The following is a 110,366-nucleotide window of genomic DNA, read 5'->3' as shown; positions in this document are numbered from 1 at the left end:
TTTAAAACATATAAAGGTTAATTCAATACTAGTTTTGAAGTCATCATCATGTGTTGTTGTCATGCTGTAAATTCGTCTGTTCTTATTTCTTTTGGTTATGTTGGTGAGAATGAATATGGTTCTGCATGGGCGTTGGTAGAAATGTACATAACCTGAGAGGGCTTATACGTGACTAATAGTTTTGCTGATGCAATATCTATATGGATCCATTAGGTTATCAGTTTCACATGCAGAGGTTGATGATAGTCCATGGTGGGATTCTTATCAACATAGGAGATAGTGATAAGAGAAGGAAAAATAAAATAAACACAATCTGCTGGCCTAGAAAAATGATAGAGACACCAGATTCCAATCCTTTTTCCACCCACCTAAAACATTCGACTTTTTGGCCCTTTACAAAGGAGCAGATGTGACCACATACATACAATACAATACAAAAGGAGGAGTAAATTACACTCATATTCTTTGTGATTTTTTGAGATTGCATACATGCTTCTGTCCTTTTAACCTTTATAGAAACTCTTTTTAATTCTATGAAATATGTTATGCTAAGTTCTGTCACCTAAAAAACACATTACACCCTACATTCTACAAGGCCTTAGGGGATTATTAAAAATATTTAAAAGACAAGAGTATCGTCTATAATATCAAGAAATGACAGAAATTGTCCGTGTATTTTTTTCTGAGGGAGTTATACTATAGATCAAATCGCCCTTGTCCTTTCACTGCACTGTGACAGGAATTGGGAATAAAGAGAGAATGGAAAGAGAATCTCTTCTGCAACACTTCTCTTCCATTTAAACATTTTGCTTTGCTGAAATTGCAGAAAAGGAAATGACGAGGACCACTGAGATGCAATGCCAAATTCTTAACTTGTTAATTTCCCCCACTTTTGGTTACGGTGATTCCCTTCTTTGGTATTCTCTGCTCTCCATATCTCGTCACAGTGAAATCTGACGTGAACCTCTGTTATGTTGCAGAATACAAGTTTTTCTTATTAATTCTACTTGTAAAAAAGAATGCTAACTATTAAAGAAGAGAGCAATTGGAGTAGTTCAAGTGGTGTTTATTATCAGATTAAGATAGATTCAATGTATTGTTTTGCATTTGTATTTTGATTTGTAACTGTGTTTGTAGACTTTTGATTGTAGTAGGATTTATTTTGTGTGTATTGTTTATATTAAAGACTAGTTGTAAGAACCTGATAGGGTAGTAGGGTTTTTCTTTTAGTGTGATTTGTCATTTCTTTCAATTGAGGTTTAGTTTGGAGGTTTGTAGAGCCTATAATTTGTATGCTCAGGTGTTGAGCAAGTTGATTTTGTATAAGGGTTAGGAGAGTCTGTGTAAGGATTGGAACATCTCTGAAGTGTTTTATTTTATTTTATTTATTCTTTGCTAATAAAAAAAAAGACAGATTGAATTTGGAAACTTAAAACTAACTCCACCAATATTTATCCTTTTTCTATGGTCTAGATTAGAACCTCCAAACAAAGGAAACACTTACAAATTACATGGATAAGTGAGAAGATGAAGCTAGTCTATTTAAACCAAGAGTACAAAAAAGTGGGGAAATTTAAGATTGATTTCACTGTGAATCGTTGCATTAGAGTTTCATTCCAGGTGAATGAATGGATAGAGAATTTGACAGAGTCCTTCTCCTGAAGAAACAGTGAAAAGTTAAAGAGGTTTGGTTTTGGTTTCAATATTTTATCACGTCATAACAACTCCTAATTTTCTGCGATATTCTTTTTTGCTTTCATTCCAAATATCGTGTGAGAATTTGGAAAACGATAATACAAAATCGTAATGATTCTATGACGAATTAGAAAAATAAAATGTTCTTTAAAAACACACACTGTGAGAATACGTAAACTATGATATATTTAATTAAAATACGGAATCGTTAGATTTGCATGTGGATATGATCTTCCATATATCATTAAATAATTATAAGACGTACAAAGAAAATTTTATATTTTTGAATGAATTTGTTTGAATTTATAAATCATATTTATTAGAACCTGTAATAACTTTTTTAATATATAAATTCTATTTGGAATTTGTGTTATATAAGATGTATTGTGTTAAGAAAACAATTGTTAATAATTTATTTAAAAATAATTTAAAATAAAGATGAAACTGATATATTCTGAAGGTGGCTTGATAAAAGGAATTAAAAATGAAAGGAGAAAAGTTTGAGATGATTGAAAAACTTTTTTAAGGCATCTTAAAGGAGATTAATCCAAGTATCACAAGAAAAAAAGAAAAAACTTTTAAAAGTAAGATCATAATTTATTAATTCAGTTATAATTAAATTGTGAACCAATCAAGTTTTACAACTTAATAAAATTAAATAAATTAAGTATAGAAAATTCTATATTTAGTGAAGATCCCATATAAGTGGCTGTAATCTTTATCTTCTAAACAAGTCTGGGAAGGTTGAATTAACATTAAAGTTAACTTATTAATATGATATCAGACTCATATATCATCATCCTAATAAGAGTTTGTTAGGTTTAAATATATAGTATCACGTACGAATTGACAATCTCGATGTGTGGGAAGTTTGTTGTAGATTCTAAAGATAAAGACATCTCAAAGTATATAACTGATACAAATTACACTTTATAAATTTATTTTATAAAATTAAGTTAGACAACACCTTATAATAATATAAATATGGAATAAATTTTGAAGTTAAATATTAGAAAATGTCTTTTCATGAAATGCGAATCAACAACATTCTCCATCTTTTCTTGCTAGCTAGTAAGTTCTTCATGCTTGCCATATATCGTACTCCTTAAAATGTATATATAATGCTATGTAATGAAGATGAAAGAAAAGATTTTGTATTGTAAATTTTAAGATGGTGCAATTTTATATGCTTTATGGCCAAAAGCAATCTTTTGGTATCCCTTTTGAGGATAAATTCTGTGTCTCTCATACGATGCCCAATAATATTGTTAAGTTGAGTTGAGAAGGACATATGCTAATTTATTTATTTATATATATATATATATTTATTTATTTATTGTGTGTGTGTGTCTGGTATTATAAAGGGAAAGAATTTGTTGTTTTGTTTTTTGCATCCGTAGAGCATAGAAAGGAATATGTGAATGCATCTTCATCTTCATCATCTTCTTCCATAACCTTTCTTTATCACATTCTCCAACAATTTGCATTTGGGTGCTTCACATCATTCACTATCATATTTATCAAGTTTAACATATATTCATATCTTACCACTTATGTGTGGTTGTTAAAATAAATGGAATAAAACTCACACAACCGTCATATATATACATATAAAAAACTCAATTGAAAAACTAAGATTGTACCATTAGAGAAAAAAAAAAAAACAATTCAATGTAAACTAAAATTAACCTATATATATGTATAAGTTAATCTATATAAAATTTCTTGTTTTAAGATTTTTCTAAATCTAATTTTTAACTTGTGATTTACAATAAACAACTCTATTTCTTACAATAACCAAGTATTCATCTAGAGTATTCCTAAATGTAGATGTGAAAACATATAAAATAAGAATTTTTTATTTATTTTAAAAAGTGAGAATTGTAAAAATATATGGATCATAAATCATATTTCAATTATCAAAATTAATATATATATATATATATATTAATTAAAGGAAGTAGATGAGCACCAAATAATTTATAATCTTACCATCCCCATGTATATAATTGTTGTAAGTTAATCCAATTTACACCATCTAATATCTTCTTATTAGATAATTTGATATCAAAATTTATCATTGAATTAAAAACACTTATTTATGTAAATGGAATTTACAAAATCCTATATTAATTTTAAATAATTGCATACTTCAATGATATACATTAAAATGCAACGTATTTTATAAAGTATATAAAGATAGGAATTATTTTAGCTACATAATTATTTAGTTTCACACAAACAATAAAAAAATGCAATTTAGCAGTTATTTTGAATAAGTTATAGATAATTTAATCTATGTGTGCACCAACTTAAAATATTGATGCATTATTATTTTTGCATCTGAAATGCTTAATGATTTGTGTTTGGTTAAATAAATTAATAAACTATTGGAACAGTGGTATCTTGTGAATTTAATATTGGGTATGTTCTATTATGTATAAACAAATCCCAAATGATGCAATGCAGTGTTCCGTACAAGTACTATATCTGTTGTTAATGCTGCTGATTAAACTATTAAACCTGCTTTCTGTTAAATTATTTTTAAGTAATTTGGTGGAATATTTAGGATATCTTTTATTAAATAACATAATTAGTCACTTACTTTATAATTTCTTATGACTGAAGTTTAATAATAAAACTTATTAAAATAAATAAATAAAAATTTGATAGGTTTCTCCGATGACAATATAAAACAGTTTTTCATTATCAATATCGAATCATCATCAAACTCTCAACAAATAAGTTAATATTTGTCTTCGTATGTTAAATCCTTGAGTTTTTCTATAAGTTTTTGTTTACATATCTTCCAAAAAAATACTAGCAGATAAAACTCTCTTAATTATCAGTGTTCCATGTAGATTGTATCAGAAGGTAAAACAGTTATACAGTATTATTTAATTAAAAGCAACCCTATATAATAAAATTATAAATTGCTATAAATAATTATATTAAAACTCATGATTTTTAATTAACTAATCAATCAAAAGTTTTATATACATAATACATATAATACATGGCTATTAAACTCATTATTTTATCCATTTACAAATTATATGTATTGTTGGTTAGAATGTGATTCTGTGTTTTGGTTTGTGCTGCATTTATGGCTAATACTAATGTTCTCTGGATGCTTTGTAATAAGTGAAATACTTGTCTTAACTAATGTGAGTAATTGAGGTTTAGGATTTCTCACATTTTTTGTAAAGAAAATGTATGTGCTGATAAATTTGCTAACTTAGACTTTATTCATAAAGAGTATTTTCATTGATATAATATGTTTTCTTCTAGTATTTTCTTAGAGTTCTTTATTAATAAGTATAAATTACCTATCTATCGTTTTTGTTAATATATGAGTTTTGGTCTAATCTCTCCATATTTTCTTGTATTTCATTTCTTTTTTTTTAATAATATTTTTTTTTCATGTGGTGACAGATAATTGTTGTTACTTGAGATCTGAGATGTCAAGTTTCTTAATGATACCTCATAAGAAAATTTTATAGAAAAAATAATTATGTATTGTTGACTCAAAACCAATTATTAAAAAATATTGTTAATCTTAATTATAAAATATTATAATAAAAAATAGTAAAGTTATAATTAAGAAACCTATAAAATCTATTTATAAATTTAAAGTTTGTACGAAATACTACTACGAAATATCCTTATATAAGATCTCACAATACATTACATTACATGTTTTTGTTTTGTAACCAAAGTGGATTCAAATTAACCACAGAGGACATTTGTGTCTGTGTCAGTGTTGAGTTGAGGTGCTATATAAACCCCTCCACACCATACAACACCACACCACACCATTTCCTTTGCACTTTTAACTACAATACAAAAACTTCCCTTTTCTGCTTTTCCTCTCACATTTTCTGATTATGGACAAAATCCATTCCAGGAGGCAGGTAGCTGCTATCAAACACTCCCTCTTTGATCAGGTATGAATCTATGTATGCATTTGTATCCATGTTTGCCACTCTTAACCAAATATATATGTTATTCTGTGCTGGTTTTCACCTTGTTAGTTACAAAGAAAGCATTGGTTTGAAATAGTTGAATGAGCAGCCATTAATTGCAGGGATATTTGGATGAACAGTTTATCCAACTGGAAGAATTGCAGGATGATGCTAATCCTAACTTCGTTGAGGAAATTGTCACTCTTTACTACCGTGATTCCTCCAGGCTTATCTCAAACTTGGACCACACACTGTAATTTACTTAACCAACTTCATCACACTGAGTCCTTGAGATTTTGTTTATTTATGCATGTTCTCTGCTTCTGTTTTATATTACCAAAATATTTTTGGTGTCCTTCATGACAGGGAAAGGAACCCTCTTGATTTCAACAAGCTGGACACAATTATGCACCAGTTTAAAGGAAGCAGCTCAAGGTAAACAAACCAAATAAAATAATGAAAATGAGTTGGGTTTGGTTAATTATTATTAAGAAGTGGAATTTTTAAGTGTAACTCAACTCCATAAAATCAACTTATAAGATGAGGTTTGTATCCACTTATATACAATAAAATATTACCAACACTTATTAGGATAAAATCGAAAATGACTCTGATATCATATTAAAAAATAAATTTTAAGCCTAATTCAATCTTATAAAATTGACTTATTTTATAAGGTTTGTACTCAGTTATATATACAATATACAATGAAATATTTCATTTGGACGTGAGATTCTAACAATTATCATAGAGAAGGCACGTAGCACTCTACTGTATTGGCTTTATATGATATGATACAATGTTTTGATGAGTTTTGTTTTGCTATATGTTGCATTCCAGCATCGGAGCTAAAAAGGTGAAAGCAGAATGCACTCTGTTTAGAGAATATTGCAGGACAAGAAATGGAGAAGGGTAAATCCAGTTTTCTCTTTATCTTCATTCACCAGAAATGACACATTTTTATGCCCTTCACTGTGTGTAGAATTTGGAAAAATAAAATTCCAGACAGTGATACTTGTGTTGTTGTGTATGAACATGCAGATGCAGGAGGAGCTTCCAACAAATGAAGAAAGAATATGCAACACTGAGAAAGAAACTTGAAACATATTTTCAGGTGAGTGAGTGGGAATTTGTGTTCATATTTGTTGAGTTTGGGAATGTGGCAGACTGAATTGAATGCTCCTTTTTGTTTGTGCAGCTGGCTAGGCAAGCTGGGCCCCAGGAGACAGCATTTCGACCCAAGTAAAGGGTTTACAATTAGAGAGATGTGAATGTAATTGGTGAATTTTGTAATTAAGAAAACTGCATATTCACCACATTTAGGAAAGGCAAAATCACCCGTTTTGGGTACTATGCATATGTTTCCAAATATGGGTTTTGTTTCCAAATGTTAAGGAAAGGAATCTTTCTCTAAAGATTAAATTAAACTTGAAAGTTTATATGTTAATGTTCCATAACCCTGGGGAAAGCAAAGACACCTATGAGACAGACAAAACAGTACCTAAAACACAGACATGCATGTTCCTCCATTAAAATTAAGGTGATTGGTAAGGTGAGACACTTAAACATGTGATTTATCCGTTCACAGTTGGTGAGAACTAGAACATATAAATGAAATAAGATTTAAAATTTGTCCATAATGGTTATTTTAGTTAAGGAAAAGTAAGATCTCTATCATTCATTATTTTATATTATATCAAACCCTAAAACTAAATGTTTGTTGGCAACCTCGTGGAACTTTTTATACTATATTTGTCTTTTTGGGTAGAAGACATATATAGGTAAGGTGCAAGTGGAACTAAGTTCGTCATTCCTTCATGTCATGCAAAAGGGTAACATAATAGATATTTTTTGAGTTATTTTTTTTCTTTAACTATATAAATAAACTCTATAATATGGTTAATTTTCATTAACCGTTATTTTAGTTCCTAAAAAGTACTGAAATGTTTTTTGATTTTTACAAAACTGTCTTGATCACATACAAAATATACCAAACTTGTTTTTTGTTTTGTTTTGAATATTTCTTTAGTTAAACAGTGTCCCTTTACAGCTTAGACTAAACATGTTCATATAATGTACAAAAGAAAGCTGAAATTTTAACCATATAGATATTATGTTATGTTACCTTATCGCAATACAGATTTTTTATAGAACACGTTAGAGATTAAGTTATGAACATATGTCACTAATAAAGGTATGTGCCTATTTACATATGTATTAGCTGTGCTGATACAAATTATGCATGTGTACATTTATTATTATTTTTCATCTTTAGACAAGTTAGTTATGTATGTATATAAATGTGTAATTCAAATTTAATTTTTAATGTGGTGTGTGCGAGTATATTTCTTATTTTTTTTAATCTTTTGAAGAGTTAGCTACGTATTATCTAATTAAAAATATTAATTAATCAATCAAATACTTATAAATTTGTGAACTAATATAAGTTAACCTATTTAAGACATATTAAGATTTTCAATAGCCTAGTAAGTGAGGGCAAATTCTTCCTACACTCGTGATTTCATCCTGCACCCCCATGGGGTAGAGAACAGAAAATATTATTTTACTCTAATGAAAAAAATAAATAAGCCCTGCAACTTCCTCTCTTCATTTTCTTAAGCTTCTTCTCTTCATCTTCTTAGGTGCACTACCTCTGTAGAGTCGCTCCCCTATCCACTTCTCTAGCTTCGTTTCTGTATTCAAATGCACTTCGGCACCTTCTATGGTTCTAATCCAAATTGGATAATCTAAAAAACTTTAGATTATACATTTCAAAATATTTTAGACCGTAAGATCTAAAATATATTTTCAAAATTCAGAAGTATTTTCCAGATTGTGTTGGAGTGTATTTAGAAAAAATAACATTTTTTGAATTGTACATAGAAGTCTCCAGATTTTATATTTTGGAATTATAAAACAAAGACGGATGATTTTAGAATTATAGTATTTTCAGAAGTAGGGTGCAGGAAAAAATTTGCCCCATGCGAGTATTTTATGGGTTAAATCGGTTCTATTTTCAATGCTCGCGCCCAACACGATCAATTTTTAGGAGAAAAACTTGTAACTGCTCTTATATACAAGGTCCTTCGTTCATTTCTGATTGGTGAAAGAATCTCTATAAATTAGAATACAAAGTTCAAAAGCATTTCAAGTAGCTTGGGAAGTTGGTTTTGAACTTCAGAAAAGACCCCTAGATGACATTGACGCCCTATCAAAATGTCGAAGGAGGATAAGTCAAAATAAGCAAGTATAACAGTTTATGGACAGTATAAAATTCTACATATTTCTAAAAAAGTTAAGTACCCACCATGTTTGCCGACATTTGACAGCTTCATAGCGAACAACTCTCCTTGTATCATCAAGACACTTTGATATTGCTTGTAGAACCTAACGTAATTAATATGAAATAGGTTAAACAACAAAGAAAAGAGATTTAACAGCCAGGTTATATAAAAAAGAGATCAAGACCACGCAGGCACTGAGGCACGCACAATAACTACGAACAAGTTGATTCAAACATTGAAACACGGCTTGGAATGTGAACAAAGTATAAGAGGATTCTATTCAAGTCATGATAGGAAGATCAATAAGAATATTTGTCAAAAGTTCAAAGCTGAAAGCATGACAAACCTGTGTCCTCATAGGATAGATTCGGGAATGGGGCAGCTCAGACAAGGCAACAAGACATTGAATAGCTGTCTCTCGAACAAGCTGCACAAGGAAGTGAGGAGAAATCAACAATTGCCATTATTATGGACTTTGATAGGTCTAAGACAAATAGATGGAAACAAAGTGATGAAAGCGGTCTAAAGGGTCTCGCCAGCATTATTGAGTATAATCTTTGCAGAATAATACATGAGTACCAGTAATTAACCTTTACTGATGCACCTAGTCTTCGGATGGGAGCAAAACCCAAAAAATAAATAGGGGCAAGAGTTCAGGGCCCTCCTGCAGGCCTTAATGAAGCCCAAAACTGCAAACATATCTGCACCATTTAAGACTGTTTCTTCTTGCACCTCCATGTTCTTCTCTCACCGTCATAAATTTTGGTATTTCCAAAAATGTTAATAGTATTCCAGATTAAGTAATCTGGAAGTCTTTTTCCAAATTCGTAATTAGCTTTCGGATTACATAATCTGAAAATCTTTTTTTAGAGGCATGATTAGTTTTCAGATTACATAATTTGGAAATCTTTTCTAATGAGATTAGCTTCCGGATTATGTAAATCCAGAAGCCTTTCTCAAATCCAGACTTTTGGATTATATAATCCGGAATGCCATTTTTTTAAAATATATTCTGGATTATATAATCCGTAAGCTATTTCTGAATCCAAGATTAACTTCCGGATTATGTAATCCGGAATATGAGGACGGCACAAGAAGGATAAAAAGGTATTTTCATGTTTTGTATGGAGTGAAAGAAGAACATGTGGAGTAGCAGGAAGAAACAGTCCCATTTAAACTGACTTGTCCCTGTAGTTTAGGTGCTAGCTAGCGGAACAGTAAGCTAAATGGACAACGGATCCATAACTTGTCATCCTTAATCCTCCACCTCTTATACCACCAGTATAGAAAAACTAAACAAAAGTGGGGCTGATATTTGAAATAGCTCCCCCTTTTTACTCTTCACCATTATGACATCCATTTTACATACAATACGCAGTGGAAAGAAACTAATTTCCCAAAGGACATTTTTGTCAACGAAAATACAAAATAACTAGCAGGCAGTATGAAGAGCAAAAAGGAGGGTGCGAGTGCAGTCCCCAAAAATAAATCTGGCGAGTCTAACATGCAACAAAGTTACTTTATAGGACAAATTGAGTCATCAAATTGCAGCAATAAATAACTCGTACAGAGAAATCCTCATACCATCTTATGAGGGTAGTCCACAAGCTTAATCAGACAATTGATGATAATGTGCGCATTCTCGGTGACAGCTTCTTGTCCTGTGCGCATGAACATATTTACATAAGACAGCATATTTACAGGTCATTCATACTTGCCAAAAATTGCATTATGATCACTGCCTTCATCCCCAACACTAATGAATAGCATGGAGCTGCATGGCAATGTTTTCTTTGTGACCAATGGTAACGGTCATTGTTAAAATATTAACTCACAATCAATCCTTATAATGGACCAATTTCTTTCCACAAAGGAATCATAAAAAGAAACCAGAAAGGAACATAAATTGAAACACAGTATGATAGATTACCTCAAATTTAGACCAAACCATACACCTATATCTTAACCCTAAACATTCAGATGAAACAACATTAAGAAAATTCCAATAAGCGTGATAATTACCATTTTTCTCAGTCAATATACAAGATAAGACTAGCAACAGACCATACAACATATCTTTGTCTTGGATATCTTCTGTCAACATGGAGAAACAATCCAGTAGAACTGGTATAAGCTGCAAAATTTGCCAGTGAACTTAGTGTATGCAGTAAAAGTAGTTTGATCAAGAAAATGCTCACAAGGTTTTGACAGAAAAATAGAACAATTGGATCTGACATATGTAGCGAGTTAAAAATCCTCAAACTAACCTTTTTAGCATCATTCAGTACAGCAACCATTGGAGTATCAGAGATGATATGTGCCAAAGCTCGATATAAAAATGATCTGAGATTACAAGAAGCAACAGTTAAGGTATTTGTAGAGGGAAGGAAAATGGCACAATGCAAAATTCTCGGTCAAAACATCTCATTGGAAATTTTGCAGTGCTGCATTTATTTTATGTATATGGGGTCCTTGGACAAAATTGTAGTCAATAAGGCATAAAAAAAATAAAAACAAGCTGCTAGCAATTGTCACTGGGAGGAAAAACAGTTTTCATTGAGTGTTTGCATTTTTGAGAGAAGAATACATCTACCTCGACAATGAGGAGTAAGCTTTTGTAATCAACTGCAGAAAGATAGGCATCATAGAAGAGAAAAATCGCTGCTTATACAGAGGCCGTATTGTGGCATGAAATTTTTTGTTTAAACAAACTTCAGAATCACTCATTAGAACATGAAAAGCATCAGCAGCAGATTTCATGACTAAAGGATCCTGAATTTGCTCTTCAGTATTTCCGAGTGAATCTTTGAAGAAAGGCAAGGAACTCTTTGTGCCAGGTATTAAGCATTCAATAAAAGTCATAGTGATGTCCTTAATCCCTTCATGACCACGTAGAAGTAAACCTTTTCCTATCCACGAGAGCCCACAAATGGCATTGATTTGAAGCAATTTATCATTTGCAAAGCCCAGGCATATATCAGTAAGAACTATTTCTTTCCCATTACTTGTTCCATTACATCTCTGCAATATATCAATACTAGAAAACCATATCTTTGTATTGAATATAGCATCCAGAGCTTCTTCCAAGGTAATATCACTGGAGTTCTCTGCACTGTTGGATGTTGAAACTAATTTGTTAAGTAAGGAACCCAATGCCTGTGCAACTGGAACAATACCCCTCAGGAGTGTTACTATAAATAGATTCACAAGTACTCTTATGTTTGGAATGAGTGTTTTGGGGCAAACTGCAATAACCACTGATGCAAATAATGAGATTATCCATTCATCTGTAAGGGAAATGTTGTATTTTCCAGGAGATAGTGGTAACCTTTCCAATTCTTTAAGCTGAAAGTTAGTGCGTGATGATAGTATACTGTAAGCTTTTTGAATTATAAGATTTTGGCTCTCCACAGAACATATCCCAACAGAAAGTTTCATGGCTTTCATTAATGCATAAAGAAGACCCTGAAATACAAAATGGAAAAAAAATCAACATTACTACTTTTTGGATAGTTTATTTAGTTGCATGTATATAACAGAAAGTACATGATTTTAACTACAATCATAAAATGGTTAAAAGATAAATGTGAGCCACAGCTATATAAACCTTTTCCTCAAATGAGGTACTGGAAACCATGCAATTTCCTGCTTGACTCCAAATGTCCACAGCAAATTGCAATGCAAAGTCCTCTGAACCTCCATTTTCATGGGTCCTGCCCACATTCAATTAAAAGCATCAGATTAATAGGAATTTTAGTCCGGTGTAAATTCTCCCTGCTCCCGGAATAGAGAATAGCTTATGTTGGAAACAATTGATAAGTCGAAATAGCTATTATTAGGCTGTCCTTCCTTATTTCTAATACAATATATAAGGTATTTTCATATCTTTATGAACACAATTCAAATAGTCACAGCAAAGTGAATAGATGTCCTGAAGAGCTTACCATGGGAGCAATTTGCAAGAATAGCACTCCAAAAGCTGAACCGCAATTTCTGAAGACCTTAAATCTGTATGGACCTAGTTGAAAAAATGTCAGAAAATTACATTACATCCAAGAAAGTAAAACCACAAAAATATTACAAGGGTAAAAGGTAAGTACAACTGTTCTAATACCCAATGACAATGAACTTGAGGACATTCTAAAAGTGAAATTCTATGAAAGAAGAATATAGAGTATTAAGAGTTAGATGTGCCACACAAACCTTTGATAGATTGGCAAATACCGCTTTTCTCATCCCTTGAAGACTTGTTAGCATATTTTTCATTCCAGTCATGCCTATATTGGATAATGCTTCCACTTTGAGTGAAAAGGGCACAATAATATCATCAAGAAACAGAAATTCCACAATTTTTTCAACGACTAAACTCCCATAGCTCATGGCTTTTTCGGACTCGTGAAACTCTTGAACAAATGAGCCAACATGACACAATGCTTTCAAAGCTGCTTCCCATAATATTTTTTTGTTGAAATCTTCAATGATAATGGACATAAATTTCTTCAAAATATTCTCAAATATTGATTTTTGCATTGAAAAAACATCTGAATGAAACATAGCAAGTATCTGCAAACCCTTCACTGTAAATCAGTGCCAAGAACCAAAAAGAAATCAGTAATGTGAGTATATTAAGTGTGCACCAGAAAATAAAATATAGCAAATGCCTGTAAAGTATATAACTTTTTATTTCTGTCATGCATGTCAAACTTGAATTATCTGAATTTTGTTCTGAATTGTGACAAATCATTTAAACTAATTAACAAAATGCAAACAATTAATGTTTGTGAATCTTACTATTCACAACACGAAATGATTCACGATTCAGAATATCAACTCTCCGATACACTACTTGTATCTCGATTCAACTACCATGATCAATACCATATTAAGGGAGAAAGAAGCAAAAATATCCATTGAATCAAATATATTGTTTACAAAGAAGAGAGAACTATATATAATAGCAAGTATAAATAAACTGAACAATCAAGGAAACAAAATAATTATATAAATAAAACCATTGACACCTTATTCTTTCTAAGTGCACTTTACCAACAATATATACCAATTTTGGATTATGTGGAATAGAAAACAGGTAATACTTAATATTGTGAGGCCATGATAAATGTACAAGAAACTTCAAACGATGGGACTGCTTCAGATTGAAACTATTGAAATTCACACTAAACAAGTGATTATGGGTGGTTACACTACTTATGGTTTCACTCAAGCCAAAGGACAGATGACCTATCTCAATGTATTCTTTGAACAGGCAACAATTGGACAGTACAGCTACATAAAATGAATCAAGTGTAATTAAGGCCAAATAATTAATACACCAACAGTTCATGATGCATGGAAGTATCTTCTGCTTCCCTCTATCATACTCATCTACTCTTCTACCCAGCTAGGAGAAACATAGGATAGTTTTGGGGTTCATTTTCTCCATTAGAAGCATTTCTTGTCCTCTCAGGTGATACCCTATAATACGTACGTAGTGCCATGTCAACAGAATGGCTCCGAAATTTCTTGGCATGAAGTAAACACAATTTATCTGTTCTAAAATGAATACTAGGGATTAAAAACAATTATTTCAAATTTTAGAGTGATGAAACTTTGTAAGACTAAAAATAATGATTTCAAATTTTAGAAGGGTGAAGAATAACGAAAAAGCATTTAAAAATATGTTTTACTCAAATAAAAAGAGCACACACCTCCAATGTATGTATCTGGATCAAGAGGGCACCTGTCAGCACTTTCTGCCAAGACCAATCCAAAGGCATTAAATAATGAAGATGAAAAACTATGAAGCATAGTACAACACGTCTCATGCTCAATAACATACTGCAATGCTGGTTCTTTAGACCCGACAATTAACTCCCTGAATCCTACCAGTAGTTCAATGCAGAGATAAAGGAATCCGATCTTGACTCTCTGAGAGGAGGAAATATCACCATTTGCAGAGCTATCAATATTACTAACAGAAACTCCTAAATTATCCATGATTTTGGAGAAAAGACTTTCAAAGACGGCATTGCAAGAAGTAACGGTAGACTTGGCAGCAATATATAGAATTCGACCAATAGCGTGCAGTTTCTTCTTTTCTTGCACAGGAATAGCATCATATATCTCATAAGAGGCAATGGTGTTGAAAAAAATGTTGACATCCTCATCATCAACTATTAAACAAACTAACAAACTGCTATTTTGAACAATAAGCTGCTGAAGGAGGGACAGAGCTTCCACCACAAATTCGTTCTCTGGGAAGCCAATACCATCTGCAGGTGCTATATTTAAAGAAAAATCTGGCTCCCCCAAATATGTAGACAGGATGTCTTTTATTGAAGACCAAATAGAATTAGCATACTTTGCAATTCTCTCTGCCCCGTACTTGGAAGAACAAACTCTAAGATACTTTAAGGAATCAATCTGAATGCAAAAAAAAAAAAAAAAACACACAAAAATATGAATGAGTTGAAAAAAAAGTTAAAGGTGATCACACTGATATTCAACACCAAAAATAGAATGGTAATCTATTAATACCAACCTTTGCTGAATGCAGTGAAGAAGAAAGTTTCTCAAGAAGCAGAGGAATGACAAACGGCTCAAAGAGAGGTGTAGAAGAGAATGCAGACTGCAGAAAAGTAAAATAATTAGCTTATATTGTAAATAACATATATTCACCAGTATCTATATGCAAAATATACAATACTGTAACAGATTTCATTTGCATCTGAGAAATAACACGGATGCTCCTTCGTTTCAAGACAACGATAAGCTCAAATTGCATCTTTATGTGTGTATAGTGGGGTGTGCATCGCATTCAAGCAACTTTGTATTGTGTTTATTTTATTAGGTAAAGGAAACAGAACAGGAATACAAAGGATATTCCTAAATAGGACAACAATAAGAGATCAAGTTATTCTACCAAGCATGGCAATCTAATATACTACACCCATAGTCTAATATAAAACACCAGTAAAAAATGCATTATGCAAATCCAAATGCCAAAAACAGTTGACAAGTGTAAGTTGTTATATGCCTTATTTAAAAACTAACTATCAGCCGTATGATTATTCATTAATAAATGCACATTTAAAGTAAGGAGAATTTCGTGGTTACTGATATTTGAAACTTCCCCGATTTCAGAGTTAAATATGTAACTCTTGAGGGAAAACCTAGATATAGAAACTTCACTTGGATATTTTTCTCTATAGAGTAAAATAAAATAAGCATTTAACTAGAAGCCCTGTAACTTTTGATGGTTATGTGAGAGGCTTGTGATGTCTTTTTAGCAAATCTGCCATCTATCTTCAGAAAGAAAGAACGAGAAAAGAAAACAATAAAAATGTTCTACTAGTCTTGGTATAAAGCAGAGACTTTTTAGAGAAAATTAATTTTGAATTAAAGAAAATGGGAGGGAAAATGAAATATGGAGTAACAAATTTCAAAAATCTAGAGGTTCACATCAAAAGACTAAATGACTAATTGTAAGAAAACACAACCAATAAAAGTAAATCTGCGCCAAATCTGAAGGAAAGTTCCACATACCATTAGAGACCTTGACAGGTCATCTCTTTGCACAGGAGTATCTGCATTAGTTGGCTGGGAAAGAAACAAAGATTACAGAGAAGTTACAAAGCAATAATGGACATGTTAATACGTTCCACATTGATTAGAAAAAGCTCCTTGCAAAAGTTTCAAACCTTCCCCCCTTGAGCTAACCTTTCAAAACAAGATTTGATCCAACTGTAATTTCTAACATTGTATTAGAGCCTTTCCAGTTTTAATGCTGGACCACCTATAGATACAATCTAAAAGCTTTATGCTTTAAATGTTAGTGCCTGAACATAGAGTGAGCTAAGTTATCTCACATTGACTAAGAATATGATCAGAATAATCATGAGACCTGGGCAGTTCTCCCCCATTGAGCTAACTTTTGGGAATGAGTTAAGCCCAGTCCATTTCCAAAAGAATATTTACACAGAAATAGTCTATCTTGTCACAATCTCCCAACATCAATATAATATGGCATAGCCAAATAAGTGTGAAACAGGTCTACATATGATACACTCATATAAACCAAATTCTTGGCGTCTCAAACCCACATGCTTAAGTGATGTACAGAAAATTAGTAATCAGTATGATGAACAAACAAATGATGTCCAACAGAGAAATAACATGAAAGAATAAGCTTACATGTGTAAAGTGAATGGGAAAGTAAGGTTCTAAAATATCAAAAACATCTTTGGCATAGGTTGCAAGTAGACCAGATGATTCGGGATATAATTGTGCCCAAGACTGAACAATATGAAAAGCAAGCATTAAACATTCTGGATCCTTTTCTGCATCTATGGCTTCACAAATTCCGTATATAAGGCCATCTCCCTACAAGAGAGTCAAGAACAATGAGAAGTAGAGATCACAAAAAAAAATGCCCATCTTTATACTAAAAATGTATCAGTGCCCAATTAATTGATAAAAAATTTAAATAATTGAGTAAAAACTGGTTTAGATAAATTACAATATTGGTTTTATAAAATGTATGACATTGGCCATTAGAACGTAGTTGTTGGGTTGCAGTTTGTTTTCATATCGGGCCTATAGTGCATGGTGCAGGTTGGAGTGTCACACATGGGTCGTGTAGTGCAATGGAAAGCCTAAGGCAATTCGTTTAGTGCAGATTAGAAACAGTTAAAAAGTGCAAAATACCCTCCCTTATGGGCTTTTGGAAGAGTATTGTAGGTACTTTTGGTCTTTTTAATTAAATTTTTATATTACATGGCAGTGAACAAAACAAACCAGCAACAATGTGAAACAATTTGCACTCTTCGCAAACATTGTATCTATATCCTCTCCTCTCCTTCTCAGGACACCATCTTTGTCCAACAACTCACTCTCTCTCCGGCAACCTTCATTAGTGAGTGCATGTGTGGTTTTAATTTTTTTAATCTTTTATTTTAGTTCTTTTTCTTTTCTTTTCCTTTTTTAGTTTTTCGCTTTCTGGTTGTTTAAAACCAATGTTATTTTTTTTTTCTTCCCTAGTGCCCATTCCCACCGTTATTTTATTTCCCTAGTTGCTTTTGGTTTTACTATTTTTTAAATTCTTTTTGCATTCAGTAATTCTTTTTAAATTTTAGACCTTGCATTTGTTTTTCTTGACTTTATACCCTGTATATGTTCAAGTACCGTGAGCTTTTACTATAAATGATGATTGATGAATTGGGTTTCTTTTGTTTCTCAGCTTAAAAATACTTACATATTAATTATTCAATATATAAAAAAAATATTGGAATAGCAGTCATCCCCCTAACCATTATCCTACTTTTGGGGTCGGCTGCTCTGCTCCACTGCCCAGGAATGACAACTATGCCTTCAAATACTGTAGGCACATTTGAGAACAAAGTGCTTTTGTCAATATTCTTTTTTTTTTCACCCAAGCACACTCCACATAAGAATTCTTTTAAATGTATGACTTGGTATTCAATCATAAAAACAGTTAATATTATATGATAACAGATGAGATGTTCTACCAATCATAGACAATTTATATGATGTGTGGTTATGAGTTCACGAGATAAAATATGAGACACCACAACATTAATCAACTTGCTGTTCAGTATAGACTTGTCCACCTTATATTTGCTTCACAATCATGCTGTTTTTAGCTAAAGCTATACCTGAGAAATTCACTGGTTATATTTGGGTAAGTGATGGGAGAGAAAAAATGGTTGTTACGTAAAACAGATATCTGAAGCCTTAACATACATTTGAAGCTTAAAAATAACATTAAATACCATCAAGCGGAAAAATAAATATTCAGGAATGTTATTTCATTTAGTTTTGCTCATTCTCATATGGAAGTTAAGGAAAGCTGGGACTACCAGTGGAGTAATCGCGTCAGGGTAGTGTTCTAGCAGGCAATCAAGCAGTTCAAAACATAGCTGCAGTATTGAAGCAAGAAAAGTAAAGGTGAGATGCTTAGCAGTTTAGCTTATATGCAGTAAAAAATGTGGAGATTGCAGAAGAACTCCGTAGAAAAATATTTAACATAAAGAAAACAATAAGCAGAATCAGATTAATTGATTTGTAAACAAAAGCTGAAGCCGAAGAGTAATCACTCCAAGTTGACATTTTACATAACAAAGGTCTATTTCTGAATTCTCTTTCACGAGATTAAATTTAATGTCCTAGCTGATTTTGGATAATTCTTCTTTGTAAAGCAGAAGCTATAAATTTATAGCCATTCTGCCCAGAAAAATAATTTACCTTCCTGTCAGACTGTCCTAGAGATTGAACTTGCATGTATTGGAAAAAAGACTGAGCAATGGCTTTAGCATCAGTACTAGTTACAATACCCAAAACACTTTTTCTCCTTATCAGTGCCAAGCAACCCAAAAGTGCACCTCGGACTGCTCTCCAATCTGCCTGATCATAAATAATATTATATTTTTTATGTTATTGTAAAATATCATGAGAAAAATATTTATGGTTAGAGAGATCATAAATCAATAATTACAACAAATCCGTAAAGTCAAAAATGAAAATAATAATAATAATAATGTCCAATAGCAATGCTCAAACAAGGCTCTTAAAATATCAAAAGCCAGAACTTGAGGCAGCTGAGAAAGATATCAAGCTTGATGTAATGCATCACAAGTATTGATTTTGTTTTCAAAGCAGTAAGGAAAACAAAGAGATGGAGTCTCCATATATTATCTGCAAGGAATACTTTTAATAATTTAAAGCTTATGATCTCCAATATGAAATCAGCTCAATCCAATCAATATTAGGACCATAAATGCAATCCCATGTCATAAAATATGGATGGAAAAGGAATTGCAGGAATAAACAGAGGATAAAAAAAAGCTATTACATATGCAAATTAGAACAAGAGTTTAGGAAATTTTCAAAACCATATACTTAAAAAGAACTCATGTAGCAAAAGAAATATTTATACTGACCAGTCTTTCCTTGAAGAACCCAACCAAGCTATGTATAGTTGCACTGTCAAGAGGTTTTGATTCAGTGCGAGTGATCACCTCTGCTAGAAGAAGAATTCCTACAGAAGTTTTTTTCCAATAAATAAATGTCCAATAATAAGATAGTCCACAAGTCCTTTACAGATATATGATTAAAAATTACATCCATGATCCATCCATAAAAATGCATGAGCATAGAACACTTCTGTGTGCCACGAGAGGACACACAGCCTGTTAATTTGCACAAGATTTCAGCACCATATAATCAAGGTGTAGAGAATTTATTCCAATCAACCTTGGTTGTGTAATGGTACTAGACATATTTCCTTATGAAATCTAATTCATCACACATTTCGTTTGGTTCACTTGCTCGTTCATGTTTTTTACAGAAATTGCAATACATATCCAATCCTGCATGTCAGCTTTAAATAAACTAAAACAAAGTAAAAAATGTACCTCTTGCCCGAATAACATCATCCGTTGTGGTCAGATACATTCCCAACTCTTTAACCTATAATTTGAAACAGAACAGAAGAACAAAACAAGACAAACAAAGAAACAAGCATGAAATCCTACTCTTATTTCGTTGCTCAAACACAGAAAAATGCATGTAAAAGGTGTACCAGTGCTTCTAGAGGTAAGACATCGGTTTTAACAAGAGATGCAACAGCGTTTAAGCTTGCAACCTGTAACATGCAAAAGCAATTATGCTTGATTGTTGAAATATGAGAGAATGAAATAGAAAAAGGGAGAGGCGAATGGACCTGAAGAGAGGGAGAAGAAGAGGAAGCGTCGACATAGGACTCAATGTGGCGAGTCAATTGAGTGGACTCGGCCATCGGAGAGAATTGAGGGTTTTAGAATTCAGAAATGCAAGACAGTAGTGTATTGTAGGGTTTTAGACGAAGGATTGACTATGCAGTGCAGTGATACTATTCTGTTGTTCGGTCAGCGTAACGTCACTTCACATTTCTCTTTTTTATTTATTTTTATTTTTAATTTGTTTTTCTTCAATCTTGTCTAGTAAGTAAGTATTTTTTTCAATATAAAACAAAACCCTTACAAATTTTATGTATGTGATAATGGTTTATAATAAAAGATATTTGTGAACATCAATTATATTGTTATTAAAAAGTGTTAATGAATAAGTATTTATAAACATATAAATAATATTTATAACCATTAGTAATGTAGATTTTTTTTACTATTTATTCTGTACACATATGTTTTCATCATTTTTAACTTTATTGTTTTATCATTTGTAAGCAATCAGTGGATAGGAATTATCTTGATGCTGGATTATAAATATTTCTATAATTTAATTATAAAATTATAAAAAGTATAGAAGATAATTTTTATATAAATTTTTATAAATTTAAAATTTGATATATTTTAATTTAATAATTATAATAGTTAATATTTTTATTATCAAGTAAACACAAATTTTCACCGTTTTGTAAAATAATCTTAAATATTATTATTTAACATATAATTACAATATTTATCATCTGAACTTTTCTATCTAGTAAGAATTTGATGTTATTTTGAATTTTTCACTGAAGTTGACATTGTAGAAAAAGTCATAATTAAAACCAAGTTAGGTGAAATAACATATATATACATGACATCCGTGTGTACAATATTTAAAGTGGATAAAGTTGAAATTATGTGATCCCGTAAAAATTGAGCAAATAGATTGGTGAGATCCACAAAGTGTTTTTGAACATGTTGATGTTATTCAATCAATAAATGATAGTTCTTTTACATGAAGTCAACCCGAAGGAGAAAACGAAGTTTTCATTGATGATTATCAATGTTGGATAAGTTTAATCCATGTACTCATCCTATTCAATGTCACTTGTCAAAATGAATTTGTTTAAAGGAATTGACGAGATGAATATGCTACATTTTTTGTGATTATGAACGGGGATAGACCAACTAAAAAGAATATTACTTGTGAATAAGATGTCAACACTGAGTTGTGATATACCCTGAGACAGCTTTTCCAACTTTTATGTAACAAAGATGACTCTCTAACTGACATAACTGTCTTCGCAGGCTAATGTAGACAAATGTATGACTATGTCTGATATGAGACATGTGATTGTTAACAGATACAATGTTACTTTAGTACATTTATCATTGAAACAAAATATCATTATATTCTCATTATGAAGTAAGTCTTCCACACATGTTACTATACAACGATTCATATGTACTTGACATGTACACGATTCAATTATTTTTCTACTGTTTGTTTTAATGTATTCACATCCCAACTACTTAATTACATTATATAATAATATTGATTCATATGTGATGAAAATTAGTGCAAATGGAATGGCAAAATGTTGGTCTAATAGATGTAATATAGTCTCAATACTGTTATGCAAAAGCTAAGTTATGATCTTTATATTAGATTAGTAGGATGCAAATATTAAATTAGATGTTAAAAATAACATGTAGTTGATGATTGACTTTATCCATGCACACTATTAATTTTATTGTTATATATAACTTTGACAATGCTCACTTTCATATTTTAATATATGATTTTAAAAAATAAATCCACCATGGAGTGTGGAATTTGAAAATGTATCCACATTGTATATTTTTTAATGTATCGTGACATACATTAAAGAAGATCAAGGAATGAATATAATTTTTTAGGAAACTTTATTATTTCACCTTCTAACGGGAGTGCAGGTTACATTCATGGGGGTGCATAATGCAAAACCCTGGTCACAGTCAGAGTTTCCGTCTAGTTCATATGGTTACGGCATGGGAAGCATCAACGTTATCTTTTCCGTGGTTGGTGACTGAGAAAAAGAAGAAAACAAAACATGGGAACTGCTTTTGTAGAAATCCATGTTCCCGGACAGAAGTTCGTGAACGGAGTTCCATTCCCCGCGGTGGTTTCTGCCTCTGCAAGTGCGATTGCTCTCACGGACTCCGTCAAAGCCAACAAACCCTTCCTCCAATCACTGCTCCTCCAATCGGGTGCTGTCCTTTTCAGAGGCTTCCCCCTCTCCACCGCTTCCCACTTCAACGACGTCGTCGAAGCGTTCGGCTACGACGAGCTTCCCTACGTGGGCGGCGCCGCTCCCCGCACCAATGTCGTCGGTCGCGTCTTCACCGCCAATGAGTCCCCACCTGACCAGAAGATCCCTTTCCACCACGAAATGGCTCAAGTTCCTGAATTTCCTTCCAAACTGTTTTTCTTCTGCGAAGTGGAGCCTGGGAGTGGGGGCGAAACCCCCATTGTTCTTAGCCATGTCGTGTATGAAAGGATGAAGGACAAATACCCCGAGTTCGTGGAGAGACTAGAGAAGCATGGCTTATTGTACATCAGGGTTTTGGGAGAAGACGATAACCCTTCTTCCCCAATTGGCCGTGGCTGGAAATCAACCTTCTTAACCACAGACAAAACCATCGCTCAACAAAGGTTGCTTTGTGTTTCTTTTTATTGATGAGTAAATTCAATACGTACGCTGAAGTTTCGTATGTTGTTCAAGCACTTGGGGTTGGCGTAGTATAAAAAATGAATTAGGATGATATTTTTCAAACAATCATGGAGGGAAGTGTAGGAATAGGAAATAAAAGAGTCTATGTGAAATTTCAGTGCAAATTGTTCATTCTTTGTTTATTTGTATGGAAAAGAAAAATAAAATTGATGGGGTTTGGAATGTTTGCATTGTAGGGCTGCTAAACTGGGTATGAAGTTGGAATGGTTGGAGGATGGAGTTAAGACGGTTATGGGTCCAATTCCGGGTGTGAAATATGATGAGAGTAGACAACGGAAGATATGGTTTAACAGCATGGTTGCTGCTTATACTGGGTGGAAAGATGAACGGAATGATCCTGTTAAAGCTGTCACCTTTGGGGATGGTGAACCATTACCTCCTGATATAGTCTATGATTGTCTGCAGATACTGGAAGAGGAATCTGTGGCCATTCCTTGGCAAAAAGGGGATGTTCTCTTGATTGATAATTGGGCCGTCCTTCATTCCAGAAGATCTTTCCATCCACCACGCAGGGTCCTAGCTTCCCTTGTCAAGTAAGCCTTTGTAGCAGCTAGCCACACACATTGTTTCTACCACCTTCAGTTCTGTCTGTATTGTAATTTCATACAGTAACATCAAAATGTATACTATTACCATATTAGAAAAATAACTGCTTCTGTTCCTACTCGGGCAGGCTTCTTCTGCTCTTGCTATGTGCTGATATTGTCCATCTTGGGTCTCGATTCGAAGTTGAAATGTCGGACGGTCAAGTCAGTATTTGGTATTAGGTAGTTGAATGTAATAAATGTTTAATAAATACGTAATTGGCATGATATTGTTCGGCATGATAGTGTTCAATCTATTTATAGGAATAAGTTGGATCCTTATGCTTATGAGTTAGTATTAACACATTTTCGTGGTTAAAATTCTCACACTATGTTTTAATGCTTCTTTAAACTTCCTATTAGGGTGTTAGAGTGAGGTTTGGTCCATATAGTTGTTGGTGGTAGTTATTGGTGGTTAAGTTTCAATGACAATCTTGAAATGTTAAGCATTATAAGTTTGAAACAAGAAGTGGAAAGACATGTCTTGTTAGATTTAGTGAACAAGCAATCCGAAATTCAGTTATTATTATCCCGAGAAGAAATAGCATGTCTTGGCAGGCATAAAGAACTGCTTGTCCTAGCATGGATTCAACACGAAGCAACATTCTGGGACAAATGTTACAGCCATAGAATGTGGAAATTGCATCACGCCTTGCCAAATCTGGCCCTTGGAAAGGGTAAACATTGCAAGTAATTAATGAGTACAAACATGTATATTAATGAAATAGCAAGTTATGTCGGTAACAATCAGAGCGCAGTGAAATCTTTTCTCAACTCCATCACAACATATTTTAACTTTCAAAACTTTGACCTATAAAATACAATTGATCCATCGGTTTCAATGTCAAGTCTTAGCTCATATTTTATTGTATTTCTATTGTAAAAGGGAGAGGAGAAGATAATAGAGTAGTGGGCGAAAATGATGTTGATGTTTAAACTATCTTCCCTGGACAAGACCGCTGAATACCTGGCTGTTCCCGGCAAGAGTAGCTTCCCACTCAACAGAGGACAGCAGGATTTGTGAGAGGGAAATCACAACTTGCTTCATGTCAGGGCGTAATACGGGATCCTTTTCCACACATTGCTTTGCCAGCATGGCCATCTATGTACGGACACAACACCAAAACACCAAGATCAATGAGTCAGAAGAGTAAAACCTATGCAAAATGTTATGTCACTTCAAAGTTGATGTAGTTTTTGTTTTGTTTTTTCTTTCCATTAGTCCAAGAGAAACTATGAAAAAAATTTAACATTTTCTTGGTTAGGCTGTGAGCTGGACAGTCTTCAAGCTTCTTGGGTGAAAAACCAAATACCCAAAACCATAAATATTATAGTAGAAAATGGAGAAGTCAACTTACCTTGTGCACACAATCATGGGGATACAGATCCATCATAGTAGGATCAACGAGGTTTCTTGTGCTCGACATGCTAACGGAATCAGGTGAGTTCCTAAGAATTGCCAACATCTGCAATTCAACAAATATGAAGGTTTTGCCTCAGAAAACAGTTACAATTCGCAACAATAAACCTCAAGAACATGCATGATAAATGAAACAAGGAGAAAATGTAGAGGTGTATAATAAATTAAAAACCCGACAATTTTAACATGTTGCAGCCATCAAGTTTAGAATAAAAAGAATATGTAATACATCAAAAGTCAAAGCAAAGAAGTTATTTAGTTTTCATCGCATTTGATTCAAGGTTTGCTTGTTGTACGCAAATTTAGTATCCTCAAACCAGACACAGCACATCCTATCATTACCAGATATATTAGTGACTTGACGGCTATGATTAGTTAACTATATTCTAATAGAGATGCCATGCCAGTGATAATTTTTGCACTGTAATGTCTCATAAGGAACTTACACTAGATGCCAATGATCGTTTTTCAGGACCTTGTGTTTGAATGATGGCCTCCTTCCCTGACATAACCTCAAAAAGAACAACACCAAACGCATAAACATCACTTTTGGTCGTTGCAAGGCCATTGTTAAAGTATCTGCAAAACATTATAAATAGAAAATAAATCATTTTTTTTCTTTCCATATAAGAGGAGTGATTGTGTACAAGCAGACAGACATACTCTGGAGCGAGATATCCATATGCATTTACAACATTGGATGCTGTGGTTTCTCCCTGATCTGTTTTACCAACTAGTTTTGCTAACCCAAAATCTGATATCTGTAGAAATAGTGAGATCTGGCAATCAGCAAATCTGTAAAACATTTAGAAATAATTCAATGCTGTCTAAATTTGTTAGTACCTTGGCTCTAAAAGAAGCATCAAGTAAAATGTTGCTTGTCTTGATATCTTGATGGACGTAGCGAGTTTTTGTATGTTCATGTACGTATTCAAGGGCCCTAGCAGCATCAAGTGCAATCTGGACCCTTGTGATCCAAGGAAGAGATGAATGACCTATAAGCAAGACAAAATAAAATAGGTCTTGAACCATATATTCATTATGTTCAGGCAAGACAACATGGAAAAGTGACTGTCGTAACCAAACGCCAATTCAAGCATCCTCATCGTTGAATAGGAAGTTTTGATCAGTACTACTGATTATACCACTAGAAATTTTATTCAAGTATTGCTACAAATAAAACGAAAATGCTTTAGAGTAAATTAACTGCTGGCATGATCTTACCCTTATTTTGAGTATCATGCAAATGGCTGCTGAGTGAACCCTTCTGAGCATATTCATAAATAAGGAAAAAATCATCATGACTAGCCGCATAGCCGATCAATTCTACCTTGACAAAATTAATAAGAAATTGGACTCAAGCTCTTGAATTGCTGAAAGGAATTTGTTCATAAAACAAGTTTGTAATTTATTGCGGACAATAAGGCATTACCAGATTAGCATGATGAACCTTGCACAGAACTTTTATCTCTGACATAAATTCTTTAGTTTTAGTAGCTGTAATTCTTTTAATAGCAACTTCCTGGAAGATTTAAATGCATGCCAAATCAGTAGGAGTATAATAGTTGTCTCATACTTTCCTTCTGGTGAAGCACTTGCTTTTTTCTACAACCGAATTAAAAGTATATGGCCACAAACCTGGTCACGAAGGAGACCATAGTAAACAGAACCCCCAAGTAGATTTGAATCAGAGAAACCATCTGTTGAGGCAAAAATCTCGTCATATGAAAAAAGCACAGGCCTATCCATGTCCATCATGTCAGGTACCAGAGCTGCAATAACAGATAAAGTATGTTATGCATGGCTTCTCATTTTAAACTGCAAATCACAGTATTGGTGGAATTAAATCAGCTGTCCCATTTGCCTATCTCTTTCCCTATCCATCCGATTAATTAATAAAACTTCTAGAAGCTAACTCCTAAAGATAATGCTATTTAAAAGAAGTTTTTCTTAAAGAAGTGCATTTTTGAATTGGAGATGCATGGAAGGGGATTAGCAATTTTAATCCAAAATTGGCACATAGAGATGAGTGTAAGTGTGTGTATAAGTTTAAAGTTTTGAATACAAATCTGAGTTCAATTAACATGAGAAAAAAGTGTATACTCGAGAGTCCAATCCAATTAGTTGGGTGATTACACGAAGATGCTTTGGTCAAGGTAATTTGGTGATTGCTGGTTTCACCATCAGTTTGCTTCTGGTCCACAGGTTTGCCACATCCACAAAACAACTTTGGATTGCCAAAAACATAGAACTTATTGGAGATCTTTCCTGCAGAATTTTTTGCATTATTTCTGGCTTCAACCAAGCAATTGGGTGATCTCAGGGACACACAGACAATAATGCTTAATATTATCAGAGCGAGACCAACCCCAAAACCTCCTACAATCCATTCATGGGGTACACGATCCTTCTGCTTGATTTGCTCAGCTGTAGGAAAAGAAAATTAGATACTCAATGTTTGCATAATAACTGACTTGTTTGAGAGAAAAGAGAGCAAGAAACGTGCATTGGGACGTGAGTTAAGACTTACGTAATAGAAAAAGGTGTATAAACAATATTGTCCTAAATTAAAAAAAGGCAAATAAATGCAGAATTTGCCAAAAAGTGCCTTTTTAAACATGAATTTTGTACTAAACTTTTTTTTGGTTAAATAATGTTTCCCTTTGAATTTCAGAGCTTAGTGACACTGGCAGAACAGTTAAACATAAACTAGAATGGTTTCTCCTTTCTTCCATTATATGCTGTTCCATACCTGAAATTTCATCTACAGATGGGGAAGGGACTGGAACTGGAGAAGTGTCATTCTTCAAGTGATAAAGCTCACCAGGAACTGCAATTCACTTAAAAAATTCAACATTGCAGCCAAGACTAAAAAATTTAGTCAACTACATTTGCTTAGGTGATCAAAAGATTAGTTCAACTTTAATGCTAGAAAGTACTGCCCTCCCTGTATCCAAATCCCAACTATTGAACATTAATTGCTAGAAGGAGCCCAATTTCCCAAATCCTCATTAGTTATAAAATGAAACCAGTAAAATCCACTTACTTAAAGCAATTTTAATCTTATTAAAGCATCAATAAAACTACACAGACAAGAAACGTCCCTTTCAAACAAATACAGACATAAATGCAGCACACAGTAGAAGGAAATGGATTTAGTGCAGCAGTCATATTTTCATGCATTCACACATTCAAACCATTTATAACCATTGAATGAAGATCAAACCACTGAGATCTTGGGTGTGTATTTTAAAGTTATTGACCGAGATAAAATGAGTAGACTAATCTCATGTGACTGTTCTGAATTGCTGAATGTGCGAATGCTTCGAATGGATCCACAATAAAAGTGTTGAAGAAGATTGTAGATGCTAACCCGAATTCAAAGGTATATAATAGAGAGAACCAACAGTGAAGCTACTAGGATTGTCAATGCCATTCACTGTCTCAATGCTATCCATGCTAACCCCAAACCGGCTTGCTAGTGATTCGACACTATCCCCATCTCTGATGACATAGCTCATCAAATAGTTCCACAGTCCACTGGAGCAGCTACAGAACAAGTTCAGTGGTATGACACCATGATCTTTTCTTGCCCAATGTGTCGTGTTGGGCAAGAGAGCAAGCCCATCATAGGCTTCCTTCACCAAATCATGCACAAACCCTCCATTGGATTTCACTGTGAGTGTGGTGTTAGACACAAACTTCTTCATGCCAGCATCACAAGAACAGTTTTTCCTGATGAATAAATAATCCCAGCCATTGTCTTCGACAGTGATCTCACTGGGCAACACGTCAAACATGCTTTGTATCACAGGCAAGGTTTGGTTTGGTTTAGGCTTGAAGGCCAAGAACGAAGTACAAACGCGGCTTGTGTCGGTGCAGTTTGTTGGCGTGGGATAAGAACTTGTGCAACAAAGACGAAGCAGAATTATATGTAATAGTAACAACCTCAAACGGTGCTTTGTTGGATGATTCATCTCTTTGCTTGAAACAAACGAGAATAAAAGTTTATAAGTCTGTGATAAATGGTAATAAAATTTGAGTTGAGGGTCAGGGAAAAATAGTGGAACTTGGATTAGAGAAAGTAGTTTAGAATGAAAGAATAAGGACAATAGATGAAGAAACTTTATCCAAGTTTGAAGGGTAATGGAACATTTAAGAACAGATTCGGAGTAAAACAAGGGGTGGCAGTTCCAAGTTCTAACTTAAAAATCCTGTTTTGTTCTTATTCTTCAACAATTTGAAACAATTCAAATAGTATCAAAAGAAATATCATGAACAAGATACGTGATGATGTAGTGATTGATGAAACGATAAACGGGAATGTGCTAAATTTGACAAGCAACCAACGGAAACGTATGCTGCATGGTTGATGGAAGAAGAAAGTAATGAAGAGACTGTAAGCACAACATTTATTATGAACTGAAAACAATGAAACAAGAAAACTTTAAGAACCTACTAGTGGGGACGAAAAATAATAGCATAGTAGTAACATTTTTACATCTAAAAAAGGAAAAAGTTGGTTTTGCTTACTTCTACAGTTGTTTTTGAGTTTCAAAGCCAAATCATTAATTTATTGTGTTGAGGTTTTTCTAATTACAGAAAGATAGGAACAGTAAATGATTTCTTTTCTTGAACAGAAGGAAAAAACATTTGGGTCTTAAATGATGAAAGAGTTGCGTCGGTAACAAGGTCCTAACTAGTTGCTGACACACTGCAACCGACACAAAAGAGTTATTTGCTGCTTCTGAGTTGCATTGAAGAGAGGTGGACATTCAGATAGGAAGAGTCAATTAGCAAATCGTGGTGATTAGAGGGAAGGAATGGACAATGATTGGATGCAAATATAGGAGTATTGTAGTGATGGCCGTAGAGAATAGAGACTCTGGGAGGGACATAAAAATGGAGTCTAGGACAGTGTCGCACATGGACTCTGAGACAAGGTGTTTGCTGATATAAATATTACTTGGATCCCACTCTATCAGATGAGAGCTCAGAAAATATATACCATTAATAACTATTAATTAACACTTGAAATTTATAATTAATTTAGTATATTTAAGATCCAATATCTTCGTTCATTGATCCTTTATCTTTATTCTAAAACTATTGATGATTTACAAATTTTAAATCTCCTTTCAGTTAAAATAACTAAATTAAATCTTTACGATAAATGATTATGAAATGAAAAGAGTAATACAATATATAAAATTTATTTTCACTTGTTAAGTAGCATAGTTTATATCAACTCAATTCCGTAACATAAAAAACAATTAAATGGAGCGGTACATATATCTGAAAAATTAAGAAGAAAATATAAACATATTTTCTTTCAAATCAAGAACTAAAAGATCCAGAACTGCATAATGCAATATCCTCGTATTATGAAGGAATTAGCATTGATGAATGATCCGTGAAAGGATCATCTCTTCTGAACATTGGATTCTTGGTGCAGTTCTCAAACCCCCTTGAAAATGAAAGTATATTGCCCTAATTGGGATCCTTTGAGTTTCCTCCTCCTTTTCCACTAATGGCATTTGAAATGCTTGATGATTTCTTAGTTACTGGAGCACTAGCTGTGAATAAAGTTAGCATGATCATCAAACTTTAACCTTATCACAGTAACCTTTTGTTGTAAAAAATAGAAACAAAATTACTTTTAAGAAATAAAACCAGATTAAAAGTAGAGACTACAAGGTTCAGATATCAAAATTCCAGGGAGACATGATACCGAAAGAAGTTATCAAGAACCATCTGTACACATGAAAGATAAGATTTATTAGTTGACTGACTGTATAAAGTTGTCCAGTTGCCGCCATGTTGCCTGCCACCAAACGAATAACCCAGAAGATATCCGTAAAAATGGCATTCAATTTCACACTATGTACCTCAAATATGCACATGTAGACAAGACAAGGCACCTAAGTGAGGAAATGGAAATGAAGACAAACATAATCTTGTTGAAGTAACATTTTTAACAAAAAGGAAAAAAAAATCCCGTGGCTGATTATGTAAATGAAGGTTTTTCAAACAAGTATCACATTTTCATACAACATCAGTCACTAGCTGACCAGATCACGCAACACCATACACATGTATTACACATACGTGATTTCTTGGATGAGGGGGATATATCCCATAAAACTGGGTACCAACCTACCCGTGAGTGTAAAGTTTACTTAACCAAAATCATTCAATCCTAATCTATCCGTGCCAGGGGTGGAGGGATGACCAGCAGGCTTTCCAGAAGTATTCCGGTACAACAAACCATCGTCAGCATCACATAACATAAACATGAATACAGAGGAGAGCAAGTCAATCCCAAACTCCTCTCCTCCAATGGACAGTAAACAGATTTACTGGAAAATTCACAAGACTGCACTTGAAAGTTGGAAAAAGGAAGTTAATAACAAATTTCCACTTTTCTGGCTTGCATGGTAAGTGCACCCATCCAAGTATAATCTGCCAAGAGGGAAGATAATTTTATAAGAGCTATGCTAGCAACTGTTATTCTGATCATTGATAGAGATTTTGACTAATCATTAGAATTCTTGTTCTTAGCCAATCATGGATAATCCGTCCAAGTGAAGGCTGCAAAGAGCGGATAAAATTTTAAGAGCTATTCTGCCAACAGTGGAGATCTGATAGTAAAAAGAAAAGCATAGTGCATAACAGAGCTATTCTAACAGTTAATTTGAATCATTTATGTTACAGTCAACCTAGTAGAAATTTCAGATTCAAAATAGCATTTTCAATTCCTTTCTCCTTTTCTTAAGCTCTCAAATTCTGATAGTAAGAATTTTGACTGGTGAGTATTGATACATCAGAGAAAACGCAGCTTCTCTAATGAATTGAACGGAAATAGAATCATTTAATTTCCTTTCAATTGAATTTCATGACCAAATTCTTGCCAAAAATCACACTCCTCTGGGATGCTACATATTTTACGTCAAAATTCACTGGTGAAAATTATAATTTCTGACGGTCTCCACCCCATTGGCGTTGTCTAGCCCTCCTCTTCCTCCCATCCTTTTTCTCCTTTTCCTTTTCTTTCAAGTCCCTCTCTCCTCTCCGTTTATACATCTTAAAAGTGATCTGCTTATCAGCTGCCATTTTCCTTACCTTCTCCGTGATCTCTGCTGCGAACTGTCTGTTATATAATTTCTTTAGACCACGCATAAGTTTTGCAAAAGTATCTGGCTGCGGCATTAAATCCTTGTCCATCATGTCTATACAGAATGAACAAGCCTCCTTCACATGTCCTTTTGAAAAGAGTGCATGAATCCAGATTGTCCATGCACTCACATTTAGCTGACACCCTTTAGAAGCTGCGACACAATTCCAAGCATCTTTGGCCATTTCAAGCTTCTCAGCTCTTAGAAGAGAATTCATCAGGTCCTTCAGGGTTCCATATTGAGGAGCAGTAAAAAGCCCTCTTCCAACCATCTCTTTGAAATGCTCACAGGCTTCAACTAGACAGCCTTGCTCAAGAAAACCATTAATCATGATGACAAAGGTGTCAATGCCAGGACTGAGCCCACTGGATTCCATTTCATTCCAAAGCCGAACACCTTCCTTGACCTCTCCCAACTTGCAAGCCAACCTAATGACTGTATTATAGATGCTGAGATCCGGAGGACAACCAATCTTCTGCATCTCATTCACCAGTTCCTTACATTCTTCCAGTTCCTCCTTCTTCTCATGGGCCACCATGATATGCTGATAAATAACCTGATTTGGGAAATGCCCTTGCTGTATCATCTCATCCAAAAGCTCATACCCCCTTTTGATTTTTCCCCACTTACAAAATCCACTAATTAATGTGGAATATGTGATGACATCCGCCTGACAACCACTTCTCTGCATCTCAATAAATACCCGCGTAGCCTCCTCCAACCTTTCATGTTTACAAAGTGACTGGATCAAAACTGTGTAGGACGTTGCATTTGGTTCACAACCCTTCCTCCTCATCTCTTTCAAAAGATCATAAGAATCCCCCATTTTCCCAGCCTGAGCATACCCACCGAGTAAGTTGTTATAGACCACAATATCTGGCTCAATGCCCGCATCCTTCATCTGAACCAACACATGCTTGGCCTCCATAAGCTTCCCTTCCTTACACCAACCATACAACAATGAAGTAAAATGCTTCACACTCGGTTTCCACCGATACCTCATGTCCTCAAACAGCGAAGCTGCCTCCTTAACACTTCCATTCTTGCATAAAGCATCCAACAAACACCCAAAAACATATTCATCCGGCTCACACCCGTACTTGGGCATCTCATCCAACACTTCAACCGCCTTCTGAACCATCCTTGCAGAGGCAAACCTTCTCATCAAAATAACAAACACTTGCTGAGTAATCAACTCAGGATTCTCCTGCCTCATTTCATCAATCAGTGCCCAAACAGCACCAAACTGCCGCATCCTACCCAAAATCTTAATCATTGCCTTGTATGCATCCTGATCATGTCGATGACCGGATTGCTTAGAGGCCCAGGAATAGAACCTATACGCCAAATTCCCAGCATCACCACATCGATTCAACACACGCTCAGTTAATCCAGGCCTCACAACAACTCCAGATTCTCTGAGAGCAAGTTCCAATTTGGGAACCCTAGAGTGGTACTTTCGTAATATTCTATAAACCTTCTCCACATCAGAAGCAAACTCGTCATGGCTTCGATCGTTTGCGTGGTCAATTGAAATCTCTTGCAGGCGAATGAGGCCAAATTGGTTTGTTAAGCCATTGTTGGTGTTGCTGTCAAGTGTTGAGCTTTTAGAATTGCAATGTGTGGGTAACTGTGAAGAAGTTTGAGAACAACTTACCTCAGAGGTAGTACAGAAAAAATGGCAGAAGGTGTCTTCGGGTGTGATTACCAATGATTTTCTCGATAGAAAGGGAGCCAAACCATGTTTTCTGAAGAAAAGCGCCGAAAATCTGTGCATGTTCCTTTGAGGGTTTTGCGTGTGCTCGATGATTTCAAAATCTACGACACTACAAAGAACATCTTCAATTTCCTTCAAATGTCTTTCTTCATTACTTGAGTAGACACAAACTTCAGAGGTTATAATAGAGAACAAAAAAATGCCTATGTTTTTAATTAGTGAGTTTTAAGTATAAAGTATAAAGTATAATATTATTTTCTAAAATGCAGAGAAATATTTGTTCTACTTAATTACTTAAAAAGTAGATTACAAGAAAGGTAAAATAAATTTGATTAATTACATATATATATGTATATATATATTTTAGTTTTTAATAAGTTTTAATTAATAATAAAAATACACTAAAAAGAGTTTATTAAAAAAATGTAGCAACACCCTAATCTAATGTTGTTGTTTCTTTTTTGTACTCTTTTTTGTCTGATGAAAATTCTTCCTACACTCAACATTTTTAGCCGCATTTAACATAATTTTAAAATTTCAAAAATACTCCTTATTTTAAAAATAAAAATCCAAAATAAAAAATAATACGTTCCAGAAAAATATATCGGAAGAGTTTTTTTGCGTTCTTAAAATAAAAATTCAAAAAAAAAATCAAAAAATCCATTATGATAAGAAAGTTCGTAATACAAAAAATAATATATTAAGGATATTTTCGCCTTTTCTATTTAAATTAGATACAGTAATATGTTGCAGGAAGCAATTGTCAAGGAAAGGCTTATGAAACTTTGATGGGTTTTAATTTAGGGCAATTGCTTCCTGCACCATATTACTCCACCCGATTCCAGCGCAAAAGACGAAACTGTCCTTAATTTTTTTTTGAAATATGTGTTCTGGATTTTTTTTTGGAACGAAATTTTATATTCTGGATTTTTTTATCCGGAATGAGTTTTTCATTTTTTTTTCCAGATTTTCATTTCCAAAACACAAAAATTTCTTTTCCAGATTTTTTTTTCCAGAATGTATTATTTTTCAATTCTGGATTTTTTTGTTCGAAATAGAATTTTAAGTTTTTGTTTTCGGATTTTTATTTCCGAAACTCAATAATCACTTCTGAATTTATTTTTCCAGAATATATTATTTTCAATTCTGGATTTTTATTTCCAAAATTAAGGGCATTTTTGGAAATTAGAAAAATATGTTGGGTGCATGTTAAAAATGATTGGGTGTAGGAAGCATTTGCCTTAATTTAGACGCTAACTAAAAAAATCTAATGACAATCTTCTTAAAATTACTTACTGCACCCTCTTTTTTAAACCTGCATCTCACGATTGAGTTGAAATGACCAAACTGTCCGGTTTGTTCGTCTTACTTCATCCTACCACCACCGTTGTTACCGTTACTGCCGCCGTCATCACAGTAGATCATACTGTACTTAGAAGGAGAAAAATTAAAAATAAAAAAAAATATAACAAACTTTTTGGAATATGTTCTGAGAAACTCATTTTGAAAAACATCTTCAAAAAGATATTATATACGTCTTGGAGTATTATATACGTTTTGGAGTATTATATACGTTACGTTCTGAAAATTTTATTCCAAAAGTATTTCATGAGAAAGTTTTTACACAAATAATCCAAAAAATCACTTTTAAAAAAGGTAAAACAATCAAAAGGTGTGGCGGTGCAGGTTAAAATTGGAGGGTTGCAGAAATGAATTGTCTAATCTTGTTGAGGAACATAGTCTTAGAGAAAACGTTATTTCACGGTAGATAAAGGGGGCTTTTTTTTTTTTTGCAACCTCTCTTTTATTTTTTCTATATTTATGAAAATAATTTATAATATTTTTTCATATTTAAAAATATAAAAAAAGTAGTACGTGTATTGAATTTGAATTTTAGATATAGTTAAAGTATCAGAATTATGTAAGTTATATATAACATTACTTTTAAGGAATAAAAACAGTTCAAAAAAATGAATGGAAAAATGGATATATTCGCCTGCCTTAGAGACAAAGAGCAACTATGTGTTGTAAGTTTTTCATTTCTAAAATAAGAATAAGATAATAGTGATGATCAAGATTAAACAGTGCAAGAAAATTCCTGTGCCATCGTTTTGTTTTAACATTTCCATAATGGTACATGTTTCGTTAATTTACTTTTTCACATCGTTCAGAGTCGATGTAAATGACCGTTTATATACTTCTTTTTCTCTCACTTTATTGAAATTAAACCGTAATAGATCTTCTTCTCTCACCTTATTAAGATTAAACCCTAAATCGAAATAAAGTAACTTTCCAAACAAACAATACCTCAAAATCAGTTTAAAAATATGTTCTTATGGAGAAAATAGAATGGTTTAGTAAAAAGGGAAGAATTTGATTATGTTGAAAAATTCCATAGAATTTGTAGCTAGGCAGAATCTTTTGAGGAAGTAGCTGATAGGGCCATTGCAGGAAAAAAAAGCTATTGAATTTGAAGTGGGTGCCAACATATGTTAATTTACATATATTCATGATAAAAAAACGTAAAGACGAAGTGTGTTTCTTTTTGTTGAAGAACAAAGTACATAAGATAATAATGTTTTATTTTTTTTGTACTTTTTCTCTCTTAAAAGCAGATTTAAAAGATACAGTGACACTGTGACACGCATGTGCAAGTTATGTAGAATCAGATAAACTTGAAGACTAATATGTTTGAATCATCTTTTGCATTGCTGACCAACTACGATTCTAGACAGTAGTTGAATTGTTATGCTTCTTCTTCATTCTTTTAAGCTTTGCTTCCCTATATATACCCTTTGCCCTCAAATCAGAATAACTTTACCCTTTTATGCTCCATAAATCAAAGTGGCGCATAATGTTTCATTGCAATAATCATTCCGAGCATAACTCCCTAAGGATTGATGCCTTCATATCGCAAAATACAAAACACACAAACCCTTATCTACTATCGGATTACCGATTCGCTTGGCGGGTATAACATCGACATCATATCGACACCTCGACAACTCAACACGTTCTAAATATTGTAAAAAATTTAAAATTATACGTAGAGTGACAGGTCTGGACTCGACGTATGATGTATGAATCGTAATTCAATGCTTAATGGTAGAAACGTTCATACGTTAAGTATCCTGTGTTAATTAGACTTAATCATCTTTAATGGCTTAATGAAGACAGAATCAGACTACCTTACTTAGGATATGACCAATATATATCAAAGGAAATATCAACAAGAAGACCTATCTTTTACACACTGATACACTGTACACTTATCATAGACCATTTGGAGATGTTTTAAGACTAGGTTATTTCTTTTCTTGTCTAGAACATTATCATTTGTCAATAATAAATTTACATATATATTCATAAAATATGATTAAGATGTGATTGAGTATTTTCTAGTCCGGACTATCAAGTATTCAAAATAATTATATAAATAGATAAGCATCTTAAAGTTAAAAAGTTCGTAAAATATAACTTGATATTTTTAAATTATAATCAGACTAACTTGAGGTCCAAACATATCTGTAAATAATACATCCACGCATAACAACTCAAAGATCAAATAGTCAAAAAATCAAACAACCAAAAACAAACAAAGGGACACTAGAAGAAATTCAACCTTGTAACAACACCTTTAACTACTTTAGGACATAAAAATATATATGCAAATTTACAATATATATATATATATATATATATATATATATATATATATTTACCTATGATCTAATGGTCCCCTTTGGACAGTCTAGAAGATACAATGTATCTATATATAAAATATAATACTTTTGAATTTTGTGAAGTGTTTAAAAAAAAAGCAGCACGATTGTATATGAAAAGAGTGTCCTCGATTTTCATTCACAAATGTCGAAAGCACTACGAAGATCGAAAATCATATCACATACTTATTAATAAAGTACATGTAATTAAGAAAGTAGTAATCTTTTTACATGTCTTTGTTTTTTAAATGGTTCTCTACAAAATTAATTAGAATAGTAGCATCTATAATTTAATACGATACTTTATACGACGATTAGTTTCTAAAAGAGGAAGGTTCTGTCTAATTAATTACTCATTTTCGTATTAATTTAACAATTACTTATTCAACAAATCATAATACCCTTTTGGTTAAAATACGAAAATATTGAAAATTTATACGATCAGTGTATCCTAATAGTCCAACAATAATTAATAAAAAAAATATAATTCAGGAGTTAACAATGTTTATTTATTTTTAAAACTTTACTTGTTAAAACTTTAGTTCTTTTGTATTATTTTACAAAAACGATAAGAACGTCTTTATATTTAAATACTACGTAATGATAAAAAAGATTAAAAAAACTGATTCCGTTCTAATTTTTATTATCCAACCAAATAATAAATTGATAAAAAAAGTTAGAGATATTTTAAAATTTTTACTTTAAATTACAAAAGATATTACCTTTTTTATGCCTTTTAATTTTAAAAAGTTTGAATTAGACATTTTTCTCTTTCAAATACGCTGACTAAGATAATTTTAGTTGACGTGAATTAAAAATTAACTTATGAAATCTTTTTCATAAACTTAAAATAATTTTGTAAAAGTTATTACAAATTAATTTGTGCATAAATTTATTTTAATATTTTAAAACTCGTTTGGCACAAGTTTAACAGTAGTTTCTTTCTACTAATCGAAGATATCTCATCGATTTGATTTGGTTTTAATCCTTAATTATAAAGGGAAAAAACATAGTTGTGGACCATGAATATTGTGTTTGTTTGTTTAGATAATATTAGAAGTAATGGAGTAACGAAGTATGAACTAGAACTAGAAATAAACGTGGAGAGATCTTTGGGATCTTGGGTCCATTTTATTAGATGATTAGAAGATTAATTGGAGTGACATAATCAGAATCATGACATGACCAATTCTATTATTATTGTTTAAACAAAAGTTAAGAATGTATGTACATTGTTCAAGAGAAAGAATCTTTGTTTTCTTGATCCAACATTGACTTGGTTGACTTTATTTAGAACAAAAACACGTTTAGGCAGACATAAGTGTCATCAAATTGAAAGCAAAGGAGGCCACTTTAAAAGCAATCATACGTGGTAAAAAGTAATTGATTTGGGTGAAGACCAATTTCTGGTCTTCCTTTGTGGAAGATCATCTTTTGGGGACGGAAAGCAATTTCAAGCCACGAACCTTGACTCACAAAAGACTCATATACATCTACATTAACTTAGTTATAGACCATTCCCAATTAATTCTGTTATGTCATGGGTTGATTTTGATTGATTAGCTTCTAAGACGATTAATTAGTATCTAAGACATTTAATGTTTTCTTGAGTTGGTTTGGTTGTTTCTTATTTAAGTTGGAAGGTGTTCTTTGGTTGGAGATGGGTAAGGCGCTAGCTCTTTATGTATAAGGGTTGGACCACCCTGAAGTGGTTCCCATTTATTTATTTATTATTGCTGATAAAAAAAACATGTTATATCGGAATAGATTTTTAGATTTTATTAAATTAAGAATAAAGTTGATATGAAAGCAATCTTACATAATGATAAATAATAAATATTCAACATATCAATCTCATTATTTTCTTCTCATTTATAAATATCAATTATACAGCTGAGATAACAAAAAATATATTTAAAATGATAAATTAACATTTAATATTAAAAACATTCCGAACATAATATAAAAATGTAAAGAAAACAAACAAAACATAAAAAAAAGCACGGAGATAGATCAACCATAAACCCTAAATTTCAAACCGTAAACTCTAAACCCTAAATTTTAAGCTATATTTATAAATAAACTGAATACGTTGAAAAACATTTTTCTCTCAATTAGAACAAATTGTTTTTGTCTTTAGCAACCACTTTGTTGATGACTAACTTGTGACTTACACCTATTGGAGTTGCTAGGGTTTTGAAAGGAAGAAATGAAAACAAGTGTTAAGTTGTGATAAGGTAGAGTAGGTGGGTTTAAGGGAAGAAGTTAGCATGGAAGGATGAAGGGTTTATTTCTTGGAAGGAAGAAAGAGAGGAAGCAACGATGGCCTAAGGTGGATCCCATTACTTATGATGCACACACACATACATTCTAGGTACTATAGCGGCGCATGAGGCAATTATTCACATAAAAGCAAACAAAAAAGGTCACTACACTAAGAAGTATCAAAAGGACAAGGTGATGGGTGCAATCAATGAAAGGGAGAATAACACTAAGAAAGAGAAAATGAAAAAGCCCAAAAAAAAGGAGAATGAGTCGAAGGTAGGAAAAACTAGCAATAGTGGGGATCATAAGTGATCTTATCAATGATGCTAATATAATACTAGATAAAAGGGTGGGGTCTCCACAACACACAACTTCACCATATCTATCAAACTTAATACTCATCTTTTCTCCCACTGTCACCCCCATTTTCTTGTTACAACACAGCAGCCTCTTACTGCACACACGCATGCAAACCCAAACATCTTATAACTTATTCCAACTTCACTCTTTTTAACCACTTAAACTTTACTATTTCTATTACTTGATAAAAAAAATATATCGGTTAGTAATAGACGAGTCAGTCTCGATCTCAGTGATAAACCATTCGAGTCAAAGAACATTTCAAGGTATGCAAAAAAAAACAGTAACAACAGTTACAACAGCGTTCAATGAGTCAATTTGTATCTCGAAATATGTGAAAATATTTTTCACAAATCAGCTAAAACGGATTAACTGAAAGATGCGCATCCTTAGTAATGAGGGATCACGATGCATGTCAGATAATAACCGATGTACGACCCACCAGGACCAGAGTCCATAAACCAATGTTATAAATAAAGCTCTCCGTGAAGGAGTAAGGTATGTTTTTGACCATTTATCAGAGTATACTCTTGACAATAATACTTATTTGAACGCCAAAGTGTCTTTTGCAAGTTACTCTGACCGAACTTGAACATTTAAGGAATAAATCCTGAAAAAAAACAAATTAAAAATTATCGACACATCAACAATTACACGTCAAGTCACAAGTACTAGATAGGTCACACGTATTATCTAAAGGTAAAAAAAAATGAATTATTCTGAAATGTGATGGTAAAAGAATGTGAAACCTGATAGAAGTGTAGATTATGTGGTGGTGATGATGGTGGCAAGCACCTATGAACCAGCCACCTAGCAAAGTAAAGTGGCAAAGGTAATGAAAGCGAGATTGAAAGCCGCGTTGTGTGGAGAAACTACAAGACATGAGAGGTCCAAAAGATGGTTTTGATATATGAGCTAGCTCACTCAGTGCCAACTTTTTCTACCCTTTTTCTTCAATCAAACACTTCTTGTCAGATTCTCTCCCCCTTTTCTAAATAAAGATGCCATTGTTTTTCCAAATAAAACTTCAACTCTTCTCCACATTTTTCAGTCACAGCAACACCTCATATCAGAAACAGTGCAATCACACGGTAAATAAATGATTGAAATTCATCTCCTGCTCCATTTAATTCGTACATGATTATGTTTATTGATCCCGAGTGAAGTTATTGTTGGGTTTTTGTTCGGACCAATGATTCAACTTTTAAGATCGCTAATTTGAGTTTCTCCTTTTGTTCTTTTTTGTGTTTGCAGTAGATGTTGTAGTAGAATAGATACCTTGTCTAATGGACACGATTAATGGTTGACATTGAATATAATTGAGGGTTTAGGATGAATTTACAACATGTACCATGTGACACATACAAATTAAGCAACCTCCTCTTTACACTTATTTTACTTTTTTTGTTGTCTTCACACCCTAACTTCTTGTACATTTATTCTTAATCAATTCAGGAATGCATTCTTAACACACATGTTTGCATGAATCGGGTTCTTCAAAAATTAAAGGACTTTCAAGGACACAAAAAAGGATTGTCCTAACACAAAAGACCCCAAAAACAAGAGAAAAGATCACAAAACACTTATCTACTAGATATTTAACCTCATAGGTTGAGAACCTTCTATAGTTAAAAATATTTCGATACACTCGACATACTCACATATTCTTCAATAATCAAGTTCAATAACAATTTAAATATATTATTTAATAACAGTTTAAATATATTTTTCATTTTTTAACTAACTAAGACGTTATGAATGATTGATTATCGAAATGACTTGCTTAATACTAATCGATAATACTTTTAAATTTTAATTAAAAAATTATAAATTAAATACTACCGAATATTATCCGTTTAAAATTATTTTTATTGAAACTTTTTTAATGATCCATTTCTTTTAATCTATATATCCTTTTATTTTTGCTATTAAATTTATTCTCAATCAATTTTTAAAATACTAACAACTATAAATAGCAAATATAAATTAACAACTATTTCTGTAATGTGTGAATTAAATTATTAAAGAAATAAATGGGCTAAAATGATCTGTTATCCATTCATTCATCTAAAAAGAAGAATGAGATCCGACGGCTGAAGTTATGTGATGGGAGTAAGTCGCATGATACGACTGCATCCACTGAGTCTTTGAATTAATTCTCTCTCATCCAACAGATACAGCAAAGCATCATTACCAGTACGATTTTGATGGGACATTTTGGAACGACATCTCACCATCATCATCCGTTTTTCCGAAATCAACGGTTCCTCGTTCCTTCTGCTTCTCATGTCGGAGGGATTGTGACACTTGATCCTGTGGTCCGCGCAACACCAGATTGAGCCGCATGCATTCTGAAGATTCCAGATTCCACCTGTACCAAAAAAACATGAGATTATTAATCTTATTTTATAATAATCTTATTTTATATTAGAATATATTATATTCACATATTATTTATTTAATCTTTTTTTTTCTATTATTTTTGCAATACCAGGTCAAATTACTTCACCAGAGAAGGTTCATTCATATTGGATCACTTAGTATCTTATTATAGAAAATGGAAAAAATATAATAAAAATTACATTATTTTATCTAAAATTTCACACATAATTTTGTCATTTGTAAATGTGTAGAAAGACATATATGGAAGTTTCAAACATTTAAGAACGCATCAGTCCCAAATTCAAACAAATATTACAATCCAATTATATTACAAATTTGTACCATAGTCAAAAATATAAACCAAATATTAAATTGTTCATGTAGGATTTTCTTATATTAAATTGAGTAAATGAAACCCTTATTAGTTTTATTAAAGTAAAATTAATCATTACTATATCTTTTATTAAGAACCTTTCATACATAAAATGGTGTTTGTTTTACGTCTACACAAACATAAAACTCATTACTGTAATTTCTCATTATATCTGAGAAAATGTTTATTCATTTTATTCTTAGTTGAGAAAAAAGAAAAAATGTACATATATGAAATTCCCACTTACCTTAAAGTATACTAAATGATATCAGATTTATTATGTTTCTAATAAAATTATACTATTTTTTATTTTGTTTGTATAAAAATATTTATAAATTTCCTTTATAGATATTCTGTAAAACATGTGTTTTAAAAATTTATTTTTTTATAATTTTTTTTAATAGGGTAGAACATTTTTTATTTTTTATATATGTTAAACATGTTAGTCTTATAAATTAATATCTATTTAGTTTTAGACTCATACATCATTAATAAACAGAATAAAAAATTTCTACAAAATGAAATCTGCTGTAAAGAATATCAAATAATAATTTTGCACATGCAGATGCAATTGAATAATGTACAGTGAAGATAGGGTGGAAGAAAAATTGGACAAATTTATAGGTTATTTTAACTCAAACTATGGCTGTTGTAGAACCACCAAAGCAGAAAGAAGGGAAATAATTGAGGTACATCATCCTTTTCAAATAATTGAATCATTTTTGTATTTTTCGAGGTTGAATTATTGTTTAATATTAAATCTTCTCTTGTGATATCCATTTGCACTGAAGAAACTGCGTGTTATCTGAATAATAATAGTTAATCAAAATATAATCAAGTTCAAAATGAAAAAGACCAATTTTAAATTTTCATATTTTCATCCTTTACTTAGAAAACACATTGTGTTTTCTTTTTATCGACTGTAACTAGTACAATAACTGAGCACATACATAAATAAATCATATTATGTCATTGAAATGTTACTTATCTATTTATTGAAATATTATTGGTTGGCACAAGCAAAAAATAGGAAAAGAAACTAAGAAAAGTTATTAATTATATACATGGCTTTTAATTTTAAAACACAATTCACATTATAAATGTTTGATATATATTTTTAAACTATTAACTATGTTTTTTATTTGGTGCTTTCATTGTGAAATTGATTTTTATGTTTTGTAAAAAATTTAAACTTCCAAAATACCTAGTAAGTTATTACATAATGATTCAATAATAATGATATATTTCAATAATTTAATTGTTTTCAAACAAGATTGTGATCAGAAGAACTCGATCTGTCGGTCTATCTCTCTTTCCTTATTAAAATGGTCTTCATGTTCTCCTTTCACTCATTTTCTGGTCTTCCTGAACTTCAGGTTCATAAGGTATGTGCAAAAAACACTTTGACGGCTCAAGTGAGATATCGGTATTCGACATTCTGTGTTATTAATACTGAATGATGACCTACCTTATCCTCAAAGTCTGTATCTATTTAAATGATTATCATGGATCCTTTTGATATTGTGTCAGATTAGGATTTTAGATCATGATTAAGAATGTATTACCTAATGTTTGACCATTGATTAGCCTTGTCAATCTTCTGTTTATACATAACGAATTTAGTTGTGTCGGTCAGTCTTAACTGAGTGTTGAAACTTCTAACTGTCGTACAAATCTGACTGATACAGGGATATATCTAAAATTTGGAATATTTTTTTTTAGAGAAATAAAAAATACATTTAATTTTCTTTTTAAAAATATATTCTGACATTACTTTTACTCAAGAATGTCCAATGAATGTAGGCAAGTTTGATAATTGTACATATCAGTGGAAATTTAGTTTGAAACTCAGCAATTTCAGTACGTAAAGTTACATAGTTTGTTTTCAGTCGATTTGTGCTACTATTTATCACTCATTTTTGCATATATATAGGTAATGAATGAGCAGTTTTTTTAGGAGCGTACCCGTGAACAAAAGACAGTTGGAAGGGTAGGAATAAGAAACAGGGTGCATTTGAATGAGTTTTTATGGTAATCTAAAAGCTTGGTAATAAGAATAAGATTGTGACGTAAATGGGTGAATTAAGAGCTTGACACAGAGTTGTTGTGGCACAGTGAGTTGTAGAAGGTAGCACACGTGAATTCCTATGCCTCATTCATCAACACTTGACAAATGTCTCAACCTCAAACGGAAAAGGAAACAAACCCTTCACAAATATACAACACCAACAACAACATTGCTGTCTGCATATGCTGTAAACACTTTCAAAAAACAATGTCTTTTTCTTATGAGCCTAGTTCTGGAAAATGAACCAAACACGTACTCAACTTGCGAATATTATATTACAACCCCAAAAAAGAACTGCATCGAAAACTGCTCAGGAGACATACCAATATTTTATGTATGTAAAGAGCATCATGCATTGGCGCATTGCAAAAATACGTCTTTTCAGAATCAACATGATGTAATTCTCAACAAGGTTTTAAATCATTGTTAACCATTACGCAACTTCACTTTCATTCTATATTCTTCATGTAATGCTGTTTTTTTATGTAAATAAACATGATATTAAGTTAAACTCTCATTTTAATTTGATAATCAAATACATTTGAGAGGAGGATGTTTGAAAATAATGTTGGAGAAATTAAAAACAATTGTACCCTAAATAATTCCTTTATCATTAAACAAAAAGGAAAAGCAACAAAAGTAGTTCTCCTTTGAGCTGTTAAGTGCAGACTCGAGACAGAGTTTTGTTCTCTTTTTTATTTTAAGATGAAAAATGAAAAGAAAAAGGAACAGAGACTAAAACTTTTTGTCAGATTTAGAATAGACAGAACAAATCCCTATGGTGATGAGCACGAATCGAACGGCAAGGAGAGGGTGAGGTGTAGGAGTGACGGTTGAATAATAGCACAGGGAATCGTATTCATTCACAATTCTGAAATGATCATCATATGGGGATATGTGAACGGAGAGAGAGTGAAAGAGAGGGAGTGCAGAACAGAACAGAACAGAGGAGACAAGATCATGGGATCTGCATGTTTTTATTTCAGAAGCCCTGCAAACATGGATCATGCAAATCCCCTCCCTCCAAAATAAAAACAAAAAAGCAAGCTTTGCTATCCCATCCATCAATTTCCTGACATCTCAAAACCACCCATCTTTTTTTATTTTTGTTTAGCCCTCAAAGTTGTGTTTTTTTTTTTTTCATTTCACAGATCTTATCCAACCCAAATGAATCTTTAATCAACCAATTATCTTCTAAAACTAGCATTATTACCATCATTACTAAAAGGGTAAAACTTTGTCCCTTTATGGCAGCGTGGACTTGAGCGTGCCACTGTCCCTCCCTTTGGACTTTCAAGTGCTTAGATAAACTAATTCGCCTTGACCCAGATCCAAAAGGAAAAAAAAAGGTTCAAAATGATCAAATTGAATGAGTTTGATTAGGGAGAAAATCTTAAATTATACTGCAAGTCATTTTCCAGCACAGAACTAATAAAGGGAGGGGGTGTTTGGGGATATGTGCTATGAAGTTCAAAGGAATAGGAATAGGAATAGGAATAGGAGCTATAAGGGTATAGGGGGGTGTTTGTGAAAGGCAGAATGAGTATCTTTAGGAGGGGTCAGCGCAACACAACACAATAGCAGCATAGCATGCTTTACTTCCTGTGCTAAACAACCTAACGTTATTTTATGAGACTTCATGTTGCGTGCATTGTGCTCTAATTCCGTTCCTGTTTTGTGTTCTTGGGTTGGTTGGTTGGCCAAGGGGAATCTCTCTGGTTTTTATCAACTCTGTCTCTTTTTTTTGCCTCCTCTCAAATAACCTCCCTCTCTCCTTAAAAAGAGGAAAGACACACACCTAAGACATAGAGAGAGAAAGATAGATAGAGAGCAGGAGAACCCACTAAGCGTGCAAATAAAAGACTTAAAGCAAAGCTAGATTGCAATCCCGTGCTATTATAGCTCCCTCCACCTTTGCTTTTCCAGTGTTTTTTTTCTCCCTTCCTTTCTCTTGGTGGGGTTTCCATTGAGCTGTGATAATACTTGTGTTCCTCCTACTGCTACCTTAACCTATCCACCGTTTTGCAGTGGCCAAAACCTTTTAAGGTTACATTGTAGGTCCTTCTGTCTTTCGGCTCAGAGTTTCTCACACACCAAAGCTCTTACATAACTTTGCCTACCAAGAAGCTGCTTTTTTTTTCCCTCACAACTACAAGATGTGGTATTTAGCTGATTTAAGCTGTGGTTAGACCTGTAAGAATCTCACCACTCCAACACAGTCTATGATTTGGTGTCCATTTTTTCATCTGTTATATAAAACAAGACGGTTGTTTTCAGTCTTTTTTGCGTTTTTGTCCTTAACCTGTGTTTTATCTGTTGTTGCATGAAACAGTCTTGCATACATATATTTGGTGAGTGGTGTTTGAGCAAGGTGGAAACTTCCTTTTGAGGGTGGTGTGAACTGACGATGGATGAAAGGTCAAGAAACGAGGTATCTCCTCAGCTGTTAGATTTGATCCCAAACGAGAGAGAGTGGCAGATGAACAGAAGCGAAGGAAAGTCCTCAGAGGAGAGAAAGCTTGAACTGAGGCTAGGTCCACCCGGTGAGGACTGGTCTCTCATTGGTAAAATGAAGAACGGCAACACAGAAAGAGAAGAGTCTCTTCTCTCTCTTGGCTGCTTACCTTCTTCGAACATGTCTCATGCAATACTGAGCCCCAACAATGGGTTCCAAAGCAAGGCCTCTCCATGGCCAAACTACCACAACCAGGGTAACAACAAAGCCTCTTCACCGTTCCTTCAGTTCCCATCAACCCCACCTGTGATGGGAAAAGATGCTTCACAAAACTGTTGTCCGAAGGTGGCAGAGTTGCATAATGGTTGTGGTGTGGGTGATAGCAAAGTGTTCTCTCCCTCTTCTGCAAATACAGCTGTGTCCCAGCCCAACACCTCTCAGAAAAGGTACTCTACCTTTTCTTTCTTGTATCCTTGTTTTGTTACTTTTCGACAGAGGATATTCATTCCCAGAGTCACGTTGTTTCATATATTTTCTGGTGTGGTCCATGCAAACTAAACTCTGCGCCCCGTATTTCTACTCGTTACCATATGATAGATCTGGTGTTTCACAACCCCTTGTTGCACGTTTAAGTGAAAGAAATAACTATTGAGTTTTCCATCATTAATTACCATTTATATGGTTATCCTCATCCTAAGAAAAAAATGGGAAGGGACAATTTTTAAGCTTTGATCTCCCTGTACCCTGTACTACCCGTTTTTGTTCTGCTATACTTCCTTGCCATGTTCTCCCAGATATGTCTACATCGGTATTTTGGTGCTATCTGTCATTTATTATGTGTCTTTGTTATCTTTCTTGAGGTTTGACATTGGCATGTGAATATCTGACCCTGTCTCTATTTCCCTCTCTTTAATTTCTTTCGTGGGGAAAGCCTATTTTTGCTTCTAGATTTAAACTTATTATAAAAGGGTACAAGCATTAAGTAATTCTAAGTATGTGAATTTGATGAGTTGTGCTAGTGTGGTAACTAGTGTGAGTTCTTTAGCCCCACCTCATCCTTTTGTATTTTAACTTTTAGCCTCGTTTATACCAGTTTCCCTGTTCACTTTCATGCCTGCCTAATTTGACATTTTCCTTGTGGACCCTCCACAAACAGAACTGCTCCCGCTCCAGTGGTGGGGTGGCCCCCTATTCGTTCCTTCAGGAAGAACCTTGCAAGCAGCAGCGCTTCCAAGCCACCGACTGAGTCACAGCCTGAGCAGCACAACAAGGTGGCTGGTAAAAAACCTGTTGATAACTATGGTGGGAAAGGTTTGTTTGTTAAGATCAACATGGATGGAGTTCCAATAGGGAGAAAAGTGGACCTCAATGCTTATGACAGCTACGAAAATCTCTCTTCTGCTGTGGACGAGCTTTTCAGAGGTCTTCTTGCTGGTAATTCTTGTGACAATAATTCAATGGCTCTGCACATGTGGTCAACTAAATCACAGTTGTTAATTCTCTTTTTCAAATGACATTAATCTTCCTTGTGTGGAGTTTTTTGTTTACTACTTTTAATTGATTGCTACCAAATCAGACAAAAACACAAGCAGTTTTTTTAGATTTAAGACTAGCTAATGTACTTGGGGGTTGGCTTCATTAATTCAACATTTAATGCTTGCGGTCAATCTGTTTCACCAAACAATTTATTTAATATAGTTTCTGATTGGCCCTGTAGACAAAACCCAAAACCCACTTTCAAATTTTGTTTTTCCACACTTTTCTTCAATTCCTGATTGTGAAGTAGGAAACTTTGTGAAGTTATCTGATTTTTGTCTTTTCCTACTGCTGGTTCAGCTCAAAGAGATTCCTCTGCTGGTGGAGTTAACAACAAGCAGGATGAAGAGAAAGCAATCACGGGCTTATTGGATGGAAGTGGAGAGTATACTCTTGTTTATGAGGATAATGAAGGAGACAGGATGCTTGTTGGGGATGTGCCATGGCAGTAAGCATCTTATTATCACCATCAATCTTCTGCACTATTGCTTAATTTAGTATTATAATATTATATATCTCCACTCAGTGTGTAAGGATTTACATTTTGATCTCAAAACTGTAATAGATATTGAGTTAGATTCCCGGTGCTTAACTATTACTATTATTTATATATATCACACAGTCTTTTAGCCAATAGTTGTGAATAAATCCGAAACAGTACATGCCATGGCATGTCTGTTGTTTCACATGATAACACCTGTACCACTGTCTCCTCTAGGAAATACAAATAAACTATAAATTAAATGGTGCAATTGGCTTTTCTCTTTGATGTTTTTTTTAATGATTTAGTTATTATTGCTATAAAACTATGGTTGGCACCAAAGATAATTTTATTATATGGTTTTTTTAATGTCTGCATATGTTTTGGCAGCATGTTTGTATCAACAGTGAAGAGGCTAAGAGTGTTGAAGAGTTCAGAGCTTTCTGCCTTTACCCGTGAGTTGGAATCTTCTATTTTTTTTTTTTCACTTGCCTCACTTTGTTACTGTTGTGATTGAAAATTGAAGAAGTGCATGTTGTTTCAGTAGGCAGTAAACAAGAGAAGATATCTCTTGACTCGGCCATGAAATGAAGAGAAGTTTGAGGTTGAAGGTTTGAGGTTTTGTTCCCCTGCTGAAACTTGAAGACTCCTACGTTTTGGTTGTTTTGTCTGGTGAAGATCATGGAATGAATTACATTACAACTAAGTAATGTGGTGCATATATCTTTTTAATTTTGAATGAAGATTTGAAATGTTTATGGGTTGTATAAATAGGGAAGGGAAAACTTCACTGATGTGTGTACGAATGTTGAATGATGTACTGTTGAGTAACCATTAACTTGTTTATGGTTTGTATTTTGAACTCTCTTTTGTAACTCTTCTTTCTCAATGTCTTAATAATTTCAAATCTTCTTCATCTTAATAATCTTCAACGTGATGTCTTTTAAACAAACATTTAGAAAAAAAAAATGTCCACTTGAGATAATCAACAGTAAAATGTCTTCTAACAAGATTCAGAAAAATTTCTTTAGATAAAAAAATCTAAAAAGCCACTTCAATTAAAAAAAGTTCAATCTACGTGACCATCTTTTTTTAGCACGCTTCCTTTCATGTTTTTAGCACATCAAAATCATGTTTTTATGTTTGAAATTCCTCCTTTTTTTATATCTAGGAATGATATATAGATATTTTATAATATAAAAGTCAATGAAAATCTTATTTTGTGAGTTATGATATTTTATAATGGATAAGTAGATGTAAATTTTATTTTGTGAGTTATGAGATGATTTTATTGGGTTAAGTTAAACTTTACTTTATTTTTTAAATATGTTATTGTTCTTAAATGGAGTTGGAATCAAGAGAATGATAGTTTTCCTTTTTTGTCGGTTGGTCTATTCTTTCTTCCTTCTTTTCGAAATGATCTTTGTGTACTCCTTTAGTTGTTTTACTTATCGTCTTTGCGAACTCCAAGTTAGGATGATACATGCAAAAGACACTTTGACACTCAAATGAGATTTCGATATTTAGCATTCGGTGTTATTAGTACTAGATGATTAAATGGAGTTGGAATCAAGAGAATGATAGTTTTCCTTTTTTGTCGGTTGGTCTATTCTTTCTTCCTTCTTTTCGAAATGATCTTTGTGTACTCCTTTAGTTGTTTTACTTATCGTCTTTGCGAACTCCAAGTTAGGATGATACCTGCAAAAGACACTTTGACACTCAAATGAGATTTCGATATTTAGCATTCGGTGTTATTAATACTAGATGATGACGTACCTAATTTGTACTTATTTATATAATTATCATGGACTCTTTGTTATTGGGTCAGATTACGAGTTTGAATCATGATTAAGAGTGTATTACCTAATGCTTGACCACTGATTAGTTGGCTTAATCTTCTGTTTGGGTGCAATAATTTTGTTCGTGTCGGTCAACCTTGACCGAATACTGGACCTCCAGATGTCGTATGAACCAGATTGGCATAGGTATCAAAATCATTAAACATCAATGATAGAACCATTTAGAGTTTATTTTGAGTAGAGTATGGTGAGACGAGATTTAGATTATAGTTGGGGGATGTGTGTGAACATGTATGTTACATGAAAGAATTAATGAAAGTGTAAGAAGTAATAGTTGGAAATAGTGATGGCATAAAGGGATGGTCAAAGAACATTGCATCTAGGGCTATGGTAAAGTAGAAAGCGATTATGTTTGGGGAAGAATGAAGGAATGGTCGTTGTCGTTGGGAGGTGCCTAACTTGGATATGTGAAGGTGTGAGCGTGGGGGTAGAGATAGATAGGGGTAAGCTTATCCTCTAAAAGGGGACAAATAGACACATACATTCTTTAACTTTGCGTGACTTAAGTGCTTATGTGCGTCTCTTTTGTCCCTAAAGGGAGTTGGTGAAGGGTAGGGGTTGACCCTTCATCTTTATAAACTTCCTAAAACCCAATTATTATCACACCCAAACACAAACACAAATATGGTTTCTTTCTTTGTTTGTTTGTTTGAATTGGATAATTCCTGGCCCAACTTATAACTCCCAAAAACCTATTTCTATACCATTATGGATTACAATTACACCATCTTCTGCTTTAATGTAACACTTATAAGTAAGTGGGTTAACTCCCTCAACTCACCCCCAAAATTGGATAATTCCAAAACTGCAATTCATTTTAAACAGGCAACACGCGTCACAGTTTCTAAGTGAAATCATTGAGGGTTTTTTTATAATGTTATGATATGAGAATATATTAATGTGATGGTTGAAAATCATTAGGCCAGAGTGTCCCCTCCTGGGGCACGCATTTTGTTTAGAGAATGGGAATAAAAAGTAAGGTTATTTACATTAAGAGAGTGTAAAAAATATGTGGAAAATTTGTAAATTATTTGATTAAGTGATAAAATAATTTTTTTGTAAAATAATTTCTACCGGTTGATACTAGACGAGTCTTAGACGAGTCAATATTTGGTTTGTGCCGACCGACACAATCAAAATCATTAAACTCGAAGAAGGTTAGTATGTTCAAAAGAGTGATTAAACATTAGGTAATGTATTTTTAATTATGATCAAAGCCTTAATTTGGTCCAACATCAATGAGTCTATGATAATCATATAAATAGTCAAGGGTTTCAAGAAGAATGTACGTCGCTTATGCATTAATGCACCAAGTACTGAATACTGAGATCTTACTTGAACACCGAAGTACCTTTTACAGATACCATCCCGACCGAGTGTTTGCGAAGGAGTGGTGGTCACTAAAAAAGAGAAGGGAGAACCGTTCAAGCGAAAAGAGTTGCTCAGTGAAGTGGAGAAGGGAGGAAGGTGACTGACCGACCAAAAAAGGAGGTAATAGTTCTCTTAGTCTCAATTCATACGAGAACATAATTTAATATAAGAAATTAGTTTCAGAAGGATAAATTAGAATTAAAATAAATTTTAAATTAAAAAGTTATCATAAAATATTAATAATAAATTAAATTATTTTTACAAAATTACAAAATTTAAATTATTATTTTATTATTATATGGAAACATATAGTAATAAAATACTAATAATTAATAAACAATTCATAAACATTGTTATATATATATATATTAAAACATAAATATATTTTTTTTCTCTTTTAAGTGGTTGAGTTAAGTTTACAATATTATCGATTATGTGTTACTTTCCTTATCAATCTCTTTATTTTTAACGCTGTCTTGTTTTTTTTTTTTTAATAATTTATCTTTGCATTTTTCAAACATTTCTTTTCATATTGTGTTTTGAACTATGAAGCTCAAACACTTCTCTTAAATGACGTGTCGGTAGTCGAATACTCATATCAGACATCGACACTCGTATGACACTTGTACGACACGTATCTGTGAAGTGTCAAATTAAAAAAGTATTTGTTGGATTTCTAACAATTCTAATACGGTTCTAACACAATTTTAAAAAGAAAAAATACATTAATTTTCTAAAAACTCAAACTTATTGTATAAATTTTTATTATTATTCAAAATAAGAAACAAATTCTTTTGAATTGGTCATAAAAAAACATTTTTTTTTTCCAAAAAATAATTTGAAACATACTTGTGCACATAAATCTTTATTGTCAATTTATATAATTCATAATAATATAATATATAGATCCGTGTTCCCATATCCTACAATTTTTTTTTGAATACATAGGTTTTGAAACTTGGATTGAAACACAAGTTTAAGCTAAGAAGTTGATCAACCTCTTTCACTGGTTCAGAATTTGGCCATATGATTTGGTTGATGCTGACTATTATAATACTCATGAAGATAACTGACATTGAGTGTATATATGGACAAGGCCCACAAATAACAATTGCAACTTTCCTGAAAAAACTATATATTTTAACACTGTTAAAAATTGAAAAACTGGCTAATTTGTTTTTCATTTTTTCAATTTATTTTTCATAAATAGAATTTAATTTATATTTTAAATTGAGAATCAATAACATAAATAAATCGAATAAAAATACTTATTCTATTTAAATATACTACTAACTAAGTTTGACTTAAAAACCGTGTATAATTTTTCTTCTCTAAACTCTTGAAATTTAACAAGTTAAAATAAAATAATAATTATAAAAATATATTATAATATATATCTTTGTTTAACAATTTTATACCAATAATAATTATAAAATCAATCAAAATCAAATAACAAAATATTAGTTTAATTTAACATTTATATTTATAGTAAATTTAAATTAAATCAGAACGAAACCTATTTCATAGGTGACTATTTAATGAAAAAAAACCAATAAAACAAAGAACACCAATAATAAAAGATATAACTACGAATGAGATAAAGAAGAAAAACACAGATTCTGAGTATATTTAAGGGAATTGTGAGGACATATGTAGGTCACTTCCACAAGTGTCTTTAGTTCCATTGATTAATATCGAGCTCCTATTATCTTAACTTTTTTTAATTGTTGTTTTTAATTAATAGTATTTTAAATTTTCTATGATAATAGTTTTAAATTTCCAAAGTACATTTTTTTGTTTTAAGATAATGATAATGAGGTTGAATAAAATATCCTACAAATCATCCAAACTGTATATATATTATAAGAATATGAGATAAACAAATATTAAAAATTCTTATAATTTTTCTTCTTTAAATAATAACAAATATGTTTTCTAGAACCAACTATATATTTTTTATAGTTATTTTTTTTATGTCAAATACTATCTTTCCACAACAAGAATAGTTACTCATGTATTATAATTAGTATAAACTTTTAGTAGATTTTAATTTATATTTTTTATAATGAAAAATATAAAATAAATATAGTCTCCTAAATAGGATATATGTATAGCTTAAAAATGTATCATCAATTACATATCATAATTAAAAAAATTTATTTTGTTTTAGAAACTAAACAAAATTAATCAAATGTAATTATTATCATGTCTGTAAATGATTATTTATTTATTTTACTTTATATATAAAAATTAATGATGATGTTATCAATACCCTAAATATAATTCTTAGAAATATTAAGAATAATATCACTATTAGAAAAGTGATCTTGAAGAATGCTAATGATATATGCGATAATAAAAAAATGTTATTACAATTTCCTTTCACAAATATGATTTTTAAACTATTAGTAACAAATATAATTTAGTCAAAAATATTTTCCAGTAACAAATTTAATCGATTTCTTTAGTGTTATTTTTTTTTTATTAAAATGGGAGTTTTATTTTAGTAATTTGTATGATAAAAAATCATTTGAAAGGTCAGCACGTTAGGTCTCTTCTTCTTTTGTATATAAGTCATTAGTTAGTCAAAATTTCAATTTCAATATAAAAAGAAGAACATAAAAAAGCAAAATAACTTATTATTTATAAATTATTTTAAGTTTTTCATAACAGTTTATGGTAATCTTATAAGTTAACCGTATACGAGAATAGTTTAGTTTTCTTTCTTATTTGTTCATAGAAACAACTTAATCTGAGGATTAATATAATTAAAAAAAGAGAGTAAGAAAACTTGCTTGTTATTTTTACGTTTAAATTAATCTCAATTAACGTGTTACTTGTAATGTTGCATTAAGTATTTTTTTTTATGTATCCACAACTAGTTTCTAACTACAATTATAAATTTTGAAATTGAAATTAAAAATTTAATCAAAATTTTCAAGGCAATAATAATGTGTTTAAAACTTCATTTCGTATTTCAAAGTTTTAAAAATCATTATTACTAGTAATTTAATATATATCGCTCTCTCTACATAAGTTATATATAGACAACAAATATTTTTCAATACATAAATTATATTTTGAATTTATTAAGAACAATTTATGCTGTGATTTAAAGTTATAATAAATAATTAACTATTTATTTTAAAATTTACTGAAATTTAATTTAAGTAGATAAAAGAGAATAAGTTGAAAGAAATAATTTGTAAGAACTCAAGTATGTTAACAAAGATAAGATAAATGTAGGTAAAGAAACGAAGAATACTTAAAAAAAAAATATATACAATTAAAGAAATAATAATAATGAGAATGTCGAATAAAGAATAAAGGGTTTCTCCAACCACTTTTTCTTAAAAAAAACAGTGAAAAAGGGTAAAACTCTCATTGTTCAAAATATGTATTTTAAGTTGCTTATAATATAGTAGTAAATATAATAAAACCTGTTTTCCAATGATACTAAACTTACAGAAAACATAATATTTTTTAAGACTCATTCATTATTATCATTTACCATTACAACAATTAATTATAATTTGTTTATTTAGATTATATGCAGTCAACATCTTTAGGAAATAAAACATATATTATTTATAAATTCAGTTCTTTATTTGTCTTTTTTCTGACTACACGTGCAGTTCTTCCAGAAGCCATCTAAATCAAAATGCAAATAATGTCTTGTGCTTTTTATGGGGCGGTGGAATTATGTTGTCGGATCAAACTGTCATTAGTGATTAACTTTGGTAGATAAACTTTCAAGTCAATTATGAATTTCTTGGCCTCTCTCTCTCTATATATATATAAAATCTCTCATTCTGCACACACGCACTGTGTTAATTAGTCTCATACATGAATGTTCCATCTTCAATCTTTGTTTCATGCACAGTTTAATTAACTCCATTTGCATCAAATCAACTCATACATTCCAAATTACTTTTAGATATGCAAAACCGTTCAACTTAGAAATTTGTAGCATCTTCTGTTCAACTTTAATACCGCAGTTCACATTCTAGCTTCTAGCTTTTTACACAGTTCAAATAGTGAGTTATTTGATTGCCAAAGAACTTTGTTTATGAAGAAAACCTTGGCAATCCTTCAGTTACAGATACTATCTTATGTACTGTGATCATTATTTGCGAAAATGCTAACTAAAATGATTAAGATCTCACCAACCATACAAAACTTTTCAAAAGGAGAAGAGCACATAGAATGATATATTTCTTGTGGCAACCAACAGAATATATGGTTCTGATGTTAATCTTTCTCTCCTATGTCCCAAATAAACAAGGAATTGATTAAGCATATATAGGAGCTAAGATCTGATATATATCAAAGGGAGAAAAAAACCCTTCACAAGAATCACTTAATTAAACAAACATTAATCCCATAATAAAGAAATAAATGTGTTCTTTATCTTGATGGAATTAATTAACAGTCTCTGACAGATAAAACCCAAAAATTCATGAAAAGTACAAACATATGGTGCACCAGAAAAGGGGCAAAGCAAAGGAAGAAAAAATTATACAGCTGAAGATTCCATCCCTAATCAGTAGCTAGCTAGCCTCTACCTATTAACTCAGCATAGACTTCAATATCCTTGTGGTCGTATTCTATCTATGTAACATGTTTCTCTTGGATTTGTTTTGAACACAAATAATCACTAGCTAGAGAAAAACGAAACAGCAACCACATCTAGTTCCACATCTAGCTAGTGGAACAAAAATTAATAGGTAATAACAATTAAGTATTAATATATATATAGGCTTCATCAGTAACTTGCCTGGCTTGAGCCTGTGTGCCTGTGTAGACTAGACGACAGTATGAACAAGAGAAATCATGGTGTCATCACTTTCACCTTCAGCTTCTGTTCTGCCATCTCTGCAGTTAGATCCACCGTAGTAGGCGGATAGTTTTAGCTAGAACCGCCTCTAAAACCATGACAGATATATATATATATATATATATATATATATATATATATATATATATATATATATATATATATATATATAGTGAAGAATAGGCTTTTAGATCAGTGAGTGATAAAAAGTCAAGTAATTAATGGGTTTGGGAAAATAAAGGGTGGTGATGATATATATATATATATATGTATATTTATATGTATATGAATAATAATGATAATGGATCACCCATTAGTAACTTTTGTTCTTTGACCCAACCCTTCTGTTCTTAGCCAAAGATGTAATCATGCAGGTGTGAGTGGGATTCCTTTCATTTTCATTTTTTTTTATAAATTTTTTGTTATCAGTTTGAGAGTATTATGAAGGCACTCAGGACCTGCAGGATCCTCCTTTAAAGGGTACATAACACGATCGATCATGCTCTGGACACTGCACAAAAATATTCAGTTATTCACGTTCTTTTATACCCAGATCATGATTGGCCAAGTTATATATATATATATATACACACACATATATATTATGAAAGCTAGACCCTTTTAAAATTTGACGAACATTCTATTAGGGTATCACATTTCTTATACTAATTATTATTGATCCCATTTTCCACAAGTGGGTCAAGGTTCTGAAACTCGTCAACTAGGGTTTCATTTCTGCGTGGACAAATAAAAAACAAAGCAGTACTCGAGGAGACCACAACAATTTGGGGCACCTTCCCCAATATATATAAAAGTAACCATAATAAGTATGCTATTGGCCAATAGGTGCCCTTTTTAGTCAAAATTCAATTACTATGTCAAGCTCCTCTTCTTTTTTATGCATTCTTTTGTCACTATCACTGCAATTTAACAGCCAAAAACAAAAGAAATAGAACACATGAATGGACTAAATAACAAATAGTTTGAAAAAAATACAGCACCGACTATACTATACTACTATGCTATCTCGCATTTATAATTACATTACTATGACTAACAATTAAAAAATCATGTAAAAACGGTTCAGAAAGTACTATAAATCAGTTGATTATAACAACGGTTCTAGAATTATCATTATAAATCAGCAACCGTTGTTATAAAACCACGAGCCTTGAGAAGAAGCTGTAACAAAACAACAGGCACACGCGCATGAGGATTATGGAGTACTGATTAGGGTTTCAAATCATTAAACTATGAGCTTCAAGAACATGCTTTAATAATAAAGTTTTTAAAAGCTATTGGACTATTTCAATAACATAATTATTAAATCCTATCTGCATATGAAATATTATATATATAGTAAATATTAAAGGCGAAAATAGTATGAGATGATCTGAATTATTTCAGTGTTATTTTGGTTTTCAAAATGAAATGATTTCATTGTTGTTTCCCATGCAATTTCTGTCGTACTAACCACTACCACTCATCACTACTTATGTCCATACCTTCGTCTTCTTTAACGCAATTCGTGTCATACTAACCACTGTCATTCATCACTACTTGTGTCCATGCCACCATCTTTAAGAAACGTAACCATCATAAGTTCTCTAAGTTGCAAGAAATGAAAGAGCATAACCATTATCGAAATAATGGGATCAATATATACCAAAGATATGTGGGGGAAAAACAGGAAAAAAACAAACCAAGTGCTAGTTTTCACTTTCAACCATAGTGGACCACTTCAAGCAAAAACAACCTCACAATCCCTGCAATTGCATGTCTTTGGAGGAAACATCAAAAGTGGTTAATTCCTAATGGCACCACAAGCCCCAGATGGGATCTGGTAAGCACTCAGGTTAACTTGGTTTATCAGATTCCTTTTGTCCTATCAAATCTCATGCTGTTGCTCATCTCTAGTAACATTCACAATCATATATTAACACTGCTTTATATTTTAAACATTTGCATGAAAGAGGTTCAATTAACTAATAATTGTTGATATACTTTTGTTAGTAGTTTCAAAAACAACATTTTTCTATCATCAAATTTATATAAAAGTCCGTGGAATTTATATTTAGACTAAAGTCTGATGGTAAGAACTCGGATAGGATAGTAGAAGTTTTTTTTGGTGTGATTTGTCATTTTTTTAATTGATTTGTCATTCTTTTTAAATGAAGTTTGATTTAAAGGTTTGTAAAGTCTGAAAAATATATGTTTATTAGGATTTGAGCAGTTGACTTTTGGTAATTTTTGTTAACCGTTGAAACATCCTGAAGTATTATATAAGAGTCGAAGAATTATATAAGAGTCGAGACATCTTTAAAGTTTCTCATTTTATTTATTTATTCTATACTCATAAAAAAATAGTGAAATCTATATTTTGTTATTTTTCTCTATGAAATTGTAACAAGACGTATAATAAGTGACTAACAATAACTGGATTAAAAGGGTATTTACTTAAAGTTGATTACATCTCATAGGATTAGGACAATTATGAATAAATAGAAAACATGAAACCATAAAAGTAAAACCCACTGAAAAATATAAGTAAATGCATTTTCAGAGAAAATGGTAACACTGTGTTATTTATTCTAAACAACACAGACACCATAGAAATTAGGTAGTGTTACATGGTTTCTTGGAGGTCTCACCATACCACTTTTTTTCGGTTGTGGAGCAGAGCCACAGCAGAACCAGCAAGCAGAAGCAAACAGACACAAAAATCCAAGGGGAAGCTTGCGGATATATAGCAAGTTTTCTAAGACCTAATGAGATGTTACATGACATAAAGTCCAACTCATAAGAAATTTAAAGAGCATAGTGAACTTGAAAGAATTGGTCTACTAAGTAAAAGTGCAAGACAAGGTAAATATTTTACATCTGATGAGTTTCTGTTTCAATCTACCCGTCCTACAATTTCAAGTACAGTATTCTGATCTGAAACTTTTTCTGCCTTAAATTGACCTGTAATAGTGTTTTGTTACTCTTGTGTTTTGAAAAACCATAGTGGAGAGCAACTAATCCACTTTTGTGTAGTCTCATTGGAATGAAGTGCACTGTAGGCAACTTGCCACGCCCTTTTTCTATTACACGAGAAGCCACTTCTTCCTTCACTTTCTCGTGATTCGAATCAAGCTAACAGAAAAATGACTCTTATTCCTCACAAACACATGCTTACATCCAATAATTTACCATAACAGTCTCTTTGATTATACATAAGAGAAGATTCACCCCTGTTTGATTTAAACCTTTTTTGTGAATTGGACAAGGAAATATGCCAAGAACTAGTTAGATTGCTTTACATAAAACGTTATTAACCATCAAGTTACAAGGAATGAGAGTATTCAATAGCATTAACCTTTTTTAAGAATGATTCAGACAATGATTTCAGAAACACCTCCTCCACGCACTGATCTTCTATCAGAACTTCCCATACTTGGCTTAATGCTCAAAATCCACCATCCATGGCTATCATGTGCTTTTGACTATCACCCTTGTCTTTTTCCAATTTTTTTTCAGGATATATACCAAGATGGCAGCAGCAGATTGAGGAGCATAACGTCACATAGCAACAATAATATTGCAGACCTTAACAACCAGCAGGGTATCAGATACCATTGTTGAAATTCCCAACAAAGTATAGTAGGTTTACATGGCATTTAGACTCATGATGAATCACAAATTCAAAACAACACTGAAAAATTGCAGGCAGAGCTCCAAGTGGAAGTTCATTCAGAAACAGAAATAGTACTGAAAAGCTTCACAGTGCTGGAGTTATTAAAAAGCCTTAGAGATCATATCTAATTGGTGATAAAGCTACAATAATGTATTAACCTTAAATTGAGGCACTTTTTAAGTTGTGATTAATTCTATACTACAGAGTGACCAACCACTAAAAATCCTAATAGTATAGTCTACCTTAATGTGAATGCAACTTTCAATAGTGTGATGGAATAAACAATTAGCCATTTTTGCATACTACTCTTGAAGATCAATACTGTATGATTGAACATAAGATTTCAGGTAAAAAAGTTATCTAATTAACCAATGAAACTATGAAGCAATATAAACTCACTCACCTGTTTGGCAGGGTTTAAATTCAAAGTCTCTGCATCTAAAGCAAGCAAGAACGAATATACTCAGTTAATGGAAGGTAAGAGAAAGTTTCACCAGTCTATATTGATGAGCTGCAGTGAGTAGTATTTGATTAGATTTATGATATTACAAAATGGTTGCGTTTGTAGAAGATCCATTGACACAATTTAAGAAAGCAAGAGAATAAACAGTTAGCATTTCCCAAGAAAGAAAGAAAATGAGGTTGAAGATGTACGTAGGTTGTACATGTATGTTGGTGCATTTGTTGTAGTACCTAAAATGAGGACGCTGTTGTTTGTGGACCTATCTTCTGCTAATGTACCAACTGCATCGCTGACCCATTATGTAATCTATAGATGATGCAGAAAAGTACAACACTCGCTTCAGAAACCATTTTCCTTCAAAATCATATCTACTCAAATCACAAAACATAATGAGATCTACTCAAATCATCAAATGCATAGATCATACAAAAGAATTAATACTCAATTTTTTTTAAACATAACAAAGTCTCCAATTTAACTCAAAATCTATTTAGCTCATAAATATATAAGAAAGTTATATCATTAAATAGTAATCAAATTTGAAAAAATAATAATTAGTCAGTGAATTAATTAAATTAGATATTAATTTAGAGACTAAAAAATTATTAATATTTAATGTGGTTTCTATTATTAATAAAATATTATAAAATAATTTTTAAATTGATATTTAAATTAGCTAGCAAAATTTGATCTACTAATATTTTATATTCTAAATTAGTCTGGCTAATAGAGACTAATTTAGAATATAAATAGTTAATAACTAAACTTTGGTAGCGGATACCAATTTAAAAACTATTTTATAAATTTTTATTAATAATAAAAATTATTTTAGACACGGATAATTTTTTAGTTTATATAATGGTCTTTAATCTAATTAATATAATAACTAATTATTTTGCTCTCTAAAATTAACTTCTATTTAATAATTTTCTTGTAGTGAAATGATATAATTTTATTTGATGTTTTTAAAATAAAAATATATATAGGATGGATTTTATAAATTAAAATAACTTTGCATTTAATTGGCCTAACTAAATTTTAAAATATTACAAATCAGTTGAAAAATTCACCATAAAAAATTGTGCAAGTGAAGTAACAGTTGGAATGAAAAAGAGAGAGTTGCAAATAAAATGAGGAAATTATAGTTGGCATTCAGAAAGAGATTAATTTTTTTTATGTTCCAACTATAAAATTAGTTGGAATTAATATCTCTGTAAATTCTTGCCAAACAATAAACTATCCCAATTTCACACGCAACAACTTCTTCCTACAACATCTAACTCTCACCCCTCAAAAGAGAGATACTAAAGAAAAACTAAATAAGAATCTAAAAACAGAAATTATAAAATAAATTTTGTTCACTTCAGGAAAGCTTAGCAGCATGAAACTCTATTATGTTCAAACAAAATTATCTTAATTTTTTTAAAATACTTATAATCTCAACTAAAAAAGACTATGAAATATTTTTTATCCAAAATTAATATAAAGTTAATCATTATTCGTCTTCCAACTCGTTAATATATCCTGAAGTATGGAGTATTAACTTCTAAAATAAATAATACTTCAAATATAACAAGAAAATTATTAAATAAAAATTAATTTTATAGACAAAAAATAATTAGTCGATATAGTGACTAAATTAAATATCATTTTAAAGATTAAAAAAATTATTGATTTCTAAATTAGTTTTTATTATTAATAAATAGTTTCTAAATTGTTATTTATTTAGCTACCAAGGTTTTACCTACCAATTATTTAGATTTCAAATTTGGTAGCAAAAATTTTGGTAGCTAATTAGATACCAATTTAGAAACTATTTATCAATAATAAAAACGAATTTATAAATTAATAGTTTTTTTAATCTTTAAAATAATCTCTAATTTAGTTAATATAATAATTAATTATTTTTAATTTTTAAAATTAATTTTTATTTTATGATTTTTTAGTGTAGTAATTGTAAGTAACCTTAATAATATTATCTATGACTTGAGGTAGGTACAAATAATTTATAAAAAATTGAACAACTCATACCCAATAAATGGCAATAAACTCAATGGTACATCAAAACATCTGTGTGTAATATTTCAAATTATAGGACAGTTGGTTAATGAAAAACAAAAAATTGAATTAATTATAAGAAAGCAAATTTGATATATTACAAATCATCTTCTAAAATTAAATTCTTTCAAAAAAAGTTATTTACTCTATTTTTTCAATTAATTTTTTTAAATCTATAAACATATTTATCTAATTAACAAACTTTTATAAATGGTGTTTTAAAGAAAATAGTAGAGAAATATTTTGACTTTCTTTTTTTGGGTACATAAAACATAGATAACTTTTGTTCTTAACTGAACACAAGCAGAGGTACTTTCACTTCTGACAAAACTCAACTAACCTAACAAATGACACATGTGGGGACATTTTGGTGTGTGAATAATGGATGGAGAATACAGTCAAATACTAACATTTGAAAGGTTATCTTAATTGGTGCTAAGATATAAAATAATATAATTTCATTTCAATAACTTATTTTAGATTATGATGATTTTTTTAAAAGATTGATTCATAGTTACTTACTTTTACCTCTCAAACATTAGTGTTGGAATCCCAACTAGAGATTAGAGTCTTTCATTGTATATAAGTGGGAGCAAACCTCAACCCTATGATCCAATTTTATGGAGTTGAGTTAGGCTTAAAGTCCACTTTGTAATAATAAGTTTAAGAGTTTTTCTTTCTTCTTTTTTTGAATCATTAGTTTTTTAATTTTATTTTTTGGGGTGTGGGGATCCAAAAAAGGATTTAAAATTTTATTAATAATTAATGGTGAATATATTATTATTCCTATTTAATAAATATACATAGGTGTATACGAATTTAAACATTAATTAATTTTAATTATTATAAAAATAACAAGTTTATTATATACCTACATATAACACTATGAAAATATTAATAAAAATTATATTTTTAACATCATTTTGTAAGTTATGTTTATAATATCTGTAATATCTTTTATAGGATAAACGGTGCGTTGATATATCTCAACTTTAGTACAATAAGAAAAACTTATACTTATTATTGTGATTTTATTTTGAAAAGATCATTAATCATTTTTAATTTATAAAATAGAGAATAAAGAATAGAAGATTTTAAGATTAATGACATATTAATGTTAATTTATAATTAAAGTTATTAATAATTAGCGTAAACACAAGTGTTGGTGTTGTTGCACCTGTGCGCATATGTATATATTTATATATATATTTTTCAGAAAAAAATATTAAATTACTTTTTAAATGGAATACCAAATAAAATTAAAAATAGATATTTAGAATGTTTTTCTGCATATTATTGAAAAAAAATAAAATTATAATACCTTCATTAATTGAATTATAGAAATAATCAAATTATAAAAAATATATCATTCATAATTCTTTTAATTTAAAAAATTTACAAATTTTATTTATTATTTTCTTATTTCCATATTTTTTTAAGATTAAAAAAAATAGAATGCTAAGAATTATGATTTATTTGATTTTCATAATTAAAATAAATTTGAGTTACAACGTGAAATAAATAAAAAATAACAAAAATACATAATGAGAGTGAAAAAAGAAAAACATAAAGTTGTTTGGCGAGCCAAAGATTTTCAGTTGGTGGAAGAAAAGCTAAATAATTTATATAATTTTGTTTTGGAAAAACAGTTTTCAAAATCAATTTAAACTATAATATCATTTTTAAAATTTATTTATAAAAAGGAATATTTTTATATGTGGATATAATATATTCGTATTTATTAAAATAAATTATAAATCTACCCTCTTAATATAAATATGTGAATAATACTATTTTATTTAATTTTAAATATTAATTTACCTACAATTTATCATTTATTCATATTATTGAGATATATTAATACTATATATCCAAATTCTCTAAGTAAAAATCATGCAATTTAACTATTCATATTAATAAAACCAATTTTTTTTACTAATTTTATAAAAATAAATTACATTGAGGAGATATTTATGAAATTTTACTTAAATATCTACTATATACAAATAATAAAAATATAAAGTAAACTAAATAATAAAAAAAGATAAAAACTATAATTTATAATTTTAAGATAATGAAGATATGAAAAAAAAAATTACTTACTTTTTCACAACTAATAAACCGTTCAACAACAAACTATTACACATTTAAAATTTAAAATTGATATTCGCTTTCAAAAAAATAACAGTATTCATTGAAAAAAAATACAATTTTTTTTTCTATTGAAATTTCATTATTTATATATATATATATATATTTTTATAATTCTATGCTCAAATATGCAGTGTGATTTTTGTTTTCATTCCTAAACAAGATCATTATACAATTCATACTTTATATTTTCTATTTTTTAAAATCTATATTTAATATAATATATATAAATAAATAAACCAACAAATGTTGAGTAAAAAAAAAATCAAGTAATATCAAAACATCCCCCATAAAATCGGACAAATATCAAAACCCCCAAGATATTGATTCAATATTTGAAGAAAAAAAACAAAAATTGTAAACAAATCCAACAACCCAAATCAAACATGATTAATAAGGTGCTATTAATTTTGTTTACCCCAAGAGAGTCAAATATCAAAAGCTTTGGAAATGTGAAGGGGAGAAAGAATCTAGAATTGATTGCATTGGATATGAAAATTCCATTGACACTTCCATTCATCACTCTTTTTAGAAATACCCTTTTCACTCAAGTGTAGTTTCAGATTTTGTAGCAGAAGAAACTTCAGCAGGGAAGGTAAGGATGCAAGAAAGTTTTCTGTAATCACTGTTGAAAGATACTGCATGGAACTGAAAGATCTTTTTTCCATTCCAAGAAAGAAACTGAGATCAGAAACTCATTTTGACCCATTACCTGGGACCAAAAAGATGATATAAGTGCCCTTTTAATGGCTATGCTGATGTTTAGTACAGCAAAAGAGGGTAACCCAGCGTTGAAGGGTTTGAACCAGAAACCATCATGAGTTTGTCAGTGGTATCTTTTATCTTTAGTAGTACACGTTGTTGCTGCAGTAATTGAGAGAGAGAAGAAAAGAGCTAGAAGGCCTTTTCAGTAGTAGAAAAATACAAGCCAGTGGGAAACTCAGAATTAATTGACAGTGTCTTTTGTAGGTTAACAGAGACCATTATTGGAGTGAGTGACTGAAAATTAGACGCTCTTTCTCTCTTTTGAATTCAACACATTGTTAAGCTTTTTCCAGTGATTATTATTACTTTCTTGTGTGGAATTTAACCTTTCTTTCTTTGTCTCTAATTCTTGTCTCTCATCTTCATTTGTGTCAGAGGTTTGTCTTCAAAACCATATACATACTTATCCTTTCATTTAAAAAGCTTTGATGTTTGTTAATATGATATAGTATTATTAATCTATTCCTTCCTTCCAAAACTTGTTCTCTTCTCATCACTTCCCTGTTTGCAACCTGTGTCATACATTCTGATAGATTTTTTTAGACCTTTCCTTGCACTGAATTCTACCCTTTTGCTATATCACTATTTTATTTTTTGACTTCCAATTGCACCAGTTGCTGGTGTCACATTGCATTGAGCACCACTTGTATTCATTTCCTTACTACACTTGTTCACCCACTATACACCCTCCTTCTCTATACACCCAGAGGGAAATTCACTTCACTTGGTTCATATCTGAGTTTAAATTTGACTTCACCCTCCAGATTGCAAGTGAGAGAGGGAAATCATGGGCAAAGCTACTAGATGGTTGAAGGGGTTGCTGGGAATAAAGAAAGAGAGAGACTACTGTGGCTATTCGAGCTCACTGGCCCCTGACAAGAGAGAAAAGAAACAATCACAGAAGGATGGAGAGAGTCACATTACACCATCCACCCTTGATCATACTGGACACAGATTCTATGTTGCCAAAAAAGAGGGTGTGAAGAAGAAACAAGTTGAGAAATCAAGAAGGTGTGGCAGAGACACCTTGCTAATTGGAAGCAAGGAGTGCTGGGCTGCTGTGTCAATTCAATCCTTTTTCAGAGGTTATTTGGTAGGTGACACTACTTTGTCTTCCAATGAACTTCAAATATAATTGCTTTTAGTTCTTCATTTTTTGCTTGGTTTACACATGTTTGCTGAATTGCATTCTTATTCCAACATACTCTCTTTTAGCTTATTGATGAAACAGTGATTTTTTTTCATTCATGGGGTGGATTCTCTCCAAATAAGTTTAACTATTTAAATCTTTGATTCAACTTTTAACAATGTGTTGCATTCAGGCGCGAAAAGCTCTCAGAGCACTCAAAGGATTGGTTAAGATACAGGCTCTTGTTAGAGGGTATCTAGTTAGAAAAAGGGTTGCTGCAACTCTTCACAGTGTTCAAGCAATGATAAGATCTCAAGCTGTTGCTCGATCAGTTCGAGCTCGTCGTTCCATGGACAAGGAGAATAGATTTCATCCAGAATCTCCTTCCAGAAAATATGTGGTAAAAAATTGGTCACTGTTCAATCTTTTTTCCTTCAACATTAGTCATATTTTTTGTTCTAATTTTTTCTCTTGTAGCAGCAACTGTTTGATGAAACAAGAAATTATCAATGTGGCAATAGAAGGGCAACCATATACTCTAAGGAGCCCTGGAATGGATTTGATGAGAGCTCAAAAGTTGTTGAGGTTGATACTCGCATGGCCCATTCAAGATGCAGGAGCATCAACACTGCAATGTCTGAATGTGGAGAGTATCAAGCAATGTCATCTTCTCTTCCATGTCCAGTTCAAGGTAGAATCTCACTTCATCAAAAACAGCACCCTCAAGAGTTTGAATGGTTCTTCAATCTTGATGAAGACAACAAGTTCACCACAGCACACAACACACCTCGTTTACCAAAATGTATGATACCAGCTACTCCTCTGAAGAGTGTTTGTGGGGATACCTTCAGGCCTTGCTCCAATTTTCCCAACTACATGGCCAATACTCACTCTTCTAAGGCCAAACTAAGGTCTCACAGTGCTCCAAAGCAAAGACCTGAACTAAGAAAAAGGCTTTCAATCAATGAAATTATGGCAGCCAGAAACAGTGTTAGTGGTGTTGGAAAACAGTGGTCATCCAACCCAAAAACTCAAGATTACTACTTTTTTGACAAGGTTATGTAGTCCTGCAGAGAATCAAGATGAATAATGAAGAAGACAATGAATTGAAGTGATTACTTTTAAATTTGTTTTGCTGATGCTAGTAACAGAGTGTTTTCTTTAGGACACTTTTTCTTCTTTTTCTTGTAACAAACCATTGTTCATGTTAAAGATTAAAGAACCTGGTTTAGTTTTATCACAGGTTGTTTCAGTCTAAACTCTAATCCTTTTACTATTGTTCATTTTCTTGACTTTCAAATTCTAACAAAATTATACATTCATGCACTTTTTTTCTTTCTGTTTAAGCCATTCCACTCATGAATATGTTTACAATTTTTTTTCTTAAAATACTCACTAAGATAATTTTAAAACTTTAATAAATTATGTTATATAGATTATGAACATAACAATTTTCAATATATATAAAAATTTAAATAAAGTTAAAATCATCTGAGTAATACAAATTTTTAATTTTTTAAAATGTTTCTATTATATTTTAGCTTTTCAAAAAAGACAATCACATAAGAAAAAAGAGAGACCGTGATCAGTGATACTGCAAAGATGAAAGTGTAAACATTACATTTTGTGATCATGACGCAAATTTATTCATTATGACACAAATTTATTGTACTTTTGGAATTTAGTGATCATGACATAATTTAAATATATATGTGTATATACTTGAGATGACTCTTCGGATTCGAATTTGATTTGACAAATATTTGACAATACAATTAATTTTAAAATGTAGAGTTAAATTGTGTATTTTAAAATGTAGAGTTAAAGAAATACGAAATTGAAACAATGTTATCGTACACGTTTCAAAATGAATAATATAAATGTAAAATAATATGAAATGACCATTCAATTAAACAAACTTATTATAAATATATAATTCAAAAATGATTGTTGAAATTAAATGTTTTCTGAAATCTAAGATTCTGACTTGAATTTGAGCAATGTAAAGTATAATTTAAACTTATTCAAGATAAGTTAAGTAAAAATTTTAAAAATTAGGATTTAGTTATCATTTTATCCTATTTTAATTTATTTTTTACGTGGTTTTAGTCTTAAAGTTTTTAAAATCATCCATTATAGCCTGTTTTCAATTTTGTATATGTTATTTTTTTTATTTATATATTTTAATCAGTTAAAATATTAGAATGATTTTCAATGTAACTAATTTCTTTTTTAAATGTGTTACCAACTACTTAAAAACCTCATTTTCATCACAAGTTTCACTGTATTCTTTACGTCATTTAAAAATAATAAACAAAGAAACCAAAAAACAAATTCTTATTTTCAATTTTGCATTGAATATTCTATATCTTAACAAATAGTTTCTTTAGTTTTCTATTATCAATTGGCCCATTAGCTCAGTTGGTTAGAGCGTCGTGCTAATAACGCGAAGGTCGCAGGTTCGAGACCTGCATGGGCCAATAATTTTTTATTTTATTTTTAATGCATATGCATTAAAAAAAATGTGTAAATAATAATTTCTGCAAACAAAATCAGGTTTAGCAAGTGTTGGATGTCTTTATTGGTAGTCTCCTAAAAGTTGACGAGTTTAAAACTGATTAAATTAGCCAAAACCAATTATAATGAATTTATTGTAATATTTTAAAAATCATTAGAAAAGTAAATATAACATTGATAATAAGCCTTATTTAATTTAAAAAATTATTACGGTGACACTTCTAAATATTGGGATATTGTCAATTTGATTTTTCTTAATTTGGAAACACTATATAATATATAAATGAAATTTAAATTTTATATTATGAATTTATGATGAATTTATTGTACTCATTATAAAATCATTGAAAAAAAAAATATTATAAGATTGATTATAATCCTTGTTTAATTTAAAAAATTATTATGGTGTCAATTCTAAATATTGGGACATTGTCAATTAGATTTTTCTTAATTTGAAAACACTATAAATTATAACATAAGTGAAATTTAATTTTTATATTATGAATTTATTAAATATTTTATTCAGTAATGTATTAATTTTCAAAAGCAAATTTTACTTCTCATATGATTCTCATATGAAGTTAATGTAATTATTTTTCTTATTTTTCTCTATTGAATTGTCTGCTATATTTCCAAGGGCGTTCTGATTGTTGTATTAGGTCATAACTTCAGCCAAAATAGAGTGAACAAAACCTGAAAACAAGAGAAAACTGAAACAATTAAGAACAAAATGTGAAAACGGCTTTAGATTTTGCTTTGGTTCATTGGAGAATGGTGTTTCAATTTAAAAATAAAACAAAGATTTACAAAAGAACAGAATAAGAATAGATTTTGGGTAAAATTTATGAAAAAAAAGGTAGAGAAGAGGGAAGAGATAGGAAGAAGATGTAGGGAAAATGATTGTTGTGATTTTCAATAAATGGATGAAACACAACTGCCCACTTTCTCAAAACGATGTTGCAGAGAACTCTTTCGGAAGAGTGCATTGAACACAGCACAACACCGATACACACTATCCCTGCTCATTACAAACCCTAAATCCAAAATCTGTGTTCTTCTAAAGGTTAAACAAAAACAAAAACAAAACCAATGTAGAGAATTTGCAAGACGTGCGTATTTATAGGGAACCAATCAAACCCTAACCTAACCTAAAGTCGTTCACAGCATCAACACTTACTGGACCTTGGGCTTAGACTCAGGCCCAAACTTCATTTTCCGGCCCGTATACCCGCTAAGGTTTTATGTTAATGCTGTCAATTTAACTGCTTCAAATAGGTATATAATAATTATAATGTAATAATACTTATTATAATCACAATCAAATTTTACTTGAATATAAATAAAAAAATTATATTTCATATAAGAAAAAAAGTATGTACGAAAAACTGTTGAGAAACAATTTGGATTCATGAAAACAGTCTATTTTCTTAGGAAAAAAAATTGTTTACTAACTTTACGATTGAAAAAACTTTGTTTTTCTTTCCCTATAAATAACTTTTTTTAATCAAAACAGCTGAAATCCATAAGAAAAAGTTTTACCAAACAAACATGTTCTTATACTATTGGAATTAAAGGAGAGTCGGAGTAAATAACTTAATAAAACATTTGTTTTGATAAGGTAGTATATACTATTAAATTTTGTTTATAAATTTAATCATGAAACTCAATCAAACAAGTCAAAAAATATATTTGAATACATTTCTTTTAATGAAATGAGTTAAAAAAAGTTATTCTTTTCTTACTGAAGATACAATATTCTCAGCATATCTTTCACTGAATGTACAAGATTGGTTTGAGAAAAATGAAGTGAATCAAAGACCATTGCATTGTACAAGAAAAACCAAACACTGAACCTGAAATATAAGGTTTTTGGTTCCTGAATTCACAGGATTATTTTTGAGCAGAGTAGAGTTTGAGAAGAGATCTATAGGCCCTGCTCAATCAAATAATCTCCCAGAGTCTCAACAATCATGTTACACTGTCCTGGAGGCAGAGGTTCCTCATAGATGCCAATCACCAAACCTTTCTTACTTTTCTTAACAGTGATTCCACCACCACCCTGCATAACAACACCTCAATATAGAAAGTGTGAATCACAGTCTTTCAAACGTTTATGGGGTGAAAATTTTAACTAAATTATAAGAATGCGTAAACTATGATTTATTCATTGTTTGTGAGTGCATAAATTATCGGAGGGTGAAGTATAGTCTGCTATGCTATGAATCTCGGACACACTTCTTAAATGATGTTCGTGTCAGACACACGTATCAGACATCAACAAACATAAGACTCGCTAAAATGTTCAATTTAAAAAATATTTTTTAAAATTTTCCAATTTTAATGAAGTTTCAACACAATTTTAAAAATAAAAAATACATTAATTTTCTAAAACTTAAACTTATAATATAAAATTTTATTATGATTATAAAAATAAAGAACAAATCATTTTCAACTAACTATATATACGTCAAAATGTACACATCAAATGAACAAATCAGAGTCTCGTATTTGTGTTACATAGGTAGAGTATACTTTAGAAGGATAGAAAAGAAGAACCTTCTTGCCGCGAATAACAGCTCCAGGTTCACCTTGGATGACCATGTACTTGGTATCACCGAGGAGCAGGCCCGTTGGGGCAAGCCTTCCAGGTTCATATAATGCCTTCAATTTCTTCTCCCTTAAACTGCATCTCAATTACATTCTATTCTTCATTTCAAAATTAACCAGAACACAACAGAAACCTAATCAGCTAATGAACTAACCTCAGGAAATGTGGAGCTCTGCGCCCACACAGTGCCGTCGTGGCCGATGATGGCGGCGGCCGCCAGAGTGTGGCCGTCGAAATCGCACATTAGGTGGTCATCCACGTAGGTTTGCCAAGACATCTTCGATTCAATTGAAGCTTTGATTTGAAGGATGATGAATATGAATGGAAGAATGATTATGGTATTTTATTTTGCTTATGCAGAGTGTATATGGTGATGATGGATGACATGTTGGAACGTTAGTGGCCTTCACGTTACTTCACATTTCATTTGATGTAGTAAGTATGTATGACAAATTGATAGTTTTTATGATAATATACTTTAAAAATTACATTTGAAATGCTTTCCAATAAATTATTTATATGAACTAATAATATTCCAAAAATAATAATGTTATTTTATAATATATATTTCTTTCTCCGGGCAGATATTGAATATAGATATTTGGGTCCTGATATATTAACACTTTCAACATTAAAAATATATCCTTCACATCTTAATACATTAATATTTTTTTCATTTTATTTTATTTTTAATTTAAAATTATTATCATATTATTATAAACAATATCAAAATATGTTATTCACTGTGTTGACGGTGTTAATAAAACTTTTTTTTCATTATATTTTAGTTTATTTTTAGATTTTGCTAAAATTCATTGTAGTAAAAAAATATTACTAAAATAATCTTCACAATATTAATTTAATAAGATCTGCAACTATGCAACACCTTCATTAATAGATATGAATACTAATACCATTCTCTAATATATATAATATAAAACTAATATTAGGAATCATTATATTTATTTAATGTACTATATAATTAATTTTAACGAAATTATCAAATATCGTATAAATTAAATATACTTCCTTTAATATTTGTATAAGAATTGACTAACTAATTTATCAATTTAAAGTAATTATTTAATTTATTTGAATATTAAATATATATATATATATTTTATTTTATTTTCAAAATTACTCCGGACATTAACGAAACACTTACAAACACTTAAAATCAATGCATTCCACAATGTTTATTGAATTAAAGAAATTATTTTAATTCATAACATTAAATGTCTTAATTTTTTCTTCAAGAATGAAAAGAAACTTAAAATTAATGTATTATACCCATTACCTAGAAACGTTCAGGATTATTTTCAGATGTAAGTTAAAAAAACATATAAATTTTACAACCAATTTTCTGTCTAGAATGAATTTAAATTACATTTTTTATTTACTTTTAATTACAAAGTAAATTTGTTTAAATTTTCTATCTTATTAAAATTAATTTAAAGATATATTTGTAAGAAGGTGATGATACTAAATTAGTGGCCATCTTAATAATATTAATGGTAATATTAGTAATTATAATAACCATCAAAATACCAATAAAATAGTATTAATAATAATCATGAAAAATATCCCTTCCAAAAAAATAAAATTGTGTTTTTTAAAACTAAATTAAATAAGTAATTTCTTTTGCTTGGAAAGTGAATCTAAGAATCTTTTAAAATTGAGTTAAAAATCATAATTAAGAGACAATAATTAATGGTCTTAAGCGCCATGAATTTATTTATTTTAGAATTTAAGGTTTTATTTATTTATTTATCATTTTAAATTTATAACATATATGATTAGTCTCCTTTCTTTTATTAAAAGTATCACTAGTTTCTTAATATATCTTCTAGTTCTCTCTTTTCTATGGTAACATATTTTACTTTTGTTCTTTTTAAATAATTAAGAAAATCATCTTTGATATTATTTTAAATTTTTAAATTGACAACTAAATAGAAATAACTTTTTTTCTTAAAAGATGTGAGATAAAGCATTTTTCTTGCAGAAGTAGAAACCAAATCACTGAAAAATAATAAGAAAAGAAATACAGAAAATTAATTCCTTGAGAAAAAAGAAGGAAAATGCCGTGATATTTCAATGGGTGAGAATACTCAAACCAAAACATAAAAGGTTAATCTCAAATCCACACAAAATCTCCCGGGTTTATTTAGGATTGGTGAGGGTGAAAAGCAATTTCATTTTGCATGGAACTTGCTGCTAACTGATTCATAACTGGGAACATTCATAACTGCAAGAGAAGCACAATGCAACAGCATTATCAGTAACCAAACCTAATGCTTGAATTAAATTATTAATTAATTGAAGATTACCATCCCCATAGGATGCCATAGTGAGAGGCGAGGAAATAATCTTCTGAGAAAATTCAGAGATATCATTCAAAGTGATTGCCTCTACTGCCTCTAACAACTGCTCCACTGGCTTCCTGAAAAAGGTCACCACACAAAATACTCATATCAGAAATGATGCTCATGATTTAAGTGATACTTCTCACTTTAAAGTAGCGAGAAGAGGATTTAAATAAAAGGGAAAAAAATGGAATTGATGACTGAATAAAAAATAAGCATCTGATTGATTTTTTACCTTTCTCCATAAGTCAGTATCTGCCTTCCTATATCCTCTGATGCAATAATCTGCAAAAAGCAATGAGTATTAAGCAAATGACAGCTACTTGAAATAAGACCAACACAATTGTCCTTCTATTTGTGACAAAACAAAACGTGTAGAGAAATCCATGATAGATAATATAGAAGGAAGCAGTGATGCAAGAGAATCATAATATTCTTAAATTCCAGTGGGGAGTGAGGATTAAATGAAAGAAATTCCACCTCATTGAAACTACAAAGAGAGAGTGAGAGAGAGCATACTCTAGACTCTAAATTCATTAGTATTGCAGACTTCGTGGATTCCTTGGCACGGTCAAGCTGTACCTGTGAAACTGCCATGGTGGGAAGCCCATATTTAATTTGACAGATATCAGGATTAAGAAAAGGAAGGCAAAAAGAAAAGCAGACAGATTAAACCTTGTCCTGGTGATGCGAGTGCTATTAATTCTTTGGCTGCGAGGTCCACAGCTTTTTCCACAAAATCAGAGCTCTATATTGACACATGAAAAATAACTCAAAATTCATACTATTATAAAAGTACACTGTCCAAAATTCCAAAGAGCTTAAAAGAAGTAAGAAAATAAAGAAGTAGTCGATAGGAAAACTAGTGTGTGCAACTTATGACAAATTGAATGAGGAAGGGATTGAAGGGTCATTGACACCATGCGGAATTCTACAATATATTTTATTTCCGGAACAATGTTCAAGACAACTTCAACTTAGAAGTACATTTTAAATATCTTGAGCTGTGTTGGCAATAGAGTATAGAAGGAGACTTATTTTTTCTAGGCACACTAACCCACCCAGCCATTCAGTGAATACAAAAATTCTGAAAAAACAGTAAAAAAGAGGCATCACATCTATGTTTAGAAAAGATTGTGCCTTACTGTGGTTGCATATATGCCAAATAACCCTGTATTGTTGAAGAGACTGTTGAATGCAGAAAAACATTGAATCTGTTGATATTCATTCAAGACATGAAGATCTGGATTCCATTGTATAAAAGAACAAGTTAAAAGCTTCAGAGATGATCTACTGATGAAAGTCAGCTGTAGACTAGAAGATATATAGTTTAAACTTACATAGCCTTGAGTGCATTCCCTTGCCAGGTCCCCCAGCTGAGAATGACCCACCTCCTCCCATAAGCATCTGCAGTACTAAGAAATGTTACTTCCATTCAATTCCTTCTTTCTCCTTTTCTTGTGCAAGAGTGCCAACAAAAGAAAATATGCAAATATATAGACATGGGATCTCTTGATATCATAATGATTCACACAAAACGAGTACCTGTAAAACGGTCAAAATAATAGCTTCTTTCTCTTTTTTCCAGCCACCAGGCACTTCAAAGGCAATAGCTACATGTGCACCCTGCCCTTGTGACAGTTTTTCAGAAAACAAGTAATAATATACAGCATTTGGAAGGGAACAAATGATAAAAGGAGAAACACAAGCAAATGCAAGTGGTCTAGAATCAAATTAATACACACCCCTGATTCACCTTGCCGACGAAAATCACCCCCAACATACGTAGAACTTGGTTCTTCAGAATGTGGAACACTTGGTAGATCAGAGAGAAGTGGTTCAGCAACGGATAGAAGTTCTTGATGCTCAACCCCAGATGCTGCAAGTACCATTCTAGATGCAGTAAAATTCTCCTGATTTTCCACATCCAATGACATTCAGATAATCAAATACATTGTCAGAAATTTTAGCTTTGAACTATTAATACCAGTAGCTTTCATGAAGTATCGTAAATGATAACAGATCTTACGGCAACAAATTCCTCTAAAATGGGGCCATTTAATCTGTTCAGTGCTGATTCAGTAGCCAAAAGTGGCATAGCCAATGCTCCGGAATAACCAGCAGAGTGAACTGCCTCCATAAGTAGGCGCTGGGGATTGTTTGTTAGCTCTCCTATCTCTGCTTTCACCTTTCGAAGCTGTACCAATAGATTATTTAAGAAGACCAGAAATAACCTATATATATATATATATATAAATATTAGACCTTGTTCTCTGCATATGATTTGGTAGTAGCTAAGAAGAATAAGGAATTGTTTAGGATTGTTATACGTTAACAGCCTTTTTCCCAAATACAACATTTAACAACTTTTATTAATATAATAATAATAAATATAAAAAAATTTAAAGATTTTATTTTTATACTAATAGAAGGGACTGTTAAATGGTTGTGTTCTTCCCATAATATTCTTTTTTTCTTAATCGATATTGCACTAGACCACAATCCATACCCTGTTTTGCAAAACAAGGATGCACAATAATTGAAAAGCCAGTTTTTCAAAGAAGAGATTCATAAACAAAGCAAATATACCTCTTCGTTGACCTCCCAATCCAAGAAGGCCGGATTCCTTACACAGTCAACCAACAATTCAATCATTTGTGGAACATAGGTTTTCAGAGCATCAAAAGTATAGCCAATTTGATCCCGAGAGGCTGAGGCTCCTACATTACCACCCACTGCTTCCACTTCCCTTACAACACGAAAGTGGCTTCTGTTTGTCGTGCTCTTGAAAGCCATTTTCTCTAGCAGGTGTGATGCCCCGCTTAACAATGGCGTCTCATAGAGGGAACCACAGTCAACATATAACCCTATTGAGGCAGCAGGGTTCTGATTGACAACCAAAACATACACATCATTTATACTATTAGTAAAAGTATCAACACTATCATTAAACATGTCAAAGTATAGAAAACTATAAACATTCACATACTGGTGAGGTTTCTGATGCTATCTTTAGACCATTGGAGAGAGTTGTGATCTTGGTCTTTCCTGGTTCAACATAATCTGGCAGTGAAGGTGGCGGGGCAAACCCTCTAAGTGGGGTATCCAGAGGAGGAAGAGAACTGGAAGATTCCCCAGTAAGCCAGCTGAATAAACCTCGCGAAGCAAATCCAGAGGCTCCCACGGATCTCCCATTTCCCTACTCACATGTTTTAATCACACAACTGAATTCCAATCAATGGAGTCTCTCTAGAAAAGAACCACAATGAATCATATAATACGCATCTTCCAACAGGAAAATGCTGATTGAAACATGAAACAAACACCTAACATGCAGTGGATTATGTCATCTCAAAACAAACATATGGGGTCATCAAAACCGGTTACGTGGGATTCTCATACAGGATTAAAATGAAGCAAACAAGCATTTCTCACAACGTACAAATCAAACCTAAAGAAAAAAACTTCGTCATTGAACCCTCAATGAAATGTTTCCCCTCACAAAACCAATCAAAATGGAGAATTTATTGTCTGGGTGTTTTCAAAAGTAAAAATAAAATGATTTGTTTTTTAATAAACAACGGATCTAAAGAGAAAAGCGAAAGAGAATGACCTTGGGAATGGTGAGACGTGAAGCTGCAGCTCTATACATGAAGAAAAAAATGAATCCCTTGAGAATTGAGATAACAAAGGTGGCTGCTATTTACAAATGCTTTGGTATGAATCTGAGTGTGATGAAGAGAAGCGAAAAAGAGGCTTTTGATTGAGGTTGTTTCGTTTGGCTCGGCCACTGCATTGAAATTCTGAAGTTAACTACAAATTATGGATCATTAACGTAACTACAAGTGTTAGTGCCATGCACAACTTTTACGCTTTGTTTCGATACGTAGTGATATCGCCAAAAAAAAATAAAAAAATACGAACATAATAAAAATAAGCGATATTATACAATTGTTTTTCTCTGTAACAAAGATTATAGAACCTAGAAATAAGAAAAAAGATCTTCCCAGTCCATACAATATATATATATATATATATATATATATATATATAGACTGTTTTCATCAATATAATTAAACTTAAATTTAAATTAAATAAAGTTTAAAACAATTTTAATGCAATTATGTCAGATAGTATATGCATGATAATTATTACATCAATTAATTATATATGTATTATATATATATAATTATGTGTGAGAAAGATCTTAATTATTTTATATATAAATAATATTTTATTTTATTATAAAATTATGGTGTTGGCACGTTCTTTATGTTGGGTCCATTGGCAAAGTTTAAATTTACTAGAAGTGGCAAAACATGTTTTTTTATTAGTTTTTATAAATGATTTTTTATTTTTATCTTTCAAAAGGTTGAAATGTTATTCTTGATCTGAAATATCGTATTAAAATCATTAACAAATGAGTGTCATATAAGATTTCACGACCCTCCCATATAAGATTCACTAATGTTTGATATAATGTTAATATATTAATATATGATAATTTAAAAAATATTTATAAATTTCCAAAAGAAATATTATTTGTCTACCTTAAAGCGAATTTTAGATTAAAAGCTGCAAATTGAGATTTTTGAGAATTAGAACTAAAGAATAAAATAACATAAAAAAAATTAGATAGATAAAACATACATGTTCAAACCCGTGACATACCTCCAAACTAACATACATTTTCACATCATTATATCTATTTTTTTATTATGTATATTTTTATTAAAACTGACACATCAAAAATTATATACAACTCTTTAAATTGTTAAATAATAATTTTTTCAACTAGAGAATATCATAAAAAGAAACACAGTACATCACTTGAAAGAAACACCACAAACAAAAAGAAGCTTAAACTAGAATACATCACTTAGAAACAAACACCACAAACAAACAAAGATTAAAAGGAAGAAAGAAGATAGTAGGGGACGGTCTAGGATGGTCCAAATTGAATCCTTTGAATGAAAACAGATCATTGGAACAAAACTCAATCTTTACATTTCACTCTTATAGCTACTTTTTTTTTTCTCTTACTCTATGCTTCTATGATGTGTATCACAAAACTATGAGAACCAAATATTTCCAATTGGTACGGTTTACGTAGTTGACACAAACTTTGGGAACAATAAATAATCTTAATTTTTATTGAAGAACCATGACAGCTAGTGACATAATTTGTGGTTAAGAACTCAGCAAGCAACACTTGGTAACGTTCATTTATTGCATAAATTATTGATGATGATCATTCGTGTGGTGCCCTTTCGTCTCAAATAAAGGTGAACACTCTCTCTTCTTCTTGGTGTGCTTCGTGCAATTTGGAGAATAAGTTGACAAACAGTATCAAGCATTTTTCCAGAAAAAGATAAAACAAAATTGGTGGTCCTAAACAAAAAAATATCAAACACTATGATCTCATCACGCAGACTTCTTAGACTATAGAGGATGAGCCTCAAACACGTCTCTTAGATGATGTGTCCGTGTCAGATACACATATTGAACATCGATATTCGTAGGACACTCATAAGATATATATCGGTGAAGTGTATAATTCAAAAAATATTTGTTGGATTTCTTACAATTTTAGTACAGTTCTAAGACAACTTTTTAAAAAAATGCATTAATTTTCTAAAAACTCAAACTTATTGCATAAATTTTTATTATCATTACAAAATAAGAAAAAAATTCTTTTGAATTAATAATTTGAAGACATAAATAATTTAATTTATTATCAATTAATATAATTTATAATTATATAATAGGTAGATATGTGTTTGAGTATTCTATATTTTAGAAATTATACATATGTTTTTTCCGTATCAGTGTCTCCTCTCAGATAAAGACTTCATCTCTGCAGACTCAGATGATTCTAACGTAAAGTCCGTCCTCGTCTCTTGGTTTCAATTTCTTTTGTTTTCTCTGTAGAAAATGCCACCCAGTTGTACTTTATATACTTCATACCAAATCAAATACTCTATATCGTGAATAACTATTTAGTTTTTAGTTCTGCCATTACCTATGTTTATGCTACATATACATAGTATTTGGTTTGATATTTCCTAGGATTTCAGGTCTGTAGCTGAAACCTCCGAGTCCCACGAAAACCTTGTTAATCCAATTGAGGTATCATACACAATCTGACAACACCATGCTGGATTCCACCACTGCAGCTTCTGGCTTTGTACTTGAAGATGTTCCTCATCTATCTGATTACATCCCTCACCTCCCCGTAAGGCCCTTCTCCCTCTTCTCATCGCCTACTAAAAGAACTCAATTTTTGAGTGGGTGTGTTTATATTATGACTTTTAACTTCTGGGCACCGAAAGTAAACACTTTTATACTGTCAATCAATATCTGTTAGGTGTGGTTTTTAATAGTCATTATGAAAAAAGTTGTATCGTGAATCAGTTAGAGATAATACTAGATATGGTTTTTTAGATAATTATTATGAAATTCGACAAATTTGGTGACTTTTGATCATATGATTCCTTTTTTTTAATCATGCAGACATATCCAGACCCGTTACAAGACAATCCTTCCTATTCAGTTGTTGCGTAAGCCAATCTGTAGTAAACATTTTATATATTCTTTCTAGTGCTGGTTTACTGTGTTGTGCCGTAGTCACTGTTGGAATGTTCCAGAATCAATTGGTGACCAAGTTGGTTAATTTTTTATTCCACAGGCAATATTATGTGAATGTGGATGATACAGTTGCGCAACAGGTTATTGAATTTTCACCTTTTAGTAGATGGGGTTCTGTTTCTACCATTGTTGCAGGGTTTCAGAATTGGTTTCATTGTGCAGATAATTGTACACAAAAATAGTCCAAGAGGGGCCCATTTTCGGCGAGCTGGGCCAGCTCAGAAGGTTTACCTTTTTCTTATCAAAAGTAAAACCTTGATTTCACCAATGCAATTCATGGGAAAACAATGGTGATTTGAATGTTTGGCAGGTATACTTTGATTCAGAGGAAGTGTACGCTTGTGTTGTCACTTGCGGTGGACTTTGTCCTGGTCTAAATACAGTTATAAGAGAAATAGTATGCGGCTTATATCATATGTATGGGGTGCACAAAGTTCTGGGAATAGAGGTATGATTTATTGACCAATTATAACATCACTGATGTATCTGTATGTGTTTAAAACTGTAACAGATTAGGAGCTTTGTTTGCAATTTTGACAGGAATTGAGTAGCTTTTAGCAAGGATGTGTATGATTAAAGTGTAAATGTAGTGTTTGGTTACATGTAGGGAGGATATCCAGGTTTTTATTCTCGAAACACAGTTCCTTTAACACCAAAGGTTGTGAACGATATCCATAAACGTGGTGGAACAATCCTTGGGACATCTTATGGTGGCCATGACACCTCAAAGATTGTTGATAGCATTGAGGACAGGGGCATTAATCAGGTTTATATACTTGGAGGGTATGGAACTCAGTATGAAGCAGCTATGATTTTTGAGGTAATTAATTGACAGACAAACTTGGTGATGGCATGTGCTTTAAAAGTTTTGTGGGTATAGTAATTTTCACTTTAAATTTGTAGTCACAAGATTTAGTTATTCATGCAGGAAGTTAGAAGGCGTGGCTTGAAAGTTGCAGTAGTTGGAATTCCAAAAACTATTGACAACGATATCCCAGTAATGATACTTCAATTGTAAAATTGTACATGTGGAAATTGCTATACTTTTATGCCTTTTTATACTAAATGAAAAAAGGATTTGAGTTTAAAGAAACACCTATTTAATGGTTTTCTGTGTTGGAATTAGGTTATTGATAAGTCAATTGGCTTTGACACTGCTGTCGAAGAGGCACAACGAGCTATCAGTTCTGCTCATGTGGAAGCAGAAAGCGCAGAGAATGGTATTGGTGTTGTAAAATTAATGGGGCGTTATAGTGGTAAGCTTTGTTCATTTCTTTGATAGTATACAACTTTAGCTTAATGGTATCATTGAAGTGTCGAAGATCATAGAATGGACTAGTATGCAACTATGATGCTTGATTGCACTCCATAAACCCTTGTCAAAATTCTTTTATTTTCCTCTTTGTGGCTACACTAGTATCATCTTGGGTCACTTTCATTCCAGCAAATGGCTAAGTGTCTCTTATCATTTGACAAACATTTGACATACTATAGGGTTATCTATTGATCTCCTCACTGTTTCTGAAATATTGGCCCTTTCTCATTTCTAGCAGGTCTTTTGGAATACAAGTAATTATGTTATGTTTGGTCCAGTGCCTTTAAGTATTATTACTACTACTAATCATCTATTAAATGCTGAACTTGGCACTTAGTTTCTTCTTTCATAACATCCTTCAAAAAGTTTCCTAAAGAGATCTATGATGTTGAATTATTGATTATTTACCATAAATCATGAAAGTTGTTGCTGAGCAAAACAGGAAGAAATATTGTTCTTGTCATTCTTTTAGCCCTATCTTGATTAGTTGTTACATTCACCAAATATTGACATTTCATGCAGGATTTATAGCCATGTATGCAACTCTTGCCAGCCGAGATGTGGACTGCTGCCTCATTCCAGAATCGCCCTTTTATATGGATGGTCCAGGAGGACTGTTGGAGTTTATTGAGAGAAGACTGAAAGAACAAGGTCACATGGTCATAGTAATTGCTGAAGGTGCAGGTCAGGAGTTTCTTTCTGGCAACCCATCCGTTGTTAATAAGCAGGAGACTTCTGCAGACAAATTACTCCCAGATGTTGGTCTGTGGTTATCCCAGAAAATTAAGGTAAAAACCATGCAAGTTTGGCTTCTTTGTTAGAAAAATTGTTTGATGTTAAGAATCACAGCAAAATCAGTAGTCTAAAACATTGGCTTTACTTAATTTTCCATTTTTGTTTTTACATTTAAGCATTCATTTTTTGTAGGATCACTTTGCAAAATGTCGGAAAATGCCTATTAATCTGAAGTACATTGGTGAGCTCTCTTCTTTTAACAGTATATTTACTAAGGAACAAAAATGTGACCAATAAAAAGTTTGTCTTGCAGATCCTACTTACATGATCCGTGCTATACCAAGTAATGCATCTGATAATGTATACTGCACCCTCCTTGCCCAAAGTGCAGTTCATGGTGCAATGGCAGGATACACAGGCTTCACCGTGGGTCCAGTTAATGGCAGAAATTGTTACATTCCATTTCATGTAAGTTCTTGCGACTCTAACCAAATCTATCTGCTATTGGGCCAACTGCTTGGTTTCTTTCACACGTGCCACAAGGAACAAACAACTACTTGGCAATTAGGCTATTGGTCCTGCCTGAATTATCCTTTTATGTTGAATGAACCTGTAAATATTAGACACCTTTTTTCGGTTTTGTAAAGATGTTATTCTTGAACTATATGACTACCTTACCTAATAAGAATGCTGTTTTTGTGAAGTGCAGCTGATAAACGAGGGAGAGAAGAGGGTTGTGATTACTGATAGGATGTGGGCAAGGTTACTATCTTCAACCCATCAGCCTAGCTTCTTGGATCCAAAAGATATCACAGAAGTGAGAGAAGAAAGAACAGAACACCAAACCTCAGACGGACAGAACCATCCAGAAATAGCAGACTAAACAGGCCATATACAGAGCACAAATACAATAAGTTAAAATGACTTTAAATTGTGGTGGACATGTTAAATGATCAAATTGAATTAGCGTAAGTTCAAATTAGATAATTGGGGTCGGATAAAACCAAATCAGTACATATTTTGCGGTATCGAAGCCACAATTGGTGCATCTGCATTTATAAACATTTGAATAACAGCTTAGATATCAAAAGAAAGTGAGATCTGCATAACACCAGCGGCATCACTTAAATATTAACTCTATCTACTAAATACAGCGTTAATGACCTCTTTCAGATCCTTGCAACCTACAACTTTCATTTTTTCTAGACCTTCGGTTTCTAAAAGCTTTTCCGCTTGCTTTGGTACTACACACATTTTGTAACCCAACTTCGCCAATGTGTTAACCCTTTTATCAATTCTAGGAACCTGTATCATTAAATAAACAAATCACCAGGCTAAGACATCGAAAGAATAAACAAGCAATCCTTTGCACCATTTTCCTAACTATGTAGAAAACTGAAAATGCTACTTAATTCAAAACACATGAAATCTCGCAGGCAACTGATTTGAAAATTCACAAAAAAAGACTTCCATAGATTGAAATGCAAAGCAAATTTAACATCTGCAAACCCTTCAATATAATAATCAGCACATTGCTACGCTATTGAAAACTCTTAAATTGATTGCTGAATATCATAGTAGTGAGTAGCAGCCTTTAACATTAAATGTGCGTACTTACCATGCGAAGCTCTCCACTAAGGCCAACTTCACCAATGAAAGCAGTCCCCTCTGGAATAGGGAACTCCAAGAAACTGGAAACAAGAAAAGAGACAACAATGATAATAAATAAATTCTACCAAATTCTAGAATATTGCATTGAAAAAAAAAAGCACTGGAAAAAGAGAAAAAACTCATGTCAATAGTGCCAGCTAACTTCGTGAACATTGGTATTATTAAAATCTTTTCTCCAAATAAGAAGCATAAAATGCTAATTTCTCAATCCCCACATTACATTGGGGCAAGTCAGACCAACAAGAATGAACATCATTTAAAATAAATTAGAACACAAACCTGCTGCAAATTGCAGCTGCCATTGCAAGATCTCCAGCAGTTTCTGTCACTGTGAATCCGCTAACAACATTCAAAAGCACGGCCTGTTGTATAAGTGGCAAGATGAGGAAATACATCATCACTAAAATGGTCATGTTTGTTGGCTGCCCCAAAGTTAACATTAGCAGCTCTGTTTATTCCCACATTTTTATTTTCATTATATTTGTTGAAAGAGAGAAACATAGATGCAAAAAATGCTGATACCGGTATGTATGGACTATACAACAGAGTACATTTTATATAAGTCAATGACAACGAGTACATGACTTAATATGCCTATAAATCATATTCTAATGAATATGATTCACATCAGATATTACTATTAACATAAAGATGCTAATTAAATACAGAACAAATCAAAATATGAGAGAAGAATAAATCCTAAGATACTCATTCTATGATATTTATCTTTAGATATTTCTTATATTTCTAACACTACCTTTAAAGCTTGCTTGGTAATATATAAACTGGTTAAATCTTATTCTAATTACACATTCCTAATTTCCTACAATTATAAAGAACTTAATTAAATAAGAAAGCAAATTAAAATATAAAAGAATAAATCCTAAGAGAGGATATAATTGTAAATCAGCTTACATTATCTTGGAGATGAAGACCTGCTTGCTTTATAAGTACCTACAGTTCACGGAATAGTGCAATAATCAATGAACAATTTAACAAATTTCATTGCGGCAGGTTATATTTAAACAAGAGAACCAATATCCCCATCAAGCATCCTTTCATTCATTTTCTCATTAAAATAAAGGAGAAATAAATTACTACATGTGAAGATTATGAAATATTGTTAAAGAATAATCAAGAGTGGCTTACACATTTAATAATATTAGCTTTGTTTGGCGTGATCCCATTGGATTGTGAACTCGAAACTGGGCAATGTGCAAGGCAAAGTGCCTGTAGAACAAAATTGAAAATCAATCCTATAGTTTCCTAAAAAGGAGGAAATTGGAGTATAAATAATAAAGATAAGCACAATGCACAATGATGAAAATTAAGGTGTATCAGACACATGATCACAATAATCTGACTCGCTTTGAGGATTTCACACTAACTTCAAAGGGCATTTCCATTACAGGAGTCACACTCAGAATCATAAGTTTAAGACCTGGGTTGGAGTATATTGCCAAAACATAAATTTAAGATCCTGAGTCATAAAAATAAAATAATATTTTTCTGTCTTGCAAACATATATTTCTGTCAACAAAATAAAACATTAATTAGAGTGACTCTTATAAGTCTCTTGTATAGGTAGGAATAAAAGTTGTAAAAAAATCTTAAAAGTGACGTGGCATAGTGAAACCCACAACAAGTAAATTAAGATCTCATAAAGTCACCCTTGGAATGGAGATGGCCTAACAGAAAATCTCCAGATGATAAGTAAGGATACTTAAGCTTCTTCACCGCCTATCTATTCACAATCCAAAATCTAGAAGCTACTACTATTGCATTTATCAGCTAATAACGAAGCCAAGCTCATTTTACACATCACTTAAACATATCCAAATTAACAACAAGACAATGGTGAAGTTTCTCAAGATATAGGATATAGAAGAAAAAACACAATGGACTTAGAGCTTTTGATTCAACGATAGTAAGAAAATTACCTGAATTTCAACTAAAAAAGTTCTTGTACCATCCATTAGTACAGCAATAGCAAGTCCAGCTAAAACATTTGAATCAGAGTGTTGTTGAGTGAGAAACATTTCACTAACATTTGAAACAACCTGGAGTCCCGACTGTGACATCTCAAGAACTGCAAGCTGATCATATAAATCAACACAGATAAAACATCAATTTTCTCAAGTCGTTCTAATTATAGAAATGTAATAAAAGATAGATGACCAAATGTCATTATCAAATTGACACAAAACACACAAAGAAGGAACTTCTAAAGTTGGCTAGATTAAGCAATGATAAAATGTCAACACATTACGATAATATATAGTCACAGTCCTTCACCCAAAAGTTCATATGCATGCCTCAGTACTACTTCAACAATTCAAACTTGCTACCAGATATATCAGACAAGGTACACATCTCAAAATTAAACATCACAGAAAAATACTAATGAAAGAAATAGAACATAAGAAAAAAGCAAGAAATAAATGACATGGTCCAAGCGTAAAGTGCAAGAAACCAATGCTAGTATTGCACACTGTTTATGATATTCATATATTAAGTACTGCTGATAACATGGTTCTTCAAAAGTATTAGTAGAAACAAAATAGTTACAACCAAGGAAGACATTTTAGATGTGATAGGCAATAATAGCATACCTCATCGGTGGAACCAAAGCGATTTTTCACTGCTCGAAGCATTCGATAGGGAGAGTACTTCTCGCCCTGAGCATTAATATGAAGAATTAGCATAGAGTATATAGTTTTTATTGCTAATAAAAAAAAGAATTGAGTAAAATGAAATGAAACCCGGTGACTCAACAAGTAATATGCAGAAAAAACTATACGAATAAAATTGCACATTTAGTTGAAATGTAATATTGTAAAAATAAATAGCAATTATTCAGGCAAAAGGGAATAAGAAGAAATGTGTGCAGCGACCATAACAAATTTCAGAAAGGAATAAAAAATTTATTATCAATGTAAATATTGTTCCACTATACATTATTCTCTTTTTTACTCTTTATTACAAATAAATTCATTTCATTAAAAGAAACCAAATAACATAATTCCAGATTGTGAGGGATTGTGTTGAGATCCTATATTGACTAAAAATATGCCTAGTGTAGAATTATATGATAGTATTAAAGTCTATCCTAAATCCATTATTAGGCCACCAAAATCCATTATTGGGCCACCTATATTTCTCTACATTCTAGACAATTCCTAGGTGTGAGGGGAAGTTGTTATTGGGCCAGCCAACCACGCTCCAAATGTAACCAACCCTTTTAAGAAAATTGTTTTGGTTTAGCAGAATGCAAAACTCGAAATACATATCCCTAGGCAAAATGTTGCTACTTTGCGATGCCATGATATGGTGCATTACAGACAAGACACTACAGTAATGTTCTAAAAAATAGTAAAAGAAGCCCAAAAAGGATTAAATGCCAAGCATATGAAACTTGAAACCATAACGATGGGCACAAATCAGCTATACAAAGTAACGACTATCCAAAGAAAGAATGGTGTAATGAGGTACCAACTTCCATATACAAAACGACATCAACAATATGCTCCAAGACACGAGGTCCTGCTATCTCTCCAGATTTGGTCACATGTCCAATCTGAAACACAAATTCAATCACAAATGCCAACAATTCAAAGGCCACAATAAGAGACATGCCCACAGATAAATTACAAATGAAATCCACACAAGCAACGACAATAATTTTACCTGCCATTTCAGCACAATCGTGTGACTTGTACCTTTATGGGATCACAAACACTGTAAGAACATTTCCAGTTTCACTAAAGATTAAACTGTGGAGAAGTATCTCCTATTCATGGAAAATATCTTATATTTGAGGGGTGCATTAATCTGATTTGTATTTGATGTTATTTTATTTTCTACTTAATTTCATCTATTAAGTAATTAATGTACTGTTTTTCTAAGTCATTGATATTGTAGGGAACAGTAGTGTTGGAAACTGATCTCAGTAATTAATGTCTAAGAAAACTAAATAGACGGATTCATGTACAGTAGCCTATCATTATCTTACGAAGTTGCATTTTCTATTTATTGTCACTAAATTTACTCCAATGTAAATTATTATAAATAAGAGATGCAACTTAGTACATAAAACACTCAAAATTCACCAAATATGATGCAAAACATGATAGTCCATTAATAGATCAATTATCCATTTATATATAATTCACAAAATTGATAGGTGGGCTCACCAAAATAACTGAGATGTTAGTTGTTTTAGCAAATCGCATCAAAGCTGCAGTACATTCCTTCACCTGTCAGTCACACACCAAAAAGTCATGTCTGATGTACCACAGAACCAGGAGCCCGTGCATACCAATGACAAAAGAACCAATTAAATAAATTAAACAGAATTAATCAATCATGGGTTTGACCTTTTAAAGAAAATCCTTTATTTGACAATGATTCAATACTAATAAAATGAAGCTGGTATGGACAAAAGTTAATTAAATACCAAAAAAGCATTCCAAACAACACATGACATATAATTTTAATAGAATATAAAAGAGCCCTAGGAAGAAACTCTTTTGAACACATACTCTCCTATTAGTTAGGAATTACTAGAAATCACAAAATTCTGGGTCCCACGTCTTATTTAATAACGCTCTCTCCTGATTCTGTAGTTGTCAATAATTTCTGACCAATAAGAAAAAGGGTGTGTTCCTAGCACTCCTCGAGAATATAAATGGATGTGCATAGTGCAACATTAGAGAACTCTATGAATCAGAGTTTGAAAGGAAAACTGACAATCTGAAATTTTTTGGTTAGCACCAAGGATATCCACCAATAGATAGTCTGACAGTAATTCTTTTGGAGGTATAGATCATCAAAGTGGATTGTGCCTCTCCCAATAAAATCAACTCCATAGACATGGTTAGGAGTCGAATCCTGGACATGTCTAAGGAACCCAACTATTTACCAACTTACCAAATGTGCTGGATTTTGTTGGTTGATAGTTTGAAATTTGATTTTGAAGTTAAGATTCTCTAAAATAGAGATCAGTATTTATAGGGTTCAGTGAATGCGAAACAGATAAAATTGGCAGTAGATAACCCTGCTAAGCTGGAAACAGCTGACAGCTAATAAAACTACCACATACTGTACACACAAGAGAAATAAACAATAAACCTGAATGCACTCTGCCGCCTAACATAGTTAAAACATACAAGAAAAATGTAAAGTCTCTTGAAGGTAATTAACTATGGTATATTCAATACCTGCGTAACCCCTCCAGCACTTCCTATAACTGTATTCAAGTAAACAGTTTGTATTGAATCAACCACCAGAGCACAAGGGGATAGAGCATGAGTTTTCTTCAATATGTCCTACCACCAAAGAGCAAAAGTAAAGCACAGTTATCAGTCATAGTCTCGCAAATAGCAATAGCAGTCAAACCCAAAAAACCTTTAGTGCTATAGTAGTACACAGTAGAATTACTCTTTTATGTGTAGCATAAACGAGAAAAAAACTAGTCAAAATTCACAACATATTCATAGTTAACAATCGGAGGTCACAGGTATTAAGAAAAACATACAAGTGAATAACAATAAAAGTCATTTTAAGCATTCAATGAAAAGTGAGTGAGTGTTGCTCAGAGAAAACAGTAGAGGTTGGGTTCAAAGTTTAAAATAGAGGTGATTCAGAATAGTAGAGAAAAGAATGGAGGGTAGGTGGCACCAGAAATGCTGCATGACAAGACTGCGTGTTGGTCCAAGCCAAACAGTGTTGGAGTCACACAATATGTAAAATGAGCGGGAAAATACATACAATAAGGGATCTTTTAATATTCTAAAAGGAGGGACGATAACTTTGCCCATTTCCGCCCCCATTCCCCCAATTTGAGGGCAAAAAATAAGTTTCTGATCACTCTAGTATCACTGGAGCTACAGCCCCTACTAAACAAAATGAGCTGGTATTAAAACTTTGCAGCAGCCTATGGCTAATCTGCACAGAAAAAGTGCATTATCGATAACTATGAAGTAAAATAAAAGAGGACCAATATTGAGGCTTCATTACACACTGTACCACTATAGCCCATTAAGAATAACATTTTACGTGAAACAGACTCCTAGATAGAGTTGGGACATCAAAACTTATGTATGAAGAAAACAATAGAACAAAAACTAATCAGCAAAATTCAAGACAATGTATGTACCTCAATATCAGTACTTGAATATAAATAAATATTGGACATAATCCCAAGGCGATCAGCTCTAGCACAAATTTGCTTAAGGCTCTGTCACATAACAGAGAACAAATGCTTGTTAAATTAAAAAAGTGTCAGAGACCCCAAAGAAAACTAAAAGCTGAACTATCCATCTTCAACAGCAGTGAAATCAAGGATCACCATCTAAAATTAATAAAAAAGGATTATAAGCCAGGAGGTAAATGTCAACAGTGTTAAAACAAGACATGGAAGTAATTTTCTGTAGATCAATTTAGTATCAATATCCAGTAAAAGGCTCAATAAAAGCAAACCTCTTCACCAGAGACATATACAACTGGAGGTGTTTCACCATCACTGCATTCATTTGCTATCATTGCTGAAATCTTCCAAATCAACATCACAAATAAACCAGGCATCAATGACAGTTGACCAGATTCTATAGAAACTTTATCATGAAAATTTATATCCAATTTACCATCTAAATTTATCTATACCTGCAACAACAGAGTACTTTTCCCAATACCAGGATCACCACCGACTAAAGTTAAAGAACCTTCAAAGCCATTGCTAAAGATAAAATTAGCTCTAGATAACAAAATTTACTTCTTGCAGGAGCATCAAGAAAACTTGAATTGAAAATGATATCATCATCAGACAATCAACTGGAAGCATTCTTTTGAAAATCCAATCGAGATCCAAGAGGAAAAAAGAAAAAATAATGTTTCGATGATGATTCATTCATTGAGATCAATCACCAAAGGCCGTAACTCTTTTGAACTAATATAACCCACAAAACAAACAAGCATGGTTAAGGAGAAAAATATCAATGTAAGCAATATTGGTATTAATTAATTCTCAAAGTCATAGAAGATGAATTGAAGTTGTGGAGTGACATGTGAATATAGTTTTAGCGGATAATGGATTATTACGTTTTATTATTTAAACACACTCATATTAAGAAATGCACCAATATTTGAACAGGCAAATCCATCATATCCAAGTAAAACATTACAAGAAAAATTGGACAGAACCTGGTACAAGACCTCCACCAAGCACCGTAGAAATTTCATTTCCGAGGGAACCAGACCTGAAATTGATGCGAACTGCACAGTATAACATTTGAGAAAAGAACCACGGCACATCTTTTACAGAAGCCTAGAAGAGCAAATGATCCCTCACACACACATCAAGGCATGGTAAAAAATGGTCCCACTAATTAACTCCTTTATGAAGATGAAAAACATTCATAGAAATAGCACATTGCTAAATACTCGCAAACCCTCACATTATTTTTCCTTTCTCCAAACATCCCCTCTCCCCACTTAAACCAACCCTCTGTTACTTGAGATGAAAGCCTCATCAGCAATTACCACATGATCCAAAACAAGCAGAATCCAAATACACAAACTTCAAAATTTAGAAGAAAAGAACTTACAAAGGAATTCTCCATTTGTCGTGATTGAATCCACGGTTCACCTCTTCCAACTTGACGGGGCGCAACTCTTCGAGTCGTCGTGGGAGCCACGAGCCCACTGCGTCCTCGGTAATGGCTAACCCCCCCCTGGGTTTGTCAGTTAATTTGCTCTCATGAAACTCTTGCATTGTGCCAGTTACTTCGCATTCCGGGCATGTCCCCCACCATTTCCCCGTCGTGTGCCCACAATCGGAGCACACCCACTGAGCTTTCACCTTCCCTTTTTTCTTCACCACTGTTACATCATTTCCCCTCAAACCGCTAGGGTTTTCATCTCCGTCGCTGTGATCGCTCTGCTGCACAACTGGGCGGGCGTAGATGTTTCCATATCTGCTCCAACTGGTGGTGGGGGTTTCGTTTGTTGGTTTGTCTGTGTGGTCGGCTTCGGAGGAATCCGCCGTTGCGGAGTAGTGGGAAAGTAGAGGTGGGAAAATGCATTTGGGGTAGCGAAGGTGGAGCTTGTGGGCAATGAGGATGGTTCTATGGAGGGTGGTCATGGAATTTGAGGGAGAAGAGAATGTTATTGTTGGCTTTGCTGCATAAACCCTTTTTTGTCTTGTGGGGTTTATGCGAGGCGGGAACAGTGGTGAAAGGTGGAACCTTTTTGTATTACAAGTGTAGCATTACCAGGAATTTACAACACCAACGTAGATCTTCACACATAATAAAACGTTTTCAGACATCCACTGCTACAATTCTCACATCAATGGATCACTTCAATTTACATTTACCTATAACTTCAAATAAACTTTTATTTCCTTCATAACAATCACTAACAAATTTTAACAAATTTTAATAATTTTAATAAATTTAACAAATTTTAATAAATTCCTCTTAAAAAAAATCATTTTTTTCTTTATAATTTTCTCTCAAATCCTCACATATTAACTTCTTCCATTTTCACAACTTTACTCATTTATTATGGACCATAGTTTATATCTCTATTTTTTTTTTCTATAACTCTACATTTTTTAAATACCAAAATTACCCTTCACAATTTTGAATGATTATAGAATAAGAGTTCAATAAGTAAAAGGTGTTTTGGAATAATGATTCCATAAACAAAGGTATTTTCGAAATATGAAATTTGGAATAGAAAAAATCATTCTATATACTTTTCAGAATATAATTTTTTGATTTTCAAAGATATGTTCCAGAAATATTTAAAAAAAAAACAATTCAAAAATTATTTCAAAAAGGGGTAAAACAGTCTTCTTAAAAAATAATGGGTGCAGGAAAACATTTGTAGAGGTGCAGAAAGAAACACCCTATATTCATTTATGTTTCACAGTTTTATGTTATGAGTCTTGCACTGTATTATTTGTTATTTCACACATCTTTACTATTTTCCTTTTTTTTTTCTCTTACAGATTAGTTTGACCTTTCTACCTCCAAAATATTTTGATTAATGTTGTTCAAGTTGATGATTATAAATACATTTCTTAATTACTCGTAACTCAAAAATGATTGGGTATAAGATTAAGAATATAATATTTAAACACTTTTTTATAATCAAATATTCTTTTATTTAATTTTATTACTAGACTTACAAATTTATAAATACATATTAACATTAAAAGACATATTTACTCGATACTCGATAATTTCTTATATGTTTTTTACATGAAGTTTTTAATAATTTGAATATTAGATAATGTTTTTTTATTGAAAAATATTGTTATAGAATGTTATTTTTAATATTAAATATAAAAAATTATTTCCAATTTCAGATAACCCAATAATTTGTCTAATGCTACGTGTCTCCTCATATTAATACATTATTACACTACACTACAAGAAAATTATTAAATAAAAATTAATTTTAAAGATAAAAAATAATTAGTTATTATATTGACTAAATTAGTGATATTTTAGAGACTACAAATATTTTTGGTTTCTAAATTAATTTATATTATTATTAAATAGTTTCTAAATTGGTATCTACCAAATTTAGAATTTAAAGAATTGGTTGTTAAAAACTTGGTGAATAATTAGATATCAATTTAAAAACTATTTAACAATAATAGAAACTAATTTAAAAATAAAAAATAATTTTAATCAGTAAAATGATATATAATTTAGTTACTATATTATTTTTGTCTCTAAAATTATTTGTATTTAATAATTTTTTTTAATTTTAGGTGAAATGAGTGACAACGAACCTTAATACTTTTTTTTATTAGATACAAAATAGAGAAAAAAAGTGACGTTGAAGGAAGAAAACAGTGACAAATAAAGATAAATAAGAGAAAAGTTTGTAATAGATTTGATTGATGTAAAAAATTAAAAATAAATAATTAATATTATAATATACTAAAATACTTTAATTTAAAAAGAACAAATATGAATTAAAATTTTAAAAAATTAATTATGAATTTATTGTGTTTATAAAATTTAAAATAATGTTAAAAAATATTTTTAATTTAATATATTTAAATAATTAACTGCAAATCATGTAAAAGGTGTTTCTAGAGACCAATTAAAAAACTTAAATTATAATAAAAAAATTCAAATGAAAAAATGAGGAGCGAAGATTAAATTGATAAAATATTTAATAGGTATAATTACAATACACTACCTTTATCATATTATATTATTTTTTATTATATTACCTAAAGAATTATTTTTCATGTAATTCATTTGATATTTTCTAGGAAAAGTTATCAAATTTGAATAAAAAGGTAACAAAAGCACAAATTTAAATTAATTTTAATTGAATATATGTTTATCTCATTATATAAAAATATAGATAGTTAAAATTAGTATATTTTTTTTAATATTAGTGTGTGAATTGACAGAATGATATGATGAATTGAAAGTGGGAACTCTTCTTCCGTTCAATTTTTTAAACAATTATTTAAAGCATTTATTTGAAAGCAGAGTCCATAATTTGAGATTATTCAAATTCCAACTTCAAATACAACATAATGGGTTATTTTTAACATAAAATGACTTAAAAATTTTAGTTGAATGCAACTTGCATGTAAACTTTCTTGCAACATTCAAATATCTATGTGAATGGATAATCAAGAACTAGGATAAAAGAGTCAAAAATATGTTTTTTTTTATAAGTAAAAAGAGACTTTAATCCTAATTTAACTTTAGAAAATCGGTTTAAGTCAAAAATATATTATTAATTATTTTTTTATTCCTACCATCATAACCATGGAACAACCCATTTCAACATTTTCCACTTCCCAAAAATAAAAAAAATAGGTTGACTCCGTCGTAGTAAAATTAGTTAAATTTTTTGACCCACATCAACATTTTTATTTTATTTTTAACTTTTAAATTTTGTTATTTAATTTTATATATACATATATATTAAAAACATATTTATATCAATATTTCAAATTAATTAAATTTAATAAATTTAGATATTTTCAATTAATCTTTTATTAAATTCTTATTATATTTAACCTGTGCTTTTCTCGGAGTCTTCCAATACTGTAGTTAGATTTTTATCTTACTTTTTTTTCATGTTATCCAACGATAAAAAACCACTTTTTTTATATTAATCACATAGTAAAATCATTTAATATTAACATCAAATAATATATGAAGAAAAATAAGTAAAGTGGGGTAAATAGAGTGTTAACAGAAATAATAAACTATATAGAGACTTAACTTAACACCAAGAAAATTTAATAGGTATTCAATAAAAAAATATCGAGACTTAAAATTTAATTAAACTAAATATTTTTTAAATTTTAATTGATTAATTAGTGTTTCTAATCGATAGCCTAATTATGGTAAGAAATATTAGGAGGAGACATCAACCTTAGGACTTCTAATCTTTTATTTGTAAAACTTGACTCAAAATAATGAGATATATGAAGTGATAATTATAGAAAACATTCAATATTAAATACAACATATTTAATCATTTAAAAAATAAGAAATATTATTTTCATACATTAATATAAAATAATAATAATTAAAGATAAAAACTTAAAAATTTGATAGTTTAATTTTACCATAACACAATAATCCAAAGCTAAACCAACATTGATCATTACGGGTTTGGTTTAGTTCAAATTGACTAAAAAAAAATCCACATTCTGAATCAATTAAGTCTAATTAAAAAGGAACAGTTCAAATTTAATTTTATTCAAAATTCAAACTAAACAATTTCGTGAATACCCATGATTTAAAATTTGATTAAAATTATATTTTTGTAAAGTAACTTTAAACTATTGTATGTGGTATGCACTTGAATTAATCACAATTTTACATTTGATAGAAATGCATAGCAGAGAAATTAATTCGTGCATAATTTAAATATAATGTTTTAACAGTGTATTTTTTAGTTCTATTAAACTATAAATGGCCATATAATTTAAATCAACTTTACAGCAAATACTTTAATAATTATATTTACATTAGTATTTAATCGATAGATAATGTAAAAATAGTTGTAAATATATTTTTAATCTAAAATATAATTATATCTTATATTTTGTTTCTAAATTTTATTTGTTCAACTTTTGCTTTCTGTAGAAAGAAATTCAGCTTTAGTCCTTATTATTTTGTTAAGTCTTTTTATGATATATATATTTATCCACAACTATGAATAATATCTAAGTCTTTTAATTTTTTTATTAATAATATATTTATTCTCTTTGTAACTGCTATATGAAAATTATATTACCTGGTTATTCTTATAAATACAACTCATCTAATTAACTTTATTGTCTGTGAAAAAATGATCAAACCATTAATAATAAATGATTTTTAACTTCTTTTTTATCATATAAATTTAGTAACTTATTGATTTTTATATGTTTTCAACATAAATTTTACCAATATTTTGTATTTGTAATTATTATAATGTTTAATTTTTTAAATTCTGTAGTATCATAACAGAAGTAGACACATACACTTAATAGCTTGTATTTGCAATGGTTTCTATAATATTTTATTCATTTAGATGGATATTGAGAGAAAATATCTAATAAAAATAAATAGATAAATTAGAAGGATTAAACGACAATACCAAGGATTAAAACTAACTTTTTTTACATAGCCAACAGTTAAATAATATTTTTTTTTAAATTCTAAAACTAAATATTACAATATTTTTTTTAAAAATTAATTCTTTTACCTATACCTATATATAAAAAGGTTCCTATATACATATTTATTTTCTCATTTTATCCTTTATACCAATATTTTATTTTACTATTTTAAAAATATATAATAATTTTTTTTATCATTTTATTGTTATCTTAATATTAAACATAACTATATATATATAAATACAAAAATAAAAACACAAAATATAAAAATAAAAATAAAAAGTACAAATAAATATATTTACACAAATATAATTTCTGCTATCGTTTCTTCTTCCACAACCATAATATTATATTGCAGTTTCTCTTTCTAATTAGTAATGGTTTCGCTGTTAACCAGAATGGATCGAATCGAATCTTCAATTTTATTGCTTTCTTTGTGTTCATATCATAATTCCAATTTCTTTAATTTCAACTCTGTTACTCACGCTCACAAGGCCCACCTTCCACGTCGTCTTCACCATTCCTCCACACGACAAGAATCAATGGCCAACGTTTGTAGCTATAAACTATAAAGACATGATTTTTCAAACAATTCGATTCTGCCCAATTGCTGTTTCGTCCATGATAGGGACAATCTCACACGCAACCAAAGCTATTTGCTAAAAGACAACCTCAATAGCATTTAAGTAAACCTCCAAACCCACAGATTTTTCACAACTCACCTGAGTTGTTGTCTTCTCATGTTAACTTGTGTTGGCCTTTGAGGTTTTTTGTTTCTTTCATAATTTGAATTGAGTTTTTTACTTGTTCATTCATGCTCCCTTTCAGACGTTTAGTTTTTTTGACTTTTGATAGCGATGGATCATGTCATGCACTATTTTTTTATTGTTTTTTACTATTACTTGCCTGGAATCAATCTAGCCAGCAAGTTAATTTGACTTTCTTGTGATTGGTTTGTGAATGGTTTCTGGTCACGTGTAATGATTTTCCTATGTGGGTTGTGGACTTTGCTTATCTATGACTTTTTTGTGTTTCTAGGCATAAACTACAAATGAATCTTGTGCTTTTTCCGTGGGTTTGAGATGGGTGAGGATGTTGATGATGATGAAGGAAAGTTATGTGATCTTTGTCTCTCTTCGGGGCTCAAAGAGAAATTAGATTAGTTGTGACGATGGTGATCATACAGGAAAAGGGCGTGAAGCCTGTTCTGCTTAAATTTGGGTTGGCTTTGGCTCTTTCATTTGCTGGATTTCTCTACTCACGCTTCAGAATCAGAAGAATCAAGCCCTCCCAGTCACGCAAGGGAGGTTCTTTTGGTTGGTTTTTGCCTCACACCAATATTTCAGCTCTCTTTTTCCCCTGTTTCCTTGAATGATGAATATAAGCTTCTTTTTTCATTTTTTTTATCTTTCTCAGATCACGAGAGTGAAGTTAATTCAGGAGGAGGTATAGGGGCAGCACTAAGTACTTGCAACATCATTTCAGCAGCAAATTTTCTGTGTTCTGTAAGTTGCTTTTGGGGGGTACAAGTATGTACTCTGTCACAGAGAGAATAGTATTTTTCTGAATTTTTAAAGCTGTCATTTTAATTAGGATTTATTGTTGATTCATTACTATCAATATTGAGGGTTGGAATTTATGTAGCTTCTAAATATTGAGGGTTTCCGACAAAAAAAGAAGCTATTTAAAAAGTACAAATCTTTTAGTAATAGGGTGTTAGGTACCCGTAGCAACTAATTAGTTAGGTTAATGGACTGATATAGTTTGAACAAGGCATGTTGCCTATAAACAAAGGGAGAAGTTGAGATAGATATCTCTCTGTCAAATTAAGAGCACTGTAGAAAAGAACAATAAGAAAATTGTTGTTGGAACTAAGAAAATTAGAGTAAAATAAGGAGTTAAGAAAATTTTGGTAGGCCAACTGAATTCTAACATTGAAACCTTCCATATTATTGTGCTGTATCTGAGATACTTTTTAGGGAAAAAAAATATTTGTATGTAAGATACTTTTGCATGCAACTACCAGTTAACGTAACTAATCATACACATTACATAAAGTTGGCATTTTTTTTTTTCTTTTCAGAAAACTTAAAAAACTAAAACAGGGTTATTAAATTTCCTTTTATTACAGGAAGAAACTTGCACCGACAGGGTGATAACTGGCAATTCTCCTCTTGTTCTCTCTCCTGACAGTACACAAAATGGTGATCCTCTTAAGGTCGTAGACTTTGGAGCCACAGTTGTCAGAAATTCTTTTAACAAAGATATGGAAGCACCGTGGTTAAAAGTATATGCAGATCCTGATAAGGATGACTACGAGCAAGAGGTAACTCAACTCAGGAATATGATTAGAATGCTTCAAGACAGGGAACAAAGTCTTGAGGTTCAACTGCTCGAGTACTGTGGTCTTAGAGAGCAAGAAACAGTAGTGATGGAGCTCCAAAATAGATTGAAAGCTAGTACTGTTGAGGTAAAGATGTTCAATCTGAAGGTTAAAACCTTGCAGTCTGAGAATTGGAGACTAAAGGAACAAGTTTCTGATCATGCAAAAGTGCTGGCTGAGCTTGAGAGTGCAAAAGCACAAGTCAAATTGCTTAATGAGAAAATTAGGTATGAAGCTGAACAGAATAGGGAACAGATCGTAAGTCTTCAACAGAAAGTTTCCAGGTTGCAAGACCAACAATGCAAGGATGCTGCTTGTGATCAGGACATTCAAATAAAGCTGCAAAAGCTGAAGGATCTGGAGTCTGAAGCAGAAGAGTTGAGGAAATCTAATTTAAGATTGCATATAGAAAATTCTCACTTAGTTCGAAGATTGGATTCTACCCAAATCCTTGCTAATGCAGTTCTGGAAGACCCAGAGGTACGGAGCTTATAATCAACAACACCTTTCCTTCAGTCACTACTTGTTAGACTCTAATTTTTACCTTGTGCTTTTGGGATGCAGGTAGATGCTGTGAAGCAAGAAAGTGAGTGTCTTAAACAAGAAAACGTGCGCTTGATGAAGGAAATTGAGCAACTACATTCTGATCGATGTTCAGATCTTGAAGAATTAGTTTATATGCGGTGGATAAATGCTTGCTTACGATATGAACTAAGAAATTTTGAAGCCCCACCAGGTAAAATGGTTGCAAAGGACTTAAGCAGAAGCTTAAGCCCCACGTCTGAGAGGAAAGCCAAGCAGCTTATACTTGAATACGCAAATACTGATGGACCAGGGAACACTGTGGACTTTGATATAGATCAATGGTCCTCCTCGCAGGCTTCTTCTCTCACTGACTTTGGAGAGTGTGATGATTTTTCTGATAATTCCTTTGCTGCCAAAACTAACACCACAAGCCAGACCAAGCTTTTAAGCAAGCTTAGACAACTGATACAAGGTAAAGATAGTAGTCATCACCATTGTCATGTTTCATCACAAGAAAAATGTGGACATCAAGATAGCAATCCTCCACAGCAAAGTACTTCAACTGGAATTGAGGGTCTTAGGAGTGAGTCTGCAACTCCCATTGTCACATCTAGAACTTCCCTTGATTTCTCTAGGTTGATGAGTACTCAGGAAGAAGTAGATAGGAGAAATTCAGATAGCGTTTTCATGGGAAGCTCAAAGAAACTCAGTGCACATCAAAGAGGTTCCTTCTCAGATTCTTTAGGCTTGGAAAAAAATAATTTGGAGAAATATGCAGAAGCTTTAAAAGACTCTAGCTTGAGTGGTAGACATCAAAGACGAAGTAGATCAGCATCCTGTAGTTAGTTTTTTGTAACTTATTATCACCATGCATTACAAGTATATACAGTGTAGTAGTCAATGTAAATTAGCCGTTAGGTATAGTTCAGACACCATCTGTGTATTAAATAAAAATGCATTTTCAATCATAGTTCATATGACGTCAAATCTGGCCGTAGACATTGTAGCCGGTGATATCATTGTCATCGGAAAAATTTAAAATTTCGGTTGAGTGATTATGTCCATCGTGTTCTTCTGACTTATACCTGCATTATGTAACTGTGTTCTCGTTTTTTAGGTGATTCCTTGGGTATGTACTTATGAATGCAAAGTGGAAACATAGCGGCAGCAATAATTGCATCTCAAATTGGAAGTTCCTTGAATTTTACAATGACATTGATTAAATTTGGAAAAAAAGATAAAGAAGAACAAATAAATATGAGCAGTGGTACATGCATTATTTCCACGATGATTTAATATGAAATTTCTTAAGATTTTATTAAATACTACAAGACGGGCTTCTTTTGCATCATTTCCATGAACAGTTGTTGTACACACCCACGGGCCCTTAAGTGATAAGGGCTATGCCTTGTAAAATCAATGCATCGGCTAGAACTTGGTTAGCAGCTTGTGAAGGATGGACGCTATCCCAAAACACATATTGGGTTGCATTAGAACAAGTTCCTGGTGATTTTGGATTGCACATTAAAGATGTTGTCTCCACTATTCCAGTACCACAGCAACCTTTTCTTGCCTCGGCAAAACCTGTTGAACATCAAAAGACAGTATAGAAGAATAAGTAGCATCCTATTACACCAAGAGATCAAAGTCATGTGTGATAGTATTCTAGCAAATGAAGTATAGGTTACCATATTTTGAAGGGGACTGAACAAGGTCATAAAGAGGTTTGAAAATATCAAAGACAACAATCTTAAGACCAGGAAGTTGCTTTTGGAGATTTGCTGCAGCTGACTTGATTTTCTTGTTAAATCCTTGGGCATCATTGTTGATCCTCGAGACACAACCATTCTCGTGGAAACCAAACAAAGTTCTTGCAGCAGGTAGGCAACCTAGAGGTGGGAGTGAAGTCACTCCAACTTTCCTAGCTCCCAATTTATACAAGTCCTATGTTCAAAGCAAAGCACCTTTAAAAGTCTTTTTCTGTTTTGGTAAGATTATAACTCATTTTTCCAGTTACTAGCCATAGCTTGCAGAATAACAGTAACAAATTAAAGTACCTTAACAAAGATTGAAAATGCACCCACAAGGTATGCAGAATACTGATCAGGAGTGAAGGCTTTGTTGATCAAAGGATTGACGTAATAGTTTTGCACAAAATCACTGCTGCCAGCACTCAATATGTACAGCGCATCCTTAATAATAAGCGATGCTTTTTTACTGCCAGCAACCTTGGCCAGCTTGCATTGATATTCCTTGTAATATTTTAACTGTTGAGACAATGGAATCGCATGCTGCAAAAAATAATATTAGAAAAACATAAATTTTCAAAGATATGTGAGTTTGCCTGAGTGTGTCCGCACGCTATTCATTCCCAACTTACATTCAAAATAGCAGCCTTTTCATCATAACCAGACGCTGCAGAAGCAAAGTTTGCTCCAATAAGGAGATTCTTCCCTGAAGCCTGAGGGCTAAGATATGCAGGTGCAAAACTCTTAAAACCCAGTGTTTCAGCTGCAAAAGTAAACGTTATTTCAACAAAAATGAAACATTATTTCTAACCAAGCCGAGTGAGTTCCAAGTTTAAAATTATTTCCTCACCAGTAATATCAGTGGCTAGTTTCCCATTGCAGAACCTCCCAGTGGGTTGATGGTTGACAAAGTCCCTTCCATAAGGAGGGTAGTTTGCCTTGAAAAGGGTAGGCAAATAATCATTATTCCCAACATCCACGGCTGAGTCACCAAATGTTATGATTGCTGGCACAAGGGTATTTTGTGCATTACCCCATGCCAAGAAGACAAATGCAAAGAGTACAAGAAGTCCTTTTCTGCTATTCATATTCATCTTTGTATTGCTAACAATAACCTTCTTGTGTGCATGTATTATATTTATAAGTTGAAGTGTCGAACTAATATGGCAACTGAAATGACCCCTTATCACCCTACTAATGGAGGAGGATTGAAGTTGGGCATGACTATTAAATGAGAACACATGAACTGGTTACATCCTTCGATAGTTTCCTGTTTTTTGAGATCATACGTTTTAACCTCACACGTGATATTGCTTTCTAGTCACAAACTCCTGTCTCGTGTCTGTTTACAATGTTTCTTTTATTTACTATGGTGGTCGGTGAGAGAAGTTGTTGAAAATTTGTGATTAGGAGGCAGCATAATAATCTTGATCACGAGATAGCTGCATGAGTTGGAGACTTGGAGTTTTTCCCACTGATGAATTGGCGGTGGTTTTATTTTTGGTGAATAAATTGGATAATTCAAGTTTTTTTTTTTCCATTTTCGGATTGAATTTTGATTCACAACCAATAGATATTCATAGATCACATCCAGTCATATTAAATTTTTAACACCTCTTTTGTACACTATAGATACGTTGCACAGATTTGTCTCTCTTGCTAAGCAGTAGCATGCCTTTTACTTTAGATGGATAATGGATTTATTCTCTTGTAAATCCACAAGACTATATATAGTTGGAGGTTGACAAAATAAAATTAGAAACTAAAAATAATGGAAAAAGAACTAGAAAACACATTCTTGGTCACTATCTTGCATCTGGGCCACAACCAGCTTCAAGATCAACAACATTCATTTCAATCGAGTTGATGCCTTCTTTTTCTCGAGTTGCTTCCATTTTTAAGGACTCTTTCAGTTCACCGACAATGTGATTCATTGATGGCCTTTGGATAGAGATTGAAGGCACACAAGCCACTGCTGCCTCCAAGGCCTTCCACATAGAACCAAAGTCAAAATCCCCCTGCATCTTTGGATCAACAATTTGTAGTATATCTCCCCTTTCAAGAAATTGGTTAACCCATTGCACAATGTGAGTGTTATTATGACCTTTTATTATAGCTGGCTGCCCAGTAATTAGCTCCAAAAGCACAATGCCAAAACTATAAACATCACTTTTTTCAGTCAGCCTGCTGGATATGTAGTATCTGTAAAAGGAAACTCAGATGGGTTGAAAAAGATGTGTTCAACTTAAAACCTTCTTGTAGATAAAAGAAACGGCACCATGTTTGTTTGATAAAACTTACTCTGGATCAAGATATCCAACCGTGCCAATAACTATAGTTGATACATGACTTTCATTTTCAGCTGAGAAAAGTTTTGAGAAACCAAAATCAGCTACTTTTGCTTGCAGTTTCTCATTCAGTAAAATGTTTGCAGTCTTTATGTCTCTGTGGACTATTGGTGGCTTGCAGCCGTGATGCAAGTACTCAATACCTAGAAGTATAGGTTCAATACAGTAACTCAGTATCCTTCAGTAACAGCAAAGTGAGGAATGGACAAATCAAATCACTAACCTTGAGCAGCATCAAGTGCTATCTGAATCCTCTGTCTCCAACTCAATGGTTCTCTCTTAGCATCTACTCAGACACAAAAATAGAGTATAGTTTCTTGTTTACTTGGGTATAGTCATTGATCAAGTAACTATGCAATACAAGCATGGAATGAACGGGAGAACAAATTAATATACCTGAAAGATAGTCCTCCAAGTTACCATTAGTCATGTATTCGTAAATGATGGCTGTGTGTCCAACTTCATTACAGTATCCAAGAAAGGAAGCTAAATTCTTATGATGCACACGTATCAAGAGTTGAGCCTGCAAATAGGTGGAAGCATGTAATCTTAGATATAACATTTCTTTGAATTCAAATTATGCCATCTTAAATTTCTATGGTGAGAAGCATGCCTCAGTCTGAAACTGCTGAGATCCTTCAGGAGATTTAGACAAGAGCATTTTGACAGCAGCTTGTGTGCCATCCTTTAAGTAACCAAGATAAACAATTCCATATCCTCCCTTCCCAATTGTTTTTTCAAAGTTATTGGTTATAGTCCTTATCTCAGAGTAGGAGAACTGTTTATTATTTGTCTTCAGCACAAATTCTTCGTTTGATCTCACACCTTGCTTTGAGGCTAAACAAAGTAATCAAAATTTATTATTATCAGAAAGTCATTTTTATTATATACTGTAATTTAAATATGTGACATTTTTCGTTTTTATTAAATACATAATTTGAAATGCAAGATTTTAGTTTGGTATTTGTTTATTGCATTTTGAAGTCAATGATTGTGAGAGCCTCAGTTTAGCTTGAAAGTAAGACAATTATATATATTTTCAGACCTGGTTTTCTGTTGTATCTCCTCCAAATGATAATCAGCACACAACCCAATACAATGAAGAAGAGTAGTGCTGAAAGAATGCCTGCCACAAGTGGGACAATATTCTTTTTGGCCTTTTCACATGGGCCTTTCCGGCAGAGATCCGGATCCACACTATGGTCATAACAATTTTGTTTCAAGAGATTGGAGAAGGAAAGCAAAACAAAGAAGTTACAAGAAAAAGTAGGTCCACATCTTTGAACCTTAGGTCAGTGAGAAACTTATTAACATCTTGATTTCAAACCAAAACAAACCTCAACATAAGGGAACCATTCTTTGATCTTTTCAAGAGAAGTGGAGGAATTTCACCCGAGAGTCTGTTCCCTGATAAATTGCTGCTAAGATAGCATATGTGAGATGACTTTTTTTTTATTTACACTGACAAATATCAGATACTGAAATCTCTATAACTTACAGAGTTTTTAAGTATTGCAGCTCTGAAAAATCAGGTAGTGGTCCTGTTAAGCTATTGTTTGATAAATCCCTGAGAAACAAAGCATTGTTTTTATGTTAAACTAAAATTATGGTAAATTAATAATTCCTGTTTAAGGAATCCATGTTAAATGCTGAGTACAACTTTAGGGAAGAAATATCCTATTTTCCAACCCTTTTTGGGCAAGGAACAGAATTTACTCAATCTGTTGCCATATTAACACTTACAAGAATTCTAAGAATTTGAGCTGCGAAAAAGAACCACTTATCGGGCCATCTAATCCACTGGAGGCTAGGTTTCTGCATGCAGTTCAAATAAGCGTTGGTCTGCCATGATTTTAATCAATGCAAATTTGAATTTTGAAAAATAGAACTTACAATGCAGTTATTGTGGGAGATTTATATCCATTATTGCTGCACTTTATACCATTCCAAGAGTATTTCAACGGTGCACAGGGGTCTCCTCGCCAAGATTTATCCAACGACAACAACTTGTAATATGATTTGATGTCGGTGATAGCCTTAACTATAATTCTCACAAGCATAGAGTGTCAATGTCTGTTATTTTCGTTAACCAACTTTTCTAACTTGTGATGTGATTTATACTTTTACTACCTTTCTAACAGTTATAACTGTAACAAAACAACAAAACATCAAAACAACAAAAGGAAATCAAAGAGAGGACAAGGAACAACTAACCATCTTCTTGATCTGTAGGTGAATGCAAGAATTCTTTAACAACATAAATTTCCATGGCATTTAGAATAGGAGGATGGGTGGAACTTGGTTTCTTGTGGATAGAGAACTTGAGCTTACTTCCCCTAATAGCCTGTGCACTTTCTATCGTAGTTGACTGCAAATACTTGGGAGTCACAGATTCAGACAAAATTTTTCCATTCAGTGTAATGTCGAATACCCTGCTTTCATTTTCCTTAAGCTTTTCGATTTCAGCAAAGTGCAAGTAAACATACGAATCTGAAGTAGGATGCTCGGTGTCAAATTCAAATTCCAGGGAACCATTTTCATTTGTTGGTCTCACAGCAGTTTTCATTGCTTCTGGTGGAAGGTGATAAGCAGTATGGTCCACGGAGTCAATGGTGTTGGAAGTACTGATTGGTGTAGAATCTGGTAAGTTGTAAGGATACCATATTCGATCATAAGCATCTTCTTCAAACCTACATGTTATCAAACAGCATTAAAAGCTTTGCCTTAAAAAAAACAGCAGTAAAAGCTAAATCAATTACTGGAAGCTATAAAAATAGGAATACTAATAGGCTTAAACTGACCATTAATGCAATAATAACGGTAAAATAGTTTAAGGGTAATAAAATCAGAATTAATAATAATAAAATCTGAATTAATAATCAACACCCATGACTTGTATTAAACTTGTTTAACATCTGTGAAAATGCTTGCATATGTAACGGATGAATATCTAACTTACCTCACTATTTCATTGGTTATTGACCCAATGTCAAAACGTCTATATAGGGATAAGAGTGCAGAGTTTGTTCTGTAACTGTCATGATCTAAGTGCCTCATCTCCAGTGCTGATATAAAAGGAGTTCCCTTATCGGTATTCAATAAACAAATATATATATCATCCAAGGATGGCACATGTAAAATCTCCTTGATTACAACATGAGTGGCATTGTCAAACATCACAGTGTCCCAAAAATTAACCCCAACATAGAGATCAAATAGTGGCAGCTTATTCAAGTCATCATAGTTTCCATACATAAAAGAAGCTCTTATCAAGTAAATGGTATCTCTGCGTTCTGGATGTTGTAGTTTGTAGCAGTTCCTTTTCTCCTCAGGAAAGCTTCTCACAGTAGTGAAAATTCTTTGGGGTATTTCAGAAGTGAGCTTGAGGGATATGTTTTTGCTTGTTCCAGTGTCAATGAACAGTGCATCTGAAGTGTAAGGAATCTGAGTTTTCTCATCAGTGTAGGTAGCTTTTTCTGGTATCCCACAGTCAATGCAAATAGAACCTAGAATTAACACAAACTGATATCAGAAGAATTTATGGATATAATAATAAAAAATTTAGTAGTTTTCTTTAACCTTTTTTTTCATTTATTATTTATTTAGTCATTTATGTTGGCTATTACAAACAGAAGAATAAGAAAAAAAAAATCCAGAATGTTTCTCCTTGATGCTAACGGCTAATTATTTAGTATTTAGTTAGTATATAACTTTTGGGACAATTTTACACAAGCTCAGAACAGTACAAGAAAATCCTCACCAGAGACATCATGTAGTTTCCTTTCTTGTTTGTGATGCATAGAGTTCTTCTCTGTGGCCAGAACTACGGACTTTCCAGAAAATTCTGAAATGGTATATACAAGGACACACCATAAGGTGAAGCTCCAAGCCCAATGGCATCTCCATTTGCCATCCATGAAATTTCAGAAAGAGATCACTATTTGATAATTGGTATAAGCAGATATTATCAAACAGTGGATGTGTTTTGTGATTAGAAGAAAACCATGAGGCATTTACTGCATAAATTCCTATGGAGTGGTTGGGGAATTTATAATCATACCAGTCTATATAGGAAGATATTTATGATACCACACATGTTGATGTTTAAACTTGGAAGTGCATTAAGTTCGTGGACCCGATACAATTTAGGATCCATGACTAACTAGTTTCGCGGGGAAAAAGTGTTTGCAAAATTTTGTTTATTCACCAAAATAATGTTTCATGAGATGCCTTATGCAGTGGTGAGTATGAGATGCAGACATACTAGAAAACAGTGAAGAAAGGTGAGGCAGTTAGATACTTGATTAATACTCAATTAAGGCAATTAAAACAATGCATATACATGACATCATTTTATAGAAAAAAGGATGTCAAAAAACAAAATAAAAAGGATAACATAGATGTAAAAGGTATGAGAAAAAGAGTAAAAACCAGTGAATAGTTGAACCCTTTATGTAAAAAATGTGTAAAAAGAAGTTTGGTTTTCATCCCTTTGTGAATGTCATGATTTTTGCAGATGGAGGCAGTTTTTATAAGGTAGTTGAAACTTTGTT

At 31.9% G+C, this 110,366-nt stretch overlaps 14 protein-coding genes, 1 long non-coding RNA gene and 2 other non-coding genes across 37 annotated transcripts; 7 read left to right on the top strand and 10 right to left on the bottom strand.

Moving 5' to 3' along the window:
* The first annotated feature begins 5,396 nt into the window (after positions 1-5,396).
* LOC137835917 (histidine-containing phosphotransfer protein 4) lies at positions 5,397-7,107 on the top strand. Its single transcript, XM_068644674.1, has 6 exons — positions 5,397-5,642; positions 5,783-5,913; positions 6,027-6,095; positions 6,501-6,572; positions 6,702-6,774; positions 6,859-7,107. The coding sequence occupies exons 1-6, from the start codon at positions 5,583-5,585 to the stop codon at positions 6,904-6,906; spliced, it is 453 nt and encodes a 150-aa protein (XP_068500775.1). The 5' UTR covers positions 5,397-5,582; the 3' UTR covers positions 6,907-7,107.
* Positions 7,108-8,668: 1,561 nt separating this feature from the next.
* LOC137835916 (MMS19 nucleotide excision repair protein homolog) lies at positions 8,669-20,885 on the bottom strand. 2 transcript variants are annotated; one of them, XM_068644672.1, is made up of 20 exons: positions 20,685-20,885; positions 20,544-20,606; positions 20,377-20,431; positions 19,903-20,000; positions 19,208-19,366; positions 18,823-18,882; positions 17,138-17,326; positions 16,490-16,543; positions 15,486-15,572; positions 14,653-15,367; positions 13,148-13,521; positions 12,889-12,962; positions 12,552-12,657; positions 11,538-12,409; positions 11,212-11,287; positions 10,967-11,078; positions 10,529-10,605; positions 9,291-9,371; positions 8,968-9,047; positions 8,669-8,868 (listed from the first exon to the last, which is right to left on the bottom strand). In XM_068644672.1, exons 1-20 carry the CDS (start codon positions 20,757-20,759, stop codon positions 8,838-8,840), a joined length of 3,438 nt encoding a protein of 1,145 aa, XP_068500773.1. In that variant the 5' UTR covers positions 20,760-20,885; the 3' UTR covers positions 8,669-8,837. The 2 variants fall into 2 exon arrangements, with proteins under 2 accessions (XP_068500773.1, XP_068500774.1); XM_068644673.1 differs by having other exon boundaries at positions 19,208-19,362; positions 20,685-20,810.
* Positions 20,886-22,588: 1,703 nt separating this feature from the next.
* On the top strand, positions 22,589-24,268 carry LOC137835915 (clavaminate synthase-like protein At3g21360). The gene is made up of 2 exons (XM_068644671.1): positions 22,589-23,365; positions 23,621-24,268. The coding sequence occupies exons 1-2, from the start codon at positions 22,764-22,766 to the stop codon at positions 23,979-23,981; spliced, it is 963 nt and encodes a 320-aa protein (XP_068500772.1). The 5' UTR covers positions 22,589-22,763; the 3' UTR covers positions 23,982-24,268.
* A 518-nt stretch (positions 24,269-24,786) lies between these two features.
* On the bottom strand, positions 24,787-30,082 carry LOC137835913 (lysM domain receptor-like kinase 3). 4 transcript variants are annotated; one of them, XM_068644669.1, is made up of 12 exons: positions 29,982-30,082; positions 28,822-29,432; positions 28,201-28,278; positions 27,585-27,875; positions 27,087-27,220; positions 26,881-26,970; positions 26,673-26,778; positions 26,292-26,443; positions 26,112-26,209; positions 25,895-26,027; positions 25,387-25,494; positions 24,787-25,130 (listed from the first exon to the last, which is right to left on the bottom strand). In XM_068644669.1, exons 2-12 carry the CDS (start codon positions 29,423-29,425, stop codon positions 24,966-24,968), a joined length of 1,959 nt encoding a protein of 652 aa, XP_068500770.1. In that variant the 5' UTR covers positions 29,426-29,432; positions 29,982-30,082; the 3' UTR covers positions 24,787-24,965. The 4 variants fall into 4 exon arrangements, with proteins under 4 accessions (XP_068500770.1, XP_068500768.1, XP_068500766.1 ...); XM_068644667.1 differs by having other exon boundaries at positions 27,552-27,875; positions 29,982-29,999; XM_068644665.1 differs by lacking the exon at positions 29,982-30,082 and having other exon boundaries at positions 27,552-27,875; positions 28,822-29,858.
* A 2,014-nt stretch (positions 30,083-32,096) lies between these two features.
* LOC137835914 (putative pentatricopeptide repeat-containing protein At5g65820) lies at positions 32,097-34,528 on the bottom strand. Its single transcript, XM_068644670.1, has one exon. The coding sequence runs from the start codon at positions 34,398-34,400 to the stop codon at positions 32,418-32,420; it is 1,983 nt and encodes a 660-aa protein (XP_068500771.1). The 5' UTR covers positions 34,401-34,528; the 3' UTR covers positions 32,097-32,417.
* A 12,257-nt stretch (positions 34,529-46,785) lies between these two features.
* On the top strand, positions 46,786-50,844 carry LOC137835912 (auxin-responsive protein IAA26-like). Of its 2 annotated transcripts, none has more exons than XM_068644663.1 (6): positions 46,786-47,703; positions 47,843-48,411; positions 49,122-49,399; positions 49,802-49,949; positions 50,373-50,437; positions 50,527-50,844. In XM_068644663.1, the coding sequence occupies exons 2-6, from the start codon at positions 47,918-47,920 to the stop codon at positions 50,571-50,573; spliced, it is 1,032 nt and encodes a 343-aa protein (XP_068500764.1). In that variant the 5' UTR covers positions 46,786-47,703; positions 47,843-47,917; the 3' UTR covers positions 50,574-50,844. The 2 variants fall into 2 exon arrangements, with proteins under 2 accessions (XP_068500764.1, XP_068500765.1); XM_068644664.1 differs by having other exon boundaries at positions 46,888-47,703; positions 50,530-50,844.
* Positions 50,845-60,584: 9,740 nt separating this feature from the next.
* Positions 60,585-62,512, bottom strand: LOC137834545 (uncharacterized). 2 transcript variants are annotated; one of them, XR_011084916.1, is made up of 3 exons: positions 62,129-62,512; positions 61,968-62,046; positions 60,585-61,637 (listed from the first exon to the last, which is right to left on the bottom strand). It is a non-coding gene; the product is annotated as an uncharacterized lncRNA (long non-coding RNA). The 2 variants fall into 2 exon arrangements; XR_011084917.1 differs by lacking the exon at positions 61,968-62,046.
* A 4,306-nt stretch (positions 62,513-66,818) lies between these two features.
* LOC137834543 (protein IQ-domain 26-like) lies at positions 66,819-69,372 on the top strand. Of its 5 annotated transcripts, none has more exons than XM_068642570.1 (4): positions 66,819-67,388; positions 67,927-68,255; positions 68,485-68,691; positions 68,772-69,372. In XM_068642570.1, the coding sequence occupies exons 2-4, from the start codon at positions 67,950-67,952 to the stop codon at positions 69,354-69,356; spliced, it is 1,098 nt and encodes a 365-aa protein (XP_068498671.1). In that variant the 5' UTR covers positions 66,819-67,388; positions 67,927-67,949; the 3' UTR covers positions 69,357-69,372. The 5 variants fall into 5 exon arrangements, with proteins under 5 accessions (XP_068498671.1, XP_068498672.1, XP_068498669.1 ...); XM_068642571.1 differs by having other exon boundaries at positions 66,832-66,992; XM_068642568.1 differs by having other exon boundaries at positions 66,832-67,388; positions 68,769-69,372.
* A 1,325-nt stretch (positions 69,373-70,697) lies between these two features.
* TRNAI-AAU (transfer RNA isoleucine (anticodon AAU)) lies at positions 70,698-70,771 on the top strand. The gene has a single exon. It is a non-coding gene; the product is annotated as a tRNA-Ile (tRNA).
* Positions 70,772-71,691: 920 nt separating this feature from the next.
* Positions 71,692-71,833, bottom strand: LOC137836245 (small nucleolar RNA snoR135). Its single transcript, XR_011085224.1, has one exon. It is a non-coding gene; the product is annotated as a small nucleolar RNA snoR135 (small nucleolar RNA).
* Positions 71,834-72,581: 748 nt separating this feature from the next.
* Positions 72,582-73,716, bottom strand: LOC137834542 (profilin-4-like). The gene is given in 4 exon segments (XM_068642566.1): positions 72,582-72,867; positions 73,365-73,464; positions 73,466-73,491; positions 73,571-73,716. Coding segments are annotated over 4 exon segments (384 nt in total). The 5' UTR covers positions 73,694-73,716; the 3' UTR covers positions 72,582-72,732.
* Positions 73,717-75,475: 1,759 nt separating this feature from the next.
* On the bottom strand, positions 75,476-79,642 carry LOC137835908 (mitochondrial-processing peptidase subunit alpha-like). Of its 2 annotated transcripts, none has more exons than XM_068644654.1 (13): positions 79,393-79,642; positions 78,769-78,978; positions 78,369-78,665; positions 77,809-77,976; positions 77,525-77,692; positions 77,325-77,411; positions 77,120-77,186; positions 76,925-77,022; positions 76,455-76,527; positions 76,299-76,369; positions 76,015-76,064; positions 75,744-75,856; positions 75,476-75,661 (listed from the first exon to the last, which is right to left on the bottom strand). In XM_068644654.1, the coding sequence occupies exons 1-13, from the start codon at positions 79,429-79,431 to the stop codon at positions 75,609-75,611; spliced, it is 1,494 nt and encodes a 497-aa protein (XP_068500755.1). In that variant the 5' UTR covers positions 79,432-79,642; the 3' UTR covers positions 75,476-75,608. The 2 variants fall into 2 exon arrangements, with proteins under 2 accessions (XP_068500755.1, XP_068500756.1); XM_068644655.1 differs by having other exon boundaries at positions 77,325-77,405.
* Positions 79,643-81,565: 1,923 nt separating this feature from the next.
* LOC137835907 (ATP-dependent 6-phosphofructokinase 3-like) lies at positions 81,566-85,464 on the top strand. Of its 5 annotated transcripts, none has more exons than XM_068644649.1 (13): positions 81,566-81,659; positions 81,857-82,014; positions 82,293-82,339; positions 82,468-82,507; positions 82,590-82,652; positions 82,738-82,875; positions 83,035-83,247; positions 83,356-83,424; positions 83,554-83,683; positions 84,265-84,530; positions 84,670-84,718; positions 84,791-84,945; positions 85,187-85,464. In XM_068644649.1, the coding sequence occupies exons 2-13, from the start codon at positions 81,934-81,936 to the stop codon at positions 85,358-85,360; spliced, it is 1,425 nt and encodes a 474-aa protein (XP_068500750.1). In that variant the 5' UTR covers positions 81,566-81,659; positions 81,857-81,933; the 3' UTR covers positions 85,361-85,464. The 5 variants fall into 5 exon arrangements, with proteins under 5 accessions (XP_068500750.1, XP_068500753.1, XP_068500749.1 ...); XM_068644652.1 differs by having other exon boundaries at positions 85,182-85,464; XM_068644648.1 differs by having other exon boundaries at positions 81,572-81,664.
* LOC137835905 (uncharacterized) lies at positions 85,428-94,467 on the bottom strand. The gene is made up of 15 exons (XM_068644647.1): positions 93,753-94,467; positions 93,349-93,404; positions 92,812-92,870; positions 92,629-92,700; positions 92,306-92,386; positions 91,368-91,475; positions 90,342-90,404; positions 89,645-89,725; positions 88,761-88,826; positions 88,089-88,244; positions 87,298-87,378; positions 87,064-87,102; positions 86,428-86,510; positions 86,096-86,168; positions 85,428-85,782 (listed from the first exon to the last, which is right to left on the bottom strand). The coding sequence occupies exons 1-15, from the start codon at positions 94,286-94,288 to the stop codon at positions 85,615-85,617; spliced, it is 1,722 nt and encodes a 573-aa protein (XP_068500748.1). The 5' UTR covers positions 94,289-94,467; the 3' UTR covers positions 85,428-85,614.
* A 4,752-nt stretch (positions 94,468-99,219) lies between these two features.
* On the top strand, positions 99,220-102,775 carry LOC137835909 (protein CHUP1, chloroplastic-like). 6 transcript variants are annotated; one of them, XM_068644660.1, is made up of 5 exons: positions 99,220-99,495; positions 99,848-100,125; positions 100,226-100,314; positions 100,941-101,672; positions 101,757-102,775. In XM_068644660.1, exons 2-5 carry the CDS (start codon positions 99,981-99,983, stop codon positions 102,561-102,563), a joined length of 1,773 nt encoding a protein of 590 aa, XP_068500761.1. In that variant the 5' UTR covers positions 99,220-99,495; positions 99,848-99,980; the 3' UTR covers positions 102,564-102,775. The 6 variants fall into 6 exon arrangements, with proteins under 6 accessions (XP_068500761.1, XP_068500758.1, XP_068500760.1 ...); XM_068644657.1 differs by having other exon boundaries at positions 99,265-99,495; positions 100,226-100,338; XM_068644659.1 differs by having other exon boundaries at positions 99,405-99,574.
* A 101-nt stretch (positions 102,776-102,876) lies between these two features.
* On the bottom strand, positions 102,877-104,713 carry LOC137835910 (GDSL esterase/lipase APG-like). The gene is made up of 5 exons (XM_068644662.1): positions 104,316-104,713; positions 104,098-104,228; positions 103,775-104,008; positions 103,406-103,661; positions 102,877-103,301 (listed from the first exon to the last, which is right to left on the bottom strand). The coding sequence occupies exons 1-5, from the start codon at positions 104,557-104,559 to the stop codon at positions 103,105-103,107; spliced, it is 1,062 nt and encodes a 353-aa protein (XP_068500763.1). The 5' UTR covers positions 104,560-104,713; the 3' UTR covers positions 102,877-103,104.
* A 326-nt stretch (positions 104,714-105,039) lies between these two features.
* LOC137835904 (putative leucine-rich repeat receptor-like protein kinase At2g19210) lies at positions 105,040-110,041 on the bottom strand. The gene is made up of 13 exons (XM_068644646.1): positions 109,574-110,041; positions 108,773-109,319; positions 108,028-108,503; positions 107,707-107,854; positions 107,557-107,628; positions 107,312-107,380; positions 107,151-107,231; positions 106,859-107,010; positions 106,427-106,650; positions 106,210-106,336; positions 106,037-106,099; positions 105,767-105,956; positions 105,040-105,667 (listed from the first exon to the last, which is right to left on the bottom strand). Exons 1-13 carry the CDS (start codon positions 109,728-109,730, stop codon positions 105,271-105,273), a joined length of 2,703 nt encoding a protein of 900 aa, XP_068500747.1. The 5' UTR covers positions 109,731-110,041; the 3' UTR covers positions 105,040-105,270.
* Positions 110,042-110,366: the final 325 nt, after the last annotated feature.

This window comes from Phaseolus vulgaris, chromosome 5 (genome assembly GCF_000499845.2).
Source record: "Phaseolus vulgaris cultivar G19833 chromosome 5, P. vulgaris v2.0, whole genome shotgun sequence".
Lineage (NCBI taxonomy): Eukaryota > Viridiplantae > Streptophyta > Magnoliopsida > Fabales > Fabaceae > Phaseolus > Phaseolus vulgaris.
The sequence above is the reverse complement of the archived record's forward strand: the minus strand, read 5'-3'. Positions and strand labels throughout refer to the sequence as shown.

Coding starts and splice junctions, on each gene's coding strand:
- LOC137835917 (XM_068644674.1), top strand. CDS start 5,583: ATGGACAAAATCCATTCCAGGAGGCAGGTAGCTGCTATCAAACACTCC. Junction 5,643..5,782: donor AACACTCCCTCTTTGATCAG/GTATGAATCTAT, acceptor CATTAATTGCAG/GGATATTTGGATGAACAGTT. Junction 5,914..6,026: donor TCAAACTTGGACCACACACT/GTAATTTACTTA, acceptor CCTTCATGACAG/GGAAAGGAACCCTCTTGATT.
- LOC137835916 (XM_068644672.1), bottom strand. CDS start 20,759: ATGGCCGAGTCCACTCAATTGACTCGCCACATTGAGTCCTATGTCGAC. Junction 9,372..10,528: donor TGGACTACCCTCATAAGATG/GTATGAGGATTT, acceptor TTCCTTGTGCAG/CTTGTTCGAGAGACAGCTAT. Junction 9,048..9,290: donor TCTATCCTATGAGGACACAG/GTTTGTCATGCT, acceptor TAATTACGTTAG/GTTCTACAAGCAATATCAAA.
- LOC137835915 (XM_068644671.1), top strand. CDS start 22,764: ATGGGAACTGCTTTTGTAGAAATCCATGTTCCCGGACAGAAGTTCGTG. Junction 23,366..23,620: donor AAAACCATCGCTCAACAAAG/GTTGCTTTGTGT, acceptor TTTGCATTGTAG/GGCTGCTAAACTGGGTATGA.
- LOC137835913 (XM_068644667.1), bottom strand. CDS start 29,425: ATGAATCATCCAACAAAGCACCGTTTGAGGTTGTTACTATTACATATA. Junction 26,971..27,086: donor ATGGTCTCCTTCGTGACCAG/GTTTGTGGCCAT, acceptor TAAATCTTCCAG/GAAGTTGCTATTAAAAGAAT. Junction 26,210..26,291: donor ATGCTTCTTTTAGAGCCAAG/GTACTAACAAAT, acceptor CTATTTCTACAG/ATATCAGATTTTGGGTTAGC.
- LOC137835914 (XM_068644670.1), bottom strand. CDS start 34,400: ATGCACAGATTTTCGGCGCTTTTCTTCAGAAAACATGGTTTGGCTCCC.
- LOC137835912 (XM_068644663.1), top strand. CDS start 47,918: ATGGATGAAAGGTCAAGAAACGAGGTATCTCCTCAGCTGTTAGATTTG. Junction 48,412..49,121: donor CCCAACACCTCTCAGAAAAG/GTACTCTACCTT, acceptor CTCCACAAACAG/AACTGCTCCCGCTCCAGTGG. Junction 49,400..49,801: donor TTTCAGAGGTCTTCTTGCTG/GTAATTCTTGTG, acceptor CTGCTGGTTCAG/CTCAAAGAGATTCCTCTGCT.
- LOC137834543 (XM_068642568.1), top strand. CDS start 67,950: ATGGGCAAAGCTACTAGATGGTTGAAGGGGTTGCTGGGAATAAAGAAA. Junction 68,256..68,484: donor CCTTTTTCAGAGGTTATTTG/GTAGGTGACACT, acceptor TGTTGCATTCAG/GCGCGAAAAGCTCTCAGAGC. Junction 68,692..68,768: donor CTCCTTCCAGAAAATATGTG/GTAAAAAATTGG, acceptor TTTCTCTTGTAG/CAGCAACTGTTTGATGAAAC.
- LOC137835908 (XM_068644654.1), bottom strand. CDS start 79,431: ATGTATAGAGCTGCAGCTTCACGTCTCACCATTCCCAAG. Junction 77,977..78,368: donor ATTGGGAGGTCAACGAAGAG/GTATATTTGCTT, acceptor CTATTGGTACAG/CTTCGAAAGGTGAAAGCAGA. Junction 77,693..77,808: donor TTTTAGAGGAATTTGTTGCC/GTAAGATCTGTT, acceptor GTGGAAAATCAG/GAGAATTTTACTGCATCTAG.
- LOC137835907 (XM_068644649.1), top strand. CDS start 81,934: ATGCTGGATTCCACCACTGCAGCTTCTGGCTTTGTACTTGAAGATGTT. Junction 82,653..82,737: donor GAGCTGGGCCAGCTCAGAAG/GTTTACCTTTTT, acceptor AATGTTTGGCAG/GTATACTTTGATTCAGAGGA. Junction 84,531..84,669: donor GGTTATCCCAGAAAATTAAG/GTAAAAACCATG, acceptor CATTTTTTGTAG/GATCACTTTGCAAAATGTCG.
- LOC137835905 (XM_068644647.1), bottom strand. CDS start 94,288: ATGACCACCCTCCATAGAACCATCCTCATTGCCCACAAGCTCCACCTT. Junction 92,871..93,348: donor TGGTGGAGGTCTTGTACCAG/GTTCTGTCCAAT, acceptor ATGGCTTTGAAG/GTTCTTTAACTTTAGTCGGT. Junction 88,827..89,644: donor ATGTCGTTTTGTATATGGAA/GTTGGTACCTCA, acceptor ATTAATGCTCAG/GGCGAGAAGTACTCTCCCTA.
- LOC137835909 (XM_068644657.1), top strand. CDS start 99,981: ATGGTGATCATACAGGAAAAGGGCGTGAAGCCTGTTCTGCTTAAATTT. Junction 100,339..100,940: donor GTTGCTTTTGGGGGGTACAA/GTATGTACTCTG, acceptor CTTTTATTACAG/GAAGAAACTTGCACCGACAG. Junction 101,673..101,756: donor CAGTTCTGGAAGACCCAGAG/GTACGGAGCTTA, acceptor TTTGGGATGCAG/GTAGATGCTGTGAAGCAAGA.
- LOC137835910 (XM_068644662.1), bottom strand. CDS start 104,559: ATGAATATGAATAGCAGAAAAGGACTTCTTGTACTCTTTGCATTTGTC. Junction 104,229..104,315: donor ACTAGCCACTGATATTACTG/GTGAGGAAATAA, acceptor TTACTTTTGCAG/CTGAAACACTGGGTTTTAAG. Junction 103,302..103,405: donor TCAGTCCCCTTCAAAATATG/GTAACCTATACT, acceptor GATGTTCAACAG/GTTTTGCCGAGGCAAGAAAA.
- LOC137835904 (XM_068644646.1), bottom strand. CDS start 109,730: ATGGATGGCAAATGGAGATGCCATTGGGCTTGGAGCTTCACCTTATGG. Junction 109,320..109,573: donor GAAACTACATGATGTCTCTG/GTGAGGATTTTC, acceptor TGTTAATTCTAG/GTTCTATTTGCATTGACTGT. Junction 105,957..106,036: donor AGCACTTGATGCTGCTCAAG/GTTAGTGATTTG, acceptor CTATACTTCTAG/GTATTGAGTACTTGCATCAC.